This window comes from Pongo abelii, chromosome 4 (genome assembly GCF_028885655.2).
Source record: "Pongo abelii isolate AG06213 chromosome 4, NHGRI_mPonAbe1-v2.0_pri, whole genome shotgun sequence".
NCBI lineage: Eukaryota > Metazoa > Chordata > Mammalia > Primates > Hominidae > Pongo > Pongo abelii.
Window position 1 is genome coordinate 156524007 of NC_071989.2, and position 144179 is coordinate 156668185.

The 144179-nt window shown below is 35.4% G+C and overlaps 4 protein-coding genes across 5 annotated transcripts in view; all 4 read left to right on the forward strand.

The window, feature by feature from the left end:
- Positions 1 to 3783: 3783 nt before the first annotated feature.
- On the forward strand, positions 3784 to 77679 carry SPINK5 (serine peptidase inhibitor Kazal type 5). The gene is made up of 33 exons (XM_002816050.3): positions 3784 to 4321; positions 5573 to 5598; positions 10530 to 10657; positions 12356 to 12428; positions 26368 to 26495; positions 28496 to 28559; positions 29458 to 29585; positions 31128 to 31191; positions 34316 to 34443; positions 35768 to 35855; positions 37789 to 37916; positions 39149 to 39230; positions 40393 to 40520; positions 41294 to 41375; positions 41724 to 41851; positions 44904 to 44952; positions 46980 to 47107; positions 48698 to 48782; positions 51626 to 51753; positions 52727 to 52793; positions 54217 to 54344; positions 56219 to 56315; positions 58291 to 58418; positions 58840 to 58912; positions 59866 to 59993; positions 60152 to 60230; positions 64213 to 64340; positions 65153 to 65225; positions 66113 to 66240; positions 67381 to 67477; positions 71653 to 71783; positions 74186 to 74276; positions 77380 to 77679. The coding sequence occupies exons 1-33, from the start codon at positions 4267 to 4269 to the stop codon at positions 77386 to 77388; spliced, it is 3177 nt and encodes a 1058-aa protein (XP_002816096.2). The 5' UTR covers positions 3784 to 4266; the 3' UTR covers positions 77389 to 77679.
- An 8285-nt stretch (positions 77680 to 85964) lies between these two features.
- LOC129059675 (ovomucoid-like) lies at positions 85965 to 89414 on the forward strand. Its single transcript, XM_054556391.1, has 4 exons — positions 85965 to 86035; positions 87520 to 87562; positions 88805 to 88911; positions 89369 to 89414. Exons 1-4 carry the CDS (start codon positions 85965 to 85967, stop codon positions 89412 to 89414), a joined length of 267 nt encoding a protein of 88 aa, XP_054412366.1.
- A 16567-nt stretch (positions 89415 to 105981) lies between these two features.
- Positions 105982 to 113389, forward strand: SPINK14 (serine peptidase inhibitor Kazal type 14 (putative)). The gene is made up of 5 exons (XM_002816051.3): positions 105982 to 106003; positions 107103 to 107241; positions 108402 to 108445; positions 112005 to 112141; positions 113127 to 113389. The coding sequence occupies exons 2-5, from the start codon at positions 107175 to 107177 to the stop codon at positions 113170 to 113172; spliced, it is 294 nt and encodes a 97-aa protein (XP_002816097.2). The 5' UTR covers positions 105982 to 106003; positions 107103 to 107174; the 3' UTR covers positions 113173 to 113389.
- Positions 113390 to 139649: 26260 nt separating this feature from the next.
- LOC100452696 (serine peptidase inhibitor Kazal type 6) overlaps positions 139650 to 144179 on the forward strand; it is an 11648-nt gene continuing 7118 nt past the window's right edge. The window contains exons 1-3 of one of the 2 annotated variants that reach the window (XM_009241166.2): positions 139650 to 139765; positions 139893 to 140026; positions 142918 to 142940. In XM_009241166.2, coding sequence (XP_009239441.1) covers positions 139969 to 140026; positions 142918 to 142940 — 81 coding nt within the window. In that variant the 5' untranslated portion in view covers positions 139650 to 139765; positions 139893 to 139968. Of the gene's footprint in view, positions 140027 to 142917; positions 142941 to 144179 lie in introns of both variants that reach the window. The other variant, XM_054555288.2, reaches the window with a different exon arrangement.

A 144179-nucleotide genomic window follows, 5' to 3' on the forward strand; every position in this document is an offset into this window, starting at 1 on the left:
CTCCGTCTCAAACAAACAAACAAACAAACGAAGGAGAATATAGACATGTTAAATTGATGGGGAAAAATATTAGAATTATAGAAAAGAAAATAAAAAAGAAATTATTTCATCTTTTAAGATATATTAGAATATATAAATTTTACTCATGGTCACAACATACCTCTTTTTGCCCAAGTGATTGTGTGTGTGTGTTTGTGTTTGTGTGTGTGTGCATGCATAGGGCTGTATCTAGTTTAAAGCACTATAATGTCTGGAGTCTCTTTTTTTTTTTTGTTTGAGACGGAGTCTCGCTCTGTCTCCCAGGCTGAAATGCAGTGGCGCGATCTCGGCTCACTGTAAGCTCCGCCTCCCGGGTTCACGCCATTCTCCTGCCTCAGCCTCCGGAGTAGCTGGGACTACAGGCGCCCGCCGCCACGCCCGGCTAATTTTTATTTTTTTGTGTTTTTAGTGGAGACGGGGTTTCACCATGTTAGCCAGGATGTTCTGGATCTGGATTCTCTTTGAACTGTATAAAAGTCTGTGAGATGGCCGTGGGGAAACTCAGAGAAATTAAAGGTATAAAAAGTGAGAAAGTGTCAAGGCTGAGATGACCATCTCAGCTAGTTCCTACTGCAGGTTTCTTTTATGACACCAATTTTGGCTGGTAAAGAAAAGATAATAACACATAATTGGCTGCCTCACAACACTGCATAAACAAATCAAAAGAGTTAATGAATGGCAGGTTGTTTTGAAAGCTGCGGAAGGTGATCTAATCATAAAAGACTATAGTTATTTATTAACTATTATCGTCATCAAGGATCCCTCTGTATAGAAAAACAGAAGACTTTAAGAATGATATGGTAACTTCGTATTTTGGAAATAACCTTTGTTTGTAGTAACATTACTGATCTACAACAATCTTTATAATTTTCTCATTTCCTCCCCCTGTATCAGTATCCTTCAGATTCTGCCAACCTCATAAATGTGTAAGATTGTAAAGTTCATAGCTTTTATTATCTAAGCCCACTCATTTCTAATGAGAGGGAAAAAGTTTCCACATGTTTGATGAATAATTGAAAGAGTTAAAAACAAGGATGATATTTTGAGTTAGAAGAATACCCTGATAACCTAACTCTGACCCAAATCCGAGTTCTCCAAACCTTCAGTCCCATTCATTTAAATGCAATATTCATGGTGATTTTCAGGAATGAGGAGTGATTAACAGAGCATGCGATGAATCGCCTCTGGATTTACAACATTCCTAAAATGAAATGGAGAAGAAGCGCTAATGAAATGAAGCAGCTGATGGGTACTTCCAATTTTGGGGGTGCTCACTGAATCTTCTTTTTACTACTTTCTCCATTTGGAAAAGATATCAGTTTCAAACTTTTTATTCATCATTTCAGAAAAGGTTGGCATCTCTGAGGAGCTCTTTTCCAGTAAGAAGGAAACCAATGTCTTCAATGTTTCCTCATAGTAGAGATTCCTAAGACAGGCAATCATCTTTTGGTTCTTCTGTTCCACCCTAGCACCACTTCCACTCCTGGGAATATTCTCCGTTTGGGCTAGACTAGGGGTCACTAGAGCATAATACACAGTCATTGATTCCATTTTAAGGCATCAAACTGTTTTACCGTCAATAACAGAATATATGGTTGGGACACATTTCATATGGTCTGACAGGGCAGATGGAAGACAAAAAGTTAGTATTGAGATGTGACTATTTAGAAGAGGCTTTTAGAGAAAGTGACAAGAAATCAATGCTGACTGAAACAGAGCAATGGTTTTCGTAAGTTTTAACAGGTGATGTTTTGATTTGTTTAGGCATTATGGTTTAAAATACAATTAAAAGGGAAAAAGAAAACATATATCTTTATAGTTTAATTTTACCTCAAATTGTGTTGGGTAGTTATTCTACACTGAGTAAATATAAATCTATTGGTGAAATCCACAGTCAACAGATGTTTACTTTTTTTGGTATCTTAGAAATTATCTAGTATAACCACATTATTATAATTATGTAAAAATGCAAGACCAGCTATCATTAACTATCAAGCTTATCACATAAACTTGATAATTGTTCTAAACACCTCTCTCTCTCTCTCACACACACAAACACACACGCATTATATATATGATTTATCTCTAAACCTCTTAACACTAGTACAATGTAGGTGTTATTTTTATTTTACATATTAGGAAACTGAGGCTTAGAGAAAATAAATGACTTGTCCAAGGCAACATGGCTAACAATTCAAGATTTGGACCCATTTCTAGCTTGCTTCAAAGCTGGATTCATTTCTATCCCTACATAGTTGAAAAGACTACATGGAATAGAAATAGATTTCTGAAACCCTGTCTCATTCTCTTTCCATTAAGCTATGGTGGACTTTGATTTTCTAACCTGTAACAATAATGGAATTTGAACTTGCTCTCCATGGTCACTAATTTTACTATTCCATTGGAAAGGAGCCAAGCTACAACAATAGTGCAGACCTTGAAACCAATGATTATATATATATGTATATATGTGTGTATGTATATATATATATGTATGCGTGTGTGTGTGTGTGTGTGTGTGTGTATAGATCATTTTTTTTTTTTTGATGGAGTTTTGCTCTGTCGCCAAGGCTAGAGTGCAGTGGCGCCATCTCAACTCATGCACCCTCCGCCTCCTGGGTTCAAGCAATTCCCCTGCCTCAGCCTCCAGAGTAGCTGGGACTACAGGCACGCACCATCAAGCCCATCTAATTTTTGTATTTTAATAGAGATGGGGTTTCACCATCTTGGCCGGGATGGTCTCGATCTCCTGACCTCATGATCCACCAGCCTCTGCCTCCCAAAGTGCTGGGATTACAGGCGTGATCCACTGTGCCCGGCCCAATGATTATATTTTTATAGGAAATAAATTATTTCGTGAGAGAAAAAAGAAAGGACATATTATCTCACTGTGATAAATCTCATAATATTGGCAGACTCCCTTAGTTGGGCAACTTTGATCAGTTTTCTGGAACCATCATAAAAAGGCCTTTAATTGGATAAAGTCTCGAACTGTTCTTCTGTGGATGTGAATACCCTGAGAAGTACTGGAATGAAACAATTTGGCTCTGGTTTCAGTCATCTTCACATGTTTCTTCAGGTGCTTTCTTAAGCTATTAGGGCAAAATAAGCTGGTAGAAAAAAAAGTGTTACTTGTAGGATGAAAGAAGCAACTAAAGAGAAGAAACTTTCTCTAGAAAAATGTTACATTTACATATTTATAATTGTTAACAACTTTTTTCTTTTCTTTTTGGGAGACTAAATAATGGGATGATGCAGGAAGAAATCTAATTTAGAGAAAACTGATTGAGCCAAATTTTTCAAACAGTAATATGGGTAATCATAGGCTATGGAAAGTTAAACTGAGTCTCCAATGTTTATGATTATGATGTTTGGCTAGAATATAAAATAAGGCTTCAGAATATAAAATATCCTGCAGATTCAGAAGTTTTAAAACTAGTTACATACAAGTTTTATTTTTCCAACGTTTCTGCCTCTTCTAATGTCTAAGGATGAAGCAGTGTACAGAGAGGAAAGGATGCTGTATGTGTGGTCTGCCTGCAAGTGCTGGATGCCTCCTCTGCCTGCTCCAACTAAACTGTCTGCTTATGAGAAAGTCATTGCTCCTCTGAGTTCCTGCCTCCCTATATATTCAACATTAGAATTTTGCTAGGTTATTTTTTAGGATCATTCAACTCTAACATATATATGAGTCTGTGACACTGAACTCAGACACTTCAGAACATCTACAAATGAAAGGAACAGGAGCCCTGGATTTCTCTGGATGTGGAAATCTTTAAATCTATACCTCACTGGTAGGACAACCAATCTGTCTTCCTTTCCTCTCCTCTCCCACTTATGAAGGGAGTCCGGTCAGAAACATGTTTGTCTACGAGGTAGTATATCTGGTATTTCTGAGGAATTCGGTTACTATATATGATTATAGAATATTCAACTTTGAGTAGGGTCTATGGACTCAATCAATTGCGTTCTGGGGGAGGTACCATGAAAGAACATTACCACTTTAGAAATAGATATTCTCTGTTCAAACCTGTCACCCTGACAGGATCCTAAAGGATGGAAGCTAAAGTGGTGTGGTATATAAGTCCCATGACCTTGAACAACTGGTTTTATGTGGGTGTCACCAGTGCTTTATAAAAGTAAACTGCATCGCCCCGAGTTCAGTCATACTGCACCAGCTGAGCAATGCACAGAGTGGACCTGTAGGCGATTTGCATCATCTTCAACATGAAGATAGCCACAGTGTCAATGCTTCTGCCCTTGGCTCTTTGCCTCATCCAAGGTGAGCAATTTGTGTGTAATCTAAGCCTCTTGCCACACATCTCAAAGCCCTGGGGAAGGGACTTTTCTCCCCCTACTCCTGCCAAAAAATGTTTATGTATGCATGTATAATCCTGAAATGTCTTGCCAGACACAGAGTTGTGAAGATTTATATATGTGGCTTTATAATTATGTTGTTATCTTTAGAAATGGCAAGTAGTTTGAGATAATCTGAATTTTCTAACCATGAGAAATTCTTCCATTAATTCTTTATTAATTCTGAAAACTGAATAGATTCTTCTTCATCTTCCTCTTGCTAAATGTATCAATTCATAGTGCATATTCTTATATATGTAATAGACATTTAAAATTTAATTGTAAATAATATATGTATTTTAATGCTATAGGTATAAATGAAATTTTTTTAAAATTCAATCATCTGTTCTTATTTTAAAGCAGTAGTATCTTCTAGCTTATTTTAGTCTTGTGTTTTCAAATGCTACATGGGTTGAAAGCATTTCTCCCAAAGAGTGAGGGACTTTTGTGGGAGCTAGAAGGTTGAGTTTTATATTTGCTATTTAACCTTAAGAGAACACAAATTGCCTAGACTTACGTTGCTCTGAAACATTAAAATTTTTTAAAAGAGAAACTCATAGATAGTCTGAAATCATATACAAATAATGCTCATTTTCCTAAAATAGGTGTGTAGGTACAAAAGAGCCTATGTTAATGAGAGAGTATAATAGCCTGTGACCTTAATCTTACCTTCTGTCAGATCTCTAACTTTTGTAGCTATAATAGGGAGGTAGAGCTGCCAGAATTCAGAAAATTAAATTTTATGTATATATCCTATAAATGTAATGCTATATTATAGTTTCAACTATAATATAGTTTCAAAATTATATTATAATTGGTATAGTATTTTGCATGTATGTTATATTGTAATTTTAAAAGGGAGGCTGCCATTTATTACTCCGAAAGGACCTTTTGAAGATGAGCTATTTTGATGGGGTTAGAATTCACATGAGTATTATTTTCCAAAGTAATTGTAACCTTCTGAGTGATTAGACCTTTGTGAGTATATATACTAATCTCCTGGTCCAGTGCCCTTCTTTTATTTGCCATGATAAATCTTAATGTGTTCAAAAACCATTTGCTGTTTTACAACATATTGTCATTAAAGAAACCAAGATGCTGCATTAAATGAATTGTTTGTTTTGTTTATTAAATATTTTACATTTCCTTAACTTTGGTTTCTATATTTTCATCCCAGATGCTGCCAGTGAGAATAAAGATCAGGTTAGTCCTGCTTTTTCTGTTCGTTGAATTCATTCCAAGATTCCCAAAGAAAAATGGTTTGTGGCCAACACCTTCATGTTAATAATACAAACATATTATACTGGTAGGTACTAATAGCTTTTGTTAAAAACACAGAAACAGATTTTTATGAATCAGGACATAAGCCTCTCTCTTTCTCTCTCCCCCTCCCCCCACACACACTTAACATATTAATGATGATGGATGTCTGCAAGAGGCAATTTATCATGTTAAAGGAGCATTTTAAAATTTCATAAACAAAAAATTAATCAACTGGAAAACTACTATTTTTCCATTTAACATCTCAACAAGCCATGATATACCACATAGGAAGCTAAAATAAATTTTCTAGTAATCATTATGCAAAACAGGGTGGTCTGTATCTTGTATATAGTCAGCGTATATAGTTCATGTAATGAATATTTATTGAGCATCTCTTAGATGTCAGACCCTGTTTGAGATGCTGGGGATATTTTTAAGTAAACAAAATAGATGAAATTCCTGCCCTGAAAATTACATTTTAGTGTAGGAAAACAGACAAATTAATAAGTAGCTTAGCAAAACATATGGTACATTAAATAATGATAAATGCTAGGAGAAAAATAAATCAGGAGTCATAATAGGATCCCTGAGAATGGAGGTGGTATCCATTCTAATAAGGATAATCAGGGAAGTTCTCTCTGGACAGACAGTATTAGAATAGGAATCTGAAGGTCATGAGGGAATGAACCATGAAGGTATTTGCAGTTTACAGCAGACCAGACAGAAGCACCTGTGAGTGCAGAGGCCCTGATGCAATAGGTGCTTTACCAACTCTTAAAGCTCTTTTGTTTGATAAATTAAAAAATCGTTTTCTACTAGAAGTTAAATTTTTTGATCTATTTGAAAGATAAGATGACCAATTACTCACACACACACATTTTATATATTTATATACACACACACTGCTATGCATGCTATTAATTCAGCACTTAAAACACAATCTTAAATGTTTTGCTGAATATGTGGCAAAATTTGTTTTATCTCTGGCCATGAATATTAAAGGAATAAAAATGTGAAACAGCTTTTCTTTACGTTGGAACTCTGAGAACCATGGTTAAAATACTCTCTTGCCGTCTTTTGTTGCAATGATTTTTTTTAAAGAAACTTCTTACATGAGTGTTCTAGAGAATTTTATCATGTTCTCTACTATTTCATCTAAGTTTACTGATAAGGAGAGGTCCAGAAAGTTCAGTAGAGTAGAAAATAAGCTAGACATTTGGGAAGCAGAGAGCATGCTCACTTGGAAGTTTTATACTGGAAAAAAAGAAGGATATTATATAAATATCACTGTGTATAAAACCATCATTTTCTTTTTCAGAGTCCGTGACGATGGTTGGTGATTTATGGCAGATACTGTGAATTTTACACTGATATTTTTCATAGCATTAACCTCTATTTCACTGAAAAATATTTTTAAAACAAATTTAGTGACTTCTTATATTTGGTATTAAAGGCAAGAACACAAAGAAGTAATTATTTATTTGGAAGCCTTTCTAATCAGAGTTTTTGGATACTGTGTCAGAAATGAAAACTATTGATGTAGTCTTTTTTATGATGCTGTGATTTTGATTATTTTCCAAGTTTAGTAGCTTGGGTTCCTTTCAGCATGATAAAAGCATGTTAAATGTCATAAACATGAACCTAAACAGCAGGGAAAAGCACTGCAACAATCTGCAAGGATCTTAAGCATGCTTAAATTTGTCATCACCTAAGAGTCATTCTTTAGGCAAAAGCAAGCTAGTCAGTGCTCTAACACTGAGACAGGGCAGCGGCAGCTCCTGGAGGGTTTTATTATAATATCTGGAGATGGACAATAGAAGACAACAAATTAGGCCTCAGCCAGTGAGGGAAACAGAAAGAACTTGGCCCTAGAGGGCTCTAGTTTTCCTGGGACACGCTGAGAAAAGGAGAATAACAGCAACAGTAACAAAACAAAACAAAAACAGGTTAGGGACTGGAAGTTACCCTGCAAGTAAACAGGTGCTGAAAAGTCATCTACTCAACTCAGGATGACTTTTGGTCTAAATATGCTTCTGTTTCAACCCTCTCTATTATGGTCATTGAAAGGGTATTCCATTTTGCTCAGAGAAAAACTCAACTGCTGCTTTCCATTTTTATGGTCTTTTCCTCTTTCCCAAGAGAATACATTGGATAATTTCATAACTCAGAAAAACAGCATTGATTCTCATCTTAACTAATTAATCACTGTGAACAAATTTCTTAACCTATTATTTGGGCCTCTGATGCTCGGTTTGTAAGAAAGAGAGTCTTTCTAGGAATTAAGTTCTCATCTAACAGTGATATTGGAGAAGTCCAATTTGGGGATTATTCTTATGGATGCAACTCTTTAATTTTTTTCATAAGTAGAGACAAGGTCTCATTATATTTCCCAGGAGGGTCTTGAACTTCTGGCTTCAAGCAATCCTCCTCCCTTGGCATCCAAAATTGCTGAGATTACAGGCATGAGCCACTGCACCTGGCCTGATGCTACGCTTTTATGATAAACTTTCAAAATTATTTAGAGCTTTATTCCAGGATTATCATGAGTCTTCTATACACTTTCTATAAGTCTTAATAAGGGATATATTTTCATTACAAAGACCCCAGGCTCTTCTCTGATTCTACTATATGGATTTTAGGATCAATTATATTCAGCAAGGTAAGCATAACTTGCAAAGTTGGCATTTGATACTGTAGAATCAGAGATCAGACAGATCTCAAGATGCCCAGTTATTAATCTGTGTCCAGAAATTACTACTGTGCTACTCTGCTGGAGTCACTGTGTAGGCATAATAATCTTAGAGATATTTAAGCATGCCATCCTTAGCTAAATTTCCCAGGGCGTCTGTGATATTGTTTAGTTATTCTCCTTCACCATTAATCATTTTGCAAGTGCTACCAACTGCCTACCATTTTTAAGAGGCTAGATTAAGTACATCATTATTCATCCAGGCAAGTATACTTCTGTTCTACCTAATGCTGTATCTATGGCACCTAGCAAAGTATAGTAATCTAATAATAAGTGATTGCTGGCTCATTCAATGATGATCATAAAGATATAGGAGACTACTGGTGTTCAAGACCAGCCTGGGCGATGTAGTGAGACCCTGCCTCTCCAAAAAAAAAAAAAAAAAAAAACAGAAAGAAAGAAAGAAAGAAAGAAAAAAAACCAAGCACAAAACACCAGATATAGATATAGGAGCCTAAATAGAAACCTTTAATAAATTTTTTGGAAGAGGTTGTGTTTGTCAGAGTTGAAGCAAAAGCTTGGTTTATTTGTTTCCTGATACAAGCAACTTGAAGCAGATTAAAAAAAAGTCAAAACAAAAAACAACCAAAATCCCCTTAGATTCCAAAGGCCTAATCTAAAGACCTAGTGAATTTTCACTGGGTACAGTGGCTCATGCTTGTAATTCCAGCACTTTGGGAGGCTGAGGCAGGTGTATCATTTGAGGTCAGGAGTTCGAGATCAGCCTGCCCAACATGGTGAAATCCCATCTCTGCTAAAAATACAAAAATTACCCAGATGTGGTAGCATGCACCTGTAATCCCAGCTACTCAGGGGGCTCAGGCAGGAGAACCTCTTGAACCTGGGAGGTAGAGGTTGCAGTGAGCCGAGATCACGCCACTGCACTCCAGCCTGGGCGATAGAGCAAGACTCCGTCTAAAAATAAATAAATGCCTAGTGAATTTTCTAAATTAAAAGGGAATATAACATTTTAAAGTTGTACTTTACTAGGTAGCAGAAATGCACCATATTTTAAGCTCCTAAAAAAGAATGAGTGATGTATAGCAGGACTTTAATAATAATATTTAATATTATTTGTTAACATTTAATATTGAATGAATGAAAAAGAATTACCACTTTTGAAGATCATTCTTTCTTTTTCTCCACCAATTCTATTATTTAAAATGTTTCCACTGTCCTCCTTAAACTTTGTATAATGCAGTTATTGGTATTTACAAAACCAAAAGCCCAAAACAAATATAGTAGGATTTTAGTTCCAAAGGATGTGCCAAAAAAAATTACCAGAGAGAGAGAGAGAGAAAGAGAGAGAAAGGCTTATGCAATTATTGAGAAATTTCCTCAGTACTCCCATAGATTCACAAGGTTTGATTCTGATGGTAGCGATAGTGTTGATGACATTTGTGGTGATGGTGATGGGGGTGGGAGTATGGGTACTTTTTAAAAAATATAATACAAATTTGAAAATGCAAAATGGTTAGGCCTCTCCCAGAACCTCTGAAGGGGGATATGACAGTGAAGGGCCCTGAATCTTAAGCTTTATTAGCTTTAAGGTAAGTCTGCCGGTGCTCATAAGTCAAATGATTTATCAAGGGACATGAAGTTCTTTTCAGAAAATAAACCAGTCTAGAAACTTGTTTTCCAGATATGTATAACCAAGAAATCCTTTTTTCATTTAACACTTAAAATTTCTAGGAACTGATATGTTGTAGTACAGCCATGAGGAAATGTAGGCAGACATTTTGTAATGTTCAATGCTCAAACACCTTGCCTCAGTCCTTCAGCAACATTTTCATATTCCTTTCACAGCAATTAATATTGGCCTACTGTGTGCTAGGTATTTTATGTGTGTCATCTTAGCATATTCCAGTAATAATGACAATCACCAGCAACATCAAAACAATAATAATAAAAAAGGAGGAAGCAGGAAGGAGGATAATTTATTAATTGAATATCTACTATGTATCAGGCATTCTTTGAGGGCTTTGCATACTTAATCTTCAAAAAACCTTGGAATTGTGTGTGTATATATATGTAGACATATACATATATCTACATATATATCAAAACAAAGCTTTGTTTTGATGTACTTTTAGCTAACACAACTTTTTTGGCATTATCTTAGGAAATATGCCATGAATTTCAGGCATTTATGAAAAATGGAAAACTGTTCTGTCCCCAGGATAAGAAATTTTTTCAAAGTCTTGATGGAATAATGTTCATCAATAAATGTGCCACATGCAAAATGATACTGTGAGTAAAGGTTTCTTTCTTTCTTTCCAATGTTTGAGTTAACAGCTAGTCTCTGAACTGGTAAATGTATTCTTTTTCTTTTCTTTCAAGTACATTTTTCTAAACCGAAATGCTTAAATAAAAGTGCTGAGCAGATCACTCTGACATCTTCCATCAGATAAAGTTGGATAATTGCCACCCACCTGGAAAGATTTTAATAATCACTCAAACAAGATTCTGAAAGCATTCCAGAGGGCCCGGTGTCAATACTTTCTGTAGCACTCTATAGTCTTTTGAGGATGTAGTTCAACTTTGAACTTCCTGGTTTTGGAAAAAAAATGAATTTGACAAAGAAAGTCAGATTCCTTGGGCCTGTTAAGACCTGATTCTGTTGCAGCCTAGGGGCTGAGAAGATCAGCTTAAGCATAATGCCAGACTCTCCCGTGGCAGCCAACCAGCAGAAGGACTTAAGCAAGTCCTGATTCTGTGAGCTGCCAGTGTCTTTAGACACCTAGCATTATTCTAGGATGAGATGAACTAAAGGGTAGATTATAGTTTCCAACTCCTTGCAGCTCAGAAAGAATTACTATCCTGGAAGTTTACCAATCTCTATTCAATGCTTCTTAACTTGGTTTCCTTCTCTCCATTGTCACCCTAAAGGTAAAAGAAGGCTTGAATTATCAATTGCAAATCCTCAAACCAGAATGTCCTAATTTGTTTTTGAAAAGGAAGGTTAGCCTCAATTTCTGACCACTGTCAAAACTTCAACAGTGGTAGCAAGCCAATACTGAGCTTACCCACTTAGGATAATTATGTTATAATTGGCTTTTTAAATGTCAGGTTGGTGTGTGTCACAGGATTTAATTTGGGGATTGACCTAGTCAATCATATTGGGATAATGAAGCTCAGATCGTTTGATCATGCACTGCTTCTAGTGAAGAGATTGTGAGACTATAAAGAAGCCAGGACAAGATTTAATAGAGGATGGGAGGCCTAGGGCAGGTTGAATAATTCTTTCTTCTTTTGAAAGTTGAATGTAAACCAGCAGGTATATTATTTATTATAAAATTTTCTTCTTGTTTCATAAGATGTTTTAATATGAGACTGAAAGTATGAATATAATAAATTTACTGAAAAATAATGTAAAACAAAAATGAAATGCCTTAAGAGTCTAAAGACAGTTTATCATTTTGAAGTTATTCAATTATTATTTTTATTACTTATGTAAATTATGTTGAAATAAAATTGTTTTTTTTACCTGGAAAGAAGGAGGCTGTGCAAGGCATAAAAGCTGTCACCAGATTCCTAAAGAACTGGTTTATGGAAGAGAAAATTGATTTGCTCTGTGGGTCCCTAGATGTTGGAATTAGAACCAATATAAGCAGGTTCAATGTGAATATTCTCTTTCAAAAACTGCATTCAAAGAATGGTTCAGATAGCTTTGAGAGTTGGTGACCACCTGGCTGTTGGAAGTATTCCAGGAAGGTAGTCTGTTACACAGTTAAAGTTAGAGATTCTTCCTATAATACCGTGTTCGAGATATTTTTCAATGTTGAAGGGAGATCTGGGGTTCTGTGTCCATTTCTGAACATGCTACCAATTTTGACATGCCAGGCTAGGCTGAGGAGAGCAGTTAAAATTAAGTTTACCATGTTAGCTGTTATTGCTAAAAGTTGAGCAAACAATGTTTAAACTATGCTATTTCTTGTCCTTTTCCAGGGAAAAAGAAGCAAAATCACAGAAGAGGGCCAGGCATTTAGCAAGAGCTGCCAAGGCTACTGCCCCAACAGAGGTGAGACTATTTGGAGCCAACCTGTTTACTTTTGAGAGGATGTTTGACTCTATTTAGAGCTATCTGTTTATTCCTTAATTACTAGGTCATACCTGTTTTGAAGCCAACAACTTAGGAGGGAGGGAACATGAGTTAGTCCAGGGGTGGGCTAAATATCTGGTACATCTTGTCCATAGGCCCAACCCATGATCCATCTCTAAAAACATTTTAGGCACTGACAGAAACTAAGAGGTGGAGTGAGCCAGTGTGATGTCTGCCTTCCAAGGCCATCATTTCTCATTCCTCTTGTCCTGTCTTAGCCCAAAGAAGAGCTTTCCTGGGACTGTAGAACTAAGTTCAAATCTTAGAATTCTTATTGCCTGTGTAACTTGGAAAATTTATGTATCTCTGGATCTCAATGTTTTCATCTATAAAATAAGTTTTAGACCGAATAGAAACTAAGTTTTAAAAGCCAGTCTCAGGGTTTAACATGTTCTAGCAGGTATTTGACTCATTCTATTTCCTTTTTCTTTTACTCTTTTGCTTTTTACTGTATATGTTCCGGTACCTGGAGGGTCCTCCTAATTCAACTATAGTTGCTTGTTTATATCTATTTTGCAGACAGGGCCTCAGGCTAATATTTTGTTTAAGAAAAGTGTTCTCTGGTAAAAAAAAAAAAATGGTCATAAAACATTAAGAAGTAAGATAGAAGGAAGGAAAGAAACTGCAAATTTATCCTACTATATAAACCATTTCACTATAATTTTTTTCATTTATAAACATTTTTAAAATCTTTACAAAATTATAAAAATAAAATTTAAAAAATAAAAATTTGGGGTCCAGATTGGTGGAAATATGTGTCTAGCCTACAATATCTCACAAATGGGTTATTGACAAAGCTGGGACTACCACCAGCTATTCTAATCACCACTCACATCACCCCAGGTCTCCTATGCAGTTTCTTCACTAATTTCCTCTTTCTTTTCCTTCTCTGCTGGCCCCAACACATAATTAAAATAATCAATCAAGGTTAATTACTTACACCTTAATTACTTGTAACATCCATGGTCTGACAATGCTGACATCTTCCTTAGCAGTGTTAGCCAAGAACGTCTGAGAACCTCAGCCTCCACAGTAAACATAGTCTACTAAATTATTTGCCTGGGTGCAACCAGTCTCACTTTTAAAACAATAACAGGCACCACAAAATTGATCCATAATTGAAAACTCTTTATCTGTAGCAAAGGAGAGCTACTTTTATATTCTACAAAATCTGTGGGGGGCCAGAAAGGTTTAGTGGCAACTTTGTGTGTGTCTTATTTGTCACATTCAAAGAGTGGCTCACTTTCTAACATCCATTCTCCTCTTCCTCCTCTCTGTTCATCATAAAAAAATGATATATCTATAGTGTTTAAAAATATAAAATATGAGGAAATGACAAAAAAGCAAAATACACACAAACATACCAATTTTAACAAACCTATCTGAAAAATATAGCTAGTTAGATGTTTCCATATGTAGACACAAATTTATTGAATTTTAATCAAGTAGGAGTTTTAAAAAATAAATTTACAGTCTTAAGAAATAAAATTACTTTTTGTTAATATATTATGCCTGAGTGACACACACACATACACACACACACACAAAACTGTAAAAAAAAAAAAAAACCCTCTAGATAAAACTCTTAATAGTGATGTGGTTCACTACTTAGGAAACTACTTACATAACCAAGTAGTAACTTACACTAAGTTAAGGCAGTTAACATTTGGCTGTGTGCCTTTCAAATAAGCTCTGTCTAAATTTTTCCTTGTCTCTGTATTTAAAAGGATTCGTCCAATTATACCATGTGTTTTTTGTTGTTGTTGTTGTTCTCTCCACTATAAAACAGAACAATGTGCTCATTTTTTCTGCTTAGATTCTGCCCATCAAAAATCAACCCTGCTACTCACTCTCAGAATAAGGTGCTTTGCATTTCAAGGAGTTTCCTCCTACAGACATCCTCTCACTCTCTCTTTCATCACTAATTTTCTTTTCACTAGTATGTCATCCCTTCATTTCCTGACTCTAGTGTTCCCTCCATTAACAAGTCTTGTTGGTACTGCCTCCAAAGTCTAACTCCTTTTCTCCATTTCCATCCCTACCATCTCAATCCAGTCATCCATAATTTCTGATCTCTGGTGTTTTGGTACATGTAAAGACTTGTTTTTTTAATTGATGAATTCATTCATTCAATGTTTATCATGATTTAGGTTGCCAACTTTATAGAATATTAGGTTCACACGAGTCTATGTGTGTGTTTCTGAGGTCCCTCTTTTTTCAGATTCATTTATTGCTTTAATAACTAGTATGGTAAATCCCCCTTCTTAGTTCATGTTGTTAAAAGTTGATGGGACCTATGCATAGATATATGGTTTCCATATACATGTTAGAGATAAAAATAACTGAGTTTATATAAACTTCATCTTGAATTTGGTAACCCAGTATGTTTATGGATACAAAGAATTTGTAAATTAATTTGGGTAAAATTGACTTTTTACAGTATTAATTTTCTAAGCTCAAGAGCATAGAATAGTTTATGAATAATTCATATAATTTTGATCTACTTTATAAAATTTGCAAAATATTCAGAGATTTTTATAATTTTTGTTAATATTTTTAAAATGTGTAAATTTATTACTATTTTGAATATATTTTGTTTTTTATTGCATTTTATCTGTTTATTGTTGATATAGACAAATTCTATTGATTTCTTCAGGTTAATCTTATGTCAGACAACTTTTGTTTTTGTTCTTGGTAGTTGATCATATTACCTACATATAACAAGAGTTTTATAATATTCCTTTCAATCTTAGCACATCTTTCTTTCTTTTCTTATATAATTGGTAAAGGATCCAGACTTCAGTAGTTAAACACTAGTGATGGTAATGAACATCAAATAATCCCCTTGTCTCTTCATATTGAAGGGAATACCTCTAAAGTTTCTCCATTGAGTGTAATATTTATCATAGCGGTTTTTACCTATACACTTTAGCAAGTTTGGAAAATTCCTTTCTATTTTTAGTTTGCTGAATATATGTTGCTTATTATTAAAAGTCTTCTTTGCAACTATTAAAATAATTTGATTTTTTAGTCCATTAACATAAATAAATTTCTGGATATATTTCTTAATATTAAACTATTATTGTTTTCTTAGAGTAAATCATACTTTATAATATATTTAAAATAAATTTATGAATTTGGATACTAATAGATCCATTAGATCTATTAGTTAGATCTAATGGATTAATTAGAAAATTTGCAATTATGTTCTTAAGTAAAGTGAATCTCCACTTTTCTCTTTTAAATTATTCTTGTCTGGCTTGGGAATTTACATAAAATTATCCTAAGGTGTGACACTTTAGGCTATGACTAAATGAGGTGGTCAGGAGATCCTCTCCTCAGAAAGCAACTATAAAGCTAGACAAAATTGACCAAAAAACATTTTAGCAATCTGAAAATTGATCAGCAGTCTATACCAATCTGAGAAGCATTTATCTTGAAAAACTGCTGACTTTAGGAATAAAACGAGAGGTCTGTGATGTTCTTGCTCAGGGATATTCCCATTTCATCCCCTGGCTTGGTTGGCCATGGAGGTTCTATACAGGGTACAAATGTCAGCAAAGGCATTGCCATTGTTGAAGAAGGCTAACCTAATTTGGAGTAACGAGCAAAAGTCATACCTAGAGGTGTTTTCAGTGTAAGTGATAATCTTCACCAAGGGTAAGGAAAATGGTCTGAGATTGCAGTCATAATTGAAGCAAGTGTATTCCTGGCTGAGCCCTCACACGTAGTTGAAACAGCCCAAAGAGGGTCAAGAGATTCGCAAACTCCTAACTGACTATAAAGCTGTGCATATCCACTTAATAAACACAAAATGTCCCAGTAGATGCAAAAGTGGCCTGAACTTTGCATGCCCTCCCCTGTACACAAAGGTCTATCTGAGAGGGTGAAGCATTGTTAGCTTGAAGTATTTGAACACAAACCGTGTTAAATCCTTAGCTGACCATTAAACTACAAAAACATAGGGGAAAAACATAGGAAGCCAGGCTTAAAAAATTACCATGGTAAAAACTATCATTTTCTTAGCTGCACATCAGCAGCTGCAATTATGAGAGAGGAAGATTTCAAAGACTTAATCCAGCCACAGAAGCAAAAAAAGAATTAAAAAAGCAGTGAAAATAATCTTTAAAGAAAAAATTGTAAACCTGAGTACCTATATTATCTAAAACGTTCAGTTTTTATAATCAAAATGTTCAGTTTTTATAATCCAGGTTAGTGAGGTTAAAAAAATGTCAGTTTTCACCAAAAGTTAGACAATTTTCAAAGTAACAAGAATATACAACGCATACTCAAGAAAAAAAATTAATGGAATTTGTCTTTAACTGTGTATAGATGTTAGATGTGGCAGACAAAGACTTGAAGCAACTATTAAAAATGTATTCAGGATACTAAAAAAAAATCATGTTTGAGGGTTCACAAGAAAGTATAATAGCAATGAATAAGCCAATAAAAACTTTCAATGAAAAGATAGAAATAATTTGTGAAAAGACCCAATGAAAATTCTGGAGTTGAAGAGCACAATAACTGAAATGAAAAGTTCAATAGAGAGGCTCAAAAGCAGATTTGTGAATCCTTAAAAAAAGGAATTACCAAACTTGAAGAAAGCTTAATAAAAACTAACAATGGAAATACAGAGACAGACAATAGAGAAGAAAAATGAACAAAATTATACACTTTTTGAGACAGCAGCAAGAAAGCCAACATATGCATAATGGGAATACCAGAAATAGAGGTGAGAGAAAAAGGAATACAAAGATTATTTGAAGAAACAATGGCCTAAGATGCCTTAAATTTGATGGAAAAAATTTAATTTTAACATTTAAGAAACTCAATACACCCCAAGTAGGATAAATATGAAGAGATCCACATGTGGCTCATCATGATTAAAATGTTGAAATAAAAAAAAAACGAGAAAATTTAGAAAGTGGCAAGAGAAAAATGACACATCCTATATACAGGCTGTATACAATTAAAAGCTGGCCCCTCATCTAAAATAATGAAGGCCAGAAAGCAGTAAAATGACATGTTCATAATGCTGAAAGAAAAAAAAGATTAAGCAATATTCTATATTCTCAAAAGCTATCCTACAAAAATTAAAACAAAATAAAGATATTACTGTACTAAAGAAATCTGAGAGACTTTGTTGTTAACACAATTACCTTAAAAATAATGATGAAGGAGGTCATTTAGCTGAAAGGAAATAACTACCAGATGGTAGCTTGGACCTACAGACAGAAATGAAAAGCACCAGAAATAGTGAAAATTGAGTTAATCTCTTAGCCTTTTTAAAAGAAATAATCTTAATATATAAGGCAACAATTATAATGCTGTTTTATCAGGTATATATATATGACAACAATAGCATAAAGGGTGATAGAGAAAATAAAGCTTTATTAAGGCAAAGTGTCTGTATTTTACCAGGATTAAGTATTATTCTGAAGTAGTTTGTAATAAATTAAGGTGCATATTGTAATTACTAGAGTAGCTACTAAGAAAATAGCATATGTAATAAATATATAACATCAACAAAGGAATTATAAAGGTGTACTAGAAATATTTAACCCAAAACAAGATAGTAGTAGAACAATAGAGAAGCAAAAAAAGACAAAAGCATATTGAAAACAAATAGAAAAGTAGAAATGTAAATACAACCATATAAGTGATTATATTAAACATAAATGGTTTAAACATCCCAATCAAAATGCAGAAATTGTCAAATGATAACAAAGGAACTATAAGCTGTCTCCAGTAGGTGCTCCTTAGATTCAAAGACACAAATAGTTGAAATGATAAAAGATCGGTACCATGCTAAGTTTAACCGTAAGAGAGCAGGATTGGCTATACTAATATGTGATAAAATAGACATTAAGACATTATTAGAGACAAATAGGGATATTTTATAACTTTAAAAGTGTCAATACATTAAGAAATATAACAATGATAAATGTATACACACCTAATAGAGGCTCCAAATTTATATAACAAAAAATGCTATAATTAAAAGAAATGAAAAGAAATGAAGAATTCAAAAATAATCGTTAGGAATTTCAATACTCCACTTAAAATACTGATAGAACAGCTAGATTAAATATGACCAAATAGAATACTTGAAGAATACTATCAACTAATTCAACCTAAACTGAAATATAGACAGTGCTTCTCCATTGATTGTAGAATATGTATTATTTTAAAGCAACAGAGGAACATTTTCAGGATACACTATATACTAAGATACAAACATAATAAATTTTAATATATTAAAATCATATATAGTATTTTTTTTTTTTACCACAACAGAGTTGAATTCAAACCCAACAAGGAAAATGAATCATGAAAATCCCCAAATCTTTAGAAATTGGGCAACATGCTTCTGGATAATTGGTGGGTTAAAGAAACAATCTTGAGAGAAATTGGAAAATAATTTGAATTGAATGAAAACAAAAAGACAACAATTTAAGACTTACTGGACTTGTCTAAAGCACTTTCTAGAGATTTAAATGGCTTAATCAGAAATAAGAGATAGGATTCAATAATTTAAGCCTCTACCTTGAGAAGATTAGAAAACAAAGTTTAGCAAACTAAACCCAAAGCAAGCAGAAGAAGAGACACATAAGGATTGGAACAGAAATTAATAAAACACGAAACATACAAATAATAGAAAAAATTAATAAAACCAATGTTGGTTCTTTGAAAAGATGAACAAACCTGACAAATCCTTAGTTTTATTTTCCCTTCAAGAAAAGAACAGAAGACAAACATTACGAAAATCAAGAGTGAAATAGGAGACATCAGTGTGTGCCCTGGAGAAACTATGAGGCTTATGATAAATATTATGAAAAATATTATGCCACCACATTAAATAACTTAGATGAAATAGAACAATTCCTAGAAATAATCAAATTATTGAAAATTGACCCAAGAAGAAATGGAAAATCATAATAGACTTACAGCATAAGTAAAGACATTGAATCAGTAATTAAATTTAAAAAAATGCCCAAGAGCAGATGACTTCATTGGCAATTTCCATTATATACTGAAAGGAGAAATAATATGAATTATTTACAGATTCATTCAGGAAGAAGAGGAGACACTTTACAGCTCATTATATCAGTCCAGCATTATTCTGATACAAAATGTAGAAGGTATCACAAAAGCAGAAAACTACTGACAAATACTCCTCATAAACATAGACAGAAAAATCCTTAACAAGACACTGGCTGGCAAATGAATCTGCAATATGAAAAAAATAAATCATTACCAAATAAGAATTATCCCAAGAAAGCAATGTTGGTTTAGGAACAGAAAATCTATTAGTCTAATACACAATATTAACAGAATAAAGGGCAAAACCACATGATTATCTTAATAGATGTTGAAAAATCACTTATTAAAATCCAGCACTCATTCAAGATGAAAACTCACACAAATATTATCAATAGAAGTAAGCTTCTTCAGTCTGATAAAGAACATCTGTGAAAAACCTATAACTAACATTATAATTAATGGTTAGAGAATGAATGCTTTGCCCTTAGGATTGAGAAGAAAGCAAAGGGTGGTTTACTGTCACCACTCCTATTCAACATTGTACTGGAGGTTCTTAGCCAGTATAAGGCAAAATTAATTAATTAATTAATTAAAGACACTTTTTATTGGAAATGAAACAACTGTCTTTAATTCCAAAACATGATACCATATATGAAAAGTTCTAAGGATCCACAAAAAGAAAAATTACTAGAACTAATGAATGAGTTTAGTAAGATTTCGGTGTGCAGGATTAATAATACAAAATTGTATTTCTATATACTAGCAATAAACAATTTGAAAATTAAAATATTAATTTCATTCACGATAGCATAAAAAATGTAGAAATGAATTTAACAAAATGAGTACAAGACTTATACGCTAAAAACTATAAAATGGTGCTGAGAAAAATAAAGATCCAAATAACTAGTGGGATAAATAGTCCATGTTCATAGATGAGAAAACTCAATATTGTTGAGATGGCAATTCTCCCAATATTAATCGATAAATTAAACATATTCCCAATCAAAATCTTGTCAGTCTTTCTTTTTGGTAGAAATAGAGCAGTTGATCCTACTAGTTATATAAAAAATATTGAGACACTTAACAGTAACTGAATTTAAATTTTGTTATAATGCAATAGTGATCATAACAGTGTGCTGTTATTTCAAGATAGGCATAAAGATTAGGGGAATAGAATTGAGATTACTTACTTTTATGGTCAGTTAATATTTAACCAACATGTCAAGATAATGCTGAGAAAATTGAATATAATTAATTTTAAAAAACAGTGTTTTATCTTCCACCATACACAAAAGTTAACTTAAATTTTATTTTGGTACTAAATGTAAAAGCTAAATATATAAAACTTCTCATGTAAAATATAGGAGGAAAAAATTCATGAACTTGGATAGGTAGAGTGACTTTAGATATAAAACCAAAAGCATAATCCATGAATACAAAATTAATAAACTGAAATTTATAAAAATTGCAAATTTGTGTGCTTCAAATGACAACAAGAAGTCAATGAAAAAGCAAGTCATAGACTGGGAGAAAAATAGTCACAACTTATATAGCAGGTAAGGACTTAAATCCACAAAATATATAAACCTCTTACAACCTGATTATAAGGAGACAACTCAATTAAGTATAGATATTACACCAAAGATATATGAATGGCTAATAAGCACATAACAAGATGCGCAACACCATTATTATTTAGGCAAATGCTAATTAAAACCACAATGGGGTATCACTACATGTACCCACTAGAATGATTATAATCACAAAGACAGAAAATACAAAATGTTGAGGGTGTGGAGAAACTGGAACACCTATAGACAGATCGGGGTAATATACAAGGTTACAGCCATATTGGAACACAGTTTGAGAGCTTCTTAAAATTTTAAAGAGATTGACCATGTGATCCAGAAAATTCAGTCCTAGGAATTCAGTGAAGTGAAAATACAGGTCCATAGAAAGTCAGGCATGTGAATATTTATAGCAGCAATGTTTTTAATAGTTCTAAACTAAAAACAATCCAAATGTCCAAATGTCCACTGGTGAATTGATAAACAAAAGGAGTATATTTATACAATGAAATATTATTCAACAATAAGAAGGGATGTGCTACTGACAATTTTGCAATATGGATGAACTTCAAAAACACTATGCAAAGTGAAAGAAGCTAGAATTAAACAATTACATATTTATAATTCCATTTATATGAAATGTCCAAAAAGGGCAAATTTAGAGAGTCAGAAAAAAGTTTAATGATTGCTTGAAGCTGGAGGTGGGAGCTGGATATACTGTACACAAGCACAGGGAAATCTCGTAGGGTGATGAAAATATTTTAAGACCAGGTTCTGACGATGGCTGTACAACTCTATTCATTTACTAAAAATCATTGAATCACTTTCAATGGGTGAATTTTATAGTATATAACTAATATCTCAATAAAGCTGTTTAGAATTTTATTTTTCAGTTCATATGATTGTAACTGCTTTGGAATGATTTATACATTACTATTATTTAATACAAGTTTTCCTAGACCTTCAGAAAAATAGATTATAAAGCTATTGGGACTGAGTTATTTTGGGGTGGGAATATCTCAGACCAATATATCAATTGGATTAATGTTTATTGACCTGTGTAACAAATGTAGTTATCTTATACTTTTTTGTAGTCATATATCCAATTTGGTTTTCAAATGTATTAGCATACTGATACTGATGAAATGCTTTCATCATATTAATGTCTCAATATTTATATGGTAGTTTTAAATTATCATTCCATATATTTTTACTTTTCATATTGCTTTTCTCTTTGGTCAGTCCTACTAGAAATTCTTTTATATCAGGTTGTTTGATAATATACTCTGTTGCTTTTGTTTTCTATGGTGTTAATTCCTGTTTCTTTATGTTTGTTCCTGTTCATTTTACAATGGGGTTGAGGAATACTTTATTCTTTAAATTTAATTTTTAAAAAATGTATGACAAATATATTTAAAGATATTAATAATTATATATCTCAAGATTTATACTTTAAGTATTTCTATTTATCATTATTTTCCAAACACTTCTTAATTTCTCTACCCCAATGTTTAGTAATAGATTATCTAATTTTCAAATATGTGGAACTTTTAAATATTTTATATTAGCTTTTAATTTTATTAAATTTTGGTCAGAGAATATAAATGATGTAGTATTGATTTTTGTTATTTCTTAAGACTTTGTGACCTAACAAATATTCTGCTTTTATGAATGTTTTATATATTCTTAAAAAAATGTTTATTTTCTGTTTCTTGGTTGTAGTTGTCTATAAAAATCTAATGGCTTAATATTCTTTTTTTTTTACTTAATATATAAATTTCTGAGAAGTGTTTGCTTAAATCTCTAACTCCAGTTATTGATGTATTTAATTCCATTACATTCTATTTGTTATTGTTTGACATATTTAAAGTCTATATTATTAGGTGAATATATGCTCATGATTGTTATACTTTCTTGTTCTTGTTCTTGTCATTTTTTACTTCATATATTGTCCTTCTTTGTCACTTATGATACATTTTTGGACTCAATTCTAATTTTTAAGTGTTAATATTGCTGCATATGCTCTCTTCTTCATTTTTGTCTTGTATATTTTTATTATCTTACTGGTTTGATACTTGCATGCCTTTTCGTTTTAATTTTTCTCAATACATGGATTCTTTTTTAAACATCCAATTACCAATTGTCTCTTAATTTGTAGGTTTAGCACACTTACATTTATTGTTATTTCTGTTATAGTAAGACTTGGTTCTTTCATTTTCAAAATATTTTCAGTTACTATACTTAGTAGTTTCTTCTTTCTAGCTTTTTTTGGGTGATTTATTTTTGTTCTTATTATGACTATCCCTAAACAAATCGCCATACTTTTGATTATTTATTCTATTGCTAATATCTGTGTCTATTGTCAATATCTTTGTCTTCTCCCCAAATGTATGTTAATCTACTCTCCATATATTTTCTGTAAATACAATTTTGTTATTAACTTGATTTTAGCTTAAAATTCTTATTGCTTTTCTCTTTTATTCTTTTTTTGTTAATTATATAAATTGTTCCTTTCTTCAGATTTTTTTTCTATATTTATTTCCTTCTTTCTTTTGGAGACTTCTAATTCTATTTTAAATGTTATTTAGCTTTTCCTTTTTTTAGAAAAATTGTTTCTTATTTCCATTGCCTTCTAGGAGAATTCCTTGATCTGATCATCTGATTCACAAGTTCATTATTTATTTGCACCTATCCCATCTTTATTCTTTATACTGCTAGATTTATTATCATTTGAATATTTTCCATATTCAAAATTTCCACTTTGTTCTTCCTTTATAACTTCTTTCTTGTTATTGTTTTACATTTGTTTATGCAGATATCTTCTCTTATCTCTCCATAACATAGTTAGACTTGATAAAATATTTTTCTACCCATTCCAATATTTCTACTTCAATTGATACATGTTATTTAGTATATTCTACTTTTTACTTGTCAGATATACAGATATTTTTATTGTAATATTCCATGATGGCTGTATTTATTTTTTCTGCTAAATTCAGTTAGGTAATATTCAATGTCAAGCTTCAGTCTGTAGCCCTTCTGGTGAGTATAAGGATAGAAAAAGGGATAAGACCCAGTGCTGGAGGTTCTGAATCCCCTCTTTTCCACTCCAGCTTGCTGCCACTTCACCAGGTCAGGAATCCATCTGTAAGGTCTCAGGCATTGTCAACATTAGGAAGAGGTGTTTTCTGTAGGTTGTGATCCACCACCTAGGGGTTTGGAGGGGAAGGAGGTGGAGTCATAAATCCTTGTGCCTGTTTTCATCATCCCCCAGCTGGCCTTTTGACTTGCTCTGTCATTCCCCTGTCTACATCTGTGACCTAGTTAGTACGTTGCTGTTGATTTTCTGGTGAAGGGGGATAGTAGTGATTGTTTTGAGTTAATTACTTTGATCTATAATTTCCCTATGCTTCTGTAGTTTCTTCAGGAATGATTTTTGAGAGAAAACCAATAGCCATCCTGCTTTTTCTTTATGCTTCGGTCAGATTTCCCTTCTTTCTGTCCATTCCTTAAAAAGGACAGTCTAGTTTCCACCACAAATCCTTTGCAATTGCCGTTCTCTATGCCTAGAATGTTCTTCCCTCAAATATTTAGTGGTTGACACAGCCTCATTAATCTCATGTTACCTCAAATGTCACCTTTGCAGAAAGACATTTTTTTGCCACTATATCTAAAATAGTCCCCATTCTGGTCACTATTGTATTTTTCTGTTTATTTTCGAAAGCACTTACTATAATCTATAGTTGTTGTGCATATCTGTCTCTTTCTATCAGAATGTAAGCTCCTTAGAATATGTATTCCATTTTTTTCTCTCTCTCTCTTTTTTATTTTATATTTTCTGTGGCAGCTTCACAGTCCAGAAGAGTGCTAAAATGTAGTTAATATGTAATAAATTTTGTGGAATAAATGAACAAATGAATGAATGAAATAACTTATATGGCCACTGCTTATCTTATTTTCAATCTATTTTTAAGTTCTTTCTAAACATATGAATAGTGGAGTATGTTCTTTAGCTTTTCTTTTCTATTTTCAGTTCTTTTCCTTCTAGATAAGAGTTTCTCAACCTGATCTTCTGTATCCTACTTTTATTCTTTATATTGTGTGACATACTGATACATCATAGGTCTACATTCTAAGTGTTTCATATTTATCATTAAAATGTCTTTATTTTGACAATGATAACATGAAATTGTATTTTGCAATGTGATATTCTAAAGAAAAATTATCCAGTTTTATTATTTGGTTTTCGGTAAAAGTTAAAGTCAAGTTAACTCTACATCTTTTTTAGCTAGGTTATGTCACAATAATAAGTTGCCAAATAATGTTTCATAAGAATTCACTTGATGATCCTTATTGCAAATCTGGAATGTAGGTAGGGTGTGAATTTCCATTTTTCTGATGAGGAAAGTGAGGTGCAAAGAGGTGAAGTGAGTGGGTGGCAGTTCTGAGACTTGAACACTAGTCTTCAGTTATTACTTTGTGCATTTGTTTTTCTTTACCATCAGGTTTGTTCCTAAGTGTATGTCACATTATTAGAATAGAGATTTGGGCTTTCTCCTGCCATACCTAAAAGATGTTTAGTTTTCTTGGCTTGTCAGTAGAGAAAACATTGAAAATAACAACAACAACAACAACAATAAATGGTTCTGTGGCAGGCACTGTTCCAAGTGCTATACATGATTTAACATATTTAAATCCCTATGTAGTCCTGAAAGTTTGACAAAATTATAACCATTTTGCACATGAGGACACTAAAGCATAGAGGTGTTAAATAACTTGTCCAAGTCCCATAGCTTAAGTGGTAGACTTAGAAATATGAAACAAGCAATCCTGCTCTTAATTACTATTCTAATCTATAATAATAGAAACTTTACTGTAGTTTATAGTTTACTTAGAGCTTTCATATCCATAATCTACTGGGCCTCACTACTACTCTGTGGAGAAGGCAGGCAGGATTGGACAGATGAACAGTATGCCAAGTTTCAGAGTGGTGACTTGGCCTACTTCACCCAGACAGCAAGTGGTTGAAGTAATACTGAAATTCTTTCTTTTGAAATCTGATTTTATCTCTGTTCTTGGATCATGTTTTATTGCCCATAAATTTATTAGCTCACTAAAGCCTTTATGATATGTTTTTCTTCTCCAGCAATTTACATTATTGTGGGCTGAAAATGTTAATCTATTTATACATCTAAGGACTATTTTGTTTCTTATATTTTGACGTTCCTTGATCATGTCTTTTGCAGCTGAATTGTGATGATCTTAAAAAAGGAGAAAGAGATGGGGATTTTATCTGTCCTGATTTTTATGAAGCTGTTTGTGGCACAGATGGGAAAACATATGGCAACAGATGTGCACTGTGTGCTGAGAATGCGTGAGTATTCTCTGAAGTAGGCTTTCTCCCTAAAACATGTTCTCTCTATAATTACATGACACAGTTTTTCCTACAGTCTTTAAGCTAACAATTCATCATGTGGGAGTTAGCCCTTCCTAAATTATTAGTACCACTTCTTTTACTACTCTTAAGACAAATAAATGTGTATAGCGTAACACTTTATATTTTACAAAGCACTTTTATGTATGATTTATCAGATGGTTATCACTTTATGAAGTAGACAGGATAGGGAGATTATAGATTATATGTTCATAATCTATAAAATGTTATAGATTTTATATTTAAAATGTATAATAAAATATAGCTTTAATATAATAAAACATTTAATATTATAATAAAATATAGATTTACTATTTTATAATCTATAAGATATAGATTATATGATTATAATATATAACAGATTATATATTTATTTAGACACACATACATACATATATACATATATATACATACACACATCTATCTTCTATCTATCCATCATCTATCATCTATTTGTTTATCTATGTGTATACTCTTTTTCACAGAGAATTATTTCATCATCAAATTATGTTTATTAAGTGCTTAATAATTTGTAATATTAGAGTAGATAATTGGGACTTTCAATATTAAATTTCTTCCCATCTCTCAACATTTACCAAATAGCTAAGGTATCTTACTGTCCTATATCTTGTCCCTGTTTTGTTCTTTCTCTACCCTCAGTGCTAGATTTGGTTATCAATTGTGTCTTCACCAACAAGATGACATACCTGCTTGGCAGGTTCCGGCTTGTGATCTCAATCTTGAATTGTCTGGTCTTAAGATTTTGCAAATATGAAAACCAAGGCTAATGAGGGATATTATAATTATTCACTTTTTGAGATCCTGCAAGCTTTAGCTCTCCTTGCAATAAATATTTTCAGCAAAATAAAACTGCATTAAAACACTCTCATCCTTTGCAGGATGGTATTTTCAGAAATTCACTTTAAAATTATGTTCTCAACTCTCACCAAGGGTCAACATAGAGAAACAGAAAGCAAACGTAGATATATGAAGAACACACAGATTTTTATCAGATACATATTGTGTAGCACAAGTATGAGCATGCTATATATTTAATTCTTACTGTGTCTTATATGGGGAATCCCATTATAAATATTTAAATTTCTGGTCCAGGTGAAAGTTTCTCTCCCCTAATTTCTGGTATATTTCTTTGTTCTATGTACTTTGTACTATGCGATGAGAATCATACTTGTCCTTGTGTTGTTTTCCTTGCAGCTCTAGCTGCTAGGAAGCTCTACAATAAAATTGAAAATTTGATTTTTATAGTGCCCCTCAGCTGATATCCTTTGAAACAACTTTTTTCTTATCACTTTTAAATACTTAGTTTTTTTCTTTATATTGTTTTTACTAAATTTTTATTGTTTTACAGATGTTATCATTGTAATCTGCTTTAACTTTTTACAAATTAGGAAATATGTCTTACATTTACGGTTCTGTGTTTTCAGATATACTTTAAAGGTCTACGAGACTGAACAAAATTAATTATCAAGACTTTATGTACTTTCTATGAAAAATAAAATACTAGTCTTTATAACCCAAATAAAGAGTAGTATAGTGGGATGTTAGATAATACAAATTTGACTTTGTTTATTTAAAACAACAAAGTTCCTTGGGGGCTGAGGGGTATCTATTATCCAGTTACAAGCTTTACTTTTTCCCATCTTCTTATGTGGATCCCTCCTCTAAACAAAGGTTAAAAAAAGATTTCTATAAATAATATTTACAAGTCTGAATCTTTACCATCTCTTCCATGTTAACTACATTTCTTTGACTTGAAGTTATAAACAGTGACTTTTATTAGAAAAAGTAATAAAATAATACTATGTGGCAGCTGTTTTCGGGAGTAAAGGAGAATGACAATGCAAGGTAGAGCAGTTAGGTTTGAATGGTGGAAAGTTCTGTGATATTAAACTGCTGTGTCTACTAACTTTTGATTCTAGGAAAACCGGGTCCCAGATTGGTGTAAAAAGTGAAGGGGAATGTAAGAGCAGTAATCCAGAGCAGGTGAGGTCAAATGTCAGCGTGATGGGAAATACTGGGAGGCTAACTTCAAATAGGAAGTAGGTGCTCTCCTCTTCCTTCTTAGGTGGGAGCCTTGGAAGGAAGTAATTCTTGCTTTATGTGAAATGGAATACCCAGTACTGCCCACTAATATGAAAAAGCTAATTATAGTCTCTGAAACTGGATCAGATTACTTTGGTGGTTAGATCTTTCAATCTATTTCTGCTTTCTATAAAAAAAAAAAAAAAAAAAAGAAGAAGAAGAAATAAAAAGGAAACTACATGTGTAGTAGAAAGGGCACAACACTTCAGTCACTTAGCCTGAGTTAAAACCCCAGCAGTGTCACTTGCTGTTCGGAGACCTTGGACAAATTACTTAACCTAAAATGAGATTTGAACTAAATAGATTTTTTTTCTATGATACAATTTTGTGAGCCTGTGATGGCAGAGGAAGCGGAAGGAAGAAAGGATCTCATGCATGTCACACTTGTCTTTTTCCAGGTGAATGATTTTCCTAATTTTCAAGGTCTGATGCCCCTTTTATAAGCTTCCAGAGCACCTGAGGTTACTTCCACCAAGTCATTTAGCATCATGCAATTTTAAATGTCTCTTTTTTATCACATAGGAGATTGGGAGCAAGTTGATGGCAAGGACTGTGCTCTGTCTGAGTTCTGGCACATAGTAGGTTATCTGTTTACTAAATAAATGAATAAACAAGTAAAAAAGTTTTATATTTAACCACATGAATTATCGAGTACTTACTGAGCTACATCTACACAGCTGGTACTGCTCTAAGTGGCCCATAGCAATGTCAGCGGGACTGAGTTCTATAAAATTTCTGAAAACAGTGTTGTCAGCATTACAGTCTTGGTAAGTTTCAAGTTCTTTTCCCGGTTCTTCAGGATGTATGCAGTGCTTTTCGGCCCTTTGTTAAAGATGGAAGACTTGGATGCACAAGGGAAAATGATCCTGTTCTTGGTCCTGATGGGAAGACGCATGGCAATAAGTGTGCGATGTGTGCTGAGCTGTTGTAAGTAGCATCATCCCCTGGTGGACTTCATGACGATGCATTTGGTTGCTGTCCTGAGAATCACTCTGCAGAGAGATAAAATCCTTTTCATGAAGCACGCAATTCTTTGTCTTTACAATGTGAAACAGCCTTTCTCACAGAAAGGCTTCTTTTCTTTTTCTTCTTATCATTGATTGAAGTTTCTTAAAAGGAGAGAATAAGGTGGTCATGTTAGTTATTAAATTCAAGACTCTTATTTCTTTTAAATTACAGTAATTTGAAAATGCATAGTGTTTTATAAGGCACAATATTTTAAAATTTAGAAATCACTTTCATATGGAATGATCTAGGTCAGTCGTTTGACATCCGTTGCTTCATTTGGGCATATGTAGAGACCCTTCCTGAGTAATGTGAGGCTAATTAAAATAATAATAGTAATAATGCCATGTGTCTGAATCTATTTATTAGCTTAAAAAGTGGAACGCGGATCATTATGAAAGGAAGGACTATTGGGTTAATCTTTATCTGAGTGCCTGGCAGTGCTTGGGCATTAAAGACACAGATGTGGATAAGATCTAATTAGTCTTTCATATTCTGGCTGTTAAACAAGGTTTAGACTCTCTAATTCATGTGCCAACAAGCCTTAAATTGCTATATTTACATCACTGGAACTTTAAAATCAGGACAGAGATTTAACTGATTAGCAAACGTCACACCTGCCTTTGAAAATTACAGTTAGTCCTTGTAGAATTCAAGGACATGTCCAATCAGGTTTACAAAACGGTGATGATAACTGGTTTCCAGACAGGAAATCAGCCTGATTTCCACTTTCTTATCTAGGAAACATGTTCTCTCAATGTTGAAATCTGCCCTAATTCTGTGGGGTTTTTTTTTTTCTTTTTATGCATTATGTGAAAAGGGGAATTTGACCTCTCTTAACTCCTGGTTTCTTACTCTGTGGAACTGAGATAGCCACACCTATCTCCAGAATGAGACGCTAATCAAATGATAGATGTGAAAGGGCTTAAATCTCAATTCAAATGTAGCTTTCATTAACAACTTAGTACTTTTACATGAAAGCAAACAAATACTTTACAAGGTATACAAAGTTATACTTAAGGGTGTGGATGGCAATGTCTCAAATGCTCAGTTTGGTTTCACCCTTGTCACAGCATTATTTTAAAGCTCTTGGTTCTGCCTGTTAAAGGGAATTTTCCTGACAATCTTCTGTTTGTCAATCAAGGTGTCACACCCATTCAGTTTTACAGAACAAAGCTTCTAATTGACTGTCAGTGAGTCAGTTTCACACCCTTTCTTACTATAGGCAAGAAAGCTAATTTACAGAAAGCAAGTTTCCCAGATCCACTGTTGCCAGCTTTCTTTCTTTCCTTATCTTTGGCAATTTCTCTGGCTCAGGCATTGAAGATGGAAATGCTTGTCTCCTGTAAGTGGATCATTTTCAGAAATTCCTAGCAGAGGATATGAAAGTGTTTAGCACAGGCCTGAGGATACTGAAAATATGATTGAGTCATAAACTGACCAACTATTTACTTTTCTTAACAGTTTAAAAGAAGCTGAAAATGCCAAGCAAGAGGGTGAAACTAGAATCCGACGAAATGCTGAAAAGGTAAAATGACTCACCAACACAATTTTGTTCTTGTGGCCATAAATATTAACAAATTTATGCCTAAACCTTTGAGTAATGAAATAAAGTCATTGTCTTTTATTATTATATAGATACTTTTCTTAATATCAAAATTCCCCAAATTGACTATTCCTAGAATATTAATCATTAGATTCAGATTTAAAACAGCATTTCCTACTTAAGGCCCAAAATGTGCAATTTCCACCTGTGTTTCTCCAGTCCTCTAGCCCCCAAGAGAAGACATAAGATAGAAAGTTTATACAAACCAAATTCTGCTTAATTTCTAGCAGCCTTCTTTTTGGTTTAGTGTAAACCCATTTTACTCTGAATAAATTGTTTAAAAATGGCAATGTAATATAAATTAAACAGGAATAATTTTAAAATAGTGAGAGTGTTTTAAACACTATATCCACTAGTGCATTTTATGTGTAATTAAATTGACACAAGTTGAAGTTATTCACTTTGCCATTGTGATTATTCTGTTCAGAAAAACCTACATTTACAAAGGTCTTGGTTCTGCTTAAAAAAAAAAGACAAATTTTTAGATTGTGTTTTAAAAAATATCCTTAAAATTATTTTTTTGAAATTACTTGATAATTTAATTATTCAATCTAGTATAAAAAGTTTTGAATAAGCACTTCAGGTAATGCAGCCTGGATTTCTTAAATCACCTACTTTCAATGAGAGGGATAGCAGTTTCTTTGCTAAATGGCTAACCTTTTGTTGAGAAGTCAGAACGCCTGAGTTTTAGCCTTGGTTTTGCCATGCTCTGGGTGTGGGAGACTAAGTAAATAATCATCCTGGGCCTTAGTTTTCTTGTCAGCAATGTAAAGAGGTTGAATAAATGACCTGAATTTTACCTTCCTGTTGGACTGTGATTCTACATCCTGCACACTTTTGTGCTAATGCAAGTGCACTCCTTTTGGCAGATCGTAGGGCTTATGTTTTCCTAAAGGAAGAAACAAGCCCACCTTTTGGTAGTCAAGAGCTAGCCCTTCAGTTCATAATGCTTATTTAATGAAGCAAAGCTCTCAACCTATATAGGGTATTAAAGGTTTACATTTAGGAAAACTAAGTATTCAGAACCATCTACAGTTTACCATTTACACTTGCCAAGGATTGAAAAGGAATTCTTTTGTGGTGGTTGTTAAATTTCAGTCTAAAACTTTGGGTCATCCTGTGATACTTAACATTTTATTACTTCATAAACACAGAGAGTTCTTCTCCTTTGTTTTTCATTAGATCTCTGTACTTCCCTCTTCCTCTCTGTGGCTAGGGTCATTGTTTTGGTGGGGTCACTGGGCATGATGGTGTGAATAGGACTGCTTTATTGTGATGGCTCAATATGTTCCCTATAATTAACTTGTCACTAGGTTGCATACGCAGTGTTTCTTCAGAATCTCCTTGGATGAATCACAACTTATAAACTGAAATTATTATTGTTTCTTTTATGAGAATCATTGAGCATTAATTTTTTATACCATGTTATGATTATCAGGTGACTGTCTTCTGCTTCTCTATTTCTAGATTGTTACAACCATGAGATTTGGAGCACGTCCATTGCTTCTCCAAAAATAAATATCTTCTTAATAGGAAGCAGTCAGGATTCTCTGTTAAAGCATCCCAATGGAATTTGAATTTTTTTTTAAAAAAACCAAAGAATGCTAGATCTAGAAAAGGTCCTACAGAGCATCTGTTCCAAAAACCTCATTGTAGAAGTAGTAACACAGTGGTTTCAAAGAAGAAGGGACTTTGGTGTGGTCTCCCAGTTGGGTGAGAGGCACAATCTAGTGGCCTAGGTCATTTGACTCCGAGCCATGCTCTTTATGCACATGTTTTCTTGCCTGAAATTGAATGACGAAGGTCACACAGTTGAAAAGAAAGTTACAGGCCAGGATTTTTTGTAGGTCATATTATAGTACTATATCTCACCACAAAATGTTTAATGACATAGAGATCCCCAAGCCTAGAGTAGCTTAGAGTATCATTTTTTTTGTGAAGTTTAGCCCTCATCACATAGTAGAGTTTTCAAAACACAGAAAGTAGCCTGAAAGTATTGAACCAAAGCATCAGGAAATCTGAAAACAAATCTTTCTTGGATTTTTCTTGGTGGGGGAAAGTCAGTCTTTTTTAGCTTTTCTAAATCAGTATCAGTCTTGATGATCTATCCGTCTAAAGTGAGGGTGAAAGGAAATTAGATCTACTCTCTCTCTACAATGTCAGAAATTATTATGGATAAAGAAGGCAGAATACACAAAAATTATCCACAGATCCATAGAGAAAATCAACTAAAGTAAGCATAACACTGTTGGATAACATCTTGTTTCTTTATACTTACAAACTTAGTTGGATTATTCTTGACTTGATCCATATTAAGTCACTTTTAGACATCTCATCTTCTCACAGCTTTTTTTCCTTTTTTGGTGTGATTTGGCTGCTGCATTTTGTTGTGTTTGTGCTGGAACCTCATGAAAGATATCCCCTGACCCCTACTGATTTGAAAGTTAAAAAGAAATACCTAGTTTTAATCCAAGAAAACTCTTGGTCAGCCTTATTTTTTCCGAGGCTCTTTTTTATCTTTTAATAAACATACCACACAACAGATACAAGTGCCAAGTAGTTGACAATATAATTACTATTTCTTAGTAATCCTCATTAATATGTTGTATGTATTTGCCAACTTCTAGACCTGATGTTTTGTGGTAATAAATCTATTATAAAGTTTCTAGATTAAAAAGTAGAAAAACAGTAAATAAAATTACTTGTTGGCTGGATGTGTTGGTTCACGCCTATAATTTCAACACGTTGGGAGGCCAAGGCAGGAAGATTACTTGAGCCAAGGAATTCAAGACCAGCCCGGGCCACATGATGAGATCCAGTCTCTACCAAAAAGGAAAAAATATAGCCGGGTGTGGTGGTGCATGTCTGTAGTCCCATTTAGTTAGGAAGCTGAGGTGGAAGGATCTCAGCCTAGAGGTTAGAGGCTTCAGTGAGCTATGATCATTCCCCTGCAATCCACCCTGCGCAATGCAGCAAAATCCTGTCTCAAAAAATAAAATATCCTGAAATGAAATGAAGTAAAATACATATAATTGTCTTTTCAAAGGATTTTTGCAAGGAATATGAAAAACAAGTGAGAAATGGAAGACTTTTTTGTACACGGGAGAGTGATCCAGTCCGTGGCCCTGACGGCAGGATGCATGGCAACAAATGTGCCCTGTGTGCTGAAATTTTGTGAGTATAGAAGCGGTTTTTTCAGAGTGATTCAAAGGGTGGGAGTGGAGATTGATTGGATTGATGAGTAAAAATAACTTTGAAAGGAAGCTTTGTTGTTGAGAACCATCTGGGCAGTTTTATGTCCTCCACAAATCATAATGCCACCTAGTGAGTAGGCGCTACTGATGTTTGTCTATTTCTGAAGAGAAACGGATTCCATTTTCCAGTTGAAATATTGACTTACAGCATACTTCTTAACATTCCCCTGTGACCGTGACCTACGTGAACCTCTTTGTGAACTAATTCTAGTATAGAATGGGCGTAAAAGCAGGTACCACGACTTCGATTGTTTTTCTTCAGTAATTATCCCATAGTAACAGTGTTGATGGAACACTCTTAGATACTTCAGGTTTATACATTAATTGGATTACTCATATCTTTTTATCTGGGACATATGACCTTGGGAGAAGGGCAAATCTCACAACATACAAATTATCACATTTATGAAAATGTCTTAGATGACATCTCATGACACTTTCGGCTTCTCTAGCTCTACAAGCCTTTTCCTGTGTCCTGTCCTATGCCAGTTCCTCCCAGTCTTGGCCAGCTGATGATGTCCCCTTCTCTTGTAGATTACATTTCAGATTATCTTTCCTTGGATAAGAACTCCTAAAGTCCTTCCCTAATTGAAATTAAATTCTCATAATCCTTAGTAATTGTCTTTTCTAACCACCATCACAGTTGGCAATTATACAATTATTTCTCCAAGTATTTGTTGACTTTCAGTCTTTTCTACCAGCCTCAAGAACTACAAGAGGGCAGGGTATGTGCTTGTATTATATACTCCTGCATGCCCAGGGCCCAGCAAATGCTTGCCCAAAAAACCATAATTACTCACTAAATGAATGAATGGAGATCTCCCACTCTCAAGAAGCTTAAGTTCAGTAGCAGAAATAAGCCATGGACATGTGCACGTATTTATATATTGCAAAATAGAATAAAAACTGCTGTGTAAGAGAAGACTATTCAGATACAAAAACATAGCAATAGACATAGTGCTCATTTGTATTTGGGAACTGGAATGTCTTCTTCAAAAAGGTAGAATTTAAGCTGAAGAGTTTTAAATTTCTTTTAAGAAAGGGAGATGAGAAAAAAGATCATTTAGTGGAAGGAAATCGTATAAAGGTGAAATTAAAGGGTTTTTTTGGGGGGATTTGAGATGTTTTTAAAGTGTTTGTACTAAAACTCAGGACAACTTGGATATTTTTCCATCTGTACCTAATGACTATTTTGTAACATGAAGATCGGAAGCATCTCTACTCATTTATTTTACTTTTTCCAGCAAGCGGCGTTTTTCAGAGGAAAACAGTAAAACAGATCAAAATTTGGGAAAAACCGAAGAAAAAACTAAAGTTAAAAGAGAAATTGTGGTGAGAATCAGTTTGATTAATCTAGTTACAACTTGTGTGTGTGTGTGGGGTGTGTGTGTGAGAGAGTGCATATTAGGTAGTATGCACTTTCAATATTGTTTAATATTTTCCACACTACTAGTAGGTTTACTGGAAACTAATTTATAGTTATTGTTTTATGAAACGTAGATTAAAAAATTATGGCATTACAATTTCTAGCTGTATATGGAGGAAATTAATCAAGTCACATTAATAATATAGTTTTGCACTCCTAAATGAAGGTGAAATATCAAAACATTGTCTGAATTCAAAGTGTGATATGTAGTCTTCGATGTGTGGTAGCTAATGTGAAGGTATTTATTTCAAAAACAATATCAATGTTGAATTTTAATGTGCTTCCCTTTAAATTATACTGTTCTCTGCTTTCTAAGCATCTTTTAACTAGTCACCTGTCTGTTTTTCTACTGCTACCCTCTTAGCTCAGACACTTAATAGTTTTCTTTTGCATTGATGTATTGGCATCGTACCTGGTCTGTACACTGTTGGTCTCCATCTTTCTCAATCTTCAAGATTTAATTCATCCTCCATGTTGTTTTCGTATTTCATAGAATATGAAAACAAAAACTATGGTTCCACGAGTCAGCAACGCTATAAAATTCCAATGTTTGAAGATATTCTAGAGTATATTCAGACCATTTCATTTCTTATAGAAACCCTAACTTATTTCTTACAGACAGTTTTCCAGACTTCTATGATGTGCAGTCAACAGTTCTCCTAAGTAAGCCACTCCATCAGGCCACCTTCTGCCAGTGTAACTCCATTTTCTTTCTTTCTCTTTTTCTTTTTCTTTTTTTTTTGAAGACAATTTCTTTCTTTTTTTTTTTCTCTGTCACCCAGGCTGGAGTGTAGTGGTGGGATCATGGCTCACTGCAGCCTTGACCTCCCACTCTCAAGCTATCCTCACACCTCAGCTTTCCAAAGTGCTAAGATTACAGGCATGAGCCACTACACCTAGCCTAAGCCTCATTTTGAACTGCTTTCTTCCCCTCGGTCCTGGGTTACCAAGGTCAAATATCTGTCAACTACTATTTTATCATTTATTTCCAATTTTATCCTTCCTTCCCTTTCTTCCTTTCCTTTCTCCTTTTTCTTTTTCTTCTATCTCTCTATTCTTTTTTCTCTTTTCCTCCCTCTCTCTCTTTCTCTCTTTTTTATAATATAATTACTGTTCTAACTTCAGTCCCTAGTCAATCAAATCCTCCACACATCTGGTTGATAACCTTTGTAAAACAAAGATTTGATTTTACCATTTTCTGCTATAAACATTTATAATTTTCCCATTGCCTAAAAGTAATATCCAAATTCCTTTCAAAGTTTAGTGGTCTTTGATTTTCAAGGTCTCCTTTTGACCATTTCCCAAATATTCTTCTCTTTATCCAACTGATTATTTAGCCACTATATTCATAAATATGTTAGATTACCTCAAAATAACATGTTCTTTCACACCCCTGTGTGTTTGTCCATTTAATTCCTCTTGGATGGCCTTTTTCCACATTATGTTCCTGAATATATTCTCAAGGTAGAACTTAGACATAAGTTCCCTGAACTTCCGTGAGTTATTCTTTTCATTGTACTTGTACACACTTAATTCAGACTAGTGTTATATTTCTTAGCTTTTTATATTGCAATTACTTACCTTTTCCATTTGACTGATAAAGAACATAAATATAAATAAATCATATTTCTATTTATATATTCCTAACTTAAGCATTCATTGAAGATGTAAATGGATATTACAAGGAGAGAAATACCACAATTTTTGGATGGTCCTAAATCTTAAAAGTTTTATTTTTCATCCTTAATTTCTCTTTTTCAATTTCTTTGTAAAACAACATTTAACATTCATACATAGAAAACAGAACTATATCTAAACTTTTTCTTATTTATTATTCAGAAACTCTGCAGTGAATATCAAAATCAGGCAAAGAATGGAATACTTTTCTGTACCAGAGAAAATGACCCTATTCGTGGTCCAGATGGGAAAATGCATGGCAACTTGTGTTCCATGTGTCAAGCCTACTTGTGAGTATAGAATTTTAGAATGTCAAAGAAAGAAGGGATCTTGCAGGTAATTTAATAGAAACAGCTTCTTTCATAGATGGGGAAACCGTGGCTCAAGACAGGGAAGTGAGTTGAAAACGTTACATGGAAAATATCAGTAATAGAGCTGGGAGTAAGTACCTAGAGTTATTTGTTTTAAGACGCCTTGTTCCTCTGACACTCCCTCTTTTAGCACTGGAATGTCCTGACAAACATGGACTTGTACAAGTAGTAGATGCCCCCTTGCTCCTGAAACTTCACACTTTAGCCTGTTTTAGCAATTTATAGGTGTCTCATCTTCCATGGGAGTTAAGAGTCCAAAGGTGGCGCTTAATGTATAAATGGAATAAAGTCAAAATTCCCATGAAACAACACTAAACTCCTATAAAATTACAATGGGTATTATTTTATGTAATGCAACATTTCTCAATAAGTTAGAATGGACAGTTTTCTTTCAAAATTTATGATAGCTCTTTATTTGGCTGAGCTCAAATTAAGTATTTAACTTATATTTAGAATCTATGGCTTTTTTTGTTTTGATTGACAACTACATATGGTTGAAATATCAGTTAACTGTACATACTGTGCAATTTCATTGTACAAAGCAAATTTAGGCTTGTTTTATCAGTATATGGAAATTATTGTGGTTTTTTTTTTCACATCTTGTCCTTTAGATGAAACAGCTATAAGTAAGCAAAATATTTAAGTTGAAAGCAAAGCTAGGGTACACATGGTGTGGTAGATAGACCGTGGTCTTGAGGGAGGAGACCTTGGTTGTAGTCATATCCTGAGATGTAGCAAAGGCCCCCTCTACCTCTCATCTTCTCTGATTAACAAGGGGATGAGTAGATGTACTTTGTTAAGGTCACTTTCAGCCTTCAGGTTATGCCACCATGATTTTAGTTTTGGTGCCTCTGTTATGAACATTGATGATGCTCCTTTTCTTACTATGGGCAAGAAAACTAATTTACAGAAAGCAAGTTTCCCAGATCCACTATTGCTGTCTTTCTTTCAACATTAAACAGACATTATGAAAAAATCATAGCACCATACTATCTGGGAGGATATTTTGTTGCTTCTCATTGATATGCAGTGATAAAGGGACAAAATTGTTCCACTCTAAGGAGGGAGAACAGTTGACAGTGCAAGGATGTGGAGAAATCATGGCATGTGTTTGTTCCTAATGGATCTGCTTCTTTTTCCCTCTTATTCAGCCAAGCAGAAAATGAAGAAAAGAAAAAGGCTGAAGCACAAGCTAGAAACAAAAGAGAATCTGGAAAAGCAACCTCATATGCAGTGAGTGGAATCCATCCAATAAATCCTATTTGGTGCTATAATTTGAACAAATTTTAAGAGCCTAAAGGGTGAGATTTTGCCCTGCAGCATTCCCCAGAATATCTTAACTCTTCAATCTGGGGATGGTATTGAGATGAATTATATGGGAAGATTGATCCGTTCTTGCTGATTCAAAACTAAACTAACTCTGCAAAAAAAAAAAAAAAAAAAAAAAAAAAAAAAAAAAAAAATTGTTTAAAAGCTGAAAAACTGAGTTCTACTTCTACTTTTATCACTTATAGACTGTTAGCTTTTGCTAACTACTTTCCAGAGAAATTCTACATGTATGCTTTCTACATATGAGTTTCTGATATTTCACGTCTAATTTGAGATAAAAAATACCTTGATTCCTCCACCAAAGCATGATTTTTATTCCTGAAATATTACAATATTAGTTTCCAAAGCCTCAGCTCAGTTATCATCACCAATGGTTTTCATGATAAAAGTCTCCTAATTTTCACTCTGGATTCTATCCTTTCCCCTGCCCAACCAGTCTCCCTAACATAGCTGGAGTAATGTTTCAAAATGTAAATAAGATCATGATATTGCTCTGCTTAAAACCCATAAGCAGCTCATCATCAAATACAGGATACGCTTTAATCCCGTTATCTCTCCTCTTATTTTTATCCTTATCTCCATTCAGAAAATCATGCTCTGCTATGTGCCATGTCTTTTCCTACCTGTGTTTTTCAGCTAGTTTTATTTTCATAAACCTGTGTGCGTATTTCCCAATTCATTTTTTTTTGCCTAGTCAAATCCTATTTACACTTCCACAGTCTCACCTAAATTGTTCTTGCTCCCTGACACCTTCCCTGGTTTCCTCTGAGTTCTCAGATTTTCTTGTACCCTGTATGTTTGTACTCATTTTATTCTGTTTATAGTGGAATTTGCTTATATATTGCTTGTATTATATCAGGATATTGTGCTATGTTTTATTTTTTCCTATCTCTCAGCATATGATGTTTTTCTTGTTGTTGAATTGAATTTTACATTTGAGAAAAACACAATTAAAATCCTCAGCTCAAGGAGATATAACATTAGTTTCTGCCAGTGTAGATGTTTGAACCTTCTGCTTTAAGAAGAAATGAAATATATGGCCAACTTACTTCTTCTATCTCGGCAGGAGATTTGCAGTGAATATCGAAAGCTTGTGAGGAACGGAAAACTTGCTTGCACCAGAGAGAACGATCCTATCCAGGGCCCAGATGGGAAAGTGCATGGCAACACCTGCTCCATGTGTGAGGTCTTCTTGTGAGTAGCACTGCAGCTGGGAACACGGAGGAATGATTTTGTTCTTTCTATTTCATTTCCATGTTCAATTATGGGAGGGCCACTTCAACATAAAAATGAAAGAATTAAAGCATATTTAGAGAAACTGTCTGATTGGAGACATGTATTTGAAAATCCATGTCCTTTGAAGATTGTTAAGACTTCACACTTAAGCAAGGAGAAAGTCATAATCTTGAAATATTCAAGTAGTTTTGTTTTTTAAGTGTGGAAACAGGACAAGTTCTAGCTTATCTCCATGAATAAAAGTGAGGCCAATGGGCCAAAGGATGAAAGCCCTGGAAGACAGGTTCCAACTGGATGCCAGGAAGAACTTCCTAACAGTTTGAGGATTTCAAAGATGGATGATTTACCATGGAATTCCAAGGATGATATAAGTACAGACTTTACAGGCAGATTAAAGCAAAGGCTTGGGAGTCATTAGAGATACAGTAATGAGCACTGGAAATTTAGAAAACCACCTCTGGACTAGGGTTTAAATACGAAGTCTGTACTTATTATTTCTACATCTTCAGGTGAGTTATGCATTCCGTCTGTCAGTTTATTTGTACATTGGGGATATAATAGTAGTTTTGTAATGCAATTGTGAGGATTTCACAGTGTAAGCACAGGGTTAGGCACATCACATTAAAACAATTTAATCGTTGTTAAGTGTAAAATTAAATTACATTTGAGATCACTTCTAATATGGTGATTCTATGATTTTTACTTATCTCTTCTTAACCATCCTTTTGTAGCCAAGCAGAAGAAGAAGAAAAGAAAAAGAAGGAAGGTGAATCAAGAAACAAAAGACAATCTAAGAGCACAGCTTCCTTTGAGGTGAGTGTATCTATCTCCTCCAACAACTCAGAGGGATATGGCCCTGAGGATCCACAGATCATGTTCAGGGAACACGTACATTCCTTAAAATTGTATGAAACAATTGTACCGTTTGTGTTTTCATATGTGTTTGCATGTGTGCAGTTATACATGTGCATATATGACTATTTCTTGGTTGATGGGTTCATTGTTTTTATCACTTAAAAAATCCATGCCTTCAAATTTAATCATTCTAAAATAAGCCAATTGCTAATCCTTGTTTAAGAAAAGAAGTACAAGCTTTAGCTATTTTTGCAATCTGATTCAACCTATATTCAACACTTTCAACTTCCTGCCTCAATTTCACAGGAGTTGTGTAGTGAATACCGCAAATCCAGGAACAACGGACGGCTTTTTTGCACCAGAGAGAATGACCCCATCCAGGGCCCAGATGGGCAAATGCATGGCAACACCTGCTCCATGTGTGAGGCCTTCTTGTGAGTAGGGCAGTAGCCCCATAGCATCTGAGGATTGAGCAGTGGGAATTTCCATGGGAAGTTTTCAAACCATTGTGAATAATGCATTTTCTTCTTTAGTGTAGCATTCAGTTTTGGGTGTCATATTTAAATGGACTAAAAACAAACAACAGCAACAATAAAACAAGTGGAGGGCTTTCTATTATGATATAAAGAGATGCAGAATAAGCCAGACACAGAAAAACATATAATGTGTGATCTCTCTTATATGTGGGATCTAAAAAAAGCTAACTCATAGTAGAGAGTAGGATGGTGCTTACAAGAGAATGGGAGTAGGGAAGGGTGAGGGTTGGGAATGAGGAAATGTTAATCAAAGGGTGCAAAGTTTTAGTTAAGCAGGAGGAATAAGTTTATGGAATGTATTGGAGAGCATGGTGACTACAGTTAATAATAATGTATCATATATTTCAAAAATATTTAAAAAGTAAATTATAAATGTCCTTACACCTTCCCAAAAAAGATAAGTATCATGAGACAACTATATAAATTGCTTGATTTAATCATCACAATGTATACATATACCAAAACATCACACTGAATTCAATTAATATGTACAATTATTATTTGTCAAGTAAGAACACAATTTAAAAAAGTGAGGTGCAGAATAATTTCTTTTATGACATTTAAAAAGTAACCTAGAATCATTCACCCAGAGAAGAGAATACTTCATGATAATTATACTAATTGCTTTTAGTTTTATGAAAACATTATCAGATGAAATAGGAAATACATATGATTACACATAAAATATTACAATGCATGGACAATTTATGAGATTTTTTGTTCACTATCTTCCTACTTATTCTAAGTGATGTTAAGGAATATAATTAAAATGGAAAAGACCTATAGGAAGAAAGATTTGGGTTCATGATGAAGACTGACTTTGTAATAAAGTAGAGAAAGACAAATGGAGATTTTATTATGTAGGAGTTGGGAGCCTATTTATAGGGTGCCTAAAATAGGTCTTTAGGATAAATGTCATGGTATGGCCAGCCCTTCAAAAATGTGACTAGGCTTTTCTTAAACTCTTGATTTTTGACTAAAAAAATACCCCATTTTATTTCCCATGTGCCAAGAATCTTAGAAAGGACTTAATTTATTTAGTCTTCTCATATAGAAAGCAATATATTCCAGCATATTTTCTCATAGCATTTGAGGCTTGGAGCACTAAAAATCTATTAGGAGGAAAGTTAAGATGATGACCATATAATTATCACAACAAACGTTTGTTGAATGTATATAATCATATGACACTTGCTAAGAGCTTTGTTACCTAATCTCATTTAATCTTCACAACAACCATATGAAATAGATGAAATCAGACAAAAAGCAAAACAGAAAACAAAACTAAGGCCCAGAACAGCTGAGAATGATGGAAAAGTCAGGACAGGATATGGGACTTATAGATGAAGAAAAAGTTAATGTATTTCTTGTTGTGGGGTATAATCACTTAGCAAAGCCTTTCAACCTGTTTTTTGTTCTCCCTTACATTAATCTTTCAGTAGCAAGAAACTAATTCTCCCACTTAGTGGTCATCTTTGCTGCCTCCTCTGGCAATTTTCCATTGGGGAAAGAAAATGCTGCTTAAATGTTTTAGTCAACTTAGTCTCGTGATAAAGGTTAGGTCGGTTTTCATATACGGACGTATGAACAATCCGATAATCTTGGATCTATTTTAGTCAGTTTATTTCATAAGTATATAAATTCTTTATTGAAAAGAAATAAGCTTTATCACCTCGTGTTTTATAGATATGTTAACAAAGGTGATTGATTTTTTTTTGAGAATTATTCTACCCTCCATAGTTAATTTTTGCACACTTTCATACCATGTGAAAACAGTCTTTTAAATTTTTAAAAAAGTTTTAGTTTGATCTATGTGCAAGTGTTTTGTTGATTGGGATACATTAAAACGTTTTCACAAATTATGTAATTTTTTTCTACATTTTGAACTATTTGTGTTATATATCCAATTATGCTGTAGATCCAATCCACCAAGCTCAATTTGCAACACTCTTAGTTATCCAAAATGTAACAGCTATCACTTTCACTTCATTTCCATCATATGCCTAGTTTTGGAAGGAAAGTTTCCTTTCAATAATGACAATAATGATTATGTCAATCTCTTATAACAATTATATCAATTATTTTATTTTGTACCAGGTACTGTTCTAATTGCTTTACATGTAACAACTCATTTAATGCTCTTAACATTCCAATAAGAAAGGTACTTTTATTACCTCTTCTATTCCTCCTAAACACACACTTAAAGATGAGGAAGGCACAGAGAGGTTAAGGTACTTCTTGTCTTCCTTACAGAATTTGGCTCCAGAGTCTTTCCTCTTAACCACCATGCTACACTGCCTCTCAGAAGATAAATATTACCTCTCCATAAAGAGTAATCACACATGCAAAAGAATCAGCAAATAAGAAAGTACTATTGCAGTACATATACTGGGAAGTTAAACAGGTTTACTCCCTAATTCAGGGGCTTTCTCTTGCACACCATTCTCTTGAGGTAGAGTGAATCATAATTGTTTATTGTCTAATAAAATATAAACTACTATGGGTGGATATTTGGCAGTGTTTGAGAATAGTCAAAACAATAAATGATCAAGCTATGAAAGTTAAGGATCTAGTCTACTATATTAAGATCCATTTCTGGCTGGGCACGGTGGCTCACACCTGTAATCTCAGCACTTTTGGAGGCTGAAGCGGGCGGATCATGAGGTCAGGAGTTCGAGACCAGCCTGGCCAGCATGGTGAAACCCCGTCTCTACTAAAAATACAGAAAACTTAGCCGGGCATGGTGGCATGTGCCTGTAATCCTAGCTACTCGGGAGGCTGAGAGAGGAGAATTGCTTGAACCCGGGAGGTGGAGGTTGCAGTGAGCCGAGATCGCGCCACTGCACTCCAGCCTGGGTGACAGAGCCAGACTCCGTCTCAAAAAAAAAAAAAAAAAAAAAAAAAAAAAAAGATCCATTTCTTCTCTCTTTTTCTTTTCGGTTTCTTACAGTCAACAAGAAGAAAGAGCAAAAGCAAAGGCTAAAAGAGAAGCTGCAAAGGTAATATTCTCAGGAATGCTGATGCTGTGCCCTGACATTTTTCATTTCTTTATAATTCTTTACTTATCCCATTAGAATAAATGTTTTCTGTTTAATTTTCATGCCTGAAATAAATGAAGAACATTTTTAACCTGAACAAAAAGGGTCTTGATTAGAAGTGTCCAGAGTACCAATTTTATTTCACAATTATTCAAATTTTGAGGTTTATTTAATAAAATGTGGAATGTTAACTTTTTGTAAGGAATTTTCCCCATATTTGGCTTTTATTAGATTTCTGTTGTTAGAGTATTAGCTTATGCCATTTACTAATTTCAATTTACATTATTCATATCTCTGTTATTTCAAATAGAGAGTATAAGATCTCATTCCAATTTACAAAATGAAAGCACATATATTATCGTATTTGAGCTTTGTTACCACCCAGCTATGGAGCAAGTGGTGGTTTTCTTGCACCCAATTAAGATTATTAAGTAGGGCCTCTGACTTTCCAGTTATTTTTAGTCCACTCTCCATGCTTTTATAATTTTATACATAGCAGAGTTAAATTTATCTGTGTGGAGATGTTGAATTATTCTCATATAATAGCTACATACAAGATTTATCTTTCTTTCTTTGTTTTTTTGAGATGGAGTCTCGCTCTGTTGCCCAGGCTAGAGTGCAGTGGCGCAGATCTCGGCTCACTGCAACCTCTGCCTCCCGGGTTCAAGTGATTCTCCTGCCTCAGCCTCTCTAGTAGCTGGGATTACAGGCATGTGCCACAATGCCCAGCTAATTTTTGTTTTTTTATTTTTAGTAGAAATGGGGTTTTACCATGTTGACCAGGCTGGTCTCAAACTCCTGACCTCAAGTGATTCACTCACCTTGGCCTCCCAAAGTGCTGGGATTACAGGTGTGAGCCACTGCACCCAGCCTGTTCATTCTATTTCTTAACAGTAGCCACAGTACAAACCTCATCATTACTTGGGGAAAAGTTGACACAGTTTAAAATTTACCTTCCTACTGACCTTTTTTTTTTAAAATAAGTGTTTCTACTAGGTGAAACTATCTTTTCATTGATCATTTAGAATTGAAAATGTGTTTTCATCCATTATGTTTGATCAGCTGCCAAATCCTCTTAGATATTTCCAGTGGTATTAACATATTCCTCCTTCTCTCCAGTCCTATTGTTATCCCCTTGCTTCAAATCCACATCTCCCATTCCTAGTATTTAATTTTTTAAAATCAATTTACTCCCAGAAATATGTTAGTTTCTCCAGGGATCAGACTTATTCTCTTCTCTATTTATAAAGATATGTCTTTTAAAATTTATTTATTTATTTATTTATTTCTGAGTCAGGTCTTACTTTGTTGCCCAGGCTGTAGTGTAGTGGTGCGATCAAAAGCTCACTACAACTTCGAACTCCTGGGCTGAAGTGGTCCTCCCACCTAAGCCTCCCAAGTAGCTGGGACTATAGGCACACACCACCATGCCTGGCAATTTATTTTATTTTTTTATTTTGAATTTTTCTGTAGACACAGAGTTTTGCTATTGTGTCCAGGCTTGTCTTGAACTCCTGGGCTCAAGCACTCTTGCGGTGGCCTCCTAAAGTGTTGGAATTACAGGTGTGAGCCACCATACCTGGACAAAACATATATTTATTTCTTAGGTTAAGCATGTTTTTTCTCTTCTTTCTCAGACCCCTAAAGACAAATCACAGGTAAGCAATATTCTCATTTCCTCCAGGAAGGCTTCTCATCTAAGCCTGACTATGGAATCTTCCCACCTCTGATCTTTCCTAGCTTTTATAGACCATGGTGTGCAACACAACACACACGTATGTTTTTGATGATAAATATTTTCAGATCTGCTATAATGACAGGACAATTCTGAGTTGATGTTGGAAGCTTTGTAAATACTTACTGATTTACTACTATGTGTTATCACTTTTCTTTTTACTTTTTACTCTACGTTATGTATTCCTCATAATAGGAAAAGATGCAGGAAGGATAGAAAACTACTCTGAGAAAATATTTTCTTCATTACCTAGGAAATCTGCAGTGAATTTCGGGACCAAGTGAGGAATGGAACACTTATATGCACCAGGGAGCATAATCCTGTCCGTGGCCCAGATGGCAAAATGCATGGAAACAAGTGTGCCATGTGTGCCAGTGTGTTGTGAGTGTCCACCCCATCTCTCCCACTGAATTTCTTCATCCATGATCGCCCCTGAGTCTCAGATCCTTCATGCATGTGTAGAGTATAGACTGTGAGTTATATGTTAGAAAGGTTTACAAGCAGATGGATAAGACATTAAGTAATATTGACTCATATAGTGACAATACTATTATTTATTCAATTATCCTTCTATTTTTCAATTAAGTCAAGGGAAAAGGCTCAATTTAATGCTTTTTTTTTAACACTTGATAATCTTCATTTGTAAAAAAAGCAAGAGCAGAAATTTCATGATTTGGATTGGATGATCTTTTTGATGTCTTTCCCACTCCTGACATTTTATGATTTGTTAGTCTATTCAGATAGGAGCTAAGGAGAAGCCAGCTGGATGGAGGTCTGTGGGGTCAGTACATAAAGACTATTAAAATAGCCTGAACAATAAATGGAATAGGGAGGATTGTTATTTATCCTTTCAAGGACATTACTGTATAATGCAAACATTCGTAAGTGATTTAGTGTGGAGTAAAACCTTTAGGAAACAGGCTCATGCCCTAAATGTTTACTAAAATGTCTCCTTGTTAAGTCAGGTTCACGGCCTTCTAAGGCCTTTGTTTTGCTGAGTGGTGTAGGTAAGCCTGTGACCACAGCTCCATCGTGTGGGACAATATAGAAGTTAATTATTATCACTTCTAATTCTCCTCCTTTTTAGGCTCTTAATCTGTTCCTGAACTTAATCCTAAAATAAATGCTGAGAAAAACACTTATTTAAATAATACCTGCTGAGGTGCAAAGTTAATGTCTCCTAACTTTCACGTCTTGATCCAACCTTAAGTGGATGCCTACAATTCCCTAAAAGGAGAGGTTGACAGAGTAGAGCACTAGAAGAAAAGTAGCCTGAAATTCAAGAAGCCAGGGTTTTTCTCTCACCCGTTCAATTTGCTGGTGTTGTGGTAATGACTAAATGTAGTAAATGCTAAGGATTTTCCAGCATTAACATGCTATATGTCAGTAGAAAATGGCAAGAATACCAGAATATTAGGCTTGTGTTCGACCCCCAAAGATTAGCAGTTGAATCTAATTGGACTTAAATCACTACTGCAATCCAAACCTTGAATTTCAACTTCAATATTAGCTCCATTGAAATAATATTTAAAATTTTTAGTTTAAAGTAAAGCATGGTTTATTATGATTTTGAGCCCATCATCTGACTTAGCATCACCCTTTGCTTTTATCACGGATGTGGTAGTTACTTGGAGAGGAAAAGTTTAACCAGTAAAATAAAATCAAGACAATTGTAGCTTTATTCAGAATGTTAATTAAAATTAGCGACCTACAAAAAATAAGATCACCTGAGGGCCACAGACTGATAAAGATGCGTGCTTGTTTTATAATTATTCTTCTTTAGAGGGGGAATGTAAACAGCTAAATTTATCTGTACTATTGGTCAAAGCAAAAGCACCTCTCAGACTAGATAAATTTGTATTGAAGACTGAATCTGACTATTGGTTTGGAAGATCCTCATTCCTTTTAAAAATGTACTACCAAAAAGAGTAGGGAATCATATTCAGCCTGTATCTTCTTTTTCTATTACAGCAAACTTGAAGAAGAAGAGAAGAAAAATAATAAAGAAGAAAAAGGGAAAGTTGAGGCTGAAAAAGTTAAGAGAGAAGCAGTTCAGGTAGTTGTTTGAGATCATCAGATCCACATAAATATTCAATGATCACTCTCCCTAGGGAGGGCTCCTATTCCCTCCTCCTCATTCCAGTATTCTTAGTTTCTTTGCAAACTGGGAAAATGTGTTTGGCTCCCCATATACAAGAGTACTCCCCTTTCTTTATTCAATTTATTCACACTAAATCTATTAATTGCTTGTGCAGTAGAGAGATCAATCACCATTTTCTCCCCTATTGTGTCAATGATATTACCTAAGAAAGAAGTATATATAGATTGTTATCTTACTGTCTGAATGCAGACTAATAGAGATAGATGTTCAGATTTTTCTCAAGTACACTTTTGAATATGAATATTTACCTTAAAAACAGCAACAACTAGGGATCCCACTTAATTATCTGTGAGATTTTGAGGAGATAAAAGCATCTCTGAGTCTTGAGTTTGCATTCTTTAACATCTCACATGATAGTGATAACAATGATAATTGTACATTCTTTGCTACTGTATGCATCATGGCATAAAGTTTTATGACTGATATTTGTAGTAGCCATTGAAGGGACATATTATTATCTGTATTTTATAGAAGAGGACTTGGAAGCTGACCTAAGAAGTTAAGAAATATATTTAATTAGTTACATATAATACAATTATATACTGATATATTATTTACTATATATTAACATAAACATTATATGATACAAATAATATCATATATAATTATAATTATATGTAGTTAGTAACTTGAGAACCAAGAATTGAACCAAAAGTTCTGGCTTTAAGGCCATGATGCACTTTAGATTTTACACGCTTCTGCCATTTGTATTATTCCTGCAGACTATGCCTTAGGTCCTCATTATTCTTTTCTTTTGTCCTTTTGTGATTTAGAAGAGCTCATTTCTACTGCTCTTACCTTTGCTCTCTATAATCTACTCTCAACTCTTAAGCCAAAGTAATTATTTAAAACCATAAGGCAGGTCATGCTACCCAGTGGCTTCTCATCTCACTCAAAGTAAAAATCAAGACACATGTAGTGTCTGGAAGTGCCATACATGGTCTGATCCCTGCCACTTTTCATAGGTCACATTTCCTATTATTCTACATTGTTCTCCATGCACCGGTTATACTGCCCCTTTTGGTTTCTTGGACATCCCAAGCATTGATTCATGGCTTTCTATCATGTGGTCACAAAAACAACGTGGTTAAAAAACCAGACTCTAGGCTCAGACGGTCAGGGTTCAAATTCTTGCTTCATTTCCCTACCAGTAAGGTCCTACAGTTAACATCTTCGTATATTAGCTTTCTCACTTATAAGATAAGGACATTATTATTATGTATATTATTTTTATGAAGTCCCAAGAAACTTATTAATGTATAACAGCACAGTGTCACACATATCTTAAGTAGTCACTCTGTAATATTATATTTATTGTTGTTAATGTCATTATTGGTCTAATCTCATTGTCCACTGGGGTGTTCCACACTGGAGAGTTCACCAATTCTTCAACATACAATGAACTTTACCTTCTATATGCCATTACTCACAGTCAGAATATCCCTCTTGTCTACCAAAATTCTGGCCACTTTTCATGGCTCAGACTGTGTGTTAACTGCTCCTTAAAGATTTTCCCATTTGTGCAATATACTTAATAACTCTATTACTTGTTATGCCAACAATTTAAAAAATATTTCAGTTATATTATTCATTTTATTATAACTTATAGTTGCCTCTATGTGTTTTCTTCAAAGAAATTAAAAACTCTATACTAGTTTTCCATGGTTGCGATAACAAATTAGCACACTTTAGTGGCTTAAAACAACATAAACTTCTCATTGTTCAACTCCCACTTATGAGAACACATGGACACAGGGAGGGGAACGTCACACACTGGGGCCTGTTTGGGGACTGGGGGAAAGGGGAGGGAGAACATTAGGATAAATATCTAATGCCTGAGGGGGCTAAAAACCTAGATGACGGGTTGATAGGTGCAGCAAACCACCATGGCACATGTATACCTATGTAACAAACCTGCATGCTCTGAACATGTCCCAGAACTTAAAGTAAAATAAAACAAAATAAAACTAAAAAACAATGAAAACAACAACAATAACATAAACTTCTTATCTTATTTCGTAGGTTAGAAGGCTAAAAAGGATCTCACTGAGCTAAAATCAAAGGGTTGGCAGAGCTGTATTACTTTTCTGGAGTCTGCAGGGGACAAGCCAACTCTTTTTCTCCAGATCTAGAGGCCGTCCATGTTCCTTGGTTCTTGGACCCCCTTCTCTATCTACAAAGCCAGCAATGTTATATCTCTCTGACTGTTCTTCTGTGGTTACATCTCTCTCTCACTCTGTCTTCCATCTCGCTCTTGCAGTTTTAAGGACTGATCCTTGTGATTGAGCCTTACATTGAGCCCATTATGGCAATACAGGATAATCTCTTCATTTCAAGGTTATTAACTTAATTATATCTGAAAAACCCTTTTTGCCATGTAAGGTAGCATATTCTCAGGTCTCAAGTATTAAGACTTAGACGTATTTGGTGGAACGGTATTATTCTGTATACTACAAATTCCTTTACCAATTTAAGAGGCCATACGTCATTCTTCTCTGTATCTTTCACAGTGCCTAGTGCAGAATAATATGTGACCTGAAGGTTTTCTAATGAGATAAATAACAGCAATCCATGTTCCAAATGTGTGACCTAGTTCTCTGAAAAGCATTTTGGTTACTATCAACCTTCAACATCACCTTTTCCATGCAATCATTATGTTTTAGTTTTTAAAGAGGTAATGTGGAGGAAGATTTCTAGTGTTTAGTTATTGGATTCTTAAAACCTGCTTCATTTGGCAGGAGCTGTGCAGTGAATATCGTCATTATGTGAGGAATGGACGACTCCCCTGTACCAGAGAGAATGATCCTATTGAGGGTCTAGATGGGAAAATCCACGGCAACACCTGCTCCATGTGTGAAGCCTTCTTGTGAGTGGGCAGCAGCCACTGCTGCTACTGAGTGTGGGAGAAGATCAGCATCGGGTGGGCAAGAGGGGTGACATTGGAAGTTTTCTCCAGGAGGTAGATAATAAAGGCTGTCTTTGCACTGAGTTTGGAAATTTACTATTATAAAGCCATATACTCAGCCCATTTATTTCTGGTGTTCTTCAATAGTCTGAGAGGTACTTGAATCACCATCAAGAAAGGACCATGTGCTAAGAGCAAAATCACACTGGAGTTAATGGCATAAAAGGACTAGGACTTCTGTTCTCTGCAAGCATAAGTCACTGTCAAATAATCCAAAGGTGTAATCATTAGGTGCTAATAAATTGAAAATGAGTTAACATCTAATTGATATCTTAGATTATTTCTGGGGAGAAGAACAACATCTTTATTTTTCAAAAGAGATATAGTCATAGAAGTTTCTTTACTGGTTTGCTATGGCATGTATGTCTTATTCTTTAAACAACATTAAGAACAAGAACAGCTGGGTGTGGTGGCTCATGCCTTTAATTCCAGCACTTTGGGAGGCTGAGGCAGGCAGATCACGAGGTCAAGAGATCAAGACCACCCTGGCCAACATGGTGAAACCCCATCTTTACTAAAAATATAAAAATTAGCTGGGCATGGTGGTGCACGCGTGTAGTCCCAGCTACTTGGGAGGCTGAGGCAGGAGAATTGCTTGAACCCAGGAGAAGGAGGTTTCAGTGAGCCAAGATTGCGTCACTGCACTCCAGCCTGGTGACAGAGCGAGACTCCATCTCAAAAAACAAACAAACAAACAAACAAACAAAAGGACAAGAACAATGATATAGAGAGGTGTGTGTTTACCTTTCCACTCCAAAGCTAAGTTGGTGGAGGTATAGAAGTAATGGACCATTTTTATGTAGAGACATGTCTCCTTTAGGGTAGTGTGTATTGGGTGCTAGGAATGACTGTTTTGTCCTCCCTTTTCTTATAGCCAGCAAGAAGCAAAAGAAAAAGAAAGAGCTGAACCCAGAGCAAAAGTCAAAAGAGAAGCTGAAAAGGTAGTAATCCTGAATGTTTATACTGCAATGAAAGGATGAGGTTTTGCAGTATCTCTGTAAAAATAACTATGGAATTACTCAAACCCCAGTTGTGAGGGAACTAGGGGATCATTTAGTCCAGGGATTGAGAAACTTTTTCTTAACGGAACAGATAGCAGATATTTCTGTTTTTGTGGCCATATAATCTCTGTCACAACTACTCAACTTGGCTGTTGTGACTCTAAAACAGCCCTAGACTGTATACAAACATATGGGCATGGCTGACACCAATACAATTTTATTTATAAAAACAAATGGCTGGCCAGATGTTGCTCACAGGTCACAGTTTGCAAACCCCTGATTTATTCTGTTCCCATATATTAATATTAACATTTAAAATTCAGAGAAAAAGAAGAACTTGCATATAAAGTTAGTGGGAGTATGAGTATCAGTACCAATATCTTCATATTTCAAAGTTCTGGAACAATAGAATTCAATCCTAGACTTCCTGATACCAAAGCCAGCCTTCTTTCTAGTACACTATTTGTTTTTGGATTACCACATTTGGGGAACACATGTGTTCCTTGCTTTACCTGTGGTTACATTTTGGTGCCAGCATTTAGGAAAAAGATTAAAAATTAGCATCCCCAAATAATGTTTTCTTGGATTCAAAAAGGATGGCTCCAAGTAGTTTATTCCAGGTTGTGGTCAATTCCCTGCCCCCATCAAAGACTATTGATATTAAAAATAACCTCTAAAGAAGTATTGCCCTGGAATTCTGTATGTTTGGCTTGTTTACAGTTGTATTGCACAGTTGTAATTCTAAATTTAAAAATAATAGCAGTTCATATGAAAAATAGATTAACTCTTCAACATCTAGAAGAGAAAATTCTTCAGTATGAGCTAATTTCTGATTTCACATTACTACTACAGACAAACTCTCCTCTCATATTATTTTTCTTTTGCTAAATATAACTAGTTAGGGGATCTGGCAATGAACCTTTAAGCTGAGCTAGGAGAAAAATTCCCTCTTTCATCCTCACTGAATTTCAACTTGAACTAAAGAATCCAGAATAAAATACAAAATCAATTGTAATTGCCATTTGTAATTAACTCTTTGATCATAAGTGATTGCTTATTCTGTCTCAATTTCTCATGTAACCCTAAACAAGGAGTGTGCCCAGTCATCAGAGAACTAAGTTTATTGAGAGTCTTGTGTATGGTTGCAGGTTTAGTCTGGATTTTGGGGCTATCAAGGAAAAAGAAATAGAGCCACCTTCTTAAGTCCTTTGTGTTTAATAGAAATTGAACACTATAATTGCCAGAAAAAAAAGTTCTCAGGTCATTTTCTCTTTTTTTTTTTTTCCATAAAGCACTTAGTAGGAACCCAATAAACTAATTTCCCAGAAGATACTCAAGCTTTCTCCTTTTCTTTTCCTTTTAGGAGACATGTGATGAATTTCGGAGTCTTTTGCAAAATGGAAAACTTTTCTGCACAAGAGAAAATGATCCTGTGCGTGGCCCAGATGGCAAGACCCATGGCAACAAGTGTGCCATGTGTAAGGCAGTCTTGTGAGTGCACAAAGAAAACTGCTACTGTGGGATGGTGGAATTGGGGAAGCAATGAGCCAGGCAAATAATATGTATTGTGTTTGTCCTTTCCTTACATGTAATAGAAACAGAAGGTTATCTGTAAAGCATTTGAAATAAATCTTTTCTTTATAATGGCCAAGATGCACAGTTCTAGAAATAAAAAAATATACAGCTAAGCTATTACATTCTCTGTTAGTTCTGGGGTAGACCCTGCCAGTAGATCACACTTCCTTGATAAAATTCTTAAGTTATTTGCTATCAGGTGGATCCTTTCTCTGGATTATCTCGCAATTCACGTTGGAAAGAAAACACACAGATTTTAATGTCAAAGCCCTTACCTACATTGTTGAAAATAACACATTTTCAAAAAATTAAAAGTAGGTCTTTATACAAAGTTTGGAAGTACACCTAGAATATTCAAGTCATTCAATAGCATTTACCAAACATCTACAATGTACAATGTGTATAACGTGTATAATGATTATACAAAAGTGAATGAAATAGACAATCTTCTCACAAATCATATAGTCCACTGAGATTAGTCACGGACATAAGATAATATAATACAAAGGAGGAACTGTTGAATGAAAAATTTGTCTGTAGTATGTTACGGTACTTCAAGAAAGGGACAGTTAATAGAAAGTTTTATGGTGGGATAAAACTAGACCTTATAATTTGGATAAAATGTGGACATGACAGAAAGTAATAAGAGGAGAAGAGGGGAACAGCAAGAGTAAGGATCTAAAATTAGGAAAAAAGCAAGTCATTTAGTTTAGTCAGAACTTACCAACTTTATCAACCTTGAATGCACACCAAAGGTTTTGAGGTCAATTCTACATGTAATGAGAAGCTGCAAAAATTGTTCAGATAGGACAGTAAGTGGCATAAATATTGTTCCTTTAGGAAGATTCATTTGTTAGCAGCAAACAGGAGAAAAAGAGAAAGAAAGTACTAAACTTAAAATTGCTACTCATGTAGAGGGAGGAGCTGCAATAAATAACCCAGGAAGAGGCAGCTACTCAGAGCAAGGAGGTAGGCTAGAAGGCGAGTGGATCAAGGTGGGGGATGCTGTGAAGGTGAAGTCAATGTCATGTGGCGACAGCTATGCAAGCTGAAGGACAGTAAGCAATTAGAGATGATTCCACAGTTTTGCGTTTTTTTTTTGTGAAAGGTAGAAAATCCAGGAGAAAGAATACATTTGGTAGAGAAGATAATGATTTTTGGGGCCTCTTGAACATTAGGTATTGTGATAAACACATCTGGAGATCCCCAGTGAACATTTATGAAGTGTTAGTTAATTACTCACCTTGTCTTTTTTTTTCTTATGGAATCTCACTCTGTCATCCACACTGAAGTGCAGTGGTGCGATCCTGGCTCACTGCAACTTCCGCCTCCTGGATTCAAGTGATTCTCCTGCCCCAGCCTCCCTAGTAGCTGGGGTTACAGGCATGTACCACCACGCCCAGCTAATTCCTGTATTTTTAGTAGAGACAGGGTTTCACCATGTTGGCCAGACTTGTCTCGAACTCCTGACCTCAGGGATCCACTCACCTCAGCCTTCCAGAGTGCTGAGATTACAGGTGTGAGCCAACACACCCAGCTTTACTCACCTTGTCTTGTTTATGGTGATATATATGTGGTGTTCTTTTATTTTAATGAGACCCCCTTCCTGGCAAAGGACTCCATATAATTTATATTTTTATTTTTAGAGAAGGCCTGCAGCATAGTAGATGTTAACTCAATGCTCGATAATTCTATACATATGTGATTTGTTCATATAATGAGAAACTCAAAGAAATGCACACCACTCTCTGTAATCTATTGTTCCCTACCTCCCACTTTCTAATTTCCAGCCAGAAAGAAGATGAGGAAAGAAAGAGGAAAGAAGAGGAAGATCAGAGAAATGCTGTAGGACATGGTTCCAGTGGTGGTGGAGGAGGAAACACTAAGGTGAGAGCAACCTCTAATTTCAATAACTGGGGCAGGCTCAGCTCCTTGACAATAGGACTATGACATAGCATGTATCGTCTGTGGTAAAGGCAGTGCTGAGTCCTTGGGAGAACAGAGAAGCTTCTCCTTAAGGTTGCAGGGTAAGCTATCAGCACATTTTCACTGCTCCAGGGTTCATTTGGATTTCTTTACACCTCAAAATAATTAACAATATGTAATGACCTTATCCCAGTCTCCTGAGCCCTCTTTACGGTAATCTAGACCTCATATCAATAATCGTTCTCATCAGCATCACATGCTCTTCATTTTCTTTCATTATTCTTTCTTGCCTTGGACAGAGCCACTTTTTTGAGGTGTCTTTTCTGTTGATCCAAGGCAGCATGATAGGACAAAAGAGCACAGGCTTTGGAGTCAGATTGGGGTATGATTCTGCCCCTACTATCTGGACTTGTGAGACATTGAGTAAATTACTTCCTCTCACTGAATTCTACTTTCCCTGATTTAGCAGTACTCTTCCAGGGATAAAAGAAAATAATTTAGGCAAAGGTTTAGCATGTTTCTTGAGGCATTTTTAAGTGTCAGCATGGCAATGTTGCACATAAGGTCACTCCTTGGGTCTCTGAACACAGTTTCATAAAATTGCAGTCACCTTATTTATCTTTTTACAACCTTGGAATATCAAAACCATGTCTTCACTTCCAAATCTGACAAAGGCCCAATATTTACCTTTGATAAACTCTGGCTGTTCTGTTTTTTCCCATCTTTTTTGCTTTAGGAGGCTGAGTTCTCCCTTTTAAGGAGTAGCCCTGTTGATTAGAATTGTCTGATAGACATTTTGTGTGTCTTGTTCATAACTTGGTCAAACCTACCTTCCTTGACATTTTGCGTAACTTTGGGTTTTCCTCCAGCATTTTTCTCTCTCTTCTATCTGCACTAGAGACCTGTACATTTTTTTCTGTATAAGGCCAGCTAAATATTTTAAGCAATGTGGGCCTTGTGGGTCATATGATGTCTGCTGCAACTATTTTACTCTGCCACTGTTGTGGGAAAGAAGCAAAAAAAAAAAAAAATACCTGAATAAATGAGTGAGGATGTGTTTCAGTAAAACTTTATGTGTAAGAACAGGCAGCAGGAAAGATCTTCCCTGTGGGCTATACAATTGACCCTTGAACAACATGGATTTGAACTTCCCAGGTCCATTAGTACTTAATTTTTTTTCAACCAAACTTAGATAAAAAATACAGGATTTGTGGGATGTGAAACCTGCATATATGGAGGGCTAACTTTTTGTATAGGTGAGTTGTACAGGGCCAACTGACAGATTTCAGTATACATGGATTTTGATCCTGGAACCAATCCCCCAAGTGCACCAAGGGGAAACTGTAGTTTGCTGACATTTAACATATGCTGTTAAATTCAATCATATTTATAATTTCCTTGTGTAGATCCTTAAAAGCAACATTAGTTGCCATGACAACTCATCTCTTATAAGTAGAACATGGGTGATTCTGGTCCCCTTTTCTCTGTAGATACTAGACCTAGATGTTAGGTTTTTTTTTGTTTGTTTGTTTTTTTGAGATGGAGTCTCACCCAGTCACCCAGGCTGGAGTGCAATGGAGCAATCTTGGCTCACTGCAACTTCTGCCTCCCGGGTTCAAACGATTCTCCTGCCTCAGCCTTCCAAGTAGATGTGATTACAGGCACCCGCCACCATGCCCAGCTAATTTTTGTATTTTTAGTAGAGACAGGATTTCACCATGTTGTCCAGGCTGGTCTTGAACTCCTGACCTCATGATCCAGCCATCTTGGCCTCCCAAAGTGCTGGGATTACAGGCGTGAGCCACCGCACCCAGCAATGTTATGTTTCTTATAAAGAGAGGTGAAAGAACTTCTCTTACTCAGATTGTTAAAAACATTTACTAAGAATACAGTAGACTAAGTAATACAGGGGCTCTTCATTCTTCTCTGTTTTCAGGACAAATGTGCTGAGTATCGGGAACAAATGAAAAATGGAAGACTCAGCTGTACTCGGGAGAGTGATCCTGTACGTGATGCTGATGGCAAATCGTACAACAATCAATGTACCATGTGTAAAGCAAAATTGTAAGTATTTCTCTCAACAGGCATGTCTAAAACATAGTCACATTCCTCTTGAATGAATGGCTATTTCTCATTTGCTATGGCTCCTTCCATGCAAATTATTCTTTTTGTTAATTTCCAAATATTCTATTTTTTTCTCTTGCGTTCTCTAAGGAACAATGAGCCTTAGGAAGGGGAGTTAACCAAGTGGCTGATTTCTATTGCATTTTCTATTACAATTCTGTGAACTCTAAGTGCTATCATGATAGACCCTTGTTCTTTATTGTGCCAGAATCCTAGGAAGACTTTGTCATGGCCATTTGGAATCATTGACCAGCACAGTTGAAGAAAGCTGACTTCTTGTCATTTGCACAGGACACACTTACTGCATAATCCAGGGTCAATATTTGTTAACAAGACGAATATTCACTTTTTTCTCCTCCAGGGAAAAAGAAGCAAAGAGAAAAAATGATTATTCTCGCTCCAGATCAAATGGGACTGGATCAGAATCAGGGAAGGTGAGTTATTATTTGGGTTTTGGCAAGAATGGTCTTTCTGTGAGTCAACAGTTGGCAATCAAAACTATAGAAGAAGGTGTCAGCATGATCAAGCTAGAGCTTGCCCTTAGAAGGTCAGGAGTTACCAAGTTATCAGTGACTATCACTGATAACTTGTTCAGTGAAGAAACCTAATGCCAAGTGGACGTCTTTAAGTCTGACACTTTACAAGGCATTTTTATAAATAATAGTTTATTTAATTATTTCAACAGCCTGGTCAAATATGGCCTTTTAACCTTATTTCATAGATAGGGAAAATGAGGTTTTGCAAGTATACTGGGATTTATTTTTGTTTTTGTATTATTTTGCTGCTAGTGTAACTAGTTACTATAAGCAGATGCTTAAAATAACACAAATTTATTATCTTATATTTCTGGATTCCATAAGTTTTAAATGGTCTGATTGTGCTAAAACCAAGGTGTCGGTAATGCTGCATTCCTTTGTGGAGGCTCTAGGTGAGGATCTGTTTCTTTGCTTTCTCTAACTTCTAGAAGCTACCTGTATTCCTTGGCTTGTGGCCACCCTGAAGCCAGTGATGGCCAGTCAAGTCCTTCTTATGCTGTATCATTCTCACACTGACTGTCATGCCGCTGCCTCTCTCTTTCATGAGTAAGAACCTTTGCGATTACATGGGCCCCACTTGGATAATCCAGGGTAACTTCCCCATTTTAAATTCAACTGATTAGCAATCTTAATTCCATATTCAACCATAATTCCTCCTTGCCACGTAAAGCAACATATTTGGAGGATCCAGGAATTAGAACATAGACGTCTCTCTCTGTGGGCCATTATTTTGCCTACCACAGCAAGGTTACATGGCTGCCGGACTCTTGGAAAGAAATCCTCTGATTCTCAAATCCAATCAAATAGTATGTAAAAACAGCACTTCCAATATAATCTTCCCATCTTTTCAGGATACATGTGATGAGTTTAGAAGCCAAATGAAAAATGGAAAACTTATCTGCACTCGAGAAAGTGACCCTGTCCGGGGTCCAGATGGCAAGACACATGGCAATAAGTGTACTATGTGTAAGGAAAAACTGTGAGTATGTTTCAAAATGAGCTTTTGACTGTGAGTCTTAAAGTACAATAATCATTTCTTACCAGTTTGAGAAAATGACAATTGTTTTAGAAGCAGATCTAGTAATTAATGAGGCGTTTGTTCAGTTTGATTGAAATGTTTCATTGTTTTCCCCGCAGGGAAAGGGAAGCAGCTGAAAAAAAAAAGAAAGAGGATGAAGACAGGAGCAATACAGGAGAAAGGAGCAATGACAAAGAGGTAATAGATGTTAGACATGGTAATACCTGAATTCAGTTAGTTCATTGTATGGTATATTTATTCAACAAATATTCGTGAAATGCTGACTCTGTCCCAATCATTGGTGATATAACGGTAAACAATGAAGTCATGGCCAGATCTTGAAAATAAATAGCATGCTCTTCAGTTCCCCAGGAGTGACTCTGATGCAATTGTAGAACCAGTGACAATTGTCAAATTATTGTAGTTAGCCAGTGAATTTCATTTTTGAATTTTTTCTTTCCTTCGAGACAGTGTCTTGCTCTTGCTCAGGATGGTCTCGAACTCCTGAGCTCAAGTGATCCGCCAGAGCTCAAGTCTCAGCCTCCCAAAGTGCTGGGATTACATGAGCCATCGCACTCTGCTGTTTCTGAATTTTTTAAACAAATAAATATCAAGCAATCAGATGCCAACAATTACACAGAAAATCAGTATCAAAAGTTTGGAGTTTGAGGCCAGGTACGGTGGCTCAGGCCTGTAATCCCAGCATTTTGAGAAGCCGAGGCGGGCAGATCACGAGGTCAGGAGATCGACACCATCCTGGCTAACACGGTGAAACCCCGTCTCTAATAAAAGTACAAAAAAATTAGCTGGGCATGGTGGCGGGCGCCTATAGTCCCAGCTACTTGGGAGGCTGAGGCAGGAGAATGGCGTGAACCCGGGAGGCGGAGCTTGCAGTGAGCTGAGATCGCGCCACTGCACTGCAGCCTGGGCGACAGAGCGAGACTCTGTCTCAAAAAAAAAAAAGAAAAGAAAAAGAAGAAAAGTTGGAGTTTGAGATAATAAATTCTTGATCTGGCATCTCATTGCCACCTAGTGTTCAGTTTTGGTCTTTATAAATAGTGTTCAACACTACAACACCAACACGTAGAATATACACAGCACAATGTCTTTTAATCCACCAACGGACTCCAATTTGAAAAGATAAATAGTAAAATTTCCCTAGGAAGATTTTTCCTATTAGTAGGGCAACTTTTCATTAAGCCTGTAGTGACTAAAGAAAATGAAACCTTAATAGTAATTATCATTATTTAAAAATATTTTGGGAATATCTGTTGTGCGTTATGGTAGATGAATGGCTTTGAGAAAATAACTTTCTTGCACAACTTCACATGATCTCTAAAGGACATCTATTTAAAATCTTGGTAAATTTTTAATTTTATGATCCTTATTTAAAAAATTTTGAACAGAAAAAATGCTATGTATATGTATATATAGAAAATACTGAGTGAAAAAAAAATAAAGAAAATATGGAGGCAGGGTGTGGTAACTCACTCTTAATTCCAGTGTTTTGGGAGACCAGAGCAAGAGAATTGCTTGAGCCCAGGAGTTCAAAACCAGCCTGGGCAACATAGTGAGACCCTGTCTCTACAAAATAATAATAATTAAAAAAAAATAGCCAAGCATGATGGTGCACACCTGTAACTCTAGCTACTTGGGAGGTTAAGGTGGGAGGATCACTTAAGCCCATGAGTTCAAGGCAGCAGTGAGCTATGATAGCATTATTGCACTCCAGCCTGGGCAACAGAGTAAGAACTTGTCTTAAAAAATAAAGACACATGCACATTTATGTTTATTGCGGCATTATTCACAATAGCAAAGACTTGGAACCAACCCAAATGTCCAACAATGATAGACTGGATTAAGAAAATGTGGCACATATACACCATGGAATACTATGCAGCCATAAAAAATGATGAGTTCACGTCCTTTGTAGGGACATGGATGAAATTGGAAATCATCATTCTCAGTAAACTATTGCAAGAACAAAAAACCAAACACCGCATATTCTCACTCATAGGTGGGAATTGAACAATGAGAACACATGGACACAGGAAGGGGAACATCACACTTCGGGGACTGTTGTGGGGTGGGGGGAGGGGGGAGGGATAGCATTGGGAGATATACCTAATGCTAGATGACGAGTTGGTGGGTGCAGCGCACCAGCATGGCACATGTATACATATGTAACTTACCTGCACGTTGCGCACATGTACCATAGAGCCTAAAGTATAATAATAATAATAATAATAATAATAATAGTAATAATAAAAAGAAAAAAAATTTTCCTGCAAAAAAATAATAAAATAAAATAAAATAAAATAATAAAAAACAAAACAAAACAAAACAAAAAATAAATAAATAAATAGAAAATATTGAGATTGTGTGTGAGTGTATGTGTGTGTGTGTCAAATAGAGAACTACAGTTTTATCTACACATGCAAAGTTAAATAAGTTTCACCAATAATTATATTTAAACCTCCCCAAATTCTATTCAGTGGTGATATTGTTCCAATTTTTTAGAATTCAGGAAAACTTAAGAGAAGTTAACTACACATAATTAATGAATAGAAGAGCCAAAGACTGAATTGCAGGGTTGCAATACAGTCAGAGGAGTGCTATTATAAACATATGTGGTATTGTGAGCACCTGGAAAATAAAATACTTCCAGTAATTTGTGAAAATGGTAGTTGTGAGACATTTAATATGTTGATAGGTATTTAATTCCAGAGAATTTTTTAAAATGCTGCAATTAAAAGTAAGGCCTGGAATTGTTTGTTTACAGACATCACAATTTAAAGAAAGAAGGGTAAGTACAATTTAGGTTACTGTGTTATTTTTTAAGGTAACGTTTCCATATCACCACTTTGGCTCTTTGGGCTTACAGGAAGTTCCAGGGACTTCTGTAGCTCTCTGAAGATTTTAATACATTCTAGATCCTGTCTGTAGACTCGGTTCTATTGGCTTCTTTTTATGATCATTATGTTTCAATGAACACAAAAGGCAGCTCCATATACTTATCCACACATAGGAGTTTTATTCTCTGCCTTGTAAAAGCAAATAAGTAAAAAGGTATAACCTGGTGGTTAGCAGGTTTCTGATCACAAATTCAACACTGACTTTATTAATTTCGCTGAGATTTATTTTTCTCATCTGTAAAATGGGAATGATGAGTATTTATCTTATAAGATTTTTACAACCACTAAAGGAAATCTATTAAACCACACAATAAAGCACCTCGCACGATAATTTTTTTGTTTTTTTTGGTAAATTGTGGTTGAGAAATGAAGCTGAAAGTTTACATGTTTTTATGTTTTGCCAGGAGAGTGTCATTTAGTTCATTCCAGGGCTTTTGAAGTAGACTTTTTATGTGTGGAATACTGAGTGCATTCATAGGGAGACAGGTTTGGGGCTCTGCCTCATAGAAAATGTATTAAAATGAGATGGGGCAGGGCATTGGAGGCTCATGCCTGTAATCTCAGTGCTTTGGGAGGCCAATGTGAGAGGATCACTTGAGGCCAGGAGTTTGAGAGCAGCCCAGGCAACACAGAGAGACTCCTGTCTCTACAAAAAATTTTAAAATATTAGCCAGGCACGGTGGCACATGCCTGTAGTTCTAGCTACTTAGCAGAATGAGGTGGGAGTGTTGCTAGAGCCCAGGAGTTGGAGGCTGCAATGAGCTATGATTGCATCACTGCACTCCAGGCTGGACAACAGAACAAGATTATATATATATATATAACAAGATTATATTATATACATAACAAGATTATATATAGAGATATATTATATATATATATAGATATCTTATATCTATATATATATAAAATCTTGTTATATATATGTAATCTTGTTCTGTTGTCCAGCCTGGAGTGCAGTGGTGCTATATATATATATATATATATGATCTTGCTTGCATATATATATAGTTTTTAAAGGAATGGGCTGCTTTAGTGAAATTCCATTAGGGCAAGACAATCATTTGATAGAGATGCAATGGAGAAGATTCAAACTTCATAGGTAGAGATTGAATAAAGTGCCTTTAAAACATATTTCTTCTCTGAAATTTTACTTTCTCTGTTTTTTTCCTGTGTTATGAGTTTATATCTAATCGGTCAATCAAGTTATCAGGTTTGAAAGATTATACCATGACAGTAACAACTTTTTTTGCTACTGTTGGTAGGATCCGTGTCGTGAATTTCGAAGCATGCAGAGAAATGGGAAGCTTATCTGCACCAGAGAAAATAACCCTGTTCGAGGCCCATATGGCAAGATGCACATCAATAAATGTGCTATGTGTCAGAGCATCTTGTACGTAAAAAGGTTTATCAATAAATTTGATAGTTGTGCCTGTTTGCCAGAAATTAGTTCTTGTTACTTTTAAAACCTAAGATACTTGGCATCACACATTAATGATATGATAGCTCCTCTCTTTTGAAGAGACAATTTCCAAAGCACTTTCACAAGGATTTTTTTATTTTGATGTTGAGAAGCATAATCATACCCGGAACCTCTGGGGTAGGAAGAGGTAGCTTATCAATTAAGTAACCTGGGACAGGCCAGTTCATTGTGCAGAGCCTCAGTTCCTCCTGAGGGAAAAATGACTGCACAATATAGTTTTGTGGAGATTCAAGGACATTTTTAAAATGTTTATGAACTTCAAAGCATTATACCTATGTAAATAACATTCAAGGACATTTTAAAAATGTTTATGAACTTCAAAGCATTATACCTATGTAAATAACAATCAAAATTGTGAGTTTAGTTATAATTTAATTGGAAAAGTAAAAATGAGAATTATAGCAACTTTCTAGATGAAAGTCTTAAGTCTATTATATTAAGGAAAAATAAAGACCTTTTAGGATCATATTTTTCTGGGTAAGAGTATAGTAACAGCATCTATGAAAGTTGATAGCATTGTCACAAATATATTATCATGAAAATTCCAACAATCAGAACTGATTAGTTGGAATATTATAAAAAATATTCTTAGAATTTTTTTTAGGTATAAGAAAACAGTGTTAGATTTGCTAATGTTTAGAATTGCAGAAATACTTGGTTAAAGACAATTCAGTAACAACCCTTGAAAAATTACCCTATCTTTATTTTTTATTATTCTGCAGTGATCAAGAAGCTAATGAAAGAAAAAAGAAAGATGAAGAGAAATCAAGTAGCAAGCCCTCAAATAATGCAAAGGTTATTTATTAAAAGATACCAAAATAACCATTTTATTTTTCACCCTCATAATTTTGCATTCTTCTCCAGTTTTGGGAATAATAAAGATATTAATCTCTTAACTTCAAAGAAAATTGATTTTGCTTGTCTTGTCATTTTGGATCACAACAAGATTTTTGGGGGGCTTTGGGGGTTTGATGCCTTTTTTGATTTTGTCGAAAATTCTCTGAGAGTGTGTGTCAATTATTGTTTTAGTCTTTCCTCCTTGGGAGAAATATGGATTGAAAAGTAGAGGGTAAAATTCTTTACCAACTCAACTGCATGCTTATCTTTGACACTTTAAGTGTGAAATAAGGCTTTGGGTAGCTTGCTGATGTCTATTTTAATAACTCAGGCAATATAAACCAATCTAAGTCTCCCTTTTAGCTTCCCTTCTGTTTTCACCAGATGATTCTATCAGCATTAAAGAATCAGCAGTGTGCATGCGTGATGCTTTCTTTTCTATTTCTTTTTCAAGACTACAAAGAAGACATCTTCATTCAATTCTTTAACCGTAACAATCACATTTGTAGAGTTAGATCCCTGAGCAATTGTCCTTTTGTCAAAAGCATGCTTCATGGGGAAAATGGGGAAAGGAAGGATAGAAGAATGGGAGAAAAAAACAGGAAGGTCTATCAAGTGTTGTTTTATGTTTCCCTACATTTTTCAGGACCAGTGCAGACAGGTTCAGAATGAAGCGGAGGATGCAAAATTTAGACAACCTGTGCGTTCCTTGGCCTCTGTTGCCAGGATAAGTACAGTGAGTCTGAGCCCAGAGCTAAGAGAGGACTTCCTAAAACCAAGTTTGAAAAAATCACTAAGCCAAAAAGGGACAAAGCCACGTTCACTTTCCGTTTCTCATTTTCTAGGATGAGTGCAGTGAATTTCGAAACTATATAAGGAACAATGAACTCATCTGCCCTAGAGAGAATGACCCAGTGCACGGTGCTGATGGAAAGTTCTATACAAACAAGTGCTATATGTGCAGAGCTGTCTTGTGAGTAAGAGGATTCTGCTCCCCCTGTAGCTAGCAGGGGAACTGCATTTTTAGAAACTGCTGATTGAATAAGTTTGTATATTTGTGAACCCCATGGGATTTTAAAAATAAGTCTTTAGAATTAAAGCCCCCAAATTGAGAACACCTGATATAGTAGAAAGAACACTGAGACTTAGAGACAGAAATTCCCTATGTAAGTTCTAACCAAGATGTATACTAGCTGTGTCATTAAACAATTTGTTTTCAACTTTCAGCATCATAATTAGAAGAAATTCTTCAAGATCTTTATTCCACAACTAGATCAGACTCAATTGAGATGCCTTTAAAAATAAATTCAAATTTTTACACCCCAAAATATATTATATCAGAATCTTGGGGCTATGGAATTTGTTTTTTAGAGAGAGTTTCTAGGTTATTCTAAAAAGCAAATAGAAATGGAGACCAATGGACATTATAAATGATGATGATGATGATGATGATGACGATGGTTGTAAAGCACACTGTGAACACAACAGTAATCAAATTTATTTAGCTTTTCATAGCGAGTGTTCTTTGAGGGGGGAATTACCAAATACTACTCTCATTTTATGTTCTAGAAAATCAAAACTTAAGAACATTAACCCACTTGTCATCTGTTAAGTGATGAAAGTTCTAAACCAGCTCCTAATTGTGTACTTTTCTTAATATGTCATACTGGTCACTATCTCAGTGTTCTGTGATTCTGTTTTATTTATTTATTTATTTATTTATTTATTTATTTATTTATTGAGACAGAGTCTCACTCTGTTGCCCAGGTTGGAGTGCAATGGTGCGGTCTCAGTTCACTGCAACCTCTGCCTCCCGCGTTCAAGAGATTCTCCTGCCTCAGCCTTTCGAGTAGCTGGGATAACAGGTGTGCACCACCATGCCCAGCTAATTTTTGTATTTTTAGTAGAGATGGAGTTTCACCATGTTGGCCAGGCTGGTCTCCAACTCCTGACCTCAGGTGATTCGCCAGCCTATGCCTTCCAAAATGTTGGGGTTACAGGCATGAACTAGCATGCCTGGCCTCTGTCATATTTTATGAGGATTGCTTAACTTCTTACTGGAATTTATGGGAACTGTTTCTTATTTTAAATTATTTTTTATTTTCTTCTCTAGTCTAACAGAAGCTTTGGAAAGGGCAAAACTTCAAGAAAAGCCATCCCATGTTAGAGCTTCTCAAGAGGAAGACAGCCCAGACTCTTTCAGTTCTCTGGTAAGGAGGACTATTTCTGAAAAGCTACTTATCAATTTAATTTTCTTGATTTTTTTTGACCTGTTGCTATTTGCTATTTTCATAGAAGGGTCTGAGGTTTGCTGATTCAGTGCAGCCTGAAGTCCTTTGAGGACTATATGCAGTTTATGCTTGGTGAGAGTTCTGGGATTTCTCATTAGTGCCTTATCCTGTGCCCTTTGAGATTATTTGCCCTGCTTCAATTTAGTACATTTTGAAATTTACAATGTGTGTGTGGAATAATTGTGACTAATCTCACATATGGTAAAATACGTAGTCTCAATTCTGTAATTTTAGCATACGTCTTGGTATTCTTAGCTTCCTCACCTGGCTTCCGCTTATTTCCCTCCTCCAACCAAATCCGTTTCTACATCCTGGAACTCTATGCCAAGCATGCTCACAGGTATAAATTTCCGCAAATTAGCAATTCGGAGTAGCTAAAATTTCTTGTTTAAAATATAGGCTGAGCTGGGTGCAGTGGCTCATGCCTATAACCCCAGCACTATGGGAGGCCAAGGCGGGCAGATCCCTTGGCCCCAGGAGTTTGAGACCACTGTGGGCAACATGGTGAAACTCTGTCTCTAGAAAACATACAAAAAAAAAAAAATTAGCTGGGCATGGTGCCTTGTGCCTGTAGTTCCAGCTACTTGGGAGGCTGAGGTGGAAGGATGGCTTGAGCCCAGGAGGGCGAGGCTACCATGAGCCATGATAGTGCCACTGCACTCCAGCCTGGGTGACAGAACAGGACCCCACCTCTCTCTCTTCCTCTCTCTCATAGCTGATGGTCACCAGTAATGTAAGTATTAGTGTACATTAGCATGATAGGATTTACTTTGTAGAGCCTTGGCAAGATGAGGAGTAGAAAGGAGCAAAGAGGATATGAGATCATCAAGCAGATTCTCAGACTGGGCCCTAAAAGGAAGATTTTAGCACCCAGGCTGATGACCCAGAAAAGGAGAAAGAAAGGTATCAAACATGAATTTTACCTCATTATTCACCCAATTCAACTAGGGTAATAGATGAGTTACATACATGAAATATGCATTAATTACATATTTCTGGTAAATTGAGCTCCACATCAGGGATCCAAAGGCATGGAGAAGAGCTATTAACAAAATCTGTTTTTTTTTTAAATACTAAAGTATAATGGTTACATAGAAGAAATGCACATATGCAAGTAAACAGCTAAATGAAATGTCACAAAGTGATCATACCTGTGATAGCAGCAAGAAATAAGATATCATCGGCAGACCAGTAGCCCCCTCATTCTCCCTTATAAGCTAGTCTGTTTTGGAGCTGAGATTTCTTTTGGAGAAATAAATCTTTCATTATTCATTTTTTTCATCAAGCCGGCAGTCCTTTTGTCAGTCTACAAATACTTACTGAGCACCTGCTATTTTTCCAGGCGTTATTTATTTATTTATTTATTTATTTATTTATTTATTTATTTTTTGAGACGGAGTCTCGCTCTTTCGCCCAGGCCGGAGAACAGTGGCGCGATCTCGGCTCACTGCAAGCTCTGCCTCCGCAGTTCACGCCATTCTCCTGCCTCAGCCTCCCAAGTAGCTGGGACTACAGGTGCCCGCCACCACGCTAATTTTTTGTATTTTTAGTAGAGACGGGATTTCACCGTGTTAGCCACGATGGTCTCGATCTCCTGACCTCGTGATCCGCCCACCTCGGCCTCCCAAAGTGCTGGGATTATAGGCGTGAGCCACCGCGTCCGGCCTCCAGGCATTATTTATGCATGCTAGGTTAATAGCCATAAACAAAACAGATAGTGCTCACTACATGAAGTTCATAGCATATTGGAAAAGCAGATACAATAAATAATATGAATAAATGAAAAAATAATGCCAAGGAGGAAATAAGGCAGAAAAAAATGGTACAGTAAATTCTGAGATGGGGAGGGGATACAATTTTAAGTGACATATACAGAGAATAACTCTCTCAGAAGGTGACATTTACATCAAGACCTAAGGGTATTGATTCTGTAGGTATATCTGAGGAGAACATATTCCAGGGAGAAAACATAGCAAAGCGTTTAGTGTTGAAATAGAGCTTCCTCAGCTGTAGAAGAGGAAGTCAGGAAGCTAATGGGAGGCCATGTTATAAAGGGTTTTGTAGACAATTTTAAAGACTTTGCCTAATATTCTGAATGAAGGTTTTGAGAAGACTAATATGATTTGATTTATGTTTTAAAGGAATAACTTTGCCTGATACCTATTGAAAACACTGCAGGGAGGCAAGGGCTGGACAGCTAGTTAGCTATTGCAGTAGTCTACAGAAGAGATGATGCTGGTTTATACCATGTTAATAGTGGTGGAGCTCTTGAGAGGTGGTAAGATACTGGGTCTGTTTTGAAGGTGGAGTCAACAGAATTTTTTGAGTTGATGTACTACGTTAAACAAATAAAAAGAGAGAGAGAGTAAGGAACATTGTAGTACCTTTTGAACATTATAGCACCAGTTACCTGAAAAAATACGAATGACGTATCTGGTTGAGTCTAACCTTTGCCAGGGTTACATATAAGTTACTTATCTAAATTCTCCGTGAATATTTATACCAATATGGAACTCACCACAATCTAAAGCAGTTCATTTAGGTGTTTGAATCATTTATCAAAACAAAGGAACAAATACACAAAGACTGCTTGACTCCTCCAAAATGAGTATTAACAGATATAATACTATTAAATTTTCTATGTCGTCTTTGTATCTGTTTTCAGTAAGTAGTTTTCAAGGAATTTATTAATTTCATCTATGTTGTCAAATTTTTTGGCATATAGTTATTTATAACATTTCTAAATTATTCTTTTAATATCTACAGCTCATATAGTGATGACCTTTTATCTCTAATATTGGTAATATATGTTTTCTTGACTCTGGTCAATTTTGCAAATAGATTATCAACTTATTCTTTTCAAGCAGCTAACTTTTGGCTTTGTTCTGTTTTCTGTTTCATCAATTTCTCCTCTTTATTATTTATTTTAAAAAATTTTCTGTGCTCATCATTGGCTAGCTCCTTCAGATGAAAGTTTAGATCATCCGTTTTAGAATCTCCTTCTTTTCTAATATATGTATTAAAGTTATAATTTTCCCCCAAATTACTGCTTTGGCTGCTGGGATTTGATAGGTTGTATTTTCTTTGTGATTCATTTCATTTCTAAATTCTATGATTACTTTGAGTCATGAGTTATTTAGAACTCATCCTTTTACTTATAAATATATTTCTTATAAATATTATATAGTTGATTCTTTTTGTTCTTCCAGTTAGATAATTTCTGTCTTTTAACTGGAGTACTTACTTGTTAATATTCTATGTAATTACTGATACCATTGGATTTAAGTTTTCCATCATCCTATTTGCTTTTGAATACTTTTTTTATATTTTGGCTCTACTTTTTGCCTTTTTAAAAAACTAATCAAGTTCTTGGAATTATCATTAATTATTAAACTCATACTTCCAAAACACTACAAAGAGCAAATATGTTTCTTCTTTTACATGGAAAATATACATATATTTTTTACCGTGGAAAACATACTGACAATTAAAATTTACTGAACACTTAGTATGTGACAGATACTGCGCTAAGCATGAAATTACATGCATTATCTGTTTTAATCCCTTAAAGCAGTAATATAAAGTAAGGACTACTATTATTTATGATTTTCTGGTGAGAAAATTAAGGCTGAGAAAAGTTAGATAAGTTACTTCTCTAGTTAGTGGTAGAGCTAGGACTCAAAAACTCGTGCAATTTATGAGTATTTACCTCTGAGTCTTTCCTTTCTAGGCTGTATATAACCAATACCTTCACTTAAAAAGGCAAATATTATTTCTAGCATGCCTATAATTCTAGATTTCTTCTTAAGGGCAGGTAATTGTGTCACATATTATAAAGGATTTTTGCTTTCTTATTGCTTTGCTATTCCTTGTTTCTTTGTTTACTTACCTTATCAAGTTAAAAATTGCCAAATACAGGAAGTTAAATCCACCTCATATGGTGCAAAATCAATCTTTGAGTTTGAATAACGTATATCACACTCCTTTTACAACCATTTATTTAAGTTGGATTAAGGAACTCAAGAGGTTTTCTTAAGCCCATCCGTCTCCTTGAATGCCATGAAGTAAGTCTGCTTTATTTTTTGCTTCTTCAGGATTCTGAGATGTGCAAAGACTACCGAGTATTGCCCAGGATAGGTTATCTTTGTCCAAAGGATTTAAAGCCTGTCTGTGGTGACGATGGCCAAACCTACAACAATCCCTGCATGCTCTGTCATGAAAACCTGTAAGTATTCAAGTTGCCCCATCATATCTTCCAGTTTAGAATTTCTCAGCTAGAGTGTTAACCCATAGTAATGCACTGATATAAATTTGAAATGTGTTGCAAGTAATTTATTCATCATAGAAGTTAAAAATTCAAAATTTGTGAATTATCTTTCTTATATATAAAATAGAAAAGATTTAAGGCTATTCCTTTGGTAAATTGCTTACCTACATTGTTATATGCTCTACTGAGTAGAAGAGAAAGAAAAAAATAGTGGGGTTACAACTGCGGAATATTGGTATAATCCTGTGTACAGTCATGGGAGCATGAACATCATTCATTCTGTGTGTAGTGGAGAAAAACAGTAGAGAACTACTGCTATATAAACCCAGCCCAGTGTATTATATCTAAAAGGTCCTGTGACTATAATATAGCCACATATTCCCCATTTCTTTAACCCTGCCTCTTGAAAGAAGTAGTACCTTGCAAAAGGAAAGTGCACTGTACAAAAGAAAGCACAATAAATAAATGGCTGATCTGATGTCTGCTCTCATATTTATGACTATCTGGGTATCTGGAGGCATATTATTTCATGATTCTGAATCTCACTCCCTTCATTGGAGAAATGGAGACAGTTCTCTGAGCTGCTGACTTCACAGATGATTGAAAAGAACTGCTAGATATGAAAATATTTTTATCTTAAGTTAAATACAAGGGATTCATTTTAATACTCTTATTGTTGGCTTTAGTTTTGTTGTTGCTACTCTGCTCAAATGCTGTCTGAATTTTTAAATAATTTTTAAATAATTTCCCCTTGCCTCTATGTGCATCCCTTCCCTTCTCCTGGCCACCATTTGGCCAGCTTTCAAGGAGAGAATGGTGACAAACCTTGGTTTTTCCATCTTACCTGACCCCAGACCTACATTGTAGTACTACTTTATCCTTCTTAGGACACTATAAGCAAGGCCCAGAATATGAGGATAGGACTCCCTGATATCCTGCTTTTTAATCCTGGAAAAATATTTAAAAGAAAAAGGTGCTCCTCAGTTCATATGCTTAAAAGCATAAAATCTGAATATAATCTTCATCTATAGGTAAGGTATGGTAGATAAGGCACTTTCAGATTTCAGTCACTGAATCCCTGCAATCTGCTACAGAATGTTATTATCTTTATTGTTCAGAAGGTTAATCTGAGGCTCAGAGAGTCCAGGTAATTTGTTTAAAGTTACAAAGCTAGGAAGTAAATCAGACAGGATTTTGACCTTATAGATTTGGGTCTAAATACAGTTTTCTTTTTTCTCCACTATCCTACTGTTATTTCGAAGACAGTAGTTCCTTAAATTGTCAAAGACCAAAGATTCCTTAGATAATATGAAGAAAGTTACCCCTTTCAAGAAAATTTAAAAAAAAATGTGATATGAACAATCCACACACATAATATTCATAGGCTCATGGAGTACTTGAAATTCATCTGTAGACCTTATAGGTTTTTAAGAATTAAGAAATTCCTGTTTAAGGAATAAATGAATAAATATAACTGTCCAGGAATTCCATTACTATATATACCTTATCTCCACCCCAGAAATCCTTTAATTCCTCTTTCTTGTAAATGTCAGGGCCTAAATTATCCATATAATTTTCTTCAACATTTTCATCAACTTTATAGATCCATAACAAGTGATCTATTTAAGGGAACTTTAGAGTAAGAAACTGAAATGATGAAAATACTAAGAGAGCATACCTCAGGATAGTTTGTTTGCCTAAGGGAGCTGGGAGTAGATATTATAAAGAAGGATCAGGTTATCTGAGGCAAAAGGAAACAATATTCATTTCTAAGGTTTTAGAGAAAGTTATATGAGAGCAATTTCAATTTAAGCAATGCCAAAAGACAAATTGCACTGCCTTGATAGATAATGAGTTTCCCATTACCAGAGGCAAACAAGTACATGTCTGATTCATAATATTTCTCCAGTGAGAGGCATTAAAATTCATACTCCTTAAGATTCATTCCAACTACCAAACCCAGACTGTATCATTTGTGTCTTGTTATATTTTTCCCCAAGTCATATTATTGGTACTCAATATAGTCAAACATCTCTCTGGGATCTGATTCTCGCATCTATAAATGTGAGATCACCTTTAGACCAGATGATCTCCAAGTTTATTTCCAACATTCTCTATGAATATATCAGTGAATGAAATGTGACAGGATAGGTCCAGGGCTAGGGGACAAATCTGGAGCAGAAGAGAGACAGCCTGGATGATACCTACTGAAAATGAAAGTAGTTGAATGCAGATCCCAGCTCCTCCCTCTAAATATAGTTTGGTTTGATACCCAAGTGTCCTGCATGTTGGTCCTTATTTATTTTCTTATTGTAACTGAGAACTTCCTCATTGTTGAAGCATCCTCTGATCTGTTTTAGGATACGCCAAACAAATACACACATCCGCAGTACAGGGAAGTGTGAGGAGAGCAGCACCCCAGGAACCACTGCAGCCAGCATGCCCCCATCTGTAAGTATATAAGTAGACTGGCCTCCATGGTTACGTTGTGAGGAGCAGTGGGTTCTGGTTTTGTTCTCTTCCATTGAGTAATGGACATTTATCTGGCCAGAGAGGTGACACTAGGTCAGGTGACCCAGAATTGGTCACATTTTCACTATAAAGATAATTAAGTAATTACTGAAATAAGTGGAAATAAGTAGCAGTTAATATTTTAAAATATTTAATGTGTTCATTAATAGATTGTTTATGAGCAATGTCTCCAACATAACGTTACTTATTTCAGGATAGGTTTTATTTTCTGTGATCTATAATAAAAAGATGAGACAGAGACCAAGAGAGGTCAGAGAGTGACAGAGTTGGATTTAAACAATTTCTATATAATGCCCATAATCTTGAACTTTACATTGTATTAAATTATTTCCCAGCATTAAAAGTTGACCAATTTCATTTAAACTCCTGAAAGGATGTTTCAACATACGTTACTGGATTTAACTTTCTCTCTGGTGGCTATTTGAATAGTCATCCTCAGGGAGATGGTATGTGACATGAAAAAATAGGAATTTTCAAATAAGAGAAAAATGTTTTGTTATGGGATAAATATGAGTGCAAATTTCAGTTTTTGCTGTGCTTCATATATGAGACTCTTGGCAAATCACATAAATACTCTAAACCAAATATCCCAATGATCTATGAAAATATTCAATAAATACTGACTTTTATACATTTGGCACAGTGTCTGAAAAATTAATGTCACTATTATTATTGTGCCTAAGACCAAAGTATGAATTTAGAAAAAGAGAAGAGTCCAAAGTATGAACTTAGAAAAGTAGACCATGGTATAGTGCTTATTTATTTTTAATAACTTATTTTCAATTGTAGTTTAATAAAATTATATGTAATAAACAATATTTTAATGCATTATATTTAATAAAGCTATTTATTATTATTCACATTCTCTTTGCTCCATTCCACTGCCACAAAAAGCTTTGGCAATAATGGAATCAGAAACTATTCAGCCAGATTTGAAAATCTTAGTCAAGCAATACTAGATAAGGCCATATTAAAAACGTCTGCCCAACAATCTTTGTTATGGGAAACTGTGAAAACAAGAATCATAAGCTAGAGTCTTCCTAGTTTCACATTAGCAACTGAAAGCAATGTAGAGGAAGCTGAGGACTGGAATGAAATCAGAAGACCTTATCTTTCTCATGTAGGCTTGACAAAGTTATTTACCCCCCATTTAAAGACCTCTACTCTGGTTCTTTACCGGGATCCATAAAAAGAGAGTTAAAACTTTAACTCTAGTCCCTATATTGTGTTTGCTGTCTTATTATATAGAAATTCTTAGTAGTTTGCTCCCATTTTATTGACAGAATATACTGTTCCCCATCCTCACAAACTCACCTTTTCATATATCTCAGGAGAGAAAGGTCAAAATAGCTTTATGCCAGTCCAATAGACCACACCTTAGACCACACTTCCCTGTAACTCTCATCCTGTGTAGGCAACTTGGAAAAACTGCTTTATAAAGAACTTCCCATAGGTTTATACTGATAAGATGTATTTCTTTAAATAATGAAGAATCTTGCCGGGGCTCAGCACACAAGGTGTTGTAAAAGAGTGCCGTTCTTCCATTTCTGCGTGTATGCTTTCCACTGGAGTTGTATAGCAGGCATTAATAATGACAGAAATTATTATGCTGTTAGTTAATGAAACAAAAACTAAAAGCGTCGTGGACACAGGTGGAACTTCAGTCCCTGTGTAAGATTCAAGTGTGTGATCTCGGGTACAGTTGGTACAGACTGGTCATGGCCTAGCATTGTTCTGATGACTAGTAAGGATGTATATACTGGGGTGGAAGCCTATTGTTTGAACTTTATTTCTGGGTGGAAGTTTCTCTAAGGAAGTCTGGAATCTCAAGAATAGAATAAGAGTCCAGGCAGTCACAACTTTCTTGGAAAAGTAGGTTGAGTATCTTGGAACCCACACTTTTGTTACTGAGTACATAATACTTTCTATTATGCAATAACTATTATACAGTAACTACTGAGATTTACATAGGTCTTTAGAGTTTTATGTGCATTTTCTGTTTGTACTGTTACAATAGTCATTTGATTAGGGCAGGGATCACTGTCTTTCACATTTTACAGAAAATCATCCTGGGGGAAAATGTCACTTATTAAAGTCCCTCAGTATAATATCTTGGGTTCATTGTAGATATCCTAACTTCATTTCCAGTGCTCTACTACCATTCCTTAGTTGTCAGGAGATTCTGAAAACTAAGTGCTCTCGAGAAGGCATTATCTCAATTAAAGGATGTTTTGCTATATTGGAAGGAAATTTCTATATTAAGAAAAATACCAATATTATTTTGTGAGATAAATGACTATTCTTATCTATATCTGTCAATTTCATGACAGATTTTCAAGGATTCAGGAAAACTGAAGCTTGCTACTTTCAAACCAAAGAAAACCTCCTGGAGTTGATATAGGCAATGAAGTGGAGATTTGAGTTTGGAATGACAGTGCTGCTCGTGCCCCAGGTGGTACTAGTTGAAGATGTGAAATTATGTGAAAGAAAACTTCCCGAGGCCCTCACCCGCTATAAGATTATTTTTAAATATTCATTTAGTGTTTTAAAGGCTGATTTCAAATATATGGATGAGTCAGGCAAAGGAAGACAGCTGATTACATTCTAGCTGTCTACAACAAACTATAGTAGAAAAACATTCGTATTACAGGAATTGAATTCAAGTTATGACCTAACATGACAGTGGCAAGTTACTAAACTTCTCTGAAGCTCAATTTCCTCATCTGCAAAATGGTGCTAATGACACCTACTTCTTTTTCATCAGCATGAAGGCTGCATGTAATCAAAGGCAGAATTAAGCCATGTTCATATTTGTGTCCACCTCAACACGTAGTACATACTAGGTGCTCAATATTTGTTGTATCAAACTGGATAAAATGTGAAAGTGATTTTAAATTGCTACTTCTTTGCAGAATGCAGAATCTATGGATTTCTTTGATTAAGATGCAGCTATAAATATACAGCCCACATTTCTGCAATATCTCTGGGTTCTAGCGTCTAACCTACCCATCTTCTCTTCTAGGACGAATGACGGGAAGATTGTTGAAAGCCATGAGGGAAAAAACAAACCCCAATTCTGAATCACCTACCTTCACCATATGTATATACAAAGAATTCTTCGGAGCTTGTCTTATTTGCTATAGAAAACAATACAGAGCTGTTGGGAATGGACTCACTGATTTTCAGTCTTTTCCATCTCTTTCCTCCTAGACTCTGTGATCTGAGGGTATAAAGACATCTCCACCAAGTCTGAGCCCTCAAAATGTCCTGATTACAATGCTGTCTGTTCCAACTGCCTGTTCAATAAAAGTAAACTCAGCAGAACACCCTTTCAGGGATTTCTTTCTCACTGTCTGGAAAATAGATATTTGCTTTTAAAGAAACTGAATAAACTCTACCCTTTTGTCTTTTTGTCTTGCTAAACCCATTGGTGGACAGAGAATGTTCACTTTTTTCCTGCTTAAGTTGCTGTCATAGCTGAGAAGGACTGTCTAGAAGAGAGGTGGGGAGATATGGGTTCCCATCAGCCAACAGCTATACAAAGTTAAACTAGCTATAAATCAGCTTCATCTTAAGTATTCATTACCATACCAGCTCCCCTTTCTGCATTTTCATGAATGGGATAACTGCCTCTCAGTTATTTAGGTCCCATCCAAAGACATAAACCAGTAAGTTTTCATGTCTATTCATTAAGTTACCTCTTGACAATTTCCTATATCACAGCCTTGTACCCATAATCTGGGAAGAACTAAGAAAATTAATTACCAATTTGTGTAAGCATCTACAGTGGCACTCTCCAATAGAAATGTAATTTAAGCCATATATGCAATTTTAAATTTTCTAGAGGTTACAAATAATAATTATAAAATTATTAATTTTAATAATATATTTCATCTAGCTTAAGATATCAAAACTATTAATATAATCAATATAAACTTTTAAATTTACTAAGTCTTTGATTTTGGTGTATATTTTACACTTACAGCACATCTCAGTGTGGACCAGCCACATTTCAAGTACTCAAGAGATACATGTGGGTAGAGATCACCGTATTAGGCAACGCAGTGCTGCCATGAGCTAATGGACGTGGGAAATCAGAGGAGGAATGCAGGCACTAGGTAGGGGTGGATGAAATGCTTGTAAGCACCTTCCTCTATGCTGAAACTCTGTAAATCCCTACTCTACCTAGTCGCTTTGTTCACTTGAAAATTCTGGGCTAGTTCTGAATACACTCCATAGGGAGAAATTATATGGAAAATCCATTTTGCTGCAAGACGTTTTCAGCTCCAGAAGAACTAGCCTGATGTGACAGATTTACTTGGATTTGGGAAGTTAATTTGTTATTTTTCCCCTCTTTTTTTTAAGTCTCTACTAGCTCAATTAAAATATCTCTGGGTTCTAGCATCTAACCTACCCGTCTTCTCTTCTAGGATGAATGATGGGAAGATTATTGAAAAATATCACTAAATCCTATTTTTCCTTTGTAACTGAGTGAAAATAAGTTATCCCTTATGCTGCATTCTTTTCTATGTTACATTAAGAAAAAAAGAAGAAGGGTCAATAAATAATTTTTTCAAGCATGAGAAATATGGAGTAATTCCTGTTGAATTATTATTATTATTATTTGGCAATTTCAGGATGTACAGGATGGGTTCAGAGTGCCCATGACATATGAGATTTTATCTTCTTCCTGTTCACTTATAGGAAATGCAGAAAAACTCTTTTTCTGGCTAAAACATATGTTTTTCTGAGAAGGTGTTTTGTTATGTCATTTTGAATATTTGATTAGAATATAAACACAAACATATTTATTTTATTATTATTAATATACTCAAAAGGCATTCTTATCCTGTCCTTAAGACTTAACCAATTCTTGGTAATCACTCTGAGTACAGAGAAAGCGTTTGGCTTAGGGATAGAGTGGGGTAGAGGATATAATAGTCTGGAATGGGATGAGACAAAGAAATGAGGAGAAGCCCAGTGACCTCAGGAGTAAGAATCAAAGGTGGAGGGCAGGGTGGGTGCAGAGGTCAGGAATAGAACATGACCAAGGAAAATATCGTAGAAAATAGTGTGAGGCTCAAGGATTGGGGTTAAGAGAGTGAATGTGCAGAACACATTGCTTGTGATTTAAAAAGCTAAAAGTTGATTTCTTTTGGGGTGTATACAAACTAGGAGTGTATATAAAATGGAATCTATGTCAAAATGGTAACAAATAAATAGCTTCACTAAATATCAAGTAAACTAATCTTTGAGTTACTTAAGTTATATCCTGATGGACAGGAGGTAAATGAAAACCAGACCTATCTCACTGAGGCTTCAAAACTAGATCTAAAATTCTAAACCAGAAGGTGATGCTAAGATGGGACTAAAGAAAGCCAAAATGCTTCTGTCAGCCCCATCTGTCCACTACTACCAAATAGTTATGCATTTCTCTATATAATTTGATCTTCAGATTTCATTTTGCATTAAGGGTATTCAGAGATCTGTCCCTTTCAAACTCCTATTTTCTCATATTAAGTCCTCCTGAAGCCTTCCCATTTCTTTCAGGCTTCAGAAATGCCAAGGATGTGGAGAAAAAAGAACGTTTACATACTTTTGGTGAAAATATAAATTATTTTAAACTCTGTGGAAAACAGTATGGAGACATCTCAAAAAACTAAAAATAGAACTACCATTTGACCCAGCAATTCCACTACTAAGCATCTACCCGGAGGAAAATAATCATTATATTAAAAAGACACCTGCACTAGGACGTTTATCACAGCACAATTCACAGTAGCAAAATCATGGAACCAACCTAAGTATCCATCAGCAGTTGATTGGATTAAAAATGTGGTATATATGCGCCACGGAATCCAATGCAGCCACAAAAAGGAAGGAAGTCTTGTCCTTTGCAGCAACATGGGTGGAGTTGGAGGCCATCATCCTAAGTGAACTAACTCAGAAACAGAAAATCAAAGATTGCATATTCTCGGTTATAAGTGGCACTCATGGACATAAAGACAGATAATAAACTCTGAGGACTCCAAAGGGAGGGATGGGAGAGGGATGAGGGTTGAAAAATTACCTGTTTGATATAATGTTCACTATTTGGGTGATAAGTACACTAGAAGTCTACCATTATACAATATACCCATATAATAACATGCACATTTACTCCTTGAATCTAAAATTAGAAATGAAACAAAACTTCAAGTTACCTCTGGAACCAACAGCAAATAATTCTGTAGTTGATTAGTAATTCCTGCCATAGGCACAGGGAGAAGTAACAAAGGCAGGAACATCAGGTATTTGCCATCCCACAATAGGGCAGATACTTAGGAACTGAGCAGATCTAAGTTCAAATCCTGACTTTGTCACTCACTAACTCTATGACAATGAAAATGCTACTTTATCTCTCTGGGTCTTCATTTCCTCTATAAAAGGGGGGCTAATAATTTCTACCTTACAGGTTACAATAAGGATTATATTATACAGTTTATGAATGCCATAAACTGAAGATCTCATACATTAAGAGCTCAATAAATGCTTGTTATCATTATTTAATATAAAAATAGTAAGTTGTCAGAATTTTGCCTATTCAATAAGCTCTCTAATTCAATTAATTTCCTTGTGATTTTTTTTTTCTGTTTTAACCTCAAAAATATTTTTGAGAACATAAATTTTAAAAAATTATAATTTTAGAAAATACAAAAGTATGCATTGTTTCTAATTTTCTTGAAACATACCATTTTCTTCACCAGTTTTTAATCTTTTCTTTTAAATAAGCACTCATGTCCTGTGGATATCTTGGATCAGGATTTGCTGTTGTTTATTTGTACCTAATTTTCACTCTAATAAAATGGATTGGATACTATAGCACAGTATTAAAGAAAAAAAAAGAAAGAAACTAAGGAAAGCACTTATCTAGACTATGGATCTCCAAACTTTTCCTGTAAAGAACCAAATTGTAACTATTTTTGGTTTTGTGGAATATGTGGTCTCTTTTGTTGCTGCTATTGTATAAACAAATGCAAATAAATTTATATTACGTAAACATGTTCTCACAGCTATATACCAATAAAACTCTATTTACAAAGTTACATGGTGGGTTGGATCTGACCCTGGCGCTGTAGTTTCCCTGGTGTAGACCAACTAACTTAGTAATGGATGAATGTCCGGCTCTTATCCTTATTTGCAACTTGTCTACGCTTTGCGCCTTCCCACACCTTCAAACACCAACAACATTCTTCATTTTATGATAATAACAGTAATAATTTTTAAAAGTTCACTTTTATAAAAAATATGTGCTTGAAATCAAGAAAAACACATAGGAGAAGCTCACATTTGTACCCTAAGTCTATGTGCTATTTTATGGATTGAATATCACTCCCTCAAAATTTGCAGGTTAAACCCTAGCCCCCACAGTAAATGTATTTAGAGATAGAGCTATTAGGGAGGTAATTAAGGTTAAATGGAATTAAAAGGGAAAGACCCTAATCTAACAGGATTGGTGTCCTTATAAAAAGAGGAAGAAACACCAGAGATCTCTCTCTGAATGTGCACAAGGAAGGGTCATTTGAGGACATAGCATAACGGCAGCCACCTGCAAACCAGGATGACAGCCTTCACCAGAAACGGGATTTTCTGGCACCTAGGTCTTGGACTTTTCATCTCCAGAGTGTGAGAAAATACATTTTTGTTGTTTAAGCCACCCAGCCTATGGTACTTTGTTATAGCGGTAGAGCTAACTAGTGTAGTAGTGGCCTTCCTGATTGACTTTGGCCAATGTTACTCTAATGTCTAACCCAGTTAGATTGAGTCCTCAAATGACACTCGCTGAGGACCTTACTAATGATGATGTCCCAAACTGTTCTTTTCATAGAAAGAAGCAGAATAGGACATCGTGTTCTTTCCTGGGCACCATCCTGAAACAGAGATCCCCTTTTCTTTCCAGTACTGAAATTAATGTTTTAAATAAATAACATATGACAATAAATCATTATTCAAGCATGAAGAGAGAACAGAGAGAAAGTTTGTCACTTTTTGATAGGTGCCTGGAAAAAACATCAATTAAAATATTTTTCTTTCTTGATGGAATTTTCATTTGACCACATAAAAGTTTTTCTTGGATTATTTTGAGGGATGATGCACTGTCTTGCTGCAAGTCATTCTAGGTACTTTATTTTAATTTGCTATAGTGCTTTTAACTATTTCTCAAGTCTATGGACATCTTGCATTCCACATTATTATTATTATTATTTTGAGATGGAGTTTCGGTCTGGTTGCCCAGGCTGGAGTGCAGTGGCACAATCTTGGTTCCCTGCAACCTCTGCCTCCCGAGTTCAAGCGATTCTCCTTTCAGCCTCCTGAGTAGCTGAGATTACAGGTGTGTGCAACCACGCCTGGCTAATTTTTTGTATTTTTAGTAGAGACAGAGTTTCACCATGTTGGCCAGGCTGGTCTCAAACTCCTGACCTTAGGAGATCCACCTGCCTCTGCCTCCCAAAGTGCTGGGATTATAGGCATGAGCCACCGCATATGGCCTCTACCTTATTTTTTAACATGTATTTTCTACCCGCTTTCTCACTTCAGCAGACTTTTGCAATAGCCTTCTGCAATACACTTGTTTGTAATATGAATAATTCACATTCATAGGGGAAGGAGGTCGTGGAAGACTTTCAGAATAAAGCTGCGTCTTTACTGAGATGAGAAAAAATAGTATAGAGTTTGGAGAGACAAAAATTCTAAAATGGAAGGAAAAAGGGGAAGAGAAGGACCAAGAATGGATAAAGTGGTTGTGCTAGGAAGAGGGGGCATGTGTAGAAGGGAAAGAGAGCAACACAAGGGCTGTATCTTTTATAATTTGTTTTCAAATGACCTCTTCAAAACACAGATCTGTTCAATTTCCCAACTCAAATTGGTTGAAAAATCCTACTCAGCAGCCAAACTTCATTAGAACAAAACAAAACTAGGCAAACCTGAAATCTATGCATTCTCCTTGTCTTCCTCTTTCCATTTTATCCTTCATGTTATCACCAAATTTGATAAACATGTTGGTTCCAGCTATCATCCTTCCTTCCTGATTGACTACAACAGCTTTATAATAGGTCTCAGTGCTGTACTCTTTTCTCCTTCATTCCATTCTCCCCTGTGGTAATTACCTAAAGTTAGGATTTGACAGTATTGTGCTTAAAACCTTGAGGTGGCTTCTTCTAACACATGAATTCTCTGTTTACCTCTTCAGCCTCAACACTTTTGTTGCTCTCCTTCCTGTCTACACTTGAATGATTTTCTTGAAATTGTTTCCACATGTCCCCTCTTCCTAACATAACCACTCTATCCATCTCTGCTCCTTCTCTTCCCCTTTTTCTTTCCACTTTAGAAATTTTGCCTCCCCAAACTCTATACTATTTTTTTTCATCTCGGTAAAGATGCTGCTTTATTCTAAAAGCCTTCCACAACCTACTTCCCCATATGAACGTGAATTATTTTTTCATTTGTTATGTTCCTATAACACCCTGTTCTTACACCTATGTTACCCACTGTCACTGTCTACTGACTACTTATTTACAAGTTGGTCTGTCTCACTGGAATGTGACTTCTTTAAAAAGTGACAGTTTATTATTGTTTTTATCCCTACTGCTGAATGCGATGCTGGGCACGAAGCAATTGCTCATTAAAAGTTGTTGAGTAAACTTAGACCTTTAAGATAAGAATTTTAAAAGGGAGTAATATTTAGGACAGACACTCTCAGTTCTGATCAGTAACATAAAGCCTCTACAAGGATAGAGAAGGGAACTTATTTTTCAAAGAACTTAGGGATTATGCATTCTCTTCCAGGTACAGATTAAAAATTGTTAGCACTGATGGAAACAGCTGGCATCGTTGGAAGTAAGCTAGCTCCATGAAGTATGAACTTATGAAATGTACCCATCTCCCCCTGAAGAAGGCTATAATCATGAGGTGATTCTTAGAAATATTAGATAAGCTGCAACTAAAAAGGAGGTCAAAGAGTAGCATGACCCCAGAAAAAATATCCTGTTAAATGTATTTTTTTTTTGTAATTAACATTGTACTTTCAACTAATTAATTGTTTTTTATTAGCTAAATACATAATGTGTAGTTGACAAAGATCTCAATCAGGAAAAAGTATTTCTTTAAGGTTGATAAAATTCTGGATTGACAGAACTGGAAGAGACTTAGGGATAATTTATCCAATATCCTTAATATATGGAGATCCTGAAGCTGAGAGGAACAGTGATTTTCTGAGCAAACCTAAGTGAGTATAAATAAGAAATAAAAATTTAAGTGAATGGCTTGTAATCTCATGTTCTTTACACCACATCCTTTAGCATCATGAATCCTAGTCTTGTGTTCTCTGTATAAATAATATTGTCTATCTGATTGTGTCTTCAGGCAAAAGGAATGGAATTTGTATTCAGCGATCTTAGAAAATTGTTAGTTATCTGCAGAAATGGTCACTTCTGCTTATTTGTAGAATATTTCAATTTTATATCTACAGGATATGAGGTAGAAAAAGTACACTTGTAGATTTAACCCACATATAGCAATGGGGTTAGTGATAAAAAGTGAATTCCAATGCCTTGACTTACATGAAAGAAATCCACAGGGTCAGTTATACAATGAAGGGTTGTCAGCTGTTATATTCTTACTTTGGAATCAACTTTGTTCCTATAGTTTTAAGTAAAAAGAGTTGCCAGAAATTCTACTGCTAAGATCTCTAAAAGTGAGCTCTTAAACATATTTGCTTATGTTCTAGCCTTTGTTTATAGAACAGGCATTGAGGAGTTGAACAGGAAATGTCACATCATTCTTTAGCCAGGAGCTATTCCTCACTGAGCTATACATTCAGAAGAAGCAGCTGGATGAGCTCCAGCTGTAAGGGTTTACTCAGGAACTTCTGGTAGGGATGTTTACCCTCAGATTAGCTGTCTTAGTTCATTTTGTTTTGCTATACAGAATATTTGAGGCTAGGTAAATTATAAAGGAAAGAGTTTTTTTTTTTTTTTAGCTCATTGTTCTGCAAGCTAAGTTCAAGAGCATAGCACCACATCTGGCTGGCTTCTGGTGAGGCTACGTTCTGGGTCAAAACATGGTGGAGAAGCATAAAAGTGAGTGGCATGTTCAAAGAGACCTCATGGCGAGAGAGCAAGGAAGAGAGAGAATCTAGGAAGCTGAACTCAATTTTATAACACCTGCTTTCTGGTAACTAATCCAGTCCTGCAATAGTGAGAACCCACTCACTACCAGGGGAGGACATTAATCTATTCATGAGAAATACATATATTTTGGGGTTCTCCAAGGCCCAAACACCTTCCACTAGGCCTCACCTCCCAACATTTACACACTGGAGATCAAATTGCAACATGACCTTTGGCATGTTTAAATGTCATGTGGTTTGGCATGTGCTTTTCCTTGGCAAATGAAGCAAATACCCTATCTTGAGTTAACAGACAATCATCATTGAAAATGTCAATCTTGGATGTGGGAGGGACCCTGCCTTTTTTGTGTATTTATACTTCTATGGGATAGACCACTCTTCTCTCTCTGGACTCCTTGGCTCAGAGCAGCATATCTCCATCATTGGCATTCACCATCACTATGAAGGGCTTCACTGCTTTTGCCATCCTTGGTCTAGCAGTCACTGCTTGGGCTACCTCACCATCTGGCAAGTCAGGGTTTCTTTCCAATAGTCACGCATTTATGTTAACTGTAATATATTCAGCCTTCATTAAATTATAAATGTTAATGTCTAAAGAAAATTTAGAAGGCATCTGTTTGAATTGTGTATGTGTATATATATGTGTATGTATGTGTACTTGTTGGAAGTAATGGCAAAAACTGCAATTACTTTTCTTCATATATTTTATATATATAAATATATAAAATATATTTGTTATTCAACCAAATTCTCATTCACATTATACACTATCTTTGGGGTATTAGCTGTTACCTATATGCATTTGATACCCACATTGCATTTAAGGAAACAGTCTCAAGCAGGAAATATATATTGGTCACATTTTCATGAATCTCCTATACTTTTCTTCCTCCACAGGAGAATTTTGAGGATAGCTATTTCTATTTAGGCTGTTAGCCATAGACACATGAAACCTTGTGAACTTATATGGAAATATATGACTTTGATCTATCCTTTAGAATTTGTGTTTCCTCTCATGATCATCTAGAAAAGTTGAGGGAAGGGAATGATAGTACAAATGAATAGTTGGAATTAGCATATCCCCACCACTACTAGCAATACAAGTTTAATATTAAGTCTTTACTTTTAACAAGATCTGAGATTTTAGAATGAAACAATGATTATTACCAGCCTTCCAGTAGTATGAATTCAATACTTTGTGATTCATGGCTAAAATCATGGGCTTTGGTGTCAAACATTCAGATTAGAATCCAGACTCCACTTTGTAGATTATGCAAATACCCAAGTTACTACAAGCTTCAGTGTTCTTATCTCTAAGACAGAAATTATAATAGAATTTAGGATTCACTGTGATAAAGCATGCCAAATCTTAGCTAAGTAGCCAACGCGGAGTGCTTTATAGAAGTAAGCTCCTTTTTTCTTATCTTTTTCTTTCTTCTTTTCTCCCATTTTCTAGTCCTTTTGAAAATTTAAAGTCAAGTGTAACAGCAAGTGTTATCCAGAATAAGGTCTCTCAGTACATGTTAGCTCATACACTAACGCAACCAGAAGAGATTAAAATTATATTATCTCATATCCTGTTTTTAGAGAGCAGAAATCTAATATTTAGAAAGAAGCGACTACACCAAAATTATACAGACTTTAAGTGGCAGAGAAAGATTTGGTTGTATTTTCTTTTTCTTAATTGCAAAGTAAAGAACGTTTTCACACTATATTATGCCTTAGATTCTCATTGAATAGTCACAGGATTTTAAAAAATGCTCAACCTACTTTTAGTGTTGATTTTATGTTTTTATATTCTTACTTGATTCAAAAATGTTCACATATTAAAGATGTTTACTATCCGTATTAACCAACTGGGGTAGTTATTCAACAAGTACTTCTCATTCTCAGTCTAGGTCAGACAACAAAGAAATAACATATGACTATTTTACTCTACAGACTATGAAATCTCAAATTATCACATTATGCATTCAATAAAATCTTCTCTTCCAGAGATCAAGAATTTCAACTCAGAAAACTTCATGAAGGTGAATGTGTAAGTATATGCAGAAATTTTATTAATTCTTAATGTAAAATATTGTAATATGCCACACTTTCATAGAAAATAACTATTTAAAAATACATATTCTAAAAATTACCTATGACAATTTATATTCATAGATAAGGCATCTGGCCAACCTAAGCAGATCTGAAATATAGCAGAGGAAGAGTTCACAAACCTTACTTATAGCCCTTAATTGGAATATATTGCTATCCACATAGTTATTTTCTAACATTGCAATTAACTAGAAGGTTAAGGTGAGGATTTCAAGGAAAATTAGGAACTCAAAGACACTCTTATAACAATAAAAATAGTTATAAATAAAGTATGAAAAAATTTAAAAACAAGTGTAGACACAATTAATTCAGGGGTAAAAAGCTAGGTGGGTGGAGTGTCAATAATTCTAATAGAGTTTAAAATGTGATATAAGACAATTGTAAACATGGGGTTATGACAATAAAGACAGTTCATTTTTAGGACGGGCACCTAACCAAATTTGATGGATGAGAAAGAGAAGTATCATTGTGAAACTGTTCTAAAAGTAGTTAAAATGACATTTAAAGAAGGAGTGGGAATTGTCCTGATAGATACAGTTGGTAAAGGTCAGGCAAGATAGGAAAACAGCAAGAGCAAAAGCACAAAAGTATCCAGGGGCAGGAAATACTTGGGAACTCAGTCCTGAGGTTTAATTAGAGTAAGATGCAGAAGACATTGCAGACAAACCTGAAGAGATAAGCATGAGTCAGGAGAGGATTATCTCCTAATGGAGAATCAGTTAAGTATTTGAAGAGCAGTATCTATTTTGCTTTTTAAAAGATCAGTCTGGCATCAGTGTGGAGAGTGATTGAAACCTCAGATAAGCATAGAGAATGGGCAGAGAATTAGCAGACAACTGGGGTCGTTTGAACAGGACATATTGAGGGCTTGAATAAAGTGGATGACAGTATGATGAGAGGACTGACTCAGAAATGAAGTACCAGATAGAATCCACAAGGTGTATTCATCACTTAGATATAGGGAATTAGTGAGAGGGAGGGCCTAAACTGGACTGAGCTGTCCCTTGCTGTGACAAGACTCCCAGCCTTGTTGAGACAGAGTAAGTAAGGTGCAGCAGCTATATTTTTTGCATATGGAATTTTGGAATGAATGATCTTTTAAGATATTTTAAGTTTGTTTTCTATGATTTAATGATTTGAAAGATAAAACATGTTTGTTTGTTTGTTTCTGATGGGGCAGATTCAGTGTACCAGGTATTCTGAGGCATGTACCATGGACTACAAACCTCACTGTGGATCTGATGGAAATGTATATTCCAACAGATGTACCTTTTGCAATGCTATTGTGTAAGTGCTGAATTTAATGTATTATTTGCAGAACTAGCCTCTCTCAGAAATAGCCAGAAACAATCTTAGTACCTAACAGGCTAGATGCTACTATGAAGCATAAGACTATGATTATTATCATAATATTTTACCAAAAAAAGAAAAGAAAAGAAGAAAAGAGAGAGGAAAAGAGGAAGAAAATATATAAGGAAAAAATTGATGCTAAGAAAATAAAAAATTTGATCGATATCACTAAGTGGCTGCTAAGAGAAAAATTTACAGATTCTTTGGCTTCTGACTCTGGCTCTTATTACCATGAAAAGTCTCTTTTCTACTATGTTAAAGCTTATTGATTAATTACTCAGTTTTTTAATGCCATGTACTCATCTAGCTGGCTTAATTTAAAAATATGAAACTTTTCATTTAATATTTCCTAAGCCATCCTTTTAAAAAATAATAATAATAACTTTTCTTGTAGGAAAAGCCGAGGTGCAATTTGGTTGAAAAAATATGGATTGTGCTGAATCTCCCCGATGCTTAAGGATATCAAGTCTCCTTTGGCAAATTCCACTTAGGTAACCAGTTTGTCTTGGATGGCTGAGGAGGCAAGCAATAATCTGGTACAAACATGGATTTGTGTCTTCAATAAAATATTCTCAGCAAGGAACTGACTATCAGGCCTATCTGTGGATGTGATTCTTCTCTTAAGGAGAATATCTATGGTCATTTTCCTAAGCTAAAAATCATATAGAAAGATTTTCTCTATTTCTATACAAATTGGGAACTAGATATCATACACACAATGGTGAGAGGAGAATATGCTCATATCATGTTTAAAAGACTCAATTGTTTTAAGTAAACATGAGTCAGAGGATGGATCTGTCCATTGGTGTCATATTATCTTTGGCACACTAATGAAGAGTGAAAAATTTAGATTTGGAGAAAGTGAGAATCCAAAATACTATACACTAATCAGAACAGACAAGTCATAACGTATATTTTAGTTGTCATCATTCAAAGAGGACTCAGTCATGTATGGGCACATGCAAAAAAGGCATTATGTTGAAGGGACAGAGACATTAAAAACAAGATCTGGTTGATTAAATGTTGAACTCACTAAAAAGGCCTCACGAAAATATGATGGAAGTGGGAATGATGAGGATATATTCAAAACCATCATGAGAGAGAAACTCCAGAATTTTCTCATCTAGCATGCCATAGAAAGCACCCAGAGAATTAATTCAATTTGCTGAGCTAGATATTTCACCTTGAAGGAGAAAAGAATTTTCTAATACTAAGTTTGGAGCACAGTAATGCCGTATAAATTTAACTGTGGAGAGCACATGGTTTTTAAACACAGGTTGGTTAAATACATGCCAGATATGCAGTAGAGATGTGTGTGTGTGTGTGTGTGTGTGTGTTTTCCTAGCAAACGTATAGAAAAGTTCTGAAGGGTAAGGCAATGTTTTGTGTGGGGAAAAGCAATACTAATGGGCAAAAGAAGAATCCATTTCATAAAGAAATTTTCAGACTAGTGAGAGAGGCATACTTTTAAGGAGTTAATTACCATACAATGTCACAAGGACCATACTATTAGAAGTTTAATCAAGACAAAAAGAAAAATATGAGGTGTTAATGACATACTATATCAATTTGTCTACTTGTTTCTCAGTTATAACAAAATGCCACAGACTGCATGGCTTAAACAATGTAAATTTATTTTCTCAAAGTTCTGAAGGTTGAAAAGTCCAAGATCAAGGTGCTGGTTAATTCTGTTCCTTGTGAAGCCTGTCTTCCTGGCTTGCAGATGGCTTCCTTCTCACTGTGTCCTCACGTGATGTGGGTGATGGTGTGAAAAAGGCAAGAAAGAGAGCATTATCTTTTTTTCTTATAGAAGGCCATCAATCCTATTAGATTGAGACCCCATCATTATGACCTCATTTAACCTTAATAAACTCCTAAAAACCTTATCTCCAAATATGGTCACATTAGGGGTTAGAATTTCAATATGTGAATTTTGGGGAACATAATTCTGTTTATTGCAGCTAGGTAACTACAGTTTTATTTTTATATTTTTTTATATGCATAAAGGATGGTACTTGGACAGGAGAAATGAAAGTATTCTATTATGAATTTCTTATACTATAAGTAAAGTGATATCATACCATTTAGTCTTGCACAGTGAGAATACATATATTTTGGGGTCTTAGTGAGAAGCTAAGGTTGTATATTTTTAAACCCTATAACAACATTAAATAGCCAATAAGGGAAATAAAACAGAATAATAATTTTAAAAAAAACTAAAAAAGAAACTTCAGTCTAAAGAAGGAAAAGAGAATAAAAAGGAAGTAAAATGAAGAAAAATAGGTTGGACTAATGGAAAACAAGTGGCAGGATGTTAGAATTAATACAACTGTATTAGTCTGTATTAGTCAGGGTTCTCTAGAGAAACAGACTGATAAAATAATAAAGTGTGTGTGTGTGTGTGTGTGTGTGTGTGTATGGAGAGAGAGAGAGCAAGACAGTAGGAGATTTAAGTCCCTGGCTCACACAATTATAGGGCTGGAGAGTCCAAAATCTGCAAGACAGAGCAGCAGGCTGGAAACCCAGAGGTGTATTGACATTGCTGCTCAAATCTGAAGGTGTCCTGGAAGCAGAATTTCCTCTTCTTTGAGGGCTGTAATTAGTCCATTTACTGTTGCTTATAACAGAATACCTGAAACTAGGTAATTTATAAAGAAAAAAATTATTGGGAACCATGCACAGGGCTACCGTACAGCACACTGAGATTCATTCCTGGCCCCCAACCACTCTGGGGGAATGGTTGAGTTAAACTGGCAAGGAGCAACCTGTTCTCACGATGGGCTTCTGGAATCCTGGCAGGACAAGACCCCTCAACCACCATGGACACTTGAGGCAGGGAGAGCTGCTTAGTGAAGTGTTAGCGGCAGCACTCCACTTGGTGTAGAGCCCAGAGGGTTTGGTGTGGGAGCATCTGTAGCGGAGCTTGTCCAGGGACGCCCATCCCCCTAGGCTCAACTTTCTCCTGTAGGAGACTTTAGCCCTGGGGGAACTGCCAGACCTAAACTCTGCAGGGAGGTCTTGCTCATCAGACAGGGCCAGTCTGACCTGAGCACCTATTAGTCTGCTGGCCTCTCTTGGGGTCCCAGCCTTGCTGTATCTGTTTGCAGTGCAGGCTTTGGTGCCCTGGCGACCCTCATCACAGCTCTTGCACTGGCAGACTGCACCTGACCAGCAGAGCAGTCTCTGTAGACATGCACCAGCCTGCCTGATCCCTTCCCCCACTGCAGTTTCCCCAAAGTCCACAGCCACACCCTGCATTGCCTTATTCGTATTCCCTAGCACCATTCTGCAGCTGATGAGCATTCACCCTGCCATGTTGTTGCTGCCTCTACTGCTGGCACGTGAGAACAATGACAGATCCTGCCACCTTCACCTTACAAATTGCTTTGGCTATCACCACCCATCAGGGTTTGGTGACCAGTCGTCTGGAAGCACCTTGACCCCCATCCCCAGCATAATGGATTTCTAACCTCAAGGAGCCAGAGAACAAAGTTGGGGCCTGATAGCAGTCCCCCAGAGTTAAAGCAGAAAATCCAGCAGTTGGTAGCTGAGCCTTTAAAGCAGAAAATCCAGCAGTTGGTAGCTGAGCCTTTGCCCCCTAAAATCTTCCAATAATGAAGCCATGAGACTGAATCCAATTTTTACATACAATCAAACCCTCAAGGTCATAAAACAGAATACAAGAAAAAAAAATTCCAAGGGACAGCAGCTTCAAAGATTAAAGAAACATCAGCCCACAAGATAAGAACAGCAGCCGGGCATGGTGGCTCATGCTTGTAATCCCAGCACTTTGGGAGGCCAAGGCGGGCGGATCACGAGGTCAGGAGATCGAGACCACGGTGAAACCCCATCTCTACTAAAAATACAAAAAATTAGCCGGGCGTGGTGGCGGGCGCCTGTAGTCCCAGCTACTCGGAGAGGCTGAGGCAGGAGAATGGCGTGAACCTGGGAGGCAGAGGTTGCAGTGAGCCGCGATTGCGCCACTGCACTCCAGCCTGGGCGACAGAGCGAGACTCCATCTCAATTAAAAAAAAAAAAAAAAAAAAGAAAAGAAAGAATCAGCACAAGAACTCTGACAACTCAGAAAGCCAGGCTGCCTTCTTTCCTACAAATGACTGAACCAGTTCTATAGCAAAAGTTCTTACCCAGGCGGAGATGGCTGAAATGACAGAAATAAAATTCAGAATATGGATAAGAAGGGAGATCATTGCGATGCAGGAGTACGTTGAAACTCAACCTAAGAAAGCTAAGAATCACAATAAAACAATGCAGTAGCTGACAGACAAAATATCAGTATAGAAAAGAACATAACCAACCTCATAGAGTTGAAAAAATATACTACAAGAATTTCATAATGCAATCACAAGTATTAATAGCAGAATAGACCAAGCTGAGGAAAAAAATCTCAGAGCTTCAAGACTGGCTTTCTGAAATAAGACAGTCAGACAAGAATAGAGAAACAAGAATAAAAAGGAATAAAAAAAGCCTCTGAGAAATATGGGATTGCGAAGAGACCAAATCTACAACACATTGGTGTCCCTGAAATAAATGGAGAGAATGGAAACAACTTGGAAAACATATTTCAGGATATCATCCATGAAAACTTCCCCAACCTGGCTAGAGAGGCCAATATTTAAAATCAAGAAATGCAGAGAACGTCAGTAAGATGTTTTTCAAGAATATCATCCTCAAGACAGATAATCAACAAATTTTCCAAGTTCAAAATAAAAGAAAAAATATTAAAGGAAGCTAGAGAGAAAGGGCAGATCACTTACAAAGGAAAGCCTATCAGACTAACAGCAGACCTTCTAGCAGAAACCCTATAAGACAGAAGAGATTGTGGGCCAATATTCAGCATTCTTAAAGAAAGGAAATTCCAACCAAGAATTTTGTATTTGGCCAAACTAAGCTTCATAAGCAAAGAAGAAATGAGATCCTTTTCACACAAGCAGATGATGAGGGAATTTGTTATCATCAGACCTGCCTTATAAGAGCTTCTGAAGGAAGCACTAAATATGGAAAGGAAAGACCATTACCAGTCACAACAAAAACACACTTAAGTACACAGACCAATGACACTATAAAACAACCACAGAAACAGGTCTGCATAATAACCAGCTAACATCATGACAACAGGATAAAATCCACACATGTCAATACTAACATTGAATTTAAATGAGCTAAATGCCCCAATTAAAAACACAGCAAGCCGGATAAAGAACCAAGACACAATGATATGCTTTCATCAAGAGACCCATTTCACTTGCAATGACACCTATTGGCTCAAAATAAATCTACCAAGCAAATGGAAAACAGAAAAAAGCAGAGGTTGCCATCCTAATTTCAGACAAAATAGACTTTAAACCAACAATGATCAAAAAAGACAAAGAAGAGCATCACATAATGGTAAATAGTTCAATTAAACAACAAGACCTAACTATCCTAAATATATATGCACCCAACACAGGAGCACCATGATTCATAAAGCATATTCTTAGAGACCTTAAAAGAGTCTCAGACTTCCACATAATAATAATGAAAGGCTTCAACACCCCACTGAGAGTATTAGATCAGAGTATTAGATCATCGAGGCTGAAAATTAACAAAGATATTCAGAACCTGAACTTAACACTAGACCAAATGGAACTGATAGACCTATATAAAGCTCTCAACACAAAACAACAGAATATACATTCTTCTCATCATTACCTGGCATATACTCTAAAACTGACCACAAAGTCAGACATAAAACAATCCTTAGCAAATACAAAATAACTGATATCATAACAACCACTCTCTTGGACCACAGTGCAATAAAATTAGAAATCAAGACTAAGAAAATTACACAAAACCACACAATTACATGGAAATTAAGCAACCTACTCCAGAATGATTATTGGGTAAATAAAGAAATTAAAGCAGAGATCAAGACATTCTTTGAAACTAATGAGAACAAAGATACAACATATGAGAACTTCTGTGACACAGCTAAGGCAGTGTTAAGAGGGAAATTCATAGCAGTAAATGCTCACATCAAAAAGTTAGAAAGATCTCAGTTTAACAACCTAACATTAAAATTTAAAAAAAAAACTAGAGAACCAAGAAGAAACCAACCCCAAACCTAGCAGAAGACAAGAAATAACCAAAATCGGAGTTGAATTGAAAGAGATTGAGACACAAAAAAATCATTTAAAAGATAAATGAATCTAAGATTTGGCTTTTTAACAAAAATTAGTAAAATAGATAGACCACTAGCTAGAATAATAAAGAAGAAAAGAGAGAACATCCAAATAAACACAATTAGAAACAATGAAGGGTTATTACCACTGACCCCACAAAAATTTAGATAACCAATGCAAAAATCCTCAACAAAATATGGGCAAATAGAATTCAGCGGCACATCAAAAAATGTATCCAAAATGATCAAGTAGGCCTTATCCTTGGGAGGCAAGACTGGCTTAACATATGCAAATCAATAAATGTGATTCATCACATAAATGACACTAAAGAAAAAAAAAACACATGATTATCTCCATAGATGCAGAAAAGTCTTTTAATAGAATTCCATACACACTCATATTAAAAACTCTCAATAGACTTAGTATTTAATAAACATACTTCAAAATAATGAGCCATCTATGACAAATCCATAGCCAACATCATACTGGACGTGAGAAAGCTGGAAAGGACATGATCTCATTCCCTTTATTTGCTGCATAGTATTCTATGATGTCTACATACCACATTTTCTTTATCCAGCCTATTATCAATAGGTATTTGGGTTGACTCCATGTCTTTGCTATTGTAAATAGTGCTGCAGTGAAAATACACATACATGTATCTTTATAATAGAATGATTTATATTCTTTGGGTATGTACCCAGTAATGGATTGCTAGGTCAAATGGCATTTCTGGTTCTAGGTCTTTGAGGAAATTGCCACACTGTCTTCCATAATGGTTGAACTAATTTACATTCCCACCAACGGTGTAAAAGCATTCCTTTTTCTCCACAGCCTTGCCAGCATCTGTTGTTTTTTGACTTTTTAATAATCACCATTCTGACTGGCATGAGATGGTATCTCATTGTGGTTTTGATTTCCATTTCTCTAATCATCAGCGACGTTGAGCTTTTGTTCATGTTTGTGGGCTGCATAAATGTCTTCTTTTGAAAAATGTTTGTTCATGTCCTTTGCCCACTTTTTTTTTTTTTTTTTTTGAGATGTAGTCTCTCACTGTCGCCCAGGCTAGAGTGCAGTGGTGCGATATTGGCTCACTGCAACCTCTGCCTCTGGGTTTAAGCAATTCTCCTGCCTCAGCCTCCCAAGTAGCTGGGATTACAGGCACCCACCACCACACTCAGCTAATTTTTTGTATTTTTAGTGGAGACAAGGTTTCACTATGTTGGCCAGGCAGGTCTCAAACTACTGACCTCGTGATCCGCCCCCCTCGGCCTCCCAAAGTGCTGGGATTACAGGCGTGAACCACCACACCCAGCCCCTTTGCCTGCTTTTTAATGGAGTTGTTTGTTTTTTTCTTGTAAATTTGAACATACTCTTTCAAACATTAAGAGCTTTCACTGCTCAGAGTATCAGTGATATTCTTTCCTCTGTCTTTGGGATTGTGTACCAAGAAAACAATCCCCTTGTCAGCTTCTCCTAGCCCTGGCCCCAAATAAGCACATTCAGCCTACATAGTGTCTCCTCTCTGACATAGTACCCTCTGACCTCGAATTGTTATTCTCTTAATTTATTGTTTTATCTCTTCTAGGATGCGAATTCTTTTCTGTTTTCTCCTTCTTTTTATCAGTATCTTCTGCTTATGGTGATAGTTTATTTTGCCTACGCCAGCCTTCCTGCCTGTCAATATGAGAGATTTCATTTATTCCTAGCCCTGTGAGTATTTTGCCTTGTCCAGCCTCCAACTTAAATGCCCTGTGAAAAAATGTCAACAGAGATCTGTAGTTGACTAACGTGAGGAAGACATTTCAAGGTATTATTACTTGAAATTAAAAATGTTCAAATAAAATTTGTTTTACCTTCTATGTCTTGTTGATAACTTTGTTAAGCTCAATGAGCTCAATGCTAGTCACAATATTACAAACTTTTGATATATTTCTAGCAATAAATTTACAATTTAAATTAGACACCCAAGGGAAATTTAATTTGACTTCTTCAACTGGCTGAATGAGTATTTACTAGTGATAGCTAATAACTGCTTTTAAGATTTTTAAAATTCTCAAGTTCTAAAATATTTTTGAAAAGTATTGCATTTTTCTCTAAATCATTAAGATCTCAGTTGGTCAAGAATGCACTCATTAACTTTCTCCAAATCCATTACTGATCAATAAATGAAAGTGAGTGATATTCATAGTTGTTTAATTTTTTTCAACAGTTTATTATTAAATATCAGAAAATACAGAAAAGTTGAAAGAATTTTATGGCAAAACTCATATACCCACCTCCAAAATTTTGCCATTAATATTTTGCTGTATGTGTTTTACCATATAAATAATTTAATTTTGAAATTTAAAAACAAATCTACCATTTCTCTATCAAACTTATGGTCAATGTAATTTAAAAGTGCTTCAGAAAAGCCAAAGGAGCTATTTAAAAACATGTTCAACTGTTTGTCTTTATGAATCCAAGTGTTCTAAACATGCAGCTGTATTAATTTTCCAGGGCTGTCATAATAAAGTACTACAGACTACATGGCTTAAGCAACAGAAATTTGCTCACAGCTCTGGAAGCTAGAAGTCTGAGATGAAGGTGTCAGCAGGGTTGACTTAGCTCTGGCTTATAGATGGTGATATTCTTTGTGAGCCTTCTCATGGTTTTTCTTCTTTGCTTGTCTTTATCCCAATTTTTTCTTCTTCTAAGAACACCAGTCATACTGAATCAGGGCCCACCCCAATGACCTAATTTAACCTATTTAACCCTAATTACTTCTTTAAATACCCTATCTCCAAATACTGCCACATTCTGATATACTGGGTATTAGGATCATAACACATGAATTTAAGGGGTATATAATTCCGTTCAAAACAAAATTGAGATGTAAAGTGAAACCTGAAGCTGATATTAGACAAAAATGTCAATCATAACTTGTAATTATATTTTTCCTATTTAATCAAATAAGCCTTGATAGTCATGCTGTTTGATTTTATTGCAAGCATATGGTATAAAGTGAAATAATTCCTAATTGCAGAATACTCTTTTGTGAGCTTTATTAAGAAAGTAGGGATCTTGGCCGGGCGCAGTGGCTCATGCCTGTAATCCCAGCACTTTAGGAGGCCAAGGCTGGTGGATCACCTGAGGTCAGGAGTTCCAGACGAGCCTGACCAATGGGGAGGAACCCCGTCTCTACTAAAATTACAAAATTAGCTGGATGTAGTGGTGCATGCCTGTAATCGTAGCTACTCAGAAGGCTGAGGCAGGAGAATTGCTTGAACCCAGGAGGCGGAGGTTGCAGTGAGCCAAGATCACGCCATTGCACTCCAGCCTGGGTAACAAGAGTGAAACTCCGTCTCAAAAAAAAAAAAAAGAAAGTAGGGATCTTAAAGTTAATAACAAATACTTTCTAAGTCAAAAATAATAAAACAAGTGAAATAAAGATGGGAATTATATGTTGATAAAATAATAAGAAAGATGTGGTACCAATAAACGAAGACAATGGTTCTACGTTTTTAGAAAAATCTTTTTTAAAAAAAATACTGGGAGCAATTTGTTAAGAGAAAATCAGAGCTTATGTAAATATACTAACTTTTTCCATTTAAAGGTAAATAATTATATACTTATTATGAATTATAAATGTTTTAAATGTATTAAGCTCAATCTATAAATTATAGATTATATATAAATATATAAAACCTCTTAACATTTAGGGACAATCAGGCACTCATGCAGACATATTGAAATATATGGAGATAAGTTTTCTTACCAAAAATAAAAACTCCAAAATCAGATATGATAGAAGATTTTAATATATGTAATTAAATAATTTATTGGGAAGAAGTATATAGCTAGATGGAAAGAAAATAAAACAAAAGTATGGGAGGTAGGTGTTGCCATTTTTATTCTAGCACTGCGGAAGGTCAAGAGCATTCTCTTTCAGGGTGCTGCAACCTTTTATACACTTCAATGATTCATACACCTCTTGTGGACGTATATGCATCAGCTATTACTTTGCAAGGTTGGAATTCTAAACTAGTCGATAGTCCTATTAAGATATGTTAAGAGTAGCCAGGCTCACACCTTTAATTCTAGCACTTTGGGAGGCCGAGGCAGGTGAGTCACCTGAGGTCAGGAGTATGAGAGTCTGGCCAACATGGCGAAACCGCGTCTCTATTAAAAATAAAAAAAAAAATAGTTGGGTGTGGTGGCATACACCTGTAGTCCCAGCTACTCAGGAGACTGAGGCAGAAGAATCACTTGAACCCAAGAGGCAGAGGTTGCATTGAGCCAAGATTGTGCCACTGCACTACAGCCTGAGTTACAGAGTGAGACTCCATCTCAAAAAAAAAAAAAAAAAAAAAAGATATGTTAGGAGATTGGTGCCCAAGGAAGTAATGAAAAGAAAGGCTGAAATTCAGTTTGAGTTATTGGTATTTGCCACCACTGTTGTCAGATCTTGTACCAGGTTCTATGAATACAGTGATGTCCAGGACAATTTCTGCCTTTGTGGATAGTCTTCTTAGAGGTGAGTAACATAGAGACACAGAAACAGACAGGGAGACTGCCAGAAGATAAGGACATTCAGAAATAGATTTAAGAGAGTAGTGCTGTCAATAGCAGGAGATGGAAATAAAACAAGAAAATAAGGGAATAGAATATCGCCCTTATTCTTCATTTTAGAACCTGGGGAAATGAAAGATTTTTATTTCCAAATTTAAGTCCTCATTAAAATGGTCTTTCAAAAACATTAAAAATGAAACTGATAGAATATTCACTGTAGCGATATTTAGCTCCTTTCTTATTCTGGCAGGCCTGAAAGGGCTCCTTCTGAAAGTTGAAAGAATATAAACTTATTTTCTCCTTAGAAGAGGTGGACAGTTTGCAGATAGTGATTTACTGTCTTCTTCCTTGAAGGTTAAATCTAGGGTAAAAATAAATGTGTTTTCTCCTAGGAAGAGGTGTATAGATTACAGATGGCACATTTTTGTTTCCTTGCTTGTGTTTGAGGCTTTTGAACTTTCTTGATTGTGGTATCAGCCTGTTCTTGCACTGCCATAAATAACTACCTGAAACTGGGCAATACATAAAGAAAAGAAGTTTAATTGGATCACAGTTTCGCAGGCTGTACAGGAAGCATGGCTCTGGAGGCTTCAGGAAACTTAGAATCATGGCAGAAGGTGGGAAAAGAAAGCAGGAGAAGTAAGCACATCTTACGTGGCTGGAAAAGGAGGAAGAGATTGTGGGAGGTGCCACACACTTTTAAACAACCAGATCTCATGAGAACTCACTCACTATCGTAAGAACAGCAGGGAGGAAATCTGCCCCTATGACCCAATCACCTCTCACCAGGTCTCTCGTCCGACATTGAGGATTATAATTCAACACAAGACTTGGGCAAATCCAAATCATATCATTTCACCCCTAGCCCCTCCCAAATTTTATATCCTTCTCACATTGCAAAATACAATCATCCCTTCTCAACAGTCCCCCAATTCTTAACTCATTTCAGCATTAACTCAAAAGTCCACAGTCTAAAGTCTTATCTGAGACAAAGCAAGTTCCTTTCACCTATGAAACTGCAAAATAAACAACAAGTTAGTTACTTTCAAGATACAATGGGGATACAGGAATGGGGTAAATACACCCATTCCAAAAGGGAGAAATCAGCCAAAATAAAGGGGCTGCAGGCCCCATGCAAGTCTCAAACCCATCAGTGCAGTCATCAAATCTTAAAGCTCCAGAATAATCTTGTTTGACTCCATGTCTCACATCCAGTCCACACCAATGCAAGGGATGGGCTCATAAGGCGTTGGGGATCTCTGCCCCTGTGGCTTTGCAGGGTACAGCACCCTTGGCTGCTTTCACAGGCCGGTGTTGAGTGCCTGCAGCTTTTGCAGGATCACAGTGCAAGCTGTTGGTGGATTTACAATTCTAGGGTCTGGAGGATGGTATCCCTTTTCTCACAGCTCCACTAGGCAGTGCTCCAGTGGAAACTCTGTGTAGGTGATCCAATCCCACATTTCCCCTCTTTACTGCCCTAGTAGGGGTTCTTCATATGGGCTCTGCTCCTGCAGCAGACTTCTGCCTGGTCAAAGCCATTCAACAAGTCTCTAGGGAGTTTCAAACTCTCCCTCAACTTCCTGTCTTCTTTTGAGCCCTCCAAAATTGTTCCAACCTCTTCCCATTACCCAGTCCCAAAGCTGCTTCCACAGCTTTAGATGGCCAAAGCTCTGCCCCTTAGACATCCTATAAGATATTGTGGGCAGAATTTGTTGTCCCAAAGTGAAGTGGAGAGAAGCAAGTAACTCTTTGGAAGGGATCATAAATGGGAAGAAAGAAAAATCAGTTCAGACCCAGATGAGGTTTCCATCAAGGCCTACTTTGAGGATTTCTTATTTTCCTTCTCGTTTCTGAAGAAACTTATCTCTAGGTTACAGCTTTTTAACTTTCCCCCTTCTTGATACTTCTCTTTAAATAATTTTATCATATTATTATTATTTTATGAGATATAATTAGATATTATTTATTATATTATGTTTATACTTGTAAGTTTAGTATATATGTATGCATTTCCCTTTCCTTACCTTTTTTGTAAAGAAAATATGTACCCTTGCACATCCAAGGGCAGGAGTTTTAGGGAGAATGAAGGGTTAGGGTGGCTTTCTCTGCTCCACCTCTTGGTTAATCCCAGTGGACAGGGAGTAGCAGCCCATGGTGGTGGTTGGGACCAAGGAGCTGGCCAGCTGGAACCAGCAGGTCACTGGGTAGTTGACGGAGGATCTTGGAATGACACAAAGGGGTACATAAACAGATAATTTAGGACAGAAAGTAAGGTTAAGAAACAGCATTTTTATTTTATGCTAGAAGAATTGCATATCTGAAAAGTAGAGGAGCTGACACTTGGATTATACAAGGCTAAATATTGGCCCTCTGATACAGTTTGGCTCTCTGTCCCCACCCAAATCTCATCTTGTAGCACCCATAATTCCCACGTGTTGTGGGAGGGACCCAGTGGGAGATGATTGAATCATGGGGGTGAGTCTTTCCCATGTTGTTCTCGTGATAGTGAATGGGTCTCATGAGATCTGATGGTTTTAAAAATGAGAGTTTCTCTGCACAAGCTCTCTTTTTGCCTGCCACCAACCACATAAGATGTGACTTGTTCCTCCTTGCCTTCCACCATGATTGTGAGGCTTCTCCAGCCACGTGGAACTCTGAGTTCTCCATTAAATCTCTTTTCTTTGTAAATTGCCCCAGTCTTGAGTATATCTTTATCAGTAGCGTGAAAATGAACCAACACACCCTCTAAAGGAGTTAGAGGAAAAGTAAAAATAAAACAAAACAAAAAATGTTTTTGTTTTTTGTTTTGTTATTCATGTTATGCAAAGAGAAAACATAAGCAGATCTGTTATTTGGTATGTGAGGTGGTTCTTCTGAAGCAAACATTGTACACGACAAAGTTAAACAGGCAAGAATGATTTTATTTAAGGTTATTGCAGTCAGGAAGAGAGGCCAGAACTCAGCCTGAACCCAAGTCACTGAAACAAAGGAAACGGGAGGGTTTTTAAGGGCTGGGGTGAGCTAATGCCAAGTACTGGAGGATATTAGGGGGAAACCATAGGCCATCCGTGTTTGCTGGTTGGCTTAATCCAAAGTAAAAAAAAGCTTATATCTTTATGATAGGAGGTGTTTGTGCAAATTGGAGCAAGGTGCTTACCACCCTCAAAGGTAGCTCTGTACCATTCCACAGAAACTAGTAGACACAGGCACTATTTGTCTTAATGATTACATTTCAAAGGGATATCCCCCAGGCCACTGAGAAAGACAGTCCTGGGTTGTTAAACTGGCAAGAGGCTTCTAAAAGGATTTACAAGTCAAATGGATATATAAAGAAATTAGAGTTCTACATTCTAAAGTAAATGCTCCACAAAAAAAGGAGGTTAGTGGCTTAGAGTTAAGAAGCTTATCTACAGATCAGTTGAGCCGAGGGGAAGGTTAAAGCCATAAAACCATCTTGGTCAGTCCAAATAACTGGTTATACAAACCCATGGTCAAGACCAGTGCAAAAGAATGTACAAGTCTGGTTAATGCTGTCCTAGGGCTTCCCTTAAATCCTTGAGAAGGGGAAGGCTTACTCCTACAGCCTGGGTGGGACCAATTATTTGCGTGGTATCCAGTGCTTTTTCTGTGAGGGATAAAGCATTGTTGCCACTTGTCAGTACTGTGGTGGAAGTATAATTGGTCATCAGAATGAGGTGGACTATGAAAGTTCTAACCATTGGGCAGTGGAGCTGAGACTTTCTGCAGGAGGACAGTAGTAGAGCCTTAGATCAATCCTGTGACACTAGAAGATTTTGCATCCATGAAAGGTGATAAGAATCTGCTTTGGACAATAGGAGGAGGCATTGGGTTTTGAAGATGTGGGTTTGAGGTGAAATTGGAACACATAAATTGAATTACTTCACAGCTAGGGAGGCTGGAATTCAGTGAGAAAGCCTTAAGCTGTAGCTTTTGGAATTAGACTGGGTGTAATAGATGATGACAAAATCATAGACTAAGGATTCTCTGAGGGAGATATGATCCTTTAATCTTACTTATTGTCTTCTCCCAATATTAGTTCAACTGAAATTTGGGGGAGTTTGGAAGAAGTAAAGATGTTCTAGCCTTAATTATTTCCTGTAGCACTTGGTTTTCCTCTGTATGCTTCAGGATTAAGCGATGTTTATAGACCTCCCTCTGTTATCTTGTTTTTGCATCTATTAAATAGAGCCATGTGGCCATAATATGCAATTCTCTTTATCTTAGAATATTTTGCTTCAGTTTTACATAGTTAAAATATTGGATTTGTGGCATTTTATTGTTTGATTCCTCAATGCTGATATAAATGAGAAACACAGGGGTCATGATTAATACCTAAATGTCACAAGATTCAGAAAACACAAATATTGGAAATTTCCTCCTCAAGTCTGCTTTCCTTGAGTAATTATTTGTTTAATGACTTTTCCTGTAGTGTGTCTAAGCTCCATTAGGGTAAGGATGATGCCAATAGTTTTTACAGCTGTACTTTCAGGGCCCCTCACAATTCTTGACAAATCAGAATCCCGGACTGTAGAAAGCCTATGGGAACTCATCTTATGAGTGATGCTCTGCTAATAAAATTTGCAGCAAAGCAAAGTAAAAAAAATGTAAATTATTTATTCTCAGATGGGAAGTAATTTCACACTTATTATTTTTGAATGCCATAAAATGAGTCCGTGGCTCTGAATTTACAACACTCACATCCATATAGTGGCTGAGAAGAAGCCAAATTAAAATAGCATTTGTTGGTGGCTTATCTGGCTCAGTTTTCAAAGCTGCTTAAGTGTTTGTTCAATTAAACCTCCAAAGAGCACTTGATAGAATGTGTGATTACCCAATAGCACAAATTGGAAAATTCTGTGGTCCAGATAGAAGAAATTACTTTCCAAGTTGACAAAACATTATAAATTGATGTTCTGATTCTGCGTTCAGAATCCTTTCTAAACAACAGGATGCGTCTACCTTTCCAAACCAGGGAACAAATGATTTACTCAGGAAGATAGCAGGTTGTTTTCAAAATATTTCATGTAAGTATGGAGCCCAAAATTACAAGTATGGAGCCCAAAAATTGGATGAAAACCACCACCTCTCTCATATTCTAGGTGACCTAAGTTCTTTCTGGAAGTTTTCAATGGGTTTATTTACAGGCATTTATTAAAATAAAATATTAAAAGACAAGTTAACTGAGGTAAGTAAAAATCTGCCTATGCTAGCACTATTAATAACAATAAAAATTGGCATCACCCTAATTGAGCAACAATTAAAGAATATTAGTATAATTAAAATCCACATATGTGATGGAATATGACATCAGGCATCTAAATTCATGTTCAGTATAACTATATTTAGAGATCAAGAAAATGTAATAGTGCATTTCTAAGTGAAAAAACAATATATATTATAAAAGTTGAATATTGTAGTAAAACATATGTACATGTGTGATTATGTATATATATTTAAACTGGAAGAATATAATTTTATATATATTTAATAGATACCTCTGAGCTGTGAGATTTTACACCTTTTTATTTCATTTGTATATTTTTTGTTTTATATATTTCTATTTCATTTTGTATGGTTCTTTTTTTTATATTTCTATTTGGCCATTTCTATTTGTATGTTTCTACTTGCTCCGCCTCCCTCCCTTTTTTGTATATTTCTATTTTATAAATTTTGTAAGTGAGCATATATTTTCTTTGTATAAGAAAAATAGCTTTTTACAGAAGGAATGGTAGGGGCCAGAAGTTCAGATAATAGGAGGACCTTAAGCTCTAATAATATATCTTCCCTGTTAAAATGGCAAAGGCTCTGGGTTACTACAGGCACAAGGCTGGATCTACTGCAAATGGTATCCAAGGATCTCATCTGTCACTGCAACCTCCTGTACCAGCCTTCTCTTTATTAGATGTTTCCACACATTTTTTCATTCTGGTCCTAATACTGGTCCTGGTCTTGATACTAATTATTGTTGTGGAACATGTTATATTCTTTCTGCTTGCTCTTTCCTACTGTGGGATGTTTTCTCACACTATTGCCTCTCTTGAATTGCCTGCTAACGGCTACCCTTTTCAGTGATCTGTTCTTACCCGCCTCAGGTCTTCCCCTGCTGAGGTTTGATGCGATCTGAACGATGGATCTCCAGGGCCTGCTCAGTCCAGCACACAATGCCTCAGTGACTTTTCTCTCCTACGCAGCAGTTACTTCGTTTCCTCCTGGGGCCCTAATACATGCTTCTTAAAAGGAGCACATTATATTCCTCTTCCTTTTCTCTTCTTTCTGAGGTGGGTCAGCTGTGACATGAGGGATGGAGAGAGTGGGCCTCTGTGTTTTGCTTTAGTTTTCTGGCTGCAGCTGAACTTGTACTGTTCCTGTTCCATTTCTGGAGGAAGCCAGGGAAAATATCAGGATGAGATGGGGGTGTGTTTAGCAAAACATGGTGTCCCAGATTGTGCCAGGAGTAGGCATGGTAGGCAACCTTGCATAGTGTACAAAGAACTTCCAATCATCCTGACAGTAGAATACTCTGGCTACATTTTAATGTCTTAAGTAACTCCTGCCACATCAGAGCATATCAGCAGAGTTTATATAAATTATCCATTGACATGTGTTGCAGACAGAGATAAAAGCCTAGAGAACATATGGAAGACCAGGCTACTTTTGTAGAATTAGGAATGGAGGAACAGTTAAATGTGGTCCTTGGTCAGGCCCTGGAAACTGCAGTTTCCGTTCTCTGGGGTCAGAAATGTTGCTACAAGGAAAGTCCATCCCGAGGGAGGACTTGCTCCCTGACTTTTCCCTTTCTGTGTCTGGATCAAAATAGCTGTGGGACCCCAGTGAGATGGCAGATAATGATTTTTCTTCCTATGAATGTCCTCAAAGAGGACTCTACATCAGAAGATTCAACAACAGAAGATCCTTGGTATAGACAAGTGTGCCTGAATCAGAAATCTTTGTCTTCATCCAAAGAGGTATTCTTTGCTTGATGAGCAAGTACAGATCCACTCCATTTATTGAGAAGTTCATGTTGTCTAGGGACCTCAATAGTCCCATCTTTTTTTGGCATCCCCTCAAAAAATAAATTTAGGTGAAGCTTCAGGTAAGGAGTTGCTTTTTCGTGACATGTAAAATGTTTTCCCACTAAAATAATGCACTTATGCCCATAGAGTAACCTATGATTTACTTCTGAGTATTCAAAGATCTGTTACTGAGCTCTATACTTTTAATCAAGATAGTTATTCAAGATTTAAATTTTTAAACATTTGTTTCTGAAGAAGAATGGAATAGGCTCTCCAAATACATAGTACTGAGGATACAATGGGCAGAGTAGAGATAGCTCTTCATTGTAAAAGTCATCTTAAATCCTGATTGTCTCTACTTTAGTGATTGTATTAGAGGGCAACAACCTGAGACAGTATCTCAGAGCATCATTCCAAGGACACACCAGGAGGAAAAATGGCCAAATCTTTCCTAGTATTCTCACTTTTGTCCTTTATCTTGATACATTTGGTGTTATCTTCTGGTGAGTAATTTAGCTGGTCTTGGCCAGCAGTTGAAATTGATTTGTGGGCTTTTACATCATAATCTGAGAGAGAATGCTTTGAAATTGTTCTTTAACTGGCATGAATATATATATATATATATATATATATGTGTGTGTGTGTGTGTATATATAAAAATTATCCATTGACATGTTTTGCAGAGTGTATATGTGTATATATATATGTATTTATATATATACTCAGAGTATATGACAAAATGAAGGTCTCTGCCCATTGAATCAGTATTTTAGACTCTCTCTCTCTATATATATATATACACACATATACATATACATATATATACACACACACACATATATATACTCTGAGTATACTCAGAGTATATATATGTATACACACACTCAGAGTGTATATATATATATATATATATATATATATACACACACACACATATATATATATATAGAGAGAGAGAGTCTAAAAGACTGATTCAATGGGCAGAGACCTTTGTTTTGCCATCTTTTGCATGCAGATTATGAGATTTAACTCATGAGGGCAAGGAGGCTTGGGTGACTCACTGAGGTAACATGTAAAAGTGACTAGCAATGTAAGATGCATACATGAGATCACATCTGGAAAATTTAGAGTGTTTGATTTGCTGTGTATTTGACTGGACCATTATCTTTTGTGCCCTCTTATAGAGAAGAAATCATGTAGGGAGTCATAAAGAGGCCTAGCCTCAAGAGCTGCAGAGCTTGCTTTTTCACATATCTACCGAGAATTCCTGAGTATTACCCAGGTGTCTTTCATGCCTAAAAAAATATGAGAATTGGGCCAAAAGATCACTTTAAAGTTACAGCATTGCTTGTTTCTTTCATACATAGATTACCAGCTCTAAATCCTCTCAAGTCCAAGCTAATTAGAAAAATTATTTAGTACACTGGACTGCCAGCCTTTATGAAACAGTGATGCATCTATATAGTCCCCTGCTGATGTCAATTAGGAGTAAAAGATTTATTTCACATATAAAAAAATGAATGAATACATGTATAAATGAAATAATGTTTTCCATTGCTGAAAACTTCCTTGATAATAAATTAGAACTCTTTTATTCTGCCAACAGATTAAGCTATGATTTAACAGGAATTAAATTCTGTAACTATTTTCATGTATTCTCTAGTTTCAGGCCCTATACACTGGTGGCCACCACATGGAATTATTAAGGTAATGTTCCATTAAATTTCCCCCCAGGACTGACATTATAATATGAGGTCTTTTTTTTTTGGAATTGTTACTGTGGAAACTTAATGCCTCAAGGTCACCCGTAATAGTCTTCAAGGCCTATTTGTATGAGGGTGGTGGATACACTGCTGAAACAGTACCCCAGAGTAGAGATCCAAACTTGGAACCAAGACAACATTCAGTCATACATACACCAGAGAAGCCTCTTTAGTGCCTGAGAAATATTGAAGAGTATTGACAATTGCCAGGAGCATGACAGATTCTTAAGAGCCTATGGACTTGGGCATAACATGGTCCTGGCTCTCAAGGAGCTCACAGTCTGATGGAAAGAATGACTTAAAAGAATGCTCCTAAATGTCTTGAGATGTACAGAGAATGCCTAAGCAAGTTGTGAATGCAGAAGGCAACTTCTGGATATGGATGGAAAAAAATGTAAAGAACAGTAGATATCTGAACAGAGCCTCAAACTATGTTTGCAACTTGGATGAGGGCAAAATGGAGACATCTTTTTCATTTTCGTCTACCTTAATGAACACTGCATATAATGTGACGTCAATTGATATTAGATAAGTGAGAGAAAAGATGAATGAGGGATTAAGCTTTTCATTTTGATTCACATTTGCATCACTGTATTCCTTCCCTTTAGAAGTATTAGCACCTTAAGCTTTTGTCTAATTCATAAATTTTAAATTTCATTTCTTCTTTGTAAAAAAGTCTGTCATGAGTTGACTGTTGAGAAAGATATTTTGAGGGCAGCTCTACCTTCAAGAGACCCAGGGACCAGAATGTGAAGCTTGTCAGAGGCTACTGCCCCAGAAAAAGGATCTGCAGAATTTGTCCAGGATTTATACCCTGGTCTCATAAAGCTCAGTTCTGGAATTTTCTTCTCCAGAAATTTACCAGCAGGATGAGTCTGCCTCATGCCCATAAATCCATAAACAATAATAAATGCACTCACTTTTACTTATTTTCTTTAAAAAATATTTATTAATCACCTATGCTGTGCCCTAAGATACACTATTGAGGAAAGCAGTTATATTCCTTTTCCTCATGAACCTTGAAGATAACCAAAAAAGGAAGCAACTAACTATGATTTATGGTAAATTTTATAAATACAAGAAATAAAATGGTATGATAGAGAATATCTGTTGAGCGTAGAGATAACGACTATAAACAATGGGTTCAGGCAAGATTTCTCTGTCATGGGGATATCTAAGGTGAGACTTGAAAGATAAAAAGTAGCCACCCAGGTGAAGAGGGGGGAGAAAGACCTTACCTACCTGGGTCACTAATTGAAGCCCTGTATGACTGGAGCACAGACAGGTAAGAAAAGTGGCAGATGCTACAGTAAGAGCAGCAGGTGGGATTCTCACCTTAAGAATGCATAACTTCCTCCAAAGAGAGAGAGAAAAAAGCAGCTATATTTATAGACAACAATATAAACTATTCTTACTCTTGTCTTTGAAAACTGTATATTCTTTCAGATTCAACTATTTTATATCTCATTTATTCATTTGGCAAATGTTTATATAGCAATGACTAATGCCAATATATGTGCTGGGCACATAATGACTAGCCTAATCAGACTCAAATCTTTCCCTTCTGGGCTTATAGTCCTTTGAGGGTGTGGGATTAGTTAAATAATTAAATAAATGCATTGTTACAAACTGATTAAAAGTATAAAAATAAATAAGAGAGTTGTGACTGTCTTTTAATAAATAGTTCTCAGAAAGTGGGTTATAACCTGAGCTCTAAAGATAGAATGAGTTTAGGTTGAGAAAAAATATATTTGGTGGGGTGGTTATGACACGTCAGAAGACCTTGAGGTGAGGGAAAGATAAAGAATTTATGAAAAAGGAAAGCAAACTAATGAACTTACTAAAAGGGCAGAAAGCAAGGTAGCATCAGGTAAGGGCGGAAGATTTGGGAGGTTCCAGGTCACATAGGGACTTTTAGCCCATATTAAGAAGTACTTTTTTATAATGTGCAATGAGGTTCAATGAAAGGACCTTAATGAAGGAAATAAAATGATTCAATGGAAGTTTAAAATATGAAACTTCAGGAAATAAGGAATAAAGGAAATGGAGGGATTAGTTGGGTAACGATGGTGGCCTGGCCATGATGGTGGTGTTGAATAAAAAAAGAGGGAGGAGGAATTTCTAAGTTAAAACATGACCCCCTTCTTTCCAAATTCCTAGCCAAAACTTTCTCCTACTTTGTGCATGAGGTATTTTATCTGTACCAATCTTATGACACTTATGGAGCCCCTGAGAACACTAGCCTCAAGCTTCATAATCCCAGAGTCACTACTTCAATTCATCACCAGCACCAGCATTGCCCAGAGAGGAACTTCCCCCTGAAAACAAACATCCCTGAGTCCGGGTCCCTGAGGAGACATGTCCCTTCCTTTGTTTTCGATTTTTTTCTACAGTGTCAGGGCATTAGTCTTAGTGATCTCACCCACTCCTGGGCTCAAGCAATCCTCGCACCCCAGCCTCCCAAAGTGTTGGAATGACAGGCATGAGCCACCACGCCTAGACTATGCTTAGATTTTCCTAATAAAGCTCAAAGGTGACCTACCTGTCTAAGTGGGGTTCTAACTGGATAAATCTTTTCAACTCAATTTCAGGTGAAATGTCCATATGAGAAAGTAAACTTGAGTTGGTACAACGGAACAGTCAACCCCTTCCCTGGCTTATATCAACCCATCTGTGGCACCAATTTTAAAACCTATGATAATCCCTGCATCCTGTGTGTTGATCTTCCTATTACAACTTTGAAATAGGAAATGGCTTGAGGATTTAGAGAGTGAAAAAATAAATAAATATTTTAAATTAAGGCATGTGGATTCTTCCATTATTGATCTTCAGTTTTCTTTGCTGAGCTGTCATAGAAAATCCCTAAGAATCTTTCCAGATCTAATAATTTGGGGCATAAAGAAGATTGCGAGAGAAGCCCCAGATATATCATCTATTTATCCGCTCTTCTTCTTCTTTTTTTTTTTTTTTTAACCATAGCATAGTTGGCCATTGTTCTCCTTAATTGAGAAGGTCCTGACAACCAGGGCATCATATTGTCACCAAATGGGATATATATAGGTTCTAGTTCCATGGCTTTGTGGAGATGGGAAAGTGAGAGCTTTTGTGAGAGCAGAATATTGTCCTGACTATGCTTAGATTTTTTTTTAGGTGGAGTCTTACTGTTTTGCCTAGGCTGGAGTGGAATGGCACCATCATTGCTCACTGCAGTCAAGTGATCCTCCTGCCCCATCCTTCTGAGGAGCTGGGACTGCAGGCATGCACCACCATGCCTGGCTAATTAAAAAAAAAAATTGGAGAGACAGGGTATCGCTCTGTTGCCTAGGCTGATCTTGAACTCCTGGGCTCAAGCAATCCTCCCACCTCAGCCTCCCAAAGTGTTGGAATGACAGGCATGAGCCACCATGCCTAGACTATGCTTAGATTTTCCTAATGAAGGTCAAAGGTGACCTACCTGTCTAAGTGTTATTCTAACTGGATAAATCTTTTCAACTCAATTTCAGGTGAAGTGTCCATATGAGAAAGTAAAGTTGAGTTGGTACAATGGAACAGTCAACCCCTGCCCTGGCTTATATCAACCCATCTGCAGCACCAATTTTATAACCTATGATAATCCCTGCATCCTGTGTGTTGAGAGCTTGTGAGTACTATTTGGGGAAAAGAGGGGAACTGTAAATATGGTTGTCCATAGCAATTACCATCTACACTTCCTATCAAGTACATCAACCTTGAAGCCAGGAATTTTCTCCAGTTCACACAGATTATAATCAGCACCCACTCAGAAAAGCACATAGTAATTGAAAGTCCACTGGACTAGAAAGTAGACTCATTGTACCAAATGACATTCCTCAGGTCCATTCTGGTATCTGAGCCCTTACATTCCCATATGCCAATTGATTGACTTCCACTCGAGAAGCTCTCAAATATCCCTTCAGGCTCTGAATTATTTTTTTATTTTAAGAAAAATTGTAGTTTTGCTTTCCCTTAAATATCTTCACCCCCTTATGTGTTTGAAAGTCTGAACTACAATGATGATGTATTTGCAAAGTTTGGATCTTTTAGCTGAGACTGTGTTTAGATTTTTGGATTTATGTGACATAAATCAGTGATTAGATACTGAAATCTTATAACGCAATGCTTTCAGCTTTGATTCCTATATGAGTGTGTGCATTTCACAGAGAGAAAAATTTTCCCCATGGCATCAGATTGGCGGTCTTAGCCCAATCATTTTTTAAATTTTGTGCAAGGAGCAATGACAGGAATGTGCAAAGCTCAGGTCATCCCCACTAATGAGTAATTCAGCCAAAGTGTGAGAGTATTAACAGAATAGTTGAGGATTGATATGCCTCACACATCACAAACTCGGACCTGATTACACAGCTTAATTTCAAAAAGACTGTAGCTTGTCTCATAGTATCTCCAGTGGCATCTTAGAATCACGGAATGATAACTAGGTAAGAAATCCAATAATTTTGTCTTTTGTCATTAGTCAATTCTCTTTATACTCTGGATCTTAGTTTTTCCAAATATAAAACCAGGTTTTAGATAAGATAATTTTAAAAGTTTTTTTTTTAGTTCTGTCATTGTATTACTAAATGAAATGTTTATTCTGATACTTCCTTTAGGAAATCTCATGGAAGAATCAGGTTTTACCATGATGGAAAATGTTAGCTGAGTGGACTTGAACGTGGAAGATATCTTCCTTTTTTTTTCCTCCATGTCTCCAATCTCCCTCTTGCACTTTTTACATCTCCTTGCATTTGTTCTTGATGACAAAGAGCTATCATTACTGAGCTTGTAGCAGACTGTTTAAAGTTCCTTCCATGGACCTCTCCCCTCACTGATTGATTGCCTTCCAGAGTCTCCCTAATAAATAAACTTTTATGAAGTCTGATTTGACTTGGGTCTCAGATCTGTGTCTAAAAATCTCAGAAGTAGAAGAAATTCAGAATTTGAGTCATGGATCAAAGGCAACTATTGGGATTAACCAGCTCTCTAATGCTAAAATCACTGAATTAATCTCCAGATTGTCTTCTGAAGAACATGACAGAAATTTCTTCCATATTCCTTTGGCATTAAAAAAAAAAGTAATGGAACTATATGACATTGTACTCTGCTTGTAGGATTCCTGTTGCCAAACTTCTGCAAACTCATCATTAAACATCCTCCCTTTTGGACTCAGCCTCCAGACAGAGGTATTTACACATGTGCAGCTTTGATCAACAGGGCCCCATATTCTCACCAGATCTATTTTGCCTAGAAAAACACCTACACTGTTGGTATCCATAAATGTCCCATTGGTCATTAGCCTTTTTCTTAAATTCTCTGGACACATTTTAACCTCTAAAACATATAGGGACACCTTTTTCTCTGTTATACTTCATATGTATTTTTTACTTATATATGTACAGCAGACTAATAATATGCACTAATATGCTCTCTTCCCTTCAGAACTTTGCTCCCTAGTGGATTGGGAAAGAGCATCTATTCTGCCTCTCATTACCTTGCAAGGCTGTGGTCAGAGTGTGTACATGTTCTGTTAGATCTTTGATCTTACCTCCCATGCTGATCACATGGTGAATACATGTCTCCAGTGAGAAGGAAACAATCACTCTTCAGGTATCATCTTTAGAATTAATATCTCTGGGAAAAACTAGATATTCTCTAGCTTTATAGCATGCCAATTTCCATTGCTCCAAGTCCTGGGCTATGCAAGAACACCAAGAACTTCAGGGATCCTGGGAGGATTGTTTTCTAACATTATTGCTGTATCTTTGTTGACCAATCTTTTCTTCTGCAATAATTAATTTGCCATTAATGTCATCAAGTGAATTCTCAAAAATCTCAAATAGGCACTATTAATAGCCTTGCATGAGATCTGAGCTCTGTTATCTCTAATCCTCTCTAACGACTCTCTCTTTGTTTTGGGTAGTTTCTTCACACACGAGCACCAATTGTTAATATTCCGATCCCTTTATCCAGCTCTCCTGTGCAGTAGTCCTGCAGACACCAGCCAGTTTAGTCTCTATTTCCTTTCAGCTCTGTATCCTCAACTCATAATTGCTTCATTGAGATTCCTCTTTCCTAGTCCTAGAATCTCTTACAATGCAAAAACCAAGGCCAACTACAGAGTTTATTTATTTTCCATCTGTCCTTCAGTGCCTCGTGTCCTAGTGTCATGTTTACATATTTGTCTGACTATTTTTGTTGTTTCAGGTAGGAGAATATGTCTTATCTGGTTTTTCTTGCATCATATTGTTTGAAAGTAGAAGTTGACTTTATTTTTTATCATGCCATTGTACTTATTTTTTATACTTATTTTTCCTATGATACCGCCTAAAGTCTATACTAGAATACATTGTCGTTATTCTACTTTTTGTAAGAATTCCAACGGACAAGATTTGTGCTCTATAATACTACAAATCTTTTTAGTGGATAAGAAAGCACTGACTTAAACTGTCAATGGGTAACAGTAAAAAGATCAGTAAAAATAATTTTTTTTCTGTCATTTGATAGTAGGCATTCCCAAAGATGTAAAGGAGATTAGCATGCATCTAAATGCAAGATGGCCTCCTTCCAGTGCAACCCCTAAGGATAATTTTCACAGGTCTCTTATGACTGCTAACATAAAAGGAACTTCCCCCTTTTGTGGTCCTAGCTCTGACAGTCACTGCTTGTGTTCTCATTCTTTCTCTCTCTCTCTCCCTCTGCCTTTGGCAGGTGATTTCAAATTTCTCCCTCTGATTCCCTGTATATTTTATCGTTTGGTTATTGATTAGCCCCAGGTTTTAGTCATTGCCATCTTCCACCCACCCTGCTTCCTCTGCATGACAAACCCACTCACATCTGTATTACTCTGTTGCCTATATATGTATAACTCACTTACCCACATCATGAGACTGTACCCATATTCTTAGCATCAGACAGTGGACATCTTTATATATATATATATATACACACACATATATATATATTCAATTTAATGAGTTTGTACATATGCATACAACCTTGAAATCATCATCACAATCAAGGCAGTAGACATATCTGTCACGTCTAAAAATTTTCCTGTGACTCTTTGTTTTTGTTATTGTTGCTGTTGTTGTTGTTGTAAGAAAAATTAATGAGATCTACCCTCAATATATTTTTAAGTGCACAACACCGTATTGTTAACTATGGGCACTATGTTGTATAGTAGATCTTCAGAACTTATTCTTACATAATCAAAATTTTAAAACCACGAACAATAACTCCCCATTTCTCCCTCCCCCCCAGTCCCTGGAAACTATTATTTTATTCTCTGCTTCTATGAATTTGACTATTTTATTTTATTTTATTTTTTATTTTACTTTAAGTTCTGGGATACACATACAGAATGTGCAGGTTTGTTACATAGGTATACATGTGTCATGGTGGTTTGCTGCACCTATCAACCCATCATCTAGATTTTAAGACCTGCATGCATTAGGTGTTTGTCCTAATGCTCTCCCTCCCCTTGCCTCTCACCCCACAACCACCCCAGTGTGTGTTGTTCCTCTCCCTGTGTCCATATGTTCTCAATGTTCAACTCCCACTTATGAGTGAGAACATGTGGTGCTTGACTTTCTGTTTCTGTGTTAGTTTGCTGAAGATGATGGCTTCCAGCTTCATCCACGTCCCTTCAAATGGCATGATCGAATTCATTTTTATGGCTGCATAGTATTCCATGGTGTATATGTACCACATTTTCTTTATCCAGTCTATCACTGATAGGCATTTGGGTTGGTTCCATGACTTTGCTATTGTAAATAGTGCTGCAGTAAACATATATGTGCATGTGTCTTTATAGTAGAATGATTTATAGTCCTTTGGGTGTATTCCCAGTAATGGGATTCCTGGGTCAAAGGGTATTTCTGGTTCTAGATCCTTGAGGAATCACCATACCATCTTTCACAATGGTTGAACTAATTTACATTCCCACTAAAGTGTAAAAGAGTTTCTATTTCTCCACAGCTTCACCAGTATCTATTGTTTCCTGACTTTTTAATAATCACCATTCTGACTGGCACGAGATGGTATTTCATTGTGGTTTAGAATTGCATTTCCCTAATGATCTGTGCTAATGAACGTTTTTCATGTTTGTTGGCCTCATAAATATCTTCTTTGCGAAGCAGACACTGGACATCTTAATTTCACTGGCTCTTGTGGAATCTTGAAAGTCAATCTATCTAATATGGATCCTATGTTTTTCTAAATTTGCTTTACACGTTTTGATGTAATGAAAATTAATGCTATCACTCTCTCTAAGCTCTTTTTCACTCAAACTCAATTTTAATATACTATAAATATATAGTCCTTATATCAGCTTACATATTGATTAAACTCATGAACATTTATTTAATTCCAGTCATCTTGTTTTAATGTTATTTTACTATTAATCTTAACTGTTATCTCAGGTTCCATTCTATTCTTCTGAACATAATTTTCCATTTAAATGTTCTCTGTTAAAAATCACTATCCTTGGTTAGTTATAATAGAAATAAACATCTTAGTATGACATACAAGACACTTTATTTCATCTGCAAAAGACACCTTCGAAGCCCAAGTTGAACTATAATGAACTCTTGTAGGACTTGTAGCAAACCCTATTTGCCCATAAGGTGGCAGTAAAGCATTGCTCTTTAAACCAACAACTCTGACACTACTTTTGGCCAACTTGTCATATAACAATATGATTTTGGGGAAATAGCTAGATCTCTATGAGCTGCAGATTTCTCATCATCTAACATGGTAATATCCTTCTCCCCAGGAAGATGAAAGCTCCTAACATACTCAGCCTTGACGTTTATTCAGGTGTCACATTGGATGAGAGTATTGGGAAATGTTTCTAACTAATGGAATATTTGTAACTAACGAATGGACTAAATATTACTCTTCTAATCCTATGGAGTTTTTTTTTTATTTCTGATTAGCTTATTTTTACCCTGAGAAAGCTAATTCAGAGAGACAGACTTGTGTAAACTGTTTTCCATGTATTTTCCAAGCAAAAATTTGGAATGAGTTAGATATGGGCCTATGTAGGCTGCCAGAAAGTCATTGTTATTTAAAATAACATGAAAACAACAAGACAAATCTAAGCCACAGTTAATTATCTTTAATTTAAAATTTATTGATTTATTTTTATTATTTTTTCAACAAATCATAATTGTGTACACTTACTGGGTGTAATGTGATGTTTTGTTATATGTATACAAAGTGGAATGATTAAATCCATCTAATTCACATATCCATCACTTCACTTATTTTTTGTGGTATGACATTGCAAATTTACTTTCTTAGTATTTTTAAATAGGCAACATGTTTTTATTAACTATCGTTATCCTTCTGTGCAGTAGATTTTATAAGCCTATTATTTTGTGTAACTGAAACTTTGTACAATTTGATAAACACCTCCTCATTCCTTCCTCCCCACCCCCACTTCTAGCTTCTGGTAACCAGCATACTACTTTCTACTTCTACTTCTATGAACTTGACCTTTTAACATTCTGCTTTTAAGTGTGAGTATGTGGTGAAAGTGGGCATCTCTGTCCTATTCCATGTCTCAGAGGAAAAGCTTTCAGCTTTTCACCATTAAGTATGATGTTAGCTGTGGGCTTGGCATATATGCCATAACTGTGTTTAGGTACATTTCTTCTATGCATAACTGTATTTAGGTACAGTTTTTTTCTGTGCCTGGCTTATTTCACTTAACATAATGTTCTCCAATTCTGTACATATTGCTGCAAATGACAGAGTTTCTTTCTTTTTAAAAGATGAATAGTATTCCATTGTATATCACACTTGGAAATATATCACATTTTCTTCATCCATTCATTTGTTGATGGACATATAGATTGTTTACATATTTTTTCTATTGCAAACAATGCTGTAATGAATACAGCATGCAGATACCTCTTCCACGTGTTGACTTAAATTCCTTTGGCTATATACCCAGAGTGGGATTGCTGGATCATATAGTAGTTCCATTTTTAGTTTTTTGAGGACCTCCATCCTGTTTTCCATAATGACTGTACTAATTTACATTCCCAATAAGAGTGTACAAAGGTTCTGTTTTCTTCACCTCCTTGCCAGCACTTCTTATCTTTCATTGTTATAATAGCCATTCTAACAGGTGTGAAGTAATATCTTATTCTGGTTTTAATTTGCATTTCCCTAATTATTAGTGATGTAGAGCATTGAAAAATACGTGTTTGCAATTTGTATGCCTTCTTTTGAGAAATGTCTGTTCAGGTCCTTTGCCAATTTTTAATTGGATTATTTGTTTTCTTGCTATTTAGTTGCTTGAATTCCTTATGTATTTTGGAATACTAACCCTTTGTTAGATGCATGGTTTGTGAATATTTTTTTCCCCACTCTGTGGGTTGTCTCTTTACTCATTTTTTCCTTGGCTGTGCAGAAACTTTCAGATTTGATGCAGTCTCATTTGTATTAATACTTTTGCTTTTGCTGCCTTTGTTTAGAGTTCAGATAAAAAAAATCATTGCTCATACCAATGTTATAAAGCTCTTCCCCTGTTTCCTTCTAGTTTTACGGTTTTAAGACTTACATATAAATCTTTAATTCATTTTGAGTTCATTTTTATATATAGTATAAGAATCCAATTTTATTTTTCATCAGGCAAATATTCCATTTTCCCAGCACCATTTATTGAAGAGACTCTCCTTTTCCTTTCTCCATTGTATGTTTTTAACTTTTATTTCAAAAATCAATTAGATAAAAATGTGAGGGTTTATTTTTGATCTGTCTATTCTGTTCCACTTGTTGATGTATCTGTTTTTATGCCAGTTCCATGCTGTCTTTATGACATGGTGCTGGCATAAAATAGCTTTATAATATATTTTGAAGTCAGGTAGTGTGATGCCTCCAGCTTCATTCTTTTTGCTCGGTATTGCTTTGGCTTTTCACGGTCTTTTGTGGCTCCATACAAGTTTAAGAGTTGTTTTCTCTGTTTCTATATAAAAAGACTGGAATTTTTATATTGAATGTTTAGATCATTCTGGGTGGTATAAACATTTTCACAATATTAATTCTTCCAATCCATGAACACAGGTATTTCTCTATTTTTTTCTTCAATTTCTTTCATCACTGTTTTATAGTTTTCTGTATATAAATCTTTCACCTCCTTGATTAAATTTACACCTTGTTTTCTTTTTTCATTGCTATTGTGGATGGGATTAAAAAATGTTTTTGGATAGTTCATTATTAGTTTATAAATACTAATTTTTGTATGTTGATTTTGTATGCTGCCACTCTACTAAATTTGTTTATCTTTTCTAGTAGTTTTCTTTGTGGCATCTTTAGGGTTTTCTATATATAAGATCATACTGTCCACACACAGAGACTATTTCAGTTTTTCATTTCCAAAATTCTTCATTTAATTTCAACAAATGAAATGATTTTTGTTCTATGATAACTTTGTTTTCATTTTATGTGTGTTTGTGTGTATTATGTGTAAACATTTTTGTGTGTGTGTGGCAATAATAGCTAAAATCTACTAATTTAGCATGAATCCCAATGTAGTAATGGGGAATTTTATTACCCGTAGCTCTCATGTTGTATATTAGATCTCTAGACTTATTTATCCTACATATGGGCTATTTTTTTAAATATTTTGACCTACATCTCTGTATTTTCATACCCTTCCACACCAAACTTACCCCTGATAAACACTGTTTTGTTCTCTATTTCTGTGTATTTGAATTATTTTGAGTTTCACATATAAATGAGATCATGTAATACTTTTATTTTTGGGTCTGGCTTATTTCACTTAGCATAATGTCCTCCAGACTCATTCATTTTGTGACAAATGGCAAGACTTCATTTGTTTTAAGGGCTGACTAATATTCTATATATTCATACGTGTGCCACAGTGATTCTAATCCAGTCATCCATCAATGAACATTTAGGTTCTTCACATATCTTGGCTATTGTGAATAAGGTTGCAATGAACATGAAAGTGCAGATATCTTTACAAGGTCATGATTTCTTCCTTTTTGGGTATATACTCAGAAGAGGGACTGCTGGGTTATATGGTAGTTCTATTTTTAATTTCTTTTGGAACTCCTGTACAGTTTTCCACAATGGCCTATTAATCTACAGTCCCACCAACAATGTTTCAGGGCTCCCTTTTCTCCATACCCTTACCAAAACTTGTTACTTCTTATATTTTTGACTGTATATATATATATATACATATATGCACAAATACATATATATACACATATATATACACACATATATATATACACACACACATATATATATACACACACACATATATATATATATACACACACACATATATATATTTGAGATGGGATCTCACCCTGTCACCCAGGCTCCCAGGCTGAAGTGCAGTGCAGTGACACAATCATGGCTCATTGCAGCCTCCACCTCCTTGGGCTCAGGTGATCCTCCCACCTCAGCCTCCCAGGTAGTAGGAACTACAGGCGTGTGCTACCACACCCTGCTAATTTTTGTATATTTTGTAGAGATGGGATCTCGCCATGTTGCCCAGGCTGGCTAGAACCCCTGGGCTCAAGCGATCTGCCCGCCTCAGCCTCCAAAACTGTTAAGATTATAGGCATGAGCCAATGCACATGGCCCCTTTATATATTTTGGATATTAATTTTTTATCAGATATATGGTTTAAAAATAATTTCTCTTAATACGTAGGTTCTTATTCATTTTGTTTATTGTTTCCTTTGCTGTGAAGAAGCTTTTTAGTTTGAGGTAGCCTAATTTGTATCAATTTTTTCTTTTTCCTTTTGGTATGATATCCAAAAAATCATTGCCAAGGCCAACATTAAAGAGCTTTTCCTCTATGTTTTCTTCTAAGAGCTTTGGGGTTTCAGGCCTTATACTTGGAAGGTATTACAATAGATCCCTCAAAAATAGAATGGATAATAAGGGACAATAGAGAAAATAATTTCTTAGAAAATATAGCCTACAAAGATTGAGTCAGAAAAAGTAGAAAGTCTGAAAAGTTCAGTAACAAATAAGGAGACTGAAGTGGTAATTAAAACCTCCCAATGAAGAAAAGCTCAGGACAAGATGACTTTGTAGCTAAATTTTACCAAATATTAAAACAGAATTAATACCAATCTTTCTTAAATTCTTCCTAAAATAGAACTAAGGAAATACTCCCAAACTCATTATACGAGTCCTTGTATCACCAGCTCGATACCAAAGTCAAAGATACCACAATAAAAAAAAATGACAAGCGATTCTCTGATGAACATTGATTCAAAAATTCTCAATAAAATATTGTCAAAAGGGATTCAACAACATGGCGTGGTGGCTCAGGCCTGTAATCCCAGCACTTTGGGAGGCCGAGGCTGGAGGATCAAGAGGTCAAGAGATCGAGACCAACGTGGCCAACATGGTGAAACGCCGTCTCTACTAAAACTACAAAAAGTAGCAAGGCGCAGTGGCAGGCGCCTGTAATCCCAGCTACTCGGGAGGCTGAGGCAGGAGAATTGCTTGAACACGGGAGGCAGAGTTTGCAGTGAGCCGAGATCGTGCCACTGCACTCCACCTGGCGACAGAGAGAGACTCCGTCTCAAAAAAAAAAGTACATCATGACCAAGTGGGATTTATCCTTGGCAAGCAAGCCTGGTTTACCATACACAAATCAATCACTGTAATACGTCACATTAACAGAATAAAAGATAAAAACTTCTTTACCATCTCAATTGATGCAGCAAAAGCATTTCACAAAGTTGAACATTATTTATTGATTCAAAGCTCTCTATAGTTTAGATATAGAAGGAAAGTTCCTCCACATACTAAAAACCATCTTTGAGAAAACCACAGCTAACGTTATAATCAATGGGGAATAACTAAGCTTTTCCTCTAGGATCCAGTACCAGGCAAGGATGCCCACTCTCGTCACTTTGGTTCAAACATATTACAGTACTGGAAATACTACAAAGAGTAATCAGACTAGAACAAAAAAGAAAAAGGCATACAAATCAAAAATTAAAAAAGTAATTTCTAATGGCAAATGACAAGATTCTAAATGTAGAAAACCCCAAACACTCCACAAAAAAGCAGTTAGAACAAATCAATGAATTTAGTAAAATTACTAGATACAAAATTGACATACAAAAATTAATTGCATATCTGTACACAAATCATAACCTACATGAAAAATAAATGAAGAGAACAATCCCATTTTCAAAAGCATAAAAAATACTTAGCAAGGTATTTAAGCAAAAATGTGAAAGATTATACACTGTAAACTACAAAACATTGATGAAAAAAAGTGAAGACACAAATAAATAAAAAGATACCCCTTGCTCATGGATTAGAAGAAGAATATTGTTACAATGTTTGTAATACCCAAAACAATATACAGAATTAGCACAATTTCTATAAAAATTCCAATGAAATTCTTCACAGAAATAGAAAAAAAAATCCTAAAATTTTTCTGGAACCACTAAAGTCATCAAATCGTCAAAGTAATTCTGAGAAAGAAAAATAAAGAGGTGTAACACTTTCTTATTTAAAGTTATGTTAAAAGGCTATAGTGATCAAAAGAGTGTGTAGAACTGGCTTAAAAACAGAAACATTTCAATGGAGCCGAATAGGAAGCTGAGAATCAAAAGTCATGAGAGGGAAAGGATAATCTCTTTTGTAGATGGGGCTGGAAAAACTGGATTTCCTCATGAAAAGAATAAGGTTGAACCCTTATCTTAGACCATACACAAAAATCAAATAAAAGTGGGTATATTCAAGATTTTCCACATTTTGTGATCTAATAGACATCCATACTATTTCTGTAAGACCTTTGAAATCAGGCTTCTGCAAACAATGATTTATGATTTCTTCTTACTTAAAAATGTTTCTGGTTCAGTATACCTTATATGAAATATTTGGGATGAGAAGTGTTTGGGAATTTGGGTTTAGTTTTTTGGATTTGGGAATATTTTCAGAAAACCCTGTGGTTGAGCATCCCTAATCCAAAAATCTGTTATCTGAAATGCTCCAATGAGCATTTTCTTTTGAGCTCCATGTTGGGGCTCAAAAAGCTCCAGATTTTAGATCATTTTGAATTTCAGATTTTTCATATTATGCATGCTCAACCTGTACTAAAGAAGATTATGCCATTTTAATGACTAGGTAATATAGACATATAAACCTAATATAACTCTGAGGTGAAATATATCCCTTCCAATGTCACATTCATTAAAGAGACATGGAAGAGATGCAGATTCAGTAGAGATCAAAATAAATTTAGTTTTGGATATAATGAATTTTAGGAAAAACTGGAACCATCAAACGAAAAATGTATATACCTTAGAATAATGAAATAACCCTTCTTAACTTTTCTTTTTGAGGAAATTCCTGTATGACTAAAAGTAATAATAAAAGAGTATGTGTGTTGTAGTGGTGGTGGTGGGGGCCTTGCTCAGTTTCTTCAGTTGGCTGAACATTTTCTGGCAATGAGGAAAGGACACATAAGACTATTAAAAAATATAAATATGTCAAAGGTATACTTTTTTGCATAATAATAACTTAGCTTCTATGATTACTCAATCTCCTCCTTCGTCAGTGTTCCAAGGGAAACTATGACTTGTTAGCATTATGACTAAGTGTTAGGAGAGGAAATGCCCATATTGCAAAGTTGCATCCTAAGCAGTCAAGCAGAAGTTTGTGTCTTTCTTTCTGTGAAACTCTTACAGAATGGCCCTTGACTAAGGGGAGAAGTCATTATACTCTTTCCTGGGAATCTCTGCTTCTCCTACCTAAGACATTTATAATTATATGGTTAAGTGACTACTTCTTTTGTCTTCAATATAAGAATGTAAATTCTAGGCAAGATGATATTGTGTCAATTGGGTGCTTTTGGACTGATTCTAGGAAATAGTACTGTCTAATATCTATATTAGCTATAGGTATATTATCTATATCTAATATCATGTGCCAGATATTGCACAATAAGAAGAATCAGCATTCTGATCCAGTTCTTCAGCTCACTTTCTGTACAACTTTGGAGAATTCATTTAATCTTGCTAAGCATCGGTTTACTCGTGGGTAAAATGAGCTTGTACCTAATAAGCACCTCACAGAATTGTGATATTCAAAATGAGATAGCACAGTAAATGCACTTTTTAAAGTGACATACTCATGTAAAGAAGTTGAGGAATAGCTTATTTTATAGAGAAAATGATTTTAAAAATCAGTTTTTCTACTTTGCTTACTTTTCCTCAAGTATTCTTGTGTTCTGCAATATGATCTGAGGTTTGAGTTACAACTCTTGTCTGAGATATTAAAGCTCAAATCTTTAGCCTGTGACAAGTAGAGCACTAAATCTGCTTTTTAAAAACTTTAAATAGTAAAATGACATAATTCAAACAGCAATCATTACAATAAACTTCGTACTATAATGTCTCCTTGTACAAGAAGATGAAAAGGTATTAAAAAACCACATTACAAAAACCAATTTAAAAATTAAAAAAACATACAAAATATGTGAAAAATATAACAATTAAATGAAAAAAGTAAAGTGAAAGTTGTCAATATTAATAGGAAGTAAAGCTGAATACAAGCCAAAGAACATTAAATTTATTTCCTTTAGCATCCTCATTCTCAGATAAGAAAGCTTCCTTTGTGACTGAGAATATAGAAGCAATTCCAAAAGATCTACAACAGGTTCCCACCAGCACATCAGCATCCATACTGTACTCTTCTCTGTTACTGTGGAAGAGGTTTCCATGTCCCTACTAAAGACTAACCCTGAACATTTTCTTTTATTAAAAGAAGGAAGATTGGAAATCAATAATCTCAAGTTACATTGTGAGAAACTGGAAAAAATGAGGCAATCCTAACAAGATAAGCATAAAAAAGAAATCATAAATCGCAAAGGGGGAAAACAATTAAATAGAAAACAGAAAAGCAGTAGAAACAGATCAATGAAACCAAAAGGTAGTTTTGTCAATCTGACAAACATCATAATTATGAAAACTCAAATGTTTTCCCCCTTTAAACAAGTACAAGACGAAGATTTCCACTCTCACTACTTCTTTTCAATATTTTACTGGAGGTTTTAGCCGCACAATAAGATGAGAGAGAGAGAAAAAAAGAAAGAACAGAACAAAACTTTCAGATGGGAAAGTAAGAAATAATACTGCAACTTTCTTTATTTGAAGATGAAATGATGGTCTCTGTAGGAAATGTGATGTAATCCACAAAAAATGATACTAGATCTAACAAATGAGTTTAGCCAGGTTGGAAGATATAATAACAAAATACATTAGAGTATATGGCAAAAAATACAAAATACATTGTACTTCATTTTACAGTTTTATTTTTAATCGACAATGACAATACATGTATTTATAGGGTATAATATGATGTTTACATTATGGAATGATTAAATCAAGCTAATTAACAAACCATCATCTCACATACTTATTTTTTTGTTGTGAAACAAAACATTTAATCTTTTAGAAATTCTGCAATATGCAATGCATTATAAGTTATTATAGTCACTTTTGTGCAATAGCTCACTAAAGCTTATTCCTCCTCTCTTACTGAAACTTTGATCATGTTCCCTTTCCCCACCTAACTGCCTCCACCAGCCTCTTGTAACCACCATTCTACTTTCAAAACAAATTGTATTTCTATAAACTAAGAGCAATCAGAAATTTAAATGAAAATAATTCAAACAGCATCAAAAATATGAAATCTGTTGAGCTTGTAAATGTCCTATACATAAAAATTTTTAAAAAAACATTGTGAGGTAAATTAAAGGAAACAAATAAATAGAAAGCTATGCCTTTTTCATGGGTCAAAAAATCATTTTTGCTAAGTATCAATTCTCCTCCAAATTGATTTATATGTTCATTGCAATACTTACTAAAATTCTAGCAATGTTTTATGCAGAAATTGACAAGATTATTCTAAAATTCATATGGAAATCTGAAAGTCCTAGAATAGTCAAAACAACTTTGAAAAGGAGAACAGCATTAAAACTAACATTATCATTTTTCAGGACTAATTTTAAAGCTATAGATATCAAGACAGTATATCATTGGAGTCAAGATAGAAAAATTGATCAAAAGATCAGAATAGAAGGTCCAAAAACAGATCTATATACATATAAAAATGATTTTATAAAAAGATCTAAAGACAATTCAGTGGAAAAAAATGATTTTCAACAAATGCTGCAGAAACAATTGAATGTACATAGACAAAAACAATGAACGTCAATTATAAAAACATTAATTCAAAATGGATCCCTGAACTAAAATCAAAACCATGTAACTTTAAAAATTATGATTTTAGAGTAGGTACAATTATTAGATATGACACAAAAAACATCATCCATTAAAGAACATTTTGTAAATCAGACTTCATCAGAATTAAAAACTTCTGTTTTTTGAAAAAACTCTAATAGAAAAAAACAAGTTACAGGGTGGAGAAGGTACTTTCAAAGCACATATTTGATAAAGAAGAATTTGTATAATGCTCTTGAAACTTAACCAAACGTAAATGAATGTTATCATGTATAAAAGATTTGAAGTAGACATTTCATCAAAGAATGTACATGGATGGAAATAATCTACCATAGCATGGTGGCTACAGTCCAGAAAGGTGCATACCAAGAGGGAGCATCCTGACAGCAGGGGTTCCCAGACAGCCAAGTGCATCCTCTGTGGCTTTGTATAATCTACCCTTCCTTTTGACACAGTCTAGTGACTAACACAATCCTAAGCCTACCCAGATTCAGGGGCATTAACTATAGACCTCACTTCTCAATGAAAGGAGTATAATCAGTTTTGAGACAGTTTTAAAATTGCCACACCGTGATAAATTAAAAGTCAGATCACGTGCTGCCTAAGCCTGTCATTCTATAGGAAAAGATTGGAAAGAGTCAGAGTGAAAGTGTATTTTGGCTTTTATTTTCTTATTTTACATGATAGGATAAGAAAAAGAACTTAGGCAGGTATTTGGAGACTTGTAATTAGAAATTAAAGGAAATGTAGAGAATGCTAAGAAATGTGATGCTATAAAGGAAATTTAAAAGCTGTTTTCTTCTAGACACCCAAAAGTAAGAAATGCTTTTAATAACAAAAACCATATGTATTTTCTGAGTTTAAAAAAGGTTTTCAGGTTTGTTGCCATGATCATATTAAGACTGTTGACTTCTCACCTAAGCTTATAGTTTCAGATGGCCACAAACTATCTACCATTAAATTTAGAAACAGAGGTAGAAGAATAAAGAAAAAAAAAAAAAAGGTAAGCTTCAGAATTGTGGCTAGAAAGAACTTAGGACACTTTTAAAATAGTTACTGGTGTATGGAAAAAAATAAAACAAACAGTTAAGGAACCCTTTAAATGTTGAGGGATTTATATTGTCAGATAAACAATAAGCCAAGATTAAAGAACCTATGACCTTCAATAAATTTTCAAGACCCAGAAAATGACCATAAACAAGTAGCCTTTGAAGGTAGTACAGCCCCAAAAAGTAAATGTGGTTTTCTAACTTTATCTCAGTTTGGTTTTTGGTAGAAGTGCAAGAGCCTATCAGAGGGCACAGCCAGAAACGACCAAGAACAACTGACAAGGGCATTATTTTCAATAACAGAATCAGAGTCTTATCAAAGGATATATGCCACTGCCAGACCAGGGGGTCTCTACCCTTCCAAGTAAGCAATTTTTATCAGTGCTATGTGCCAATGACATCTACATGTATCTCATTACACTTTTTTTAAATGAGAGTTTAAATTATGATTATCCTGTTCATATTCCTCTACTGTATAAAAAGCATGGGGGAGGAGTGAGGAGTTGATAGGTCTCCATAAAGAGCTACTATTAGAAACCCTGAACTTTCTGGTGGTTGCAATGACTGGATAAGAGTTTAGTTGGTCTCCTTTGAGGCGCAGGGTATGTCCCACATGTGGACAAAAGGATGTGCACAATTTTTTGTTGGTCACAGGGCCTAATTGTCTACAAAACTCATACTACAAAACTATAATATAGAACATTTCTGGGAACTGGAAGTCTAATAAGAGAATCTATTTCTCTGTCCTTTTTGCATATGGTGTTACTATATGCCTAATTCTCAGCAACAATGAACAAAAATGTTGTATTTCACTTTTAAGCCACCTGTAAAAAATCACAATATTTTATTCTTCTCACCACTTTGATGCAAACGAGCAGGACAAATTTGAGCCATGTGTTGAAAATGGAAGAGCCAGAAATGAAAGGAGACTGGGTATCTTCATCACTGCCTGAAGGCAAACTGCCTATGAATTAGGGACGATCATGGGGACGTTAGGCAATTGAGAAGCAGACTTCTATCCTCTACAAATTATTACACAAAGGGGTTATTTGTTGTATCAGCTGGGATTACCCTAAGTAAAACATTTGTAATAAAAGGCACAGTGCAAAATTTACCTGCATTAGGGTATGGAGACAAGGGAGTTATTGGGTCGTGCTAGCTTTAGAAATTAAATCATGCAGGCATTGATGATTCCACCCAAAGTAGTTATTTTGCTTTTGTTACTTGTTCTAGTGGCTGTAAAGGATACTGGCATGTATCAAGGAAACGCTACCCTTACAGGCAATATTGTATTTTAAGTGATAAATAACTTATTAGTAGGACATATACTCGTGATATGCCACATGCTATATGCCATGAAAGATAAAATGCTATACTTCATTTTAAGTCAAAAGAAAGAGATTGGCCGGGCGCGGTGGCTCACGCCTGTAATCCCAGCACTTTGGGAGGCTGAGGCCGGTGGATCACCTCAGGTCAGCCTGGACAACATGGCGAAATCCCGTCTCTAATAAAAATACAAAAAAAAAAAAAAAAAAAATCAGCCAGACACGGTGGTGCGTGCCTGTAGTCCCAGCTACTCCAGAGGCTAAGGCAAGAGAATCGCTTGAACCCAGGTGGTGGAGGTTGGCAGTGAGCCAAGATCGCGCCACTGCACTCCAGCCTGAGCGACAGAGCGAGACTCTGTCTCTATTAAATAAAAAAAGAAAAAAGAAAAGGAACAGATTTATTGATTCCTTATTGGATAACTGCAAAACGCATTTGAGAATAGGCTTCATTTTAGATTAGTCAGGAAAATTGAGTTAGATTCTGAGAGGTAGAGGTAGCAAAATGTGCTTTAGCAGAGAAAATATTAATCGGCAAAAGTACTGAAAAGTACTAGTGGTTCAAGTCTCTGATAACTGGAAGGGAAACTGGGAGATGGAGTAAGAAGAGAAGTATGCCATATTGCCGAAGAACTTTGAATCACAAGCTAAAGCTCTTTAATTTTATTGAGCAAGCTTAAACAATGGGAAGGCACACCCAGTTATTTTTCCTTGGGGTGGCTTGGCCAGACCAGAGATGATAGGCTTGGGGGAGAATTTGTGTAGCAGACATAATGGGAATTTTTGAATTTAAATAAAAATATCCAGAGGATTTTTATTCCCAAAGTTGAGGGCAAACCTAATACCAATTTGTTTAAAGTAAATCACCTGATCTGGGCATTACTGCTTCCTTGTGATTTTAAAAGACTTTGGCAAACTTTCCCTCTCATATTTCAGTGTCTTAGCAAACATTTAAGAGGCTTCCTCTGATGCTTATAATTAAACTTCAAAGGGAAGGGGAAAAGCCAGACGTGTAGTTGGGATGAAACTATTTCTTTTTTCTCTCTCTCATTGTTACGAATATGCAATTCTACCTCGCTTATTTTCCATTACATTTTCCAGAGGGTAGTATTGACATTTATTATGTTCTGATTTAAGATGCTAGGGAAAGTCAGTATGTTGGCAAGAATTTTTACTACTGTGTGATTTAGACCTAGCTCTCATTTCACTTTGGGCCACCGTACTTACTGAAAACACCATGGTGTTGCATGACCTATTTTGTACTTACTGGCCTCTTTTCAGTCTCATTTTCAACCATCTTTACCTGATATCCAGTGCTCTGGCCTGCTGAACTATTTGGTGTTAATGCAATCAACATTCTTCACACACTCATGTCTATTTTCATGGGTGGTAGTTTAATTTTCTTTCTGCATATGTGTCCTCCTCTTCTTCTTCAACAGCGAGCATTACTATTCTATCTACAAGCAGTCTTATTTTGCCTCAGGACTCTTATTTAGCCTTCAAGATTCATACCTGTGCAACTGTATCTTTTAAATGGGGCTTTCTCTGATGACATTGTGTTAGCAAAAGTAATTGTTTCTTTATTTATGTATTCACAGCTCTTTGGGCACATTCTGTTTTCTAGGATGTTATCCCATTATATTTGAATTATATTGTATGTATTCAATTTGCTAAACCGTGAGCTTCTTGAGTACGGGGATAACACAGTGTAAGTACTATATTCAAGCCATGTGCAAATTGGTATGAGAACATAGAAGAATTAAAAACAAACAAACCTTTAGAAACTGTTGAAAAACTGCCACAATCAAAGAATAGCATAGAAAATTAGAAGGCAGTTCACATAAGATAGCAAAAAGACTAACAAATAAAAAAATGGCTAGGCATAGTGGCTGAGGCCTATAATCCCAGCACTTTGGGAGGCCAAGGCTAGAGGATTGCTTGAGGCCAGAAGTTTGAGGCCAGCTTGGGCAACATAGCAAGACCCTGTCTCTATAAAAAGTAAAAGATCAAATAAAAATTTAAATAAATATTAAAACAGTTTTGTATTTTTTCACTCAAGACGTATTGTATAACCTCAGACTCAGCCCAGGAAAATCAGTAGTAGAATTTAAGAGAAGAATGAAAGAAGCACATGTTCTGCTTTAAGATCATTATAATCTCATGCTATAGACTAAGCATGAATCCGTCAGTAAATAATGTAAAAGAGCAACTTAGTATTCACCTCTGTGGAACAAATTTATAAAAGTTCTAAGAAGAGAGAGATAAATGACCACAGAATTATTAATAGAATTTAGCTTGATTCTTTGAACACTTTCCCCATTATCTAACCTGGACCTTTTAAAAAATTTGTTTTTAGGCTGGGCGTGGTGGCTCACGCCTGTAATCCCAGCACTTTGGGAGGCCGAGGTGGGTGGATCACCTGAGGTCAGGAGTTCAAGATCAGCCTGGCCAATGCGGTGAAACCCTGTCTCAACTAAAAATACAAAAAAATTAGCTGGACATGGTGGCTGGTGCCTGTAATCCCAGCTACTCTGGGAGGCTGAGGCAAGAGAATCGCTTGAACCTGGGAAGTGGAGGTTGCAGTGAACTGAGATCATGCCATTGCATGCCTGCCTGGGCGACAAGAGCGAGACTGTCTCAAAAAAAAAAGTTTTTAATTATGACAAAATGCACATAACTTTGTATTCACTATCTTAATCATTTTTAAGTGTCCAGTTCAACAGTTCAGTGGCATTAAGTGTGTTCATTGTGTGTGCAACTATCACTACCATCCATTTCCAGAACTATTGTACTATGTCTTCCTCAACTGAAACTCTAAACCTATTAAACAATAACCTGCATTACCCACTTTCCCCAGGCCCTGGAAACTACCATGATACTTTCTGTCTCCCTAATTTTGAGCATTCTGAGTACTTCATAAAAGTGGAATAATACAAAATTTGTCTTATTGTGACTGGCTTATTTCGCTTAGCATACTGTTCTCAAGATTCATCCATGTTATAGAATATGTAAGAACTTCCTTCCTTTTTACAGCTGAATAATATTGCATTTTTCTCTGCATAAATATGCGTGTGTGTATAGAAACATATATATAATAACAAGTATATATAAATGTGGTATATATACACATTATTTTCACATTTTGCTTATCCATTTATCTGTTGAAAGATACTTGAGTTGCTTCTACATTTTAGCTACTGTAAATAATGCTACTATGAATATATATGAACAAATATTTCTTTGAGACTCCTTTTCAAGTATTTTTGGTATATACACAGAAATCCCACCTAAACTCTTTTTGTTTGTTTGTTTTTGAGATGGTATCTTCCTCTGTTGCCCAGGCTGGAGTGCAGTGGTGCAATCTTGGCTCATTGCAACCTCCGCCTCCTGGACTCAAGGGATTCTCCTGCCTCAGCCTTCCGAGTAGCTGAGATTACAGACGCTTGCCACCATGCCTGGCTAATTTTTTTTTTTTTTTTGTATTTTTAGTAGAGATGGGCTTTCACCATGTTGGCCAGGCTGGTCTCGAACTCCTGACCTCAATCCACCTGCCTCGGGCTCCCAAAGTATTGGGATTACAGGCATGAGCCACTGCGCCCGGTTTTGGATTACCTTGTAACTCTCACTCTCTTTGATCTTTTAAATAATCTTATTTTTAAAATATTCATTTTTAAAATCTAAATTTGGATGCAATCAGTGAGGGTGTGATTCTACGTCAGGAGTCAAAAAGATCTTTATATATTAAAAATGATGACGAGTCAAAATGAACAAGATGAAACTTGATTAATGGCTTTCTATGTATGTCAAGAAAATGAACCACAAAAAGAGAGAAAAACAGAGCTCTGATTTTGTATTTATAGCATGCTTTATATATCATCATTTAGGTTAGTTATAAACATACTGACTGGGACAAGATTCTGTTCCTCTTGGTTATATTAATTAATCTATCGGCACTTTTTTGTTCAGTTGTTCAGTCAGGTGTAGTAGTCTACCCATGTATCTTTATCCGTTTACAAAGACAGCACGAGAGCTTATCTAATGCCTTGCTGATATTCAAATCCATCGTATCTGCAGATACCTTATACCATCAGTCTAGTTACACTGTCAACGAAGAAAACAAAGTCACTGTGACCTAGTTTTTTCTAAACCTAGGGATCATGGCATCCTTTTGTCATGTTCTTAAGGCTATGCTAAACCAATCTCCTCCTGAATAATTCTCTGAATTAACATTAAGCTAAACACTAAAACCTAAAAGCAAAGAGATTTGAGGAGACCTACCACAAAACACAGGTACAAAATCGAACTTTAATAAACGAATTTAAGAAGAAATATCCAAAAACATAAAAAAGAAAGCAAATTAAGAAGAAAGAGATTTTGAATGAAATATAAACTACTTAATGCTTTATTAATATTCATAATATCTGTTAACTTTCAAAAGTTTTATATTGCAAACTATACTTTGTGATGTAGTTTGATTTCCATTGTAGCAAACGTAATTTAGAGAAATGTAGATTGCTTTGATCCTGGTGAAAAGGGATCTGAAGGGAGGATAAATTGTGGAGCAGAAGTGATGAATAACAGTTTATATGAATTGGACAGAGAGAGAACTGTTACTCGATAATCTACAAATTGGAAAAACTAACTTCCAATTATGTACTTAGTGAAATGTACTCTTGTGCAAGAGCCAGTGAGTATTAGAAATTTTTCCTTTTATCTCATTAGGAAACAGATAAGAATATAGAGATTCCCAAGTGAGACTGCAATTGTGTTAAAATATATCAGTAAGAAATCGAAGAAACAAAAGCAATGATAGAAAACTAGAGATGGGCAAATATCTACATGTTTAAAATAAGGAAGAAGATCAATTTTGGAAAATGTCAGAATAGTTACTAATAATCCCTGATAATCATATAGTGGTAATTATTTTTTAATAATATTCTTTGAATAAATATTTATGCAGTAATTGCTAAATATTAAATGAAAATTTGAAGAATTAAAGATTAATAAGGTACAGATTCTGCTTATAAAGAGCATCTAGACAAATAGAGGAGACACCATATAGGCATAATTTTATAATGTAGAACAGTTTCACAAGAAAAGTAAATACACATATTCTGAGAATTAAGAAGTATTATTAGTGTCAAAGGGCAGGATTCTCAAACTCAAATGCCTCCAAGGGCCAACAATAAGAGGGGCAAAGGAGTGAAATAAGAGCACATTTAAATGAGGCGTGTACCACTAAACTCCAGCTGACATTTGCCACAGCAATGAAGTGCCCACATATTTTCAGAAAAATCTTCTGTTTTACTTCTATTTTTCTTTTTTTTTTTTTTTTTGAGATAGAGTCTCACTCTGTTACCCAGGCTGGAGTGTAGTGGCACAATCTCAGCTTACTGCAACCTCTGCCTCCCGGGTTTAAGCGATTTTTGTGTCTCAGCCTCCCAAGTAGCTGGGATTACAGGTGTGCACCACCATAGCCAGCTAATTCTTCTGTATTTTTAGTAGAGATGGGTTTTTTTCATGTTGGCCAGGGTGGTCTCAAACTCCTGACCTCAAGTGATCCACTCGCCTCAGCCTCCCAAAGTACTAGGATTACAAGTGTGACCCACCGCACCCGGCCTATTTTTCTTAAATATTCAAATTTAAAAGCTGTAGATTATTTAGAAAGACACTTAAAATCACAGCATAGGCTAAATAAAATTTATTAACAAGCCTGAGTTTGTCTCTATGCTACCAGTTTAGAATGTCTGCCTTGGAGGATAAAAAAATGTTCTGTGAAGAGTAACATAATTTGGACTTTTTATTGTTTGATATATAGAATTGAGAGATATAATGATTAAAGAAAATAACATCCCAGGCAAAGGCAACACTGTAAGTTCAGGTAGGCAAATAGATATGTAATGAAAATAAATGAGAAATGAGGAAGAGCTTATTTTGGAAGAGGTGTAGAGTCTATGATGGGGAAGAGCAGGACATGTGATAATATGAGCATTTAGGAAAGAAGGTGAGGATGACTGGTAGTCCACATAAATTCATTACAAACAAGTCATGTCAAACTTCCTTCATTGTATTTCACAAGGATGAGAAGCTTGGTACCGTGCCATACAATATATGAATATTGATTTCAGTAGAATAACTTGGAAATAAGTTGGTGAAATATCTTTGAGCTTGCTTTGTTCAGCACTTTTGCAATGACATAGATGATGATCAAGAAGACATACTTATTAAATTTTCAGTTGATACAAAGGTGGAAAGGATTGCTAAATTGAAGACACAGTCAAGCCTAAGCAATCTTGAGGGACTGAATGCAAAGTTTAGTTAAAAAACTAAAAGTGCTTATAATCAAAGAATGTCAGTGAAATAGGCATATGATGTATGAAAATAACCCAGAAACCTGCTCTTGTTAAGAATACTAAAACTCAGAAAGGTTAATTAACATCTCCCATATCATAGAGATTTGGCAGAAGTAGAATGCACACCCCACATCTGTCTGGACTCAAAGTCTGTGTTCATTCTAATCTATCACAGAACCACAATGTGTATTTCTCAGTAGAACTTTAGGTCATTTTTAAATATTGAGTGGAAGATTGAGGTAAATGTTTTCTAAGATGACAATCAAAGAGTCTATGTTTTATTTTTTTCTGCCAAAACATTAATAATAATTGAATCTAATCCATCAAGTAGAATAGATCAAATTTTATATAAGCTAAGATTTGTAAGTGTCAAAAAATAAAATGTTTATGTTTGTTATCTTCATTTCAGTGTAATATCAGAAAATATGTTATTAATTAAAGGTATTTCAATCTCAGTCATTCAACAAAGATTTTCTGAATGGCTATTAATTGCTAAGCATGGTTGAAAGTACAACAGATACCACATTGAAAAAAAAATCGTTCCCACTAAGCACTCACATTTTACAAATTTAGTGTGTCTCTCTGATTCTCACTTTTTATTCCATTTTTTTCACCCCATATATAACATTTGAATCCAGGACAAAGCTTACGTAACTTCATGACATTTGCATGACATTGGCACCTGGTGAGGTATTTCTTACCAGTTGGTCCCTAGATATTGACTTCTATCTCTACAGGAATTTTTGCAGTCTAATACAACTCCTATGGTCACTGTATCATAGAGGGCCTGGTTCTCCATTACCCAGCTCCCTGTTATCTGTTTCATGTGTTATCATACTCTGCTGAGTTATATGATTCCCCCCATCAAGCTATCAATTGTAATGTCTCTTAACTCAAACTCCCTTGTTCTGAAATAAAAACCCTTCTTGTTCTTGAGCCCTCCCCAGCACTTGACTATCTTGGGGACTATGGATTTCAGCTGCTTTTTCTGATCTTCATTGCAACATGACAGACTCCTGTAAGACTGCTATAAAGTCCAAATACTTGGATATCTTCCTCGATACTGCCAACTCTGTTTTATCCATGATATGTTGAATAATGCTTTAGATGCCTCCAACAGCCAAGGAATTTGAACTAAACCAGGACAATGAAGTCTAAGCTCAAAAACCCCCTTTTTCTTCTCTTCCCGAACCCCTCCTCTTAGTCCTAGGAAACAGTTCTCCTCTTTTCCTAAGTGGTCCAATGGAGGTTCTAAGAAAAACAATCTTCACTCTGAATAAAGATTGGATAGTTGCAAATAAAAAATGCTTGACTTTAGTCTATTGTACAGCTAAGGATGTTAACAAAGACCACTTTATAATTCAATGGCAAGCACTGACTTCCTCAATTAATGCTTTCTTGATTAAGGTGGTGGCTGTCCTTTTTTTATTTAACAAAAAAAGCCTCTATTTCATGTCCTATGCTAAACGGTGGAAGGGTTCAGGGTTTGAGAGAAAATAGAGTACATAGCTGTCTGAGAAATGACATTTCAAAATAATACATTTTACAATATATATAAACAACAGTGGGAAAAGGAAAATGTATATGAACAAGTAAAATGTTAAAACACACAGGCACAGATACATGTTTCTCCTTGGATCAGAGCTAAGCATTCTGAAAGCAATGAAGCTGCGTTTCAATAAATGAAATAATATTATATATATAGTTGGTAGCAAAAAACGATAGAATTAAAATTTACCTTAAATTCCCTTGCATGTGTATTAAATGAAATGCAGATGATTTTATATGCTACCATGAATAGTACTTTTTTAGTAAATGTATAATGTTTATATAATAAATTTTGCGTTGAAAATATATTCTTATAGGGTTTGTGTCTTTCCATAAAAATGTATGCATAGCTATATTTTGGAAGACCACTGTACGTATGTTGGGACTGCATTCTAGTATGTCTATATAAGAGCCATGGCTTCTACTGCATTCTCCCACATCTCCCTTTCTTTTATTTTTTCTGTTTCTTTTTTGCTTTTGCCTGATTCAGTATATTGACGTTTACTTATTCTTTAATATTAAGATTTTTTAAACTTTTCCTATTTTTCTCCGGGGAATTAAATAAAACAAAATTCAAACTGCTGTCTTTTACTTGCTATGCAGCCAAACAACTATAATAGTATGCAGTCTGTGAATAATTGCCTTTAATTTATTAACTTCTAGTATTTCACCTTCTTATTTAAAGAGCCAATTAAGTGATTTCCCAGAGAATGTTTCTTACCTTTTCCTTTAGGTTGTATTAAAACAAAACCAAAAACTTTCATATGGCCTCAGAAACCTAAGAAAAACGGATGATTCAATCATTAGAGACCAGATTCTTTCTTAAACTATATATATTTATGATATAATATTTCCTTCCCTATGTCTATCCAGAGCCAACACTTAATTTGTGCTTTCATGTTCCTAAGCGTTTTTGTGGTAGGTAGCATAAGTGTTGAGGATAGAGAATTGAAAACATTCTGAAAAAGAGGATAGAATCATTCTAAATAAGAATAATTCTATTAAAAAAACCACCTATTAAAAAAGAACTCTTGAAGATCAGAGGAAAGCAGGGAAGGAAAGACTGGAAGATAGGGAGATGGTAATATTTAGGTGATGGTAATATTTAGGTGAACAGTGACTGAGAGTGTAGAGGTGAATATGAGAAGCAAGGAACAAAAATGAAACTCTGGGGAGAGAGGAAGAAGTTTAAACAGGAAGTTTAGAAACATCACCATGAATTTAATGATGACAGATGATTGACTTCCACCGTTAGGTTGTTTTTTTTTCATTATTATTTGTTTATGCTTTCAAACTTTTGCCACTTTTGGACATAAGATTATTATTAGACTAATTCTGTACATTCTAGTCACAGAAGGAGGGAAAAAAAGGTGGTCAAAAAAGGAAGAAACATAGGAAGTAGAATGGAAAGAGGGAGGAAGGTCACAGCAGTACCTAAAACCATGCTATGCAATACTTTAGTTTTAGGAACTGATCTTTATATTATCTCATATGAATGAGAAAACATACTTAAAGATCACAAGTGGGTAAATTGTACAACTGTTGTTTTTAAATTTCATGACTTAAGCGATTTCCCGTATATTTTGTTTCTCTAGATATTTTGACTCCTCTTCCCATAAAGGGTTCAAGAAAATTTTAAATATGGTTTTTAAGGTTTTTCAGTAGTGTCTTTGAATACTTTTAACATCTGACCTACATCTTTCTGTAAAGGACTTTAATATTATTTCCTTCATGATATTTTAAATAGCAGTTTATGATTTGAGGTAGACGTTCTTGTTATCACTACAACCATTCTTTTTTGTTGTTGTTTCCTGAAAGAAGGTTATGGCGTCTCACTCTTTGATCTATCTTAAAATTAAATTGGCCATGAAAGATAATGTGATTAATCTAACTTTTATAAGAAAAGTAAAAGGAAATATATTGCTCATTTCAAAAATTCAATTCAGGCCAGGCACAGTGGTTCACGCCTATAATCCCAACACTTTGGAAGGCCAAGGCAGGAGGATCATGAGGTCAGGAGTTTGAGACCAGCCTGTCCAACATGGTGAAACCCCGTCTCTACTAAGAATAAAAAAATTAGCCGGGCATGGTGGCGGGCACCTGTAGTCCCAGCTACTCAGGAGGCTGAGGCAGGAGAATTGCTTGAACCCTGGAGGCAGAGGCTGCAGTAAGCTGAGATTGCACCACTGCACTCCAGCCTGGGCAACAGAGAAAGACTCCATCTCAAAAAAAAAAAAAAAAGAAAGAAAATTAAATTCAGTAACTTTAAAAAGCAAATTTTTGTTACAAATTAAAGAAAATAATTGACTCCCCTATTTATTTTGACTCAAAACTGGACAACCACTGGCAAAACTGGACAACCACTGCAATAATGATTTAAAAATTAATTAGCTGATTCCTGCTTAGAAAATGCTTCTTCTACTGCAGTTCTAGCTACAGTGTGGAATATCTATCTCCTTTAGGTACACCTTGGATGATCTGGACTCTAAAAATTCAAGTTACACCCAAGATTCCATTATCCTGTGGTTACTCACTTGGACCACAGACATGTAGGACCTGTCTGAAAGAAATATAAGAATCAAGTGGAACTCAACCAGTGAATCATCGCTATAATATAGTGAAACTTTAGAGAGAAGAGCCGGGAGGATGTATTGGTTGTTAGGAAAATGTAGGCTGCCAGTAGAAAATGACATCCTCTATTAATAAGATCTGAGGTGTGACACACATAATTGTCCTAATTTTTAAGATTGATGGGGAGCATGAAGCATTTTTTTAATGTGTTGGCAGGCCCCAATAAATGCATAAACTGCATAGGACTCATGTGGTCTGAATGTATTTTAGGGCTTTCTGGGAATTGTCTTGACAGAGAACCTGAGCTGGACAAAGCAGCCTCGATCTGAGTGAGCTAACTGACACAATGAAGCTGTCAGGCATCTTTCTGCTCCTCTCTCTGGCTCTTTTCTGCTTTTTAACAGGTAAGTTTTTTCTTAAAATTAAGATCCCATATTTATACTGAACTGGATATGATGAGTAGTTGTTTATCATATTTTAAATCCTAATGATTTTGATGTAAAAGACCAATTCTGAGAGATTATCATAATGATAATAATGATTGTGATGATGACAATGATTATGGTAATAATTATAAAAATTACTGTGATTTGTTGAGCATATACTATATTCTAGGCATGTACCAAAGGATTTTATGTATTGTCTCTGAGACTCATAATAAGGTATTTCTATCTCTGTTCTTCATATAAGAAACTGTGGAACGGAGAAATTGAGAAAATCAGCAAAAGACTTGCAACTAGTAGTTAGAATCTGGAATTTGAATCAGATTCTCTTGCCATCACATTTAATGTTTGTTCCATAAAACTAGATTGGAGGATGGATAATTGCATTAAATATTGGTTTTGCTTTCCAGAACAAAGGAATATTTTCCTCCCCTTAGTTATTATTACAAAGAAATTCAAATAATTAAATTAAGACAATGGGGAAATTGGAAACTCAATGAGAAAAGTCTTTGAAAGTATGTAATTGAAACTTAGAATGCAGAAACATGTTTCTTGTGAGCTAAATAATCTTCGAGAAGGAGAATATCTTTGGACACTTTAGTGAGGTTCAAAGCACAATCATACTTCAAAGTTATGTTTTTTATGACAGAACCATCGGAATGAGCAGGTCCATCATAAGCTATTTCTTTCCTTCCTTATTATTCTACTCTTTCACGTTGTAGGGCACAAAGCAAATGCTAGTTTTTAGACCCAAGACCTAGGTTCATCTCTTCTATTAATAGCCTGTGTCCTTAAAGAAATATCATAATTTTCTGAGATATTTTCTCATTTGTAAAATAATAGAAATAAAACTAAGCCCTGGGACCTTCCATATCTTATGTATCATTTTCTGTGACAGTAGCAGATGAATTTTACTACTATGCAAGATTTTAAATGGCTGTACAAGTAAAAAAAGATCAATGAGATTTAGCTGATAGAGAAGCCAATGTTCACTGTAGCTGGTCATAATTACATAAACAAATACACTTAGAAATACAAAAAAAATGGGTAAAGGATTCCTGTGATATTATGGAGTAAGCTTGACTACTAAAGCCAAATAACCTTAATATGTAGTTCAATCAGTTGCTGAGATGGCAGAAAAATGTAGATCCGACTATGCAAAGTTTAGCTGCAAAGATAGTCTCAGAAATCAATTGTTATTCCCTTTTCTTCTCTTTACAAAGGTGAATTGATCTTTAACCGGATCTGGTTGACTAATACAGTTTACCAAAGCATGGATGCTTCACAGACATACTAGATAGTATTTGGGAGGTCATAATGCCTAAGGGCCTTAATGTTGAAACAGAGTAAAGTGAATTTTAGCCCTGGCACTTTCATTTTATAGCTTTGTGACCTTTCTGATGTTTATTTCACTCATATCTAAAATAAACATATAAAGGACTGTATTTGTATGGAGAATTAAATGAGAAAAAGGCATGCACAATGCTTAACATAGTGGATGGGGTATAGTGCATGTTTAACAAATGTCTATTAACATTATTGCCATAATAAAGTTTAATAAAAAGTACTAAATTGGACTCCATCATTGTGAATATTAATTCTGTTTTTGCCTTGCCAATTCCTGTGTATGAGACATTAGGCAAATCTCTCTTCTTTTGATGACAGATTTGTACAGCGGAGACTTACTGAAAATTATAATAATAAATTGTCCCTGGCTATAAAAACCACTTCGAGTCATTAAAAAATACAGACCTTCCAGGAACTCTCTGGTTTTATATAATAGAATTTTTAAGTGATTGCCCTAAGAATTTGTCATTTTAATAATCACCCATATTGCTGGTTATAAATCAATGAGGCTGGTAATCACTGCTGAAAAAATGAACAGTAACCTTTTTTCAAATTAAAAAACAACAACTTGTTTTCTCCTTATCTTTATTATTAGAGATTGTGCTTTAAGGAATTTCCAGTTGTTATCCCATAAGTGTTGGCCATCATTGGAGATGTATTCCGCTAATCCACACTCTCTCTCATTGCGGTGCCCTTGGGCTTATGTGTCAGAGGGATTGGGAAAGGAGTCCCATAGGAATGGCCACAGATCAAAACTCAGCAGCCCATTCTAAGACTGGATTGAGGGATTTTATTATTTAAGTATTTTAAACCACTGAAATAATTAGTCACAAACTAAAATTACACATACAATATTAAGAGAAAGGAAAGGGAGAGAAACAAGACTATATATATGGGATCTTTTCCCTTTTTGGGAATTTAGAGAGATGTAAAAAGAGAAATAAGTGGCAGGAATGAATGAGTTGTTCCTTACCAGTTTACATTTGGGCCAAGTTTTAAAAGTTGAGCAATTTCAAACTCAAAGAACAAACTACAAGCTTAATCTCTCTCCCAACTGCCTGTCGCAAAGGCTTTTGGGAGGAACTGCATGAAATGAACCTTGAAATGTCAAAGGTAGAGGATACTTTCCAATTCAACTTCTCCAAAGTGAGACCAGCGATGATAAGATCGTTTCCACAGTAAATTAGTGACTGGGCTAGGACTGTAACATGAATTTCCAGATCCTTAATCCATTTTTTTTTCTACCCCACCCTAACCTCCAACAATTGTTACCTCCTCATGGTTCATGTCTTTATATGACCTTCTTGAGAAGTGAGCAGATAAAAAAAAAAAAAAAGAAGAAGAAGAAGAAAAGAAAAGAAAACAAAAACAAACAAAAAAACATACCATGACTTTTTAAGATAGCCAAGTAACAGGAGTAGATATTAGGAATTTCCTAATGTTGAAAATTTCACTTTTGGTACATCAATGAATTACAGTGTTTGAATTTTGTGCTTTTCTTTCAGGTGTCTTCAGTCAGGGAGGACAGGTCAGTGCTTATTTTTATCTCTTCTTTCTGCCTGGGTGGTGCTTGGCTTGATCTTCACTGGTCAAAGAGAAATTTGTCTATGGTTAACAGAGCAAAAACAATGAGCAGGCAAACCTTATGCAGACATCAGCAGAAATTATTATTCTTTAACTAAATTCTTGTCAGTTTAAAAGAACGTAACTACACATTCTCATAATTTATTAGGGAAGAATAAATATAAATAAAAATAGGATGTATCTGGGATAAAATTCATGCTCTATCATTGATTTCACTGTGTGATCTTGGGGAAGTTACTCAACTTCTCTGAGCTGCAAGTTCCACAACTATAGAAAAGGGATAATATTATTCACTTCATAGAATTGCAATTATATTTAAATTATGTAAACAATGTGAAAGTATTTGGCAAGCCGTTAAAGGCTATATATGTATTAGTTACTGATTAAAAATTAACATCCTCTGCAGAAGTTAGGATATAGGTTATTATTTCTTTTTCAGAAATAAGAACTGAAAGTAGACAAGAAACTAGTTTACTGCTCTGTAATGAGGATACACAGACTGATTCACTCAAATTTTAATAAAATTTGGTTTAAAAACTGGAATGAGCACAAGTTATCTTCATCGTTGGATTTTTTTTCCCCCAAATTAGTTCACCAATGTCTTTCTATCCTTTTCATTGTAACTGTCAAAGGACAACACAAGTACTATTTGTTCTGCCAATCCTGTTCCTTTATCCATATTAAGCATTTCTACTTGGTCTTGGCACTAGTTCTTGTTTAGCCTTGGTGTGCCTTGTTATACCTTTGACATGAAAATTTCTAGACACTACTGCTAACTAATTGGAGTTGGAAAAGCCATTGGAAATATTTTCCAACCCTGATATACCCACTGCATTATATAAGACTGTTATTTTTTTAAATTTTAGCATCTCAGAAATTAGGATGCATCTTACAAATGATGCATTTGTGTGTGTGTGTGTGTGTACATGCATGTGCACTTAGGTGTATGTCTAACACATGCACACATGTGTGTTGGCATTGTCATATGAAACTGTATACCTTAAAGTTGTATTATTATGTTTAAATAAGAATGAAGGTATGGTCTATACTAAACGTGAAAACAAACACACAAGGAAAGGACATAACATCCAGCCAACACATTTCATATCTCATTAGGTAGTAAAATATAGTAAAATCATTACTCATAGAATTAAGAAATACGGAATTTAATCCTAGTTTTCTC

Bases quoted from the DNA above. Each gene is read 5' to 3' on its own strand.
- SPINK5 (XM_002816050.3), top strand. From the start codon at position 4,267: ATGAAGATAGCCACAGTGTCAATGCTTCTGCCCTTGGCTCTTTGCCTC. The intron at 31,192-34,315 runs GTAAAATGACTC...GTCTTTTCAAAG, and splicing joins TCCGACGAAATGCTGAAAAG to GATTTTTGCAAGGAATATGA. The intron at 54,345-56,218 runs GTGAGTGCACAA...TCTAATTTCCAG, and splicing joins GCCATGTGTAAGGCAGTCTT to CCAGAAAGAAGATGAGGAAA.
- LOC129059675 (XM_054556391.1), top strand. From the start codon at position 85,965: ATGAAGGGCTTCACTGCTTTTGCCATCCTTGGTCTAGCAGTCACTGCT. The intron at 86,036-87,519 runs GTCAGGGTTTCT...CTTCTCTTCCAG, and splicing joins GCTACCTCACCATCTGGCAA to AGATCAAGAATTTCAACTCA. The intron at 88,912-89,368 runs GTAAGTGCTGAA...CTTTTCTTGTAG, and splicing joins ACCTTTTGCAATGCTATTGT to GAAAAGCCGAGGTGCAATTT.
- SPINK14 (XM_002816051.3), top strand. From the start codon at position 107,175: ATGGCCAAATCTTTCCTAGTATTCTCACTTTTGTCCTTTATCTTGATA. The intron at 107,242-108,401 runs GTGAGTAATTTA...TGTATTCTCTAG, and splicing joins ACATTTGGTGTTATCTTCTG to TTTCAGGCCCTATACACTGG. The intron at 112,142-113,126 runs GTGAGTACTATT...TACTTCCTTTAG, and splicing joins ATCCTGTGTGTTGAGAGCTT to GAAATCTCATGGAAGAATCA.